This window comes from Malaclemys terrapin, chromosome 8, assembly GCF_027887155.1.
Source record: "Malaclemys terrapin pileata isolate rMalTer1 chromosome 8, rMalTer1.hap1, whole genome shotgun sequence".
In the NCBI taxonomy this organism is placed as follows: Eukaryota; Metazoa; Chordata; order Testudines; family Emydidae; genus Malaclemys; species Malaclemys terrapin.
The window spans coordinates 21645772-21785951 of NC_071512.1; the positions used below are offsets into that span (position 1 = coordinate 21645772).

The 140180-nt window shown below is 51.1% G+C and overlaps 4 protein-coding genes across 6 annotated transcripts; 3 read left to right on the forward strand and 1 right to left on the reverse strand.

Annotated features, from left to right (window-relative positions):
- Positions 1 to 1923: 1923 nt before the first annotated feature.
- On the forward strand, positions 1924 to 57939 carry AFAP1L1 (actin filament associated protein 1 like 1). Of its 2 annotated transcripts, none has more exons than XM_054036385.1 (19): positions 1924 to 2103; positions 35720 to 35848; positions 39182 to 39265; positions 39978 to 40075; positions 40456 to 40567; positions 41811 to 41909; positions 42728 to 42939; positions 43728 to 43907; positions 45395 to 45490; positions 45946 to 46030; positions 46554 to 46706; positions 49757 to 49968; positions 51044 to 51189; positions 52003 to 52081; positions 52320 to 52431; positions 53155 to 53319; positions 54731 to 54909; positions 55967 to 56095; positions 56990 to 57939. In XM_054036385.1, the coding sequence occupies exons 1-19, from the start codon at positions 2088 to 2090 to the stop codon at positions 57011 to 57013; spliced, it is 2310 nt and encodes a 769-aa protein (XP_053892360.1). In that variant the 5' UTR covers positions 1924 to 2087; the 3' UTR covers positions 57014 to 57939. The 2 variants fall into 2 exon arrangements, with proteins under 2 accessions (XP_053892360.1, XP_053892361.1); XM_054036386.1 differs by having other exon boundaries at positions 1925 to 2103; positions 35680 to 35848.
- A 6468-nt stretch (positions 57940 to 64407) lies between these two features.
- On the forward strand, positions 64408 to 89176 carry GRPEL2 (GrpE like 2, mitochondrial). The gene is made up of 4 exons (XM_054037640.1): positions 64408 to 64521; positions 78408 to 78564; positions 82345 to 82426; positions 84156 to 89176. Exons 1-4 carry the CDS (start codon positions 64445 to 64447, stop codon positions 84509 to 84511), a joined length of 672 nt encoding a protein of 223 aa, XP_053893615.1. The 5' UTR covers positions 64408 to 64444; the 3' UTR covers positions 84512 to 89176.
- A 6747-nt stretch (positions 89177 to 95923) lies between these two features.
- Positions 95924 to 106295, forward strand: PCYOX1L (prenylcysteine oxidase 1 like). The gene is made up of 6 exons (XM_054037907.1): positions 95924 to 96247; positions 97639 to 97845; positions 98956 to 99130; positions 99334 to 99545; positions 99773 to 99913; positions 104374 to 106295. Exons 1-6 carry the CDS (start codon positions 96127 to 96129, stop codon positions 105030 to 105032), a joined length of 1515 nt encoding a protein of 504 aa, XP_053893882.1. The 5' UTR covers positions 95924 to 96126; the 3' UTR covers positions 105033 to 106295.
- Positions 106282 to 112941, reverse strand: IL17B (interleukin 17B). Of its 2 annotated transcripts, none has more exons than XM_054037909.1 (3): positions 112723 to 112941; positions 109902 to 110179; positions 106282 to 109412 (listed from the first exon to the last, which is right to left on the reverse strand). In XM_054037909.1, the coding sequence occupies exons 1-3, from the start codon at positions 112819 to 112821 to the stop codon at positions 109151 to 109153; spliced, it is 639 nt and encodes a 212-aa protein (XP_053893884.1). In that variant the 5' UTR covers positions 112822 to 112941; the 3' UTR covers positions 106282 to 109150. The 2 variants fall into 2 exon arrangements, with proteins under 2 accessions (XP_053893884.1, XP_053893883.1); XM_054037908.1 differs by having other exon boundaries at positions 109902 to 110236.
- Between the last annotated feature and the right edge of the window lie 27239 nt (positions 112942 to 140180).

Genomic DNA, 140180 nt, shown 5'->3' on the forward strand with positions numbered 1-140180 from the left:
GCCTTCCACCACTAACCAGAATTTGAATTGGAGGAAAAGATCTATTTGCAGTTTAGCTGCAGCAAACCCAATGTGCTCTGAGAAAATAAAGCAATCTGGGTTCCCAGATGGGGTTAGGGAGGGAGCACAGGGGAGGGAGCGTGTCTGGGAAGGCAGCTGGCTCCTGGGGGCTAGTTGGCTCTTGGGGGTGCTAATGGGCTATAGAGGTATTTGCCTCTGCATCACTCATTCAGCTCTGGTCCTGGAGTAGTAGTGCCTAAAAGTCACAAGGATTTGAAAGGTCCTGTGACATGAGTCTGGGAGTTCTCTGCAAACAAATGTGCACATTATGAAAATGACTGCCAGGAGAAACATTAACTGGCCCCCGTGTTTGCAATCTCAGCAGAGAGGCTGAGGTACCAGCAGACCTGAGAGTCTGAACTTCTCTGGACAGAGCTGGTATTTCCACAATGACTTTGAAACATAGGGAAGGCAGTGTTGGGGGTTCAAGGGGAGTTTCCACTGACACTGTCCATGTTTATCTATTCTGGGTAGACAACACTGCAAATCCATCTTTCCCCGAACACACACCTGGGTGTGGAGGACTCAAAACATGCCAGCCCCTTTGTCTGTGCAGGCAGGAGCCCAGCAGTGTCAGTGTTACTGGCTGGGGGCTGACCTCTACCCCTGGCACCCTTGAACCTCACAAAAGCATTAGGGGAGCACTGCCAGGAGTGTCTGTTCAGTCCCAGTGATTATCAACAACATACCCTACCCTGATCCATCCTGTAAAGCCAGCAGAAGATAAGCAGGTGATGAATTCCAAGCCCAGATCAGGATGAACCCCTTGGGCTTCACTCCCACACAGACTGTGTACTTATGGGAATTCTACTACTCCAGATGGTTACTCCCTGCCATGTGAGATGTCACCTGTCACCCCAGCTGTGATGCAAGATCCCGAGTACAAGGGGAACACCCCGGAACCCTGAAAGGAAAAGCAGCTTGGGAGTTACAGAAGCACAGCAGAGGGGAAGGAGAGTGATTAGGGTTTCACCTGGGAGGAAACTGAAAGCTGGCCTATTTCTCAAGCTAGGAAAGCCTTGCTCCTGTCATTATGGAAATGAGTAAGGGGGTGTATTGGGGGGATTAGTGTAAGGGCAGGGGGAGAACATCCTGATCACCGCCCCTCATTTTAGACTCAGCTTTCCTCCACCCCAGGATCCTCAGGCAGGCCAGGTACAGTAAAAGTGCTGACTCAGGAAACAAGAGAAGAGTTGTTGTTTTTTGTTAAAAGTATCCCCTGTTGCTCAGCTCTGCCTGATTTGCGGTTTGCTTGTGTTCCTCTTGGCTTGCTCAGCGCCCCACCACATTTGAGCTTTGCTGGTGGACAGGTATTGGGGAGGGGGAGAAAAGCTGGTGTGTGTGTGGCAAATAGAGGAGCAGGGTGTGGCAGCACAGTGCTTAGGGATCTCTGGGTGAGAGGCTGAGGGATTGGGGTGGGTGAGGTGCTGCTGGCTCAGAGGCAAGGGGGGAACAGGAGAGCTGGGTGGCTGCGGTGAGGCTCTGGGTGTGAGGGGAGTGTGTGGGTGGAGTGAGGTGCTAGCTGTGGGGGAGCAGGAGAGCTGTGTGGATGTAAGGTGTGGCTGTGGGGTGGACCTTGGGAGGCAGAAGCACGGGAGGGTGTGGGGCTGGCTGGGGGGGGAGAGGTGGTCAGGATGAGGGGTTGGCTGGGGAAATGTGGGGGCAGGAGCAGTGGGGAATGTGGGGTCAGAGAGGTGGCTGGAGTGGGGGCTGGCTGGGGAGAATGTGGGGGGCAGGAGCGAGGGGCGGGGGCTGGCTGGGGGGGGAGAGGGGCAGGAGACGGCAGAGGTGTCCTCCCAGCTGAGCCTAGCGCGGGGCTGTGCCGCTGGTGCGGCGGCGCCTGGGCTAGGCGGGCGCTAAGACCCCGCACCCCGCCGGGGAAGCGCAGGGCGGGCGGGGCAGCTGGTTTAAAGGTTGACGTCTCTGTACCAGGCGAGACAGGCGCATCCTCTGGCCGGACACCGGGCGCTCCAGGCCGGGACCCCGCGCCCCTCGTTGCCGCCTCGCGCCCGTCCACCCCCGGCAGCATGGACAGGCTGAGCGGTAAGCGCGGCTCGTTCGGGGCTGTGCCCGGGCAGCCCTGGCTCTGGGGTCGCGCTTCCCCGCGCGGGCTGGGTGTGTTTGCCCGGGCCGGGGGGCTGCGGGCACGGGCGGGGCGCTGCGGTGGGTTCTCCCGGGGGCAGCGGGGTCAGACCCGGTCCCTAGTGCCCAGCCGCCGGCGGGATCGCAGGCTGGGCGCCGCTGCCTGCTCCTCGCTTTGAGCGCGGCGTGCGCCCGGCACCGCTCCTGCTGTCCAGGGGCTGGAAGGTGCCTGCCCCATCCCGGGCAGCCCCCCGGGATTTAGCGAGGGGGCAGGCCAGGGTATAACTACCCAGAACAGGTCCGATCCTCTCCCATCTCCTGGTCCGAAAGGGCTTTGCCACACCTACCGCTGCTCTCCGCGGGGGGCTGGGGGGCGGGCAGCCCATTGTGTGCGGGAGCCTGGGAAGAGCACCTGGCTTGGGGGGGAACTCGCCAGGGTCTTCTGAGAGGCTGGTCCCGTCCCAGGGGCCCTACTGCGTGTTTGGGGCAGCAGGGGCTGCAGCCAGGGAGCTGTGGGGAGCTGTTACTCCAGGGGGGCTGAGGCGCTTGGCATGGCAGCAGCAGACCCGTTGTCTTTGTCTCTCGTTGCTAAGGCGCTTCCTAGGGCCCCAGGAATGGCTGGGAACCCCTCGCAGTGTCCTTGCGGCCAGGTGGCGCTGCCTGGCACCTGTGCACTGAATGGCCTTCGCTAACCCAGCGGCGGATCCCTCCGCGTTGCCCTGTTTCGCTAGGGTGACCAGATGTCCCGATTTTATAGGGACAGTCCCGATTTTGGGGTCTTTTCCTTACATAGGCTCCTATTATCCCCTCTCCACTCCCGATTGTCCACATTTGCTGTCTGGTCACCCTATGTTTCGCCAAGTGCTGCCTAGCGGCTGTGGAGTTTGCTGACGGGGGTAGTCGCGCTGGGGTCAATGGGGCTGCTCACGGATCAAGAGCTACATGGCAGTGTTGGAGGACTGGGCCCTACAGTCTCACTGCACAGTGGATTGTAAACCAGCTCCACTTCTGGGCGGGAGAAGGTTACTGAGTTTCGTTTATAGGCTGTTGGGCCCAATGTATCCCCAAATTAACGGGTCCAAATCCTGAAGTTCTTTAAATGGATTTAAATCAGGCGTTACTCAAACAAAACCTTCATTGCAGTCAATAGGCATTTCTTACCTGAGCAGGACTTCAAGATTTGGCCCAGGCTCTGTATGTAATTTTTAACAAAACCTAAGATCAATAGGGATGTTTCCTTGAAATGTTTTGTAAATTACAGAGCCAGCATCTTTAACTAATAACCCCCCCTCCCCCTTGGTGTCTGCGATACAAATATCACAATATTGTTCTAGTGCTGGAGAAGCTGAGAGCAACCTTGACTAGAAACAAAAGTTAGCAACTTTGGGGTCCATGTTTCACTGCCCAAACTGGGAGAAATTCATGACGGAAAGTAGCCTAGTTTAAAAAAAAAATCTGAATGTTTTAACAATTTAAGGGCTGAATAAGGAAAATAATTACATTGTAATCTAGGATTGTGTTCCTGCATTGAGTGAATCAGTCCAGGAGAGAAGTGCCACCCGAGACCATCTGTGGAACGTGCTTCCTAGCCCAGGACAGAGCAGGGGTGCTGGTAGCTCTCAGACAGGAGTGTTATTGCTCCTGTCTGTAAGTGCTATACATACCTCCTCTATGTATACGCATTCCTACATCTGTCTATGGAGCCAATCTCCTTTAGCTACAGGGCTTTGATTTGTAGTTATAAATAATCCTGCTTGACCCAGCAACTTGTAATGAAGATCCCAACTTTCAGATCTGGGAGGAGCATCGCTGGACTGGAAAGGAGAGATGACTCCACTGTAAGCACTGCTAGCATTTGTAGTGCATTGGTACAGGGCCAATGGGATGAAGGAGAGACTAGGAGAATGAGCCACCCAAAGGGGTCACTTCTGCTGTGAAAAGTGGGAATGCTCTGAGCTGGCTTGTCAGCCCTGCATTAGCAGCAGATAAATCTTCTGAGGGTCAAGTGTTTCCCTTCCCTTTATGTAAAAGGATGGGTGGTGTTTCCTCAGTGGAAACTTGTGTGGGGATTTATTATTATTTTTCATTGCAAGGTTGCTCAGTGTTCAGAGCTGGTTGCCTATCCACCATGAAGGATGGGGCTTGAGGAGAAGGCAGACAGCCCTCTCCTTCATTAACTAACACAGGTCACCCTATCTGCCAGCCACATAGCCAGCAAAGGAGCTGGGACTAGTTCTCACAACTGGGGCAGAGGCACTCTCTCACGTGAGGGAGCCTTGCTGGGTGCGTGGTGATCAGGACAGTACTGAGAATGGTGCTCAGGGGTCATTCCTTGGCCACTTGGACCGCAAGTCTGTCTAGGGAGTCAGATAATGGAACTGGGAATCAGTGGCAGAGCTTTCTGTATCCTAACTTCCTCTGGGAATTGGGGGAAGAGTCATGTTGCTTCTTGTGCCTCAGTTTCCCCACCTGTGCAATGGCGCTAATCCTAACCTCACAGGAAAGGAAAGGGTTAAGGTGTATGCAGCTGACGCAGTACTGTGCTTGTAACCTCTTGTATGTGGCCATTTTATTTGGGTGTGTGGAGCCTGTGCTGGGTGTTAATCTGCTTGTCACAGGAGTGCAAATGTTAACGAACTAATGGGCTGAAGGAATTAAAGGGCTGATGCACAAAGCCTCCAGAAGAGGCCACTGATCCTGGGTGTGCAACTTGAGATACCTGAGGCCTGATTTTTTTCAGGCATCTCAGAATGGGCACTTGAAATCAGTGGCCTCTTAAAAATGTGTCTTAAGTCTGAAATGCCAGCATCCCGGGGGCTCCCTAGTAAGATGAGTTTCCAGTGGGGTGCTCTGAGGGTCTGTCTACATTGCAATTAGACACCCATGGCTGGCTGTGCCAGCTGACTCGGACTCATCATGGGGCTTGTGCTAAGGCCTGTTTAACTGAGAGACGTAGCTGTGCCGATGTAACTCTTCAGTGTAGACTAGCTGTGACTATTCAAGTAAGGGCTGATGTTTGCCTGTGCTGAGCTCTGCTTTGCTGCGTCTCTCTCCTAGGTGCCTTCTATGGTAACTTCAGCAGCAATTGCACACTCTCCTTTCATGTTTACAATAAATTGCCATTGGCACCCGGACTGCTCTGTGCTAATCTAAACGTCCTGCTGCCCTTCTGTTTATCATCTGCAGGCTCTGGGAGCCCTCTATGCTTCGTGTGGTTTCTGGAAGGAGCATCAGTGACTGGAGAGAAACTTCAGATGTGTCCTGGGGCTCCCCTTTCCTAACTGCAGGGCTGGGTCCTTCATACTGGATAGAAAAGTCCATGTCCCCCCGCATTGCCTATATTCTGCCCTCTAGCCACATCCAGTGCTACTTCCACACCATGCATGCTCTGCCCCTTATCTCTGCTTAGTGCTTCTCTGGCCCTTAGCCCTACTGCATTTCATTCTCCAGGTGAGCCGAATGCTTTGCAGGTGAGGTTGTGCAGAAAACTCTTGTCCCCAGGGAAGGGTCCAGCTTTCCTGCTCCCTCCTGTAAGCTCCTGAGCAGTGGAACTTGAAAACTCTTGTGATTTGTGTAATAATGCTCTGAGTGTGCGCGCTTGTGTCTGCACTGATCTCCCTTATTGACAAGTTCTGATTTTTGAACCTTTAGCAACAAGCCATGAGTGGTGTGGGAAGGGGGCCGTTTAATTTAACAAGAGACAGGCCAGCTCAAGCAACTAATCTGAGCATTGTGTTAGATAGCTATGGATACAGCCCTCATGGACCCACTGCTTCTTGCCTTTACTTGCTCTTTCCTGACTCTTTGGCGTCTCTAAAATTCCAGCTCTCGGGCCAAATTCCTCCTGGTGTAAATCCACTGATGCCAATGGAGATGCACCAGGGCTAAAGTTGACTTCATCTCACCACAGGAACAAGGAAGCGCTGGGCTTTGTGGGAGGGATCCTGGATCATACTTGATCTGCTGCCTAAAATTCTGCTGCCGGAATCCCAGCCTCTACTAAAATGCAGCCCAGCAGCCGGGTGTGTGGAGAGGGTGAGGGGGTGAGAAATATCGTATCAGCCCAGCTGTTGGTTTCTGAGGCAAGTGGAGAGCTCTCCCCCCACATTGCAGCCATTCCTTCCTCTGGAAACTAAGCTGCTGCAATTCTAACCGGACTAAAAGGCAGCAGCTTTTTATAGCTCAGTGCAAACCAGAGAAGAGCCCTTCCTTTTGGGTGGGTTTCCATTGCTGCATATGCTCCTTTCCCCCACCACTCTACCCGTAGAACATCAGCCTGGAGTGCAGCAATTCCAGGGGAAGATAAAGGTAATAGGGCAGGCACTGTGAAGGGAACTGCAGGCAACAAGGAGCCCCCAGTCACCCAGACATCAGGAGCTCCAATAACTTCAGCAGCTCATTCTGGAAACAAGAATTCCTGCCAGGCCTGGCTTTAGGGGAAATGGCGCCCTGGGCGAGCTTGTGTTTTGGTGATGTCTTTACAATATCATGCTACTGTTACTTCTGTGCTGCTGCTGGTGGCGGCACTGCCTTCAGAGCCAGGTGCCCAGCCACCAGCTGCCGCTCTCCCAACTGCCCTCCTATGATAGCCTTGTGACCCCCTTTTGGGTTGGGACCCCCAGTTTGAGAAACACTGCTCTTGACAATGGTGCCCCTGGCCACAGTGCTCTGAGCTGTTGCCTGCGTTGCCCACCCATGAAGCTGGCCCTGCTAGCCTTGCACTTCCATGGAGGGACTCCATCTTCCAGTGCCTCACCAGGTTTACTCACACTCCTGAATCCTTGATCAAACCACCCCAGCAGTGGCCAACAGCAACCAGCCACTCAGCTTGTGCTGAGTTCAAGCTCCTCTGGCTCCAGATCCCTGAGCCATAATCTGCTTCTTACTTTGCATCTGCTGGATCAGAGGAGGTTGTAACTAGAGATGTGACGGAGCCCCAAGTATGGAGGTGTTTAGATCTGGGGTTCTGGTTCAGGCTTCTCTAGTTAGGACAAAGTTTTCTGACATGAGTGGGGTGCCTTTTGCTAGAGCACTACGTCCAAATAAGCTTCAGAAAGGACCATCCTGGGAAAAGAGGAACAGCTGTGACTCCAGTGGCTGGGTTCCTCCCCAGCACCTCAGCCTGGATAGCTGGAGTGATACCATCCCGCACACTGCCAGCCCCCTCACGTCAATAGAGGGTGACTACTTGGGATGGGGAAAAGCCACAAGCAGACCTGTGCACTTTACTAGTCCACTGGCAATGGATATCTATTTTGTTCCACGCTCCACAGGCTATTGCAGGGCAGGCAACTTGTCACTCAGAGGGCTGTCCTGCATACAGTGTGGTGTGGAAACCGTGCCCAGTTTCCAGAACTCACTGTAACCTGGAAATGCTACTCTCCAGAGTTCAGAGTAGCAGCCGTGTTGAGCACTCTGTTAGCGTCAAGGCCCTCTGACTCTCTGTTGTTCAGATGCAGTAGATGACGCAAGCCCAGCCGTGCTGGAACACAGCATGAACAAACAGCTCCGTGCACTATCCCCTCAAGCTTGCAAAAAGTGTGGTGAGCAGGGCTCATCCACACCACCTGGGGCTGGTGGATACCCACATGAGGCCAAAGAGACTGCATTGGCTTTCATCCAGGTCTAGTACTAAAATCTTTTTGCCCTTCTGTAGCGCCTTCCAGCCAAGGAGCTCAAAGTGCTTTTCATTTAAACTTGATCCTTCCCTCTAGGCACTAGGAAAGGATTGCCCAGGACTGTGAAAATAAGTGTATTATTTAAGAAGGTTCACCAACCCAACCCTCCCACTCCCCTGTATTTGCAGTTTAGTTCTGAGTCACTGTGGCCCCAACATTTTGCTTTTCATGACATTTGTCTCCCAAAAAAAAAAAAAAAAAAAAAAAAAAAAGGCAGGCTTCTGCTGGAAACAAGTGAGACCATTGATGTTTCATAGTCTGATATGAAAATTAAACTTTCCTGTAATTAATTTTGCAATTAGAAATCTTACAAATGCCATGGTCTTTTTCCTCCAACAGCATTGTTTTCACACACTCGGTCCTGAAAGCAGAATCGCAGTGAACCCAACTGCTGGGTGACACCAAATGTCTTTTGCTAATCAAGCGTCAGTACAGCAGGGAGACATCCTGGTAATTCATTAGAAAGGAAAGTTCAACTGTGTGTGCGGGGGAGGGGTGGTTTCTGGATTTTTTGAACTTTTAAAATCCCGGAACTTTGCAAGTTTTTGGTAAAACTGAATGAAATAAACCAAAATGTGACAACACCTCATTTCAAAGGGCTTGAATTTCATTGCTGGTACTTTGTACAGGCCTAGTATCATTTTACAGATGGGGAAAACTGAGGCACAGCATGGGGTAGAAACCTGCCTAGGACTTGCTGCGGTCAGGAATAGAAGCTACCACACACACACACACACACACACACACACACACACATATATCCCATCAACCCCAATTCCTGTCCCCTGAGCAGCCACTGTGTCCTGAAATTAAATGCAGACTTAGACAACAGATCTGAGAATTTCTACAAACCAGCCTGACATCACTGACAGCCAATCGGAAATCTCCACATGTGTCCAAGGCTGTAAGGTGTCTTGATTTTTTGTTTGGGGTTTTTCCCTGGTTAATGTTCTAGGTTGGCTTGTCCTCTCCAGCACAGGAAGGGTTAAGCTGATAGGAAATCCATGACCTTGATGCTGCACCTGATTCTCCTGATGGCATTCCGCAATGGGCGGAAAGGGAAGGGCTGGTCTCAGCTGAGAAAATACCCTTATCCTGCTCTCAGCTGGGCTGGAAAGAACCTACTGGGAGCACAAATCACAGGCCATGGTATCCCTTCAGTGTGCACAGTCATTCATGGGAGAGTCTCCTTCTACCACACTGCTGTCCCAGGCGCGAAGTTTTGCTTTCTCTGTGGCCCTCTAATACAGGAGTCGGCAACCTTTCAGAAGTGGTGTGCCGAGTCTTCATTTATTCACTCTGATTTAAGGTTTCGCGTGCCAGTAATATATTTAAATGTTTTTAGAAGGTCTCTTTCTAGAAGTCTATAATATATAACTAAACTATTGTTGTATGTAAAGTAAATAAGGTTTTTAAAATGTTTAAGAAGCTTCACTCAAAATTAAATTAAAATGCAGAGCGCGCCGGACTGGTGGCCAGGACCCGGGCAGTGTGAGTGCCACTGAAAATCAGCTCGCGTGCTGCCTTTGGCACGCATGCCATAGAGCAGGGGTAGGCAATCTAATATGTCAACTTTCCCTGTGAAACACCAATGCTGTGCATTGATAGTGGGCAAAGTGCTACCCGCACACATTTCCCCATGGCATCCTGCTCTTCAATAGCTGCTTGGATCAAGGTGCAGGGTTCTGCGGTGGATGTGCTGCAATTAGATCCAGGTTGTGCAAACTAAGAGCAGCCCTTGGGCTCCTGGTCACTTGCTAACATGGTTTAGTTGGGTGCAGTGGTAGTGCATGCCTGCTGCACATGCCAGGCACAGAAAGTAGTGCTTTGGAGAGCTTTTTCATCTTGGCTTTTCTTTTATTTATTTATTTTATTTATTTTAAACTGAGACTCTGTATACCGGGAACTCCTCGCTTCAGGAAAAAATCAGGTTGGCAAAGAATTCGGAAAAGGAGCTCCCACTCTGGGCTATTGAGGGTGATTGAGCCACCCACAGACTCCTGTGGTGCTCAGACAAGTCACACACAGCGTCCTCAGGTTCTAGGTCAAAACTGTCCAGAATGCAGGTTTTTTAAGCTCTCTGTGGGTTTGCTGACCTCATGGGCTGGATCTCACTGTGCTTCATCCTCTGCTTCTCCAGCCACAGCTTCATCTTGTCTGTTCACCCATTCTGGCCACAGCCAGGGAAAGAGCCTTCTGCTCTGCAGCTCATGGAAGTCTGGGCTAGTCTCCCCATGTCCCCTCACTGACTCTACCAAATCTAAACATATTTTTTTCTTTGTGTCTTATTTTTCCCTGTTCCTTGGCTGTTCTCTGCTGAAGCTGAATTATTTACCCCTAAGTATTCTGGGACATTGTGTGACATCTATATGAGCCTAATCCTGCAGAGTTGTGTGAGTGGTTTCAGCTCCCATTGACTTAATAGGAGTGGAGGGTCCCCAGCCCCTTCCAGAGGATACTCAGGCCCTACAGGATCTCTAGAGATCTACTTTATAGAGACCCCCATTTGTGCCTTGCTAACCATCGGGGCTGTACTCTTGTCTCTGCAGCATTCAGCAGTAAGTGATGCCAGGGGGCCAGCTGTAATGCTGGCTGGAGTAACTGAGCCCTGGACTACTGAGTGTGCAGAATTTCCACCGCAGTGAACGCAATTAGCGATGATCTTAGCTGTTCTGGAGCTTGAGGTTGATGTGGGGGAGGGCACGGTGGAGCCAACGGGTTTCTGAGAGAGAGGTGGGTAAGCAAAGACAAACCCAGTATTTTGGATCCTCTCCCAGCATCGTGAGCTAATGGCTCTGGCAGTGGGGAAGCTTCGGCCTGGGAGGATTTCCTGATGTTGCTTCCAGGTTCTTGTAGTGCCTGTAGAGATGGCTTTTCATCTTCCGCACCCAATCTTTTGTATAAGTATCACACACAGCTGTCTGCCTCCGTTTCCCCATCTTCAAAATGGGGCTAAGGATACTGACCCACCTTTCCTGGGCCGGGGGTTGTGACCGCTCACAAGGGAGCTGGTCACTGAGTGCTTTGAAGGTAAAAATAGCTGTTACCCTACCACAGGGCCCTTCCTGTTTGTGTGTTTGTCCTCTGCCTCCCAGAGGAGGCGATGGAAACCTCTGTCCTTGTCTGTTCGGCTGCAGCTTCCCAGAGGCTCTTTGAAGCCTCCTTGTCTGTGGGTTTTATTCATGAGCTATTTGCATCCTTTCATTTCCCAAAATCAATACCAATCCAGGAAAGAAAACCCCAGTGCAGGAAATGCATGTCCCTTGGGGCAGCTTTAATTGGGGTCTTGAAAGGGACTACAAAGGGGGGGCATTTCCCTCCTGACAGGGGGTCTGGCTCTCTGCATTGGCTTGCCCTCCAGAACTGTGCCACTGAGCAGCTCCCCGCTCCAGTCTCTGTGGTCTCCTGGGCCCTTATCTCCTTGTCTCCTATCTAAGGGGAGGGCCATGCACTGAGGCCAGGCAAACGCTGCTTTCTGCACTCCACAAGGTTTGTTTTGAAGAGACCGATGCCAGAACTTGGCTTTAAAAAGAGGGTTTACTCTGGGGTCTGAGTAATCCGAACACTCGCTCCTTTGGTCTTAAGTTTGTTTTTATACATTACTCAGCAGGTCTGCACCCTGGCTGGCTATTCCTTTAAAAGGGCATTTCAGCCCTCTCTTCACTCATTGTTTAAGATATCATGAAGTGCTCTCAAGAGAGTGGTTGTAAATACACCTCTACTCCAAAATAACGGGGTCCTTGGGAGCCAAAAATCCCTACTGTATTATAGGTGAAACCCCGTTATATCGAGGTAGCAGCGGCAGGGCTCCAGTGGTGATTTAAAGAGCCCCGGGCTCCAGCCGCTGCAGGGAGCCCGGGCCCTTTAAAGCGCCGCCCAAGCCCTGCTGCTGGAGCCCTGGGGTTACCGCGCTATATGCAAACCCGTGTTTTATCGGGCCGCGTTATATGGGGGTAGAAGCGTATGCACCCAGATTCTGATCTCTTGCACCAGATTTACACTGGTGTGACTCCATTGACTTCAATGGGGATACTCCAGATTTACACTGTACATGAGTGTGACAAAGTGGGAATGTCCTTAATGTTTTTTTTTTAATACTGTGTGAGTGCCTCAGTTTCCCCTATGCGGTTCTTAAGCATCTAGGTGGTGGAATAAGGGTGTGTGGTTGTTGCAGAGCCCTAGAGGGCCAGTTTGATGCTGTCTGCACAGAGAATGGCTGATGACCTGTCTCCTGGCAACTGATGGCCTGGGCCCCTCCTCTGCAAAGGTGCCAACTGAAGATATTGGAGAACAAAGATTAGGTAACCTCCTGGCCCGGGAAAGAGACAAAGGCAAGAGGAGGGGCTGGAGAGTTTCAGTTTGGAGCTGGCTGGGGAAATGGAGGGAGCGACCCAGATCTGGGGGTCTAAGCTCCCTGCCCCCCAAGACGGACCTCACTGAAGGGGTCCTGTTGTCTGTACCTACAAGCTCTGTTTTGGACTGTGTTCCGGTCGTCTAATAAACCTTCTGTTTTACTGGCTGGCTAAGAGTCATGGTAAATCACAGAAAGTGGGGGGTGCAGAGCCCTAACTCTCCCACACTCCGTGATAATGAGATTATAATTTGGTCTCTAATCAAGTGACCCAAACCTGTAATCCTTCCCTATAAAGCTATGGGCCATGGTTACAATCCAGCCTTCACCACAGATTGGAACCATGTTTGTAACCAGGTTGGGAAACTGTGTGTGTGGCAGATGAGGTAAGGGGGGCAAAGGCTGATATAGGAACTGATCAAAGTTGGGCAGTTCAACACTGATGGAGCCACTTGCCACACTATAGCTTTGAGCTGCAGGGATCTCCCACCGCAGGCGAGCAGACCTGTTCTGCGTTGCACAGGGGACACTCAGGCATGGCATCAGGGCCGGCTTTAGGCCAATTCCCCCGAATCGGGCCCCGCGCCTAAGAGGGCCCCGCACCCAGTGGCAGGGCCGCCGGGATGGGGGCAAGTGGCCGAGAATCCCTTCCCTGGCTAGAGGCTCCTTTTTAATTTTTACTCACCCGGCAGCGCTCCGGGTCTTTGGCGGCACTTCAGCGACGGGTCCTTCACTCGCTCTGGGTCTTTGGCAGCACTTCGGCGGCAGGTCCTTCAGTGCCACCGAAGACCCGGAGTGAGTGAAGGACCCACCGCCGAAGACTAGGAGTGCCGCCTGGTGAGTACAAGCCCCACGTGTTTTTTACATTTTTTTTTTTTTTTTTTTTCCCAGTCATCCCTGCCGGGGCCCCGTCAAAACTGTTCGAATCGGGCCCCGCACTTCCTAAAGCCGGCCCTGCATGCCATTGCTGTTCGTGAATATACGCAGTAGTCATGGTGCCTTTATTTTCTTTGTTTTGTTTTACTAAGCCAAAGAAAATCCCAAGCAATAGCCCCCTTCTGACCAGAGGACCGACAGCTGCAACTTGTCCATTTCAGGAGAGTTCAGTTTGCTTTTTCTCCTGGTTTTAACTGTAACAAACCACACAAACCTTTCAGAGTGTCTGCTAATATTCTCCTTTCTCTGGCACCTCCCCATCCTCAGACTTCAAGGTCTATAATACAAAGTATAGCACTAAAGCAACCATCAAACCCTTGTGTATCTAGCTGTGTATATTTAATTTATTTTTTATATCCAATTCAATTACTGGGGTTGTTTTGTGTGAGTTTCAATGATCTGTTAATAATTATCTGGATAGCTCATGTTTTGGATTTGTGCAGCTATTCTCTAGTACACATTGGAGAATATACCGATGAGAACAATCCTCCAATGGCAGGGGATGGATTAGGTAACCTAATGGGGCTTTTCCACTTCTATGAATCAATGTGACGGCAGCTGTATTCTTGTATTTCTGTTAGAGAGACAAGGTGGGTGAGGCTTTGTCTACACTAGCATTTTTGTCAGTATAATTTGTGTGTGGAAAAACACCCCTCTGAACAACATAAGTTACACCAACAAAAGTGCAGGTGTAGACAGCGCTGTGTCAATGGGAGATGCTTTCCCGCTCACATAGCTACTGCTGCTCATTGGGGGTGGTTTAATTATGTCAACAGGCGAGCTCTCTCCCACTGGCATAGAGTGGCTACACAGGAGATCTTACACCGGTGCAGCTACATCAGTACAGCAGTGCCACTGTAAGGTCCATAGTGTAGACCAATACAGGGTGGACTAAATACAGGGTGGAAAAGAGTTTAGCCTGAGTAGTTAACATCTATTTCAAGGGATGGTGTTTAACAGGCTACTTCAGCCCTTCAATCTGGAGAAAACCAGACAATCACTGGACCAGGCGTAGGCAACCTATGGCACGTGTGCCAAAGGCGGCACGCGAGCTGATTTTCAGTGGCACTCACACCCAGGTCCTGGTCACCGGTCCGGGGGGCTCAGCATTTTAATTTAATTTTAAATGAAGCTTCTTAATTTTAAAAACCCTTATTAACTAAACTATTGTATGTAAAGTAATATATTATAGACTTCTAGAAAGAGACCTTCTAAAAACATTAAAATGGATTACTGGCACGCGAAACCTTAAATCCGAGTGAATAAATGAAGACTTGGCACACCACTTCTGAAAGGTTGCTGACCCCTGCACTAGACTATTGAATGAGCTCACCCAGGAAAATGATAAAAGAGAAAAACACCCTGTCACCTGTAGGTGAAAACTTTTTCACAAAGCGATCACTTTCTGTCTCGCCTCCTCCTCAAAAGAAACTTCAACAGATGAGTTTGGGAGCTTGAATTCATAATTTAGCTAGACACTAAAAATCAGGGACTGAATAGAGACATTGGGTTTATGGCTTGTTACAACAATCGGTAACCCACTAACAATGACCCCCAGCTGCATCCTCCTTCTTCTTCCCCTCCTCCCCCCATGACTGGAGGGGTGTCAATGGGCCACTTCACCTTAAATGGTCCCTTGACCTGTGTTAACTACTTATGCTAAGCAATCTGTTCCACCTTGTATTTAGCTGCGACACTCGAGTACCTTTCCCAGACCTGAAGAAGAACGAGCTCTGTATAAACTGGAAAGCTAGTCTCTCTCACCAACAGAAGTTGGTCCAGTAAAAGATATGACCTCACCCACCTTGTCCCTTTAATATCCTGGGACCAACATGACTACACCACCCACCACTGCATACATTTTTATTCACTATTCTTGTTAACATCCATTAAAACTTACTTTAAAGAAAGTGTGTGTGTGTGTCCACACATCCCTACTGTCCACGTGTGTGATGCTCATGCCAGTGAAAACAACCTAATTTGAGAACCTAGAAAATATGTAATTAGCCCTTCTCCTGGATCTTTCATCTACACACCTCCTAAGCATTTTAAGAGTATTAAGCTTCACAACATCCTTGTGAGACATGAAGTATTACCCTTTTTTTTTTTTTTAGCAATGGGGAAACTGAGGCACGGAGCTGGGGGCAGGGGGTGACTTACCCGAGATCTCTCACTGAGCCAATGGCAGAAGTCAGTGTAGAATCTAGCAATTTTGATTCCCAGACCTGTTCTCTAATTGCTAGTCTGGAGTTTCATTTGTTGAAAAATGACTCGAGTCACTAAAATGTCTTAAATTTAGTCTTGCTTCAAATTCACTTCTAAATATGATAGCAACTGACTCCACAACCAAACTGCAATCAAGGTCTGCAAGAGCAGACCCTTGTTTATGCAGTTAGTCTCTAGGCATGTGATCTGTTCCATTGACTTCAGTGTGGCTACTCGCATGAGGAAAGGTATGTTGCCCATCCAAATAAGATGCTGGAGCCTTCAGTCTGGCTTTTCTAGGGCGGAAGCTTAGTGTGGGTAAAAGCTACAAGTGCTTTTTGGACTAGGTTGGGGTGTCCTACTCCTGGCCACTCCCATCTGTGTATTTATCCAGCCTCCTTGGCAGATTCTGATTCTGCAAAATGTTAGCTTTCCTTTTTTTTAAAAATGTAGGCCTTGTGCTTGTGAAGAAGCTTCCCAGTGTGAGTCCCTGGGGTTTCTTAGCTCAGAACATCTGTCTGGAGCAGCACAAAGTGTCCCGTTTACCTTGATAGAATGTTAATTCTGAACCCTATAGGTGATAGTAAGTACCAGCTCTTTGCATTTCTTTAAGCCACGTAATTCATGCCCAACTGTGCACCTCCACAGATAGAATGTGGAACTGCAAACTAGCTGCATGTACAAACTGTATACTGAACAAATACAGGTCAGCCGTGACCATAACCCATCCCCTCACTCCCATTTCTATTGACTCTATAAGAAGCAGACAACCACAAGAACGTGACCTAGTAGAAGACGTCCCTCTTCCAGCAAGTTCAGAGAGAGGCACTAGAAATGCCAGGGTATAGTTCTGAATCTCTTGGGTTTGAGCCATTGTTTGGTTATGCTGTTGTGAAGAGCAGCACTTTTCTCCCTCCAGATGCTCTAGGCCTGGAGTTTCATTTGTCTAAAAATGATCCTAGTGGCTGGAATATTGAAAGCCAGTCAACACGCCACTCCTTCAGCCAAGTGCATCCCTGGCATGACTCCAGACTTAATTGGCGCTACCATGCCACAAATGAGAGATCAGTCTGACTACTGAACTGAAGGGGCTCGTGTGTGGGGCAAGGGATGGTAAACGGAAACTCTGCCATAGAGCTGAAGATTTACCTCTGGAGGTGCAAAGAGTTGACAGAATTCAGTCTGGGGGAGAACTTGCTGGCCCTCATCCAACCCTGGTCTAAGTGAGTATAGAGTTACTCTGAAGTCAAATGGAGTTTTTTCCCTACTGTCACTAGATATGGATTTGAGGTCCATGCACAGGCTGCTTCCATCCATTTAATGATGAAGATACATAAGTGATTAGCTAAAGGATAACACAAGCGCCTTTACGCTTCTTGCCATAATCTGCAAATCCTTGCTTTGAGTAGTGCCAAAGTGGGGAGCAGAGGGGTGCAAATGCTTCCAAACTGCCCAGCAGCGGTGTCATGACGCTCCCACATGCTGCAGGGCTTTCCCAATGTCGCTCTCTAACCCATGGGGAACAGAAAAGAAGCATAATGGTGGGTTTTTTGGTTTTTATTCCCTCACTATTTGTGTACACAAACAGTATTTAAATGCCAGGTAGTGAACCCCACTGTGTGTGTGAGCTAAAGAGCCAGCTGGTAAAACCCCTGGTCAGCAGACACCTCTCAGGGCCGGATTGTCCTCTCATGCATGCTGGGATAAGTCAGGAGTGACTCCAGTGGAGCTGCTGCAGTCAGAGATGTGACTGCAGCATATGTAGACATACCTCAGCTAACTCGAACAGCAGTGATGCCGCAGCAACGTGGGTGTCGACTCAGGCTTTCTGTCTGAGTACAAGCCCGCCTGGGACCCTGATTTATGTACTCAAGTAGCTAGCCTGTGCTGCTGTGGTTTTACTGCTATTGTTAGAGGTAGCCAGATGTAAACTAACTCAGGTATGTCTGGTTTCAGAGTAGCAGCCGTGTTAGTCTGTATCCGCAAAAAGAAGAACAGGAGTACTTGTGGCACCTTAGAGACTAACAAATTTATTAGAGCATAAGCTTTCGTGGACTACATTTCGTGGACTTATGCATCCGAAGAAGTGGGCTGTAGTCCACGACAGCTTATGCTCTAATAAATTTGTTAGTCTCTAAGGTGCCACAAGTACTCCTGTTCTTCTTTTTGCAGGTATGTCTATGCATGCTGCAATCACATCTCCCAATTGCTCTGTAGATTTATCCTAAATCCAGTGTGTTCTGGCTCTTGGAGAGTCCAAAAGTGGGAGGGCTTTTTGTGCTAAATCAGTTATGGTTTGTAACTCCAGCTCTCTCCACTTGGGGTCTGTTCTCTAGCTTGGTAGGGGTCAGACCCCATGATCGAGATGTGTATTTTGCTTCCTAAGGGCCAGTTGGCAACCTTAAAAGCAAAATGCCTCAAGCTTGAACAGAGCTGGAATCCCTTACCGTAATGGAGAATTGTGGGTTCCTTCTCCCTCCAGCCCCTTCCTTGTGTCTTGGACCATTGGCACGTGCACTCAGTTTTATGAACTGGAGGTAGCAGGCCCCGTCCTGTTACACTAAGGCCTGCTTTTGCTGCTCTGGCTTCTTAAAGGGGGTAAAGTGAACTCCCTGAGAATACCATTTGTGCTGTGGGCCTCTGGCTAGTGAAGGGGCTGAGCTGATGGAAGGGCTCTACACCAGCGCTGTTCCCTGGTGTAGAAAATGGGGTGGGGGAGGAAGTGTTTAGGCCATGTAGGACACACTGAATGACAGCTACTGGGGGCTTCCCAGGGCCCACCTGCACTTTTGCCTTGCAGTGCCCTGCCCCCCACTCCTTGCTCTTGCTACAAGTTCATAACTGAGAATCAGGGCCAGGGTCTCTGCATCTTCCTGTGTAATTGAGAGGATTGCCACTGATAAGGTGTTAGAGCTCCATAGCAAAAGCCCTATTTATGCCAGGAAAAATGGTCCATTCTAGGCAATCCTTTATCAACAGGGGGACTCCTGGTCCCCTCAACTAGTGCTGAAAACAGCATGGGTGCCTGTGTGGTCAGGAGCCAAACCCTCTTGAACCCAGTGCAGCTAGCAACATTGGCAGCTGTAACACTATTGAAAATGGTCTGGGCCCATCTACACTAGCATTTCAACCTGGCCCAGAGGGGACCCCATTGCTGCCAGCTGCTCTCAGCAGCGGGTCACGGTCCGCGGTGGAGCCAAGGGTGAAGAAGGAGCAGCAGCCTTGCTGGTGTGTGCAGCCTTTTCACTATCTAATCTCTGGCTCTCCTGTGTCTTCTCCCCCTGCACTGGGATAGTTCAAGGGAGTCAGTGGACCTTTTCTGAAACCTGCAGGCTCCTTCATCCTGTATAAAAAGAGAAGCCAGCTAGTAATTGAACTGAGACCGCACCGCCCCCCTTTCCCCTGCCTTTGAGTGCATCTCATGTTAATCCTTCAAGGCTAGTTTGTCTAGGGTTATCCGGTAAGGCTATTAATCAGCACAATGGGACAGGGGGACACTCATCCCTCTTTTGACTCACATGATGTTGGCTTATGGTGGAGATTTTTAACCTGTTCTGAAAGGCAAAGCCAAGTCTATGATCCTAGAGTCCCCCAATGTTGGGGGAGGCTGCAGGGAGGATTGCTGCATGTGTGGGATGGGTAAATTCCCTTCTGGGGCAGTCGGAGGTCAGAAGGCTTGTAACCCACATATGGGTGGGGATGAGGGGAGATGGTCTTTTAGGAGAGCTGAGCATTGGCTCCTGCTCAGCAATTGGGCGCTAGAATGCAACAACTGTGTCTGGGTCGGGGCCACGCAAGGAGCACCTCAGCCTAGCAGAGGCTCTTCCAGGGCAAACTGCCTCTAGTAACCCAGTCCTCAGCGTATTCAGCACTTGAAATAGAAGGGGGGGGCGGTTGGGGTGTTCTCTAGCCAGATAATGTGGGTGAGCCTGAGTATGGGTACTAGGTTTGCATGAAGCCCCCAAGGCCTTCAGTTCTGGAAACCTTCTATAAGACCTAAGTGGGCTTGTTAATGACCAAAGCACTCTAGAGAAGAGTCAATCCAAAGGTGCTTCATCACCTGCATACACACATCACCACTGAAACGCAGCCGTGTCGGGGGGTGGGGGGGCCAACAGCCTGAGCGCTATCTCGTGGGGAGCAGGCACCTCAGGGAGCCCTGCCATTCCACCACACGCTGCAGGGGTAATGGGTGAGGTGGGGGGATTCTGAAAGTCCTTCCTTCTCCCCATTGTGTTTCTCAGCCTCTTTGCTGCCATGTTTCTTGCTGTCCCAGCTGCGTGCACCTAGCCCTCCTAGGACACCCATCCCCACTACAGCATGCGCCAATGGACCTCCCTTGAGGCAGTGGGAGAGGCCTAAGGGGCAGCAAACTTTGCAGGTTTCCCAGCTTCGTAACAATTCTTCTGGAAGTACAAAATACAGCCAATACAAAGGAACAATGGTGGGAGAGCCGAGCTTCCCTACGCCAGGGAACTTCCTCGCCTGTTGGGGCCTGTGCTTTCCACCCACTCCACCTCCTTCCCCACTGAAAAGAAAGCAGCTAGTGAATGGAAGAGGCGTGGGGAACGAGCAGGGGCCCTGACCAAATTGCTCCAGCAACCGCAGCCTTTTACAGTGAATAAACAAGACCTTGAATGCTGGCTTGTGGACAGGTTCGGAAGGAGGGAGGGAGGCAGCAGAACTGGGTAAGTGCCGCTGAGAGCATGTTGCAGGGGCCTGCATGGTCCCAAACATGACTCTTCTCTGGGGAGCTGTCCAGGTGCACACTAAAGTTCTAAAGGCACTTCCCAAACCACTAAGGAAGAACCCTGGTGTCCTGACCTACCTTCCTGGCTGTAGTAAACCAGGCTCCCGGGCCCTATGTGAGCTACAGTTGAAGTGGCCTGCACAGCCGAACCCAGGCACAGTGTGACAGACGGGCTCCTAGGAGTTAGGAGAACCTGCTTCTAGTGTGAGGAATCCCATATGGGCCCTCAGGCTGTCTGTTCAGCACTAGCCGTGGTGCAGAGCCGATGGGATTATTCGTTGTGAATAATTTATCTGATGAAGTTGGGCACATTTCACTGAATAAATGATAAGCAAATAAATCTTGCATTATCAGAGCTGCTCTCTGTGCATTACTCTATCCAGGCAGCTGAGCAATTCCAGCGTGGGTGAGTTTTCACCTTTGTAAAAGTGCAATGTAGCAGGCTAATTCCCTTTCCCCTGGTCTTCCCCAATCTTCACCCCTTCCATGGCTGTCCCTGGGCTCCCTGCCTATTTATGGCTTTCCAAGGGTCAGTAGCACTATAAATGTTTCTGTTTATTGCTGGTTTGTTTGCTCTAAACAGCCCTCCACTGGCAGCTACATTGTCTTGGGGCCCTGCCTACAGTAACAGGAAGTGTGTATTTTATTTTAGCTACAAACAATGGTCATCATTTTCCCCCACTCACTCTCCCCCTCCTGGCCTTCACCTGGGATCGGAAGGAAATGCTTGTAATGTCCAGCCAGAGGAAGGAAGGGACAGGACGTCAGGGCCTCGGCAGCTCGGTGATTCTGGTGCTGCAGGCTTGGGAATGGGGGTCCAAGCGCAGAGAAGATGCAGGGGGTTCCAGAGATGCTTTCTCATCAACTTTCATTTCAGCTCTTCCCTTGCCAATCAGGCTTGGGAGGGGGCACCATGCCCACCTGTCCTACGTGGCAGCAGGTGAAGGCCTCTGTATCCTGCTTGTGACCTTTGGGCAGGATTAGAACCAAGATGAAAGGCCAGTGCATTAACCCACGGAGACTCCTCGCCACCGGCCTGGACCTGTCCTTGTAAGTGGCTGGGCCTTATCACGTAGTCGTTTCACCAGCCCATGAGTATGGATCAATGCTACGAGTCCGGCCACTGTCCTTTCCATGTGAAACAAACCTCCCCAAGGCTCTGCTGGTTGGGAAACTGCTGCAAAAGCTCTGCTGTGCCCTGCTTTTTGCAGGTTGGATGTGAGTTCACTTAGCAGCAACATCTTGCTCCTGTGCCAGCGTGTGGGACAGAGGAGGGCCAGCAGCTGCTAACTGCTACCAAACAATCCCTTTATGGCACGGCAATGTGGGAATCCCCCTGCCCCCCTGAGGAAACAGCAGTGCTCCAAAGATAGAGCTCTCCATACTGAAGAAACAAAGCGGAAGAGGAGGTACACCACAATGGCGGGACTGGTCAAATATCTTCTTTCTGCACAGGAGGATGGAATTCCCCCCCACCCCACCCCGACACACACTCACACTCACACTCACACTGGGTTGGGCTGACTGCACAGCCAGCAGGGGGCCAGCGCATCTGTTTTCTGGTGGGGAATTTTAGCATTCAGGAAAGCGAGGGGCTGATAGCACTGGCAAGAGCCAGGCAGGGTATGGGCAGAGCAGTGCCGTTCCACCTCACTGGCTCTGCCAATGCACTTCAGTCCTGACCTCTGCTACTCCAGGCTTGGGCTTCCCACAACAGCTCAGCTGAGTCACCTCCACTCCCGCACTACTGTAGCAGAGCCAGCACCAAACCAGCTGCTTCCACAAACCCCGATCTCCTGCAAACTAAAAATCCCTCCCTCCCTTTTCCAAACCTCAAAAGCAGTGGCTGGAAACCAGTTCCCCCTTGGGAAAGGCCCAGGGTACCAAGGGAGGGACCAGGCTGTCATTACAGTAGAAAGGCTTCTGTCACTATTCCATCCTACACCCACTGGGCTCCCTCTGAGCCCAGCAGCACTCCAGGTAACTGTCTGGGGTTAAACACAAGCAGTTGCAAGTTAGTGAAGTCCCTGAAGAAACAAACAGGTGAGAGCCATCCCTTAAAGCCAGATAAGGGGGGAAACCCCCTATAGATGCCTCATCAGCTAGGCTACTGCTCTGTGGTGAGGGTGTGGGGTCTCCTGTTGGCTGCATTCACCTGCTCAGACCCTGTGGCCAGCTTTGATGTGGAGTTCAGTTTCTCCTCTGGGGAGCAGGGAGGCCCTTTGATGTCTCAGTTGTTGTTTCTGTTCCAGGGCTCTGTGGTTTCACGGCTGCGGCTGATTGAGCCCCCAAGGCCAGAATTGTTTGTTGACACAAATGCTTTCAAGGGAGAGCACGAGACACCCAGCCACTCGGAACATCAAACCCCCAAAACACCAGGTCCTTTGGAAAGCCCTGCACAGCCCATTCCTCTGAGCTCTGGTTCCCAGGCGGCCTCTGGCCTGAGTCTTCAATTTCTTGGGCAAAGAGAAATCTCAAAGGTGGATTTGCTTATGTCTCGTCTTTAATCTCCACGAGGGAGTGCAGTCAGGACTGGGGCACCAACCTCCGGGGGCACTGAACTGCTTGCCACTTGGTGCTTTTTTTCTCTCTGCTCTTTCTTTGGATTGCTCTGCTGTTTGGGGAGGGAAGGGGTGAAAATGTTTTCTGCCCTGCTGGCAAAACAGCTCAGACCACTTCTGACCGTGATCTACTGATCAGAAAGATTCCTGGATTCCCTTTCCTAGTCTCACTGGTCCGCTGTGCAATCGTGAGCAACTCATGTGATTGTTCTATGCCTCGGTTGCCCCATCTACAAAATGGGTATTAAAAATATTTGCCTACTTTGACAGGGTTGTAGAAGGATTAATTAATGTCTGTACAGAGCTTCGGCTCCTATGATGGATGGTGCTAGAGAAGGGCAAACTATTACAATCTGTTTTACAAAAGTAGATCTCTGCTAACTGGTGGTATTTGTCTAGAAGCTGTTTCCATCCTGCCATTGAGTAATTTGCCTCCGGGTGACCATCTAGTCACTTGGACGTCAGTGCTGGGAGGTGAGACTCAGAACTATGCTAATGCAAAGTCCATTTCTGCTAACCTGGCATCCTTTCTTCTTCTCTCTACTCCCTCCAGTGCTCCTAGTCTTACCGGCTGGAGAGGACTTGTCCATGGCTGAACAGAGCACTTGTACAGTGCTGAGTGGTGCACAGCAATATTGTGGGGGCCTGCCTAGGATTTATACTATAAGAGCAGAAGGGAACCCTTTAAAGGGAACAGGGTTTGCAGGTGTGTAGGGTGAAGCGAATGGCAGCCCTGGGTTTCCTTAGCATTAATAGAGCTGTATGGATCAGTGCTGGTGCTTTCCAGAAACAGGGGAGGGAAAGGGTTTTAGTGCTGGGGCCTGGCCAGGGGACTTGGTAGAAGGCTAAGAGATGAGGCATTTTAGACTGGAGAACACAGTGCAGGGAGCAATTCTGCATTGCTGGGAGGGGAGATGCAAGACACCCCTAATGTCTCAGATTTTCCTGCCTTAACTGGGACTTTCCTTGATGCGTCTCTCCTTTAGCAGCGTGCCATATCCTATCCTGTTCCCCCCCTCCCCCCCCCCGTGGCGTGGCTGTACCCTCTGGAGGAGTAGGAAGGTCCTGGCGAAAGGCGTTGCCTCGGCATTTCCCTGCTACCATGCACCACCCCACTGTAAATGGGAAGGTGGGGGCGACCATGGGACTCCCCACTATCAGTGGAGGTTGGTTACCTGCCTAGCACCCCAAACTCTAGCAAAAGCTGCTGGCACAATGGAGGGGTGGGGGGTGGGAAGCCTCTTGAGAGTCAAGCCGCAGACAATCTCCTCTCTCATTTCCTGCAGCCACCATACATTAACCTTATCTGGGCTGGGAGCCTAACGAGGTCGGAAATTAATTCCTTCCCCTCCTCCGCTCCCCCGGGGCAGACTTGGCTCAGCGACTCACATGCCCCCAGCTGGGATCACAGGCGTCTTTGATTGGCTTTTTTCTCCCTTCAATTTGTATTTCGGTGTGCGTTTAACAAGGGAGACAGGAGGGGACAGCTCAGCGGAGGGGAAAACAAAGGAGCCCTCAGTGCCAGTCTGGATCCTAGCTTCATGCCCCCCAACTCCAGGGCCATCCATCAAGGCGGCACTGGATGAGCTCACCAGCTTGCAATGCTGCGTTACAGGCCTCGCTTATCAGGGCTCTTGCCTCTTCTGCAGATGCTGCTTGTAGTTTGTGTAAGCGCCGGGGTCTCCTGACCCTTCCCCGTCACCCCCGTTTACCACATCACGCCTGCTTTGTGACTATTAATAGACCAGCCACTTGGACTGACTGAGGGCAAGGGGTGAGACCCTCAGGCAGGAACTGGTGGCTGTGACTCAGGCTGGCAAGAGGACAGGGCCTGGCCTGCACCACAGACTGAGGTCTAGCATCTGCTATGGGTGGCTAGTCTGGGCATGCAAAGGTTCAGGACAACTTATTAGAGTGGCCTGTTTGCATAGGAGGAGGGCGTTTCTTAGTGCCCTCGGGCATTGCTTTTTTTTCTTCACCACCAAGGTCAGCTTTAGAAGTATGGCTATGGGGGACATACAGGTCGTTCTGCAGTAGGGGAACCCAGAGGAGTTGATGCTTCTGGGCTGCATTGTTCCCCTTCCCTAAGCCTGATTTTACCCCAGCCGGTGGTGGGATGTGGGGGTGATGTGGGCTCGTTCAGGCGAACAGTGAATTTCATGTGTCTGGGTGATGTTAACTTAGCGCGTCAATGTCACATTAGCTGAGTGAACTGCTAATAACTAAAGGTGGCAGAGGGCAGAGGTATGGGGCAGCTGTGAGTGTCCTTTTTTTCAGAAATGCTGTTAACCCACAGAGCGAGTGACAGGATCAGTGACTGGGAGGAGGAATTGGGAAGGCTAGAAGTGGAAGGGAAGAGGACTATAGCTGGGGATGCCAGGTAGATGGGCTCTTGACAGGAAACTTTGTGTGTGTGTGGATGACACTCCCTACACCGGCTGGACTGAATTTCCCTGGCTGCCACCAGAGCCGAAGTGCCAAAAGACAAGTGGGCACAATGGACAGGGGATCCCAGAGACTTCATTCAACCCTTGTGCCCCACCAGCTTGTCACCTCTCCTGAGCTATGGAGGAATGGCACCCCCCTCCCCCAAGGGGTGATTCGCTTTCTTGGCCCATGGAACATCCTTGTATTTCTGGATGGTGGTGTTTGGTTTTGCTGCAGTTTGTTGGTTCAGTGCCCTGATGGGATATTCCAGTGTAGACCTCAAGGGATTGTGAAGAGAGACTGTCCCATTGGGAGGCACCCCTTCCCCCGCATCATCCTCAGGTTCCTGGAGAATGAGGACAATGAAAGGTTGATTAGGTGGCAGCTGAGCACTGTCCCAGCCCGTTATACTGTCTGACCTCATTCACCCTTACCCCAAGTTCTGTGCTTGAAGAAATCCATTTATTTTGTTGGTGATGTTTGGAGCCCGAGTTGCCAACCCTCCAGGATTAAAGATTAATCTTTAATGAAAGGTTGTCCTATGATGAAACCTCCAGGAATACGTCCAACCAAAATTGGCAACCCAAACTAGGCCTTGTGGCTCTGGAGCTGTTAGCAGGGGAGGGGGTTTCCTGCAGTAGCTTGACACTAAGCAGGCTGGTCCCATGTCTCTGTTCTTTTCTGCTCAGGAGCTCAGCTGTGTTACAGTGCACAGGAGCCCTGGTCTCTCAGCCAAGGGTCACACACCTCCTTCTCCCATCACAGACCAGCTGGGTGGGGCCTGCTCCCAAGCCTTGCTGAAGCTTTCCGGAGAGGGGTGGAGGTCTGATTCCCAGCCCCTCATGGTCTGGAGCCCAGCAATAGAGCAGGGTGTCTGCAAACCCCCTGCACGTAGACTGGTGGGGAGAGGCGCTGACCAATCCATCTCCGCCAAGGTGCTAAGGGGTTAATGTCTAGCTTGGCTCTGGTGAGGGAGAAGGAAACAGAAGGTTTGTGGAGATAGAAGTGCATCAGCTGAGGAGGCAGGAAGAGGCTTGTGAGGGCTGTATCCTGCCTGCATCCTGGACAGGCAGTGACCTGGGCTAGAAACCTGCCCCCAGAAACCAGAGTTGTCGGGGCTTCAGGTCCAGCCAGAGAAGAGGTGGGGAGAGAGTAGGGGGAACCTGGGTGTGTCTGGGCCCATCTCTACCAGATTCAGAGTCCACATCAGCTCTAGGCCTGCAGACTCGCCACCCCCAAGTGAACAAAACTCCAGTCAGGCCCCCCAAAAACCAACTTTGAAAATGTTGGGTTCTTGTCTTTGGTTCGTAGCCTCTCGAGCTCACATTTTTCCAGCTGTTCTCTGCAATCCTGAGGCCTAGACATGGGCTCACTTTAAAAAGAAAGCTGGATTCTCACCTAGTCCTCTGGCACCAAGAGCTGGGGCTCTGAGAACCCCCCAAACATCGAGAGACAATCGTAAGAGTTGGCAATGCTGGATCTCTGCTGTATTCCCTCCAGCTTGGCCAGGGCTTCCGGCTTAGCGTTGCTGCTTCCTACAGCCATGGGCTGACCCCGGGGGGCTGCTTCATGAGATGACATGCTCCCACTTCTGCAGAGGCCACAAGCATGACCATGGAACTAGAGGGCTTCTGCCTGTCAGTCCATTTATCAAAGCAGCCGTGTTTCAAGGCTGGTGAACCCATCAGTCACAGACAGACTCTATCTGAGACCAGAGCATCTTTGGAAATAAATCTGGAAGAAGCCAGTGTCTCTCTCGCCATGTCTGGGAGTAGCAGCTGGACGGGCTTCTCTCAAGGGTCCTTCCCCCTTGAGCTGGGCCAGCACTGCCCCCTGCTTAGTGCTCAGTTCTCCATCCTTCCTCAGGAGCAGAGCCTCGCCCAGAGAGAGACCTAACCTGCCGGAACGTGAGCTGCAGACACCTTCACCCAGCAGCTGAACAACGACGAACTCTCAAGGCCCCATCTACATCTCCTGGGGCATAAAGGGGTTGGAATGGCCCCTGGGGGAATTTCCTCCCCTCCCATGCAGAGCTGCTCTACCTGATCCTGCGCCATCTCCCTCCAGTTCTGGCAGTGGCAGAGGGTTGTGCTGGGGGCAGGCGTGCAAGTGGCCAGAGCACCTAGAGTCCGCTGCGTAAGGCTGCTGTAAGTGAGAGCAGCTCTGGAGGCCGTGCTGTGGCCCCCAGTTCAGCCTGCAGCCTGAGCTGCTCAGGGTGGCTTAAAGCCATCTTTGCCTTACCTCGCCTAGGCTGAACTCCTGAGAAGCCAGCCTAGACTCCGTCCGCAAGCGCTTATACACCAGCATCCCTTCGAGCTCTGTTGAAATGCAGCTGCCTCTGGGATGGAAGGTGGCAGGTGCCATCAGCCATAAAGCAACACCACACCAAGCGAAGGAGACTCTTGTCTTGAATCTGCAGCAAAGCCGTTTTCCATGGAAGCTGCAGGGGGAATTTAGACAGCTGTCTGAATTGGCATTTGGACAGGATGTGGGCTTTGCCCCCAACTATTGCAAGACACCCACAGGTCTTTAATGAACACTAGCAATCAGGACCCTTCTTTTCCAATGCCTCCTGCAGCACAGCACCCCCTCGCACCATGCGGGAGCATTGCCTTGATACTCACCCCGTAGGAGGCGGAGCGTCCCCCACTGAGCTCAAAAGGAGCGAGCCGCTCCAAGCAAGCACCTCCTTAACGCAGATGGCACGGTGTTGTAGCAGGTCACGCTGCCAGTCCTGTTTTAAAAACAACACCAAATCCCCACCCCCAGGCCATGTGGCTCACCAGGCTTCCATTACGAATGGCAATGAGGCCTGTGTGGTTTGGGGGTTGCTGTGCGGGCATCCCAATCTAGGGGGTGGCACCCTCCCCTCAAGTGCCGGATCGCTCACCTCCCACGCGCCATAGAACTGAAGCTTTGTTCTGGTGGGGCTGGTGCATGCCCATGCTGTAGATCTCGACCCTCCACCCCGCTCCACTCGTCAGCACATTCGAATCCCCCTGTGGTCAGCCCCAGGAACTCGCCTCCCACCACTCTGGCTGCAGAGACCTGGAGCCCGCTGTGAATCGTGCCTACTCGGATTTTGCTGACTCACAGTACGTGCACTTCTCAGAACAGGGTCTGGCTGATGTTTGTACTGATGCACGATCACTTTAGCAACCCCTGCAGCAATGGGGTTCACTGGGCATTCTCCTGGCCCCCTGAACAGGAATTCACAAATCTCTGCCTTCCTTCAGAGCCTCACCCTAGATTGGCACCCACCACTGATGCACTCAATACACTCTTGTCTCGCAAGGTGACCAGCTGGCAGGGATTGTTATTGGGTCCCCAGGACCTGTGATGAAATCAAAGGAGAACTTGGGTTTGGGTATAGTTTGTTCTTGTCCTATTCCCACTCCCGACCTCCCACAGGCAAGACAAGAACTGGGTGTGTCAGGGAGGGTAACAGCAGCTGAGAAACTCATCCCACCAGTGGCAGATTAGTTCAGGGGTATCTTGTTGCTGTGCTGATGACGCACTGGTTCCCTGGAGGAAGCGCGGGAAGGGCTGGGCTGAAGGTAGTTTGGAGAGAGAGAGAAGGTTCCCACAGCGGGACAGGGTCCCAGGTGGGGGGCTTGCTGAGCTGTATGAAATCAGCAGGGAGCACTTGTTGACTTGGGAATGCTGCTCTCTACCTCCGAGCAAGCTGCAGTGACTGGGGAGTGCAAGTCTTTTCTCCCCTCCTCCTCCTCAGTGCTTTCCCCTGGGGATCTCGGCTAATGCTGAGCCTGTTTGTTTGTTTGTTTTTTCTTTTCACTGCCTGTTCTTTACCATCGGGTAACTGGTGCAAGGGGTCCTACGACTTACACTAATGTCTACACAGAGAATAAGTGGCTGGCTCAACTGCAATTCTCCCACTGGGTCCTCCGCCTTTCCCTCCCTAGCCCACACTTTCCTGTCCTCCCAGATTTGCTGGCAACAGGTGATTGCTCAGACATGCCTAAGGAAAGACTCTATCTCTGGCTTCTGATGTTTCTTCCCTTTGCTGTTCTCTAACGGCAGGTTTTTCCTGTCCCTGGTGTTTTCTGCATCTGACTTGCCTCTGCTCTCAAAGACCTGCCTTTTCTTGAAAGCGTCAAAGCCTCTGCTGTGCCATAATTAGCATTGGGCAAACCTTAAACTGTTCGTTTAGATCTAAGCTAGCCCCCAGAAGTTCAGGTGCATTTCCAGACCTCCTCCGAATCCCCTGAGTCTGCAAAATTGGGCTGGAGATCTTGTGTGAGGCTTGCACGTGAGATTTCCATTGAGATGGGGGGGAGGGATAGCTCAGTAGTTTGAGCATTGGCCTGCTAAACCCAGGGTTGTGAGTTCAATCCTTGAGGGGGGCCACTTAGGGATCTGGGGTAAAATCAGTACTTGGTCCTGCTAGTGAAGGCAGGGGGCTGGACTTGATGACCTTTCAAGGTCCCTTCCAGTTCTAGGCGATAGAATATCTCCATTAATTTCTGGTTAAAAGACAGGGAACAAAGGGTAGGAATTAATGGTAAATTTTCAGAATGGAGAGGGGTAACTAGTGGTGTTCCCCAAGGGTCAGTCCTCAGACCAATCTTATTCATAAATGATCTGGAGAAAGGGGTAAACAGTGAGGTGGCAAAGTTTGCAGATGATACTAAACTGCTAAAGATAGTTAAGTCCAAAGCAGACTGTGAAGAACTTCAAAAAGATCTCACAAAACTAAATGATTGGGCAACAAAATGGCAAATGAAATTTCATGTGGCTAAATGTAAAGTAATGCACATTGGAAAAAATAACCCCAACTATACATACAATATGATGGGGGCTAATTTAGCTACAACAAGTCAGGAAAGATCTTGGAGTCATCGTGGATAGTTCTCTGAAAATGTCCACGCAGTGTGCAGAGGCGGTCAAAAAAGCAAACCGAATGTTAGGAATCATTAAAAAGGGGATAGAGAGTAAGATTGAGAATATATTATTGCCCTTATATAAATCGATGGTACGCCCTCATCTCGAATACTGTGTACAGATGTGGTCTCCTCATCTCAAAAAATATATACTGGCACTAGAAAAAGTTCAGTAAAGAGCAACTAAAATGATTAAGGTTTGGAACGGGTCCCATATGAGGAGATTAAAGAGGCTAGGACTCTTCAGCTTGGAAAAGAGGAGACTAAGGGGGGATTTGATAGAGGTATATAAAATCGAGTGATGTGGAGAAAGTGGATAAGGAAAAGTTATTTACTTATTCCCATAATACAAGAACTAGGGGTCATCAAATGAAATTAATAGGCAGCAGGTTTAAAACAAATAAAAGGAAGTTCTTCTTCATACAGCGCACAGTCCACTTGTGGAACTCCTTACCTGAGGAGGTAGTGAAGGCTAGGACTATAACAGAGTTTAAAAGAGAACTGGATAAATTCATGGTGGTGAAGTCCATTAATGGCTATTAGCCAGGACAGGTAAGGAATGGTGTCCCTAGCCTCTGTCTGTCAGAGAGTGGAGATGGATGGCAGGAGAGAGATCACTTGATCATTGCCTGTTGGGTTCACTCCCTCTGGGGCACCTGGCATTGGCCGCTGTCGGTAGACAGGATACTGGGCTAGATGGACCTTTGGTCTGACCCGGTATGGCCTTTCTTATGTTCTGTTCTTATGAGATGTTGCTTCCATTTGGGCCAGAAGTACAGCAAGGCTGACCCAGTCACGCAGCACTTCTGCACTTGGTCCCACTAGGACCTGGGACAGCATGAAAATGAAAAATAATGGAACAAAGTAGTGGGGCAAACTTTAACTCTCAGCAGCTCGGTTCAGGCTGTGTGTGATATTTGCAACCTGTCTGGATCTTATCCACCCCAGCTCTCATGTCCCTAATCTGACAAGCCTAAACCTGCACCTCCTATGCAGGCTAAAACCATGGATGGTAGCTCTGTGCTGGGGAGGGAGAAGCTAGTCTGATCAGCGTCCGGGATACTCGGAGAGTGTGTAGTGCAGCCCAGCATAGCAGGAGGAGAAGAGCTATGAAAGCTGCAGGGTGCGTTTTCTAGTATATGCTGTAGTATATATGGCTGGTATGGGTAACGTCTGCCTTGAGGTGCACGGAGATGGGAACTTGAGTGAGGAATTGGGTTAACGGCTATGTGATGTACACCTGCTTATTGGAATGTTGCTTGCTATCTAGATTCTTGTATCCCCTTTCCCCACCTTCACCCCCACATAACTCAGCACGTTATCTGAGCAGGTCCAAAGTCCCTCAAAGCAGAAATAACAATGATGTCTTTCTTCCCAGACTGTAGGGGGGAGGGAGGGGGAGAGAGAGAGAGAGAAGGAAAGCTAAGTTGAAGAAATGAGTCTTGCATTCAGTTGTGGAAGTGGTTAGTTCTGTGGTCATTCTTGTACTTTGTGGCCAGGAGTTCCATAGTCCAAATCCAGCTGTGCCTCCTGGACTAATCTGAGGGTCAACAGATTCATTGTTCCAGTGGAACATTACTGCCATTGGCGGCTAAGGTCATGGGCAGAGAGGCAATCTCTCGGTAGTTGGGCCAATTCCATGGAGAGCTTTGGATAAGAGACCAGAGACCTGGAACTGGGCTCTGTGCTCCATGGGGAGCCAGTGCCAGGAGCATGTTCATGCCAATCTGTATCGCTAAACGGACAGGCTGCCATGTTTTGTTCCACTTGGAATCCCTTTTGGGATCTAGTGCTTTGTTCCACTTAATTATTGAAACGCATGGCTAGGAAGTCATGACTGCATAGATCAAGGTAGTCAGGCCTGTGTCTTGTAGGAGGGGTTGCAATCCTCTCATCAGGTGCAAACAGAAGTGTGCCCGTTTCACCACATGGTTATTTGGGTATCCAGTAGCACTGAGCAGTGTAATGACTTACCAGTCTGAGGGCAGAGGCCCTCAAAAGAGGGAGATGTTCTAGGCTTGCTAGGCCTAAGATTTAAAGGTACAGTGTTAGCTGGCACTCTTTCACACATTTCATAGATTCTAGGACTGGAAGGGACCTCGAGAGGTCATCGAGTCCAGTCCCCTGCCCACATGGCAGGACCAAATACTGTCTAGACCATCCCTGATAGACATTTATCTAACCTACTCTTAAATATCTCCAAAGATGGAGATTCCACAACCCCCCTAGGCAATTTATTCCAGTGTTTAACCACCCTGACAGTTAGGAACTTTTTCCTAATGTCCAACCTAGGATGGGTATGTCTACACCACCAGTGAAGGTGTGATTATAGCACAGGTAGGCATTGACACCAGCGTGGGCATCTAGCTAGTACAACCAACAGGAGTAGTATAGATGTGGTGGCACAGGCTTCAGCGTGGACTCACAACCTGAGTATTTACCTCAGGTCCCCAGCGAGCTTGTACTTGCTATCCTGTGCTGAAGTCCGTGCTGCCGCATCTTCCCTGCTATTGCTATCGGTGCTAGCTAGGTTGAAGGGTATACCTGTCCGTGCTAGTCGCGCCTTCATGTGCTGTGCAGACATACCGAAACGTGTGATGGAAACAGGGCAGTGTGGACTTCTAACATGTTGCCTGTCTCCACTAGACCATGTTACTAACACCTAACAGCGTCGCCTTTAAATCCTAGCCAAGTCAAACCTAGAGGGGAGGCAAGTTCTGTGGAGCAGTTTCGGTTTGTTTTGATCTAGCTAGTATTCCCCCACCACCCCACCCAATGTTGCCTAGGATCCACTTCAGCCAGCTGTTCTTCACGCAGCTGCTGACTTTGGCCAGGCATGGAGAAAACTAGGTGCTGGTGCAATTCCCATTTGAGACACAGACTATAGAGCTGAGTGTCTTCTGTGTGCTGCTGGCACTTGAGTCTATGCTGCGTTGTCAGCTCTCCTGGAGGCCTCCTGTAGGTATTCAATAATACTGTGAGCCCTTTGGGGCAGGGGTTGTCTGCCTGTACAGTAGGTGACACAATGGGCCCCCACTCTGGCTGGGACCATTAGGCTCTATGGTCATAGGGGTGATAGAAGTTGAGGAATGCCCTGCTGAGCTATTTGAATAGTGATAAACAAAAGTGCTCAAGATAGTTAAGACCAAAGTAGACTGTGAAGAACTTCAGAAAGATCTCACAAAACTAAGTGATTGGGCAACAAAATGGCAAATGAAGTTTCATGTGGGTAAATGTAAAGTAATGCACATTGGAAGAAATAACCCCAACTATACATACAATATGATGGGGGCTAATTTAGCTACAATGAATCAGGAAAAAGATCTTGGCTTCATCGTGGATAGTTCTCTGAAGACGTCCACGCAGCGTGCAGCGGTGGTTAAAAAAGCAAACAGGATGTTAGGAATCATTAAAAATGGATAGAAAATAAGACTGAGAGTATCTTATTGCCCTTCTATAAATCCATGGTACGCCCACATCTTGAATACTGTGTACAGATGTGGTCTCATCTCAAAGATATACTGGCATTAGAAAAGGTTCAGATAAGGGCAACTAAAATGATTAGGGTTTTGGAACGAGTCCCATATGAGGAGAGATTAAAGAGGCTAGGGCTTTTCAGCTTGGAAAAGAGGAGACTAAGAGGGGATATGATAGAGGTATATAAAATCATGAGTGATGTAGAGAAAGTAAATAAGTTACTTACTTGTTCCCATAATACAAGAACTAGGGGTCACCAAATGAAATTAATGGGCAGCAGGTTTAAAACAAATAAAAGGAAGTTCTTCTTCACACAGCACACAGTCAACTTGTGGAACTCCTTGCCGGAGGAGGTTGTGAAGGCTAGGACTATTACAGTGTTTAAAAGAGAACTGGATAAATTCATGGAGGTTAAGTCTGTTAATGGATATTAGCCAGGATGGGTATGGAAGGGTGTCCCGAGCCTCTGTTTGTCAGAGGGTGGAGATGGATGGCAGGAGAGAGATCGCTTGATCATTGCCTGTTGGGTTCACTCCCTCTGGGGCACCTGGCATTGGCCGCTGTTGGTAGACGGGATACTGGGCTAGATGGACCTTTGGTCTGACCCAGTATGGCCATTCTTATGATCTGATAGGCCAGTGTTCCCCAGTGAGCTCAGCAGGTGGCCGGCTGTCTCCTGCCTGTGACACAAGGTCAGAAGAGTCTGTATGTGTGTGTTTGCATAGTGAACACTGTCCAAGAGGTGTCTGGACAGGAGAGCAGCCACTCTCCGGATGACAAAGGGTGCTCTGCACAATGTCAACCTCGCCCTTCAGCCCCTCTTATCTCTCCCTCTCCCTCCCTGCTCTGTAGCAGCAGCTTGATTTTTAGCACCTCTGAAGATACCAACTGGCCTTTGCTGCATTCCACGCAGGGGTGTGAAAAGCTGCAGGAGCCCAGAGGCGGCTTGAGGGGGTCTCTGGCCAGCCAGCCTTGTTGAAGCAGGAGACACAAAGCAAAAGGGGTTTAAAACAACACCGATCATGTGGAACTCTTTGAAGCAGCCCCTCTCTGCACCAAAGTGGGGAGGTGCAGAATGCTAGGCCTGCAAAGTCCTCGGGAAGCTCTGTTTTCCTTCCAAAACATATGTTCTCCTGCTTTTCCTCTGAAAATGGCTGCCAGCACCCAAGAGCTACCCTACAATAACAGTGCTGTGTCCGTGTCTGACAGAGCAGAGAAAAAAATATAAGGAACGTAATTCCCAACCTTGCAAGGAGAGGGGTTCTTTTAAAAAAACATGATAGGAATTGAGGATCGGGTCAAGGAATAGGGGGAAATAGTGTCAAGGACATTATCTTTATTGGCAGCCGGGTGTCAGGTTAAGACCTGCTCAGTCTCAAGGCTTGGGCTGTGTCTACACTGCCACTTTCAGCGCTAAACTTTTAGTCGTTCAGGGGTGTGGAAAAAACAATCCCCTGAGCGACAAAAGTTTTAGCGCTGAAAAGCGCCAGTATAAATAACACCTTATTGCTGGGAGCTGCACTGCTGGCAATAAAGCTACCCTCGCTCATTCGGGGTGGTTATTTTATTGCTGGGAGAGCTCTCCCCTGGCGATAAAGCGTGACTGTGCTGCCCACGTCACAATGTTGCCGTGGCCACGCTGTGACATGGGCAGTGTAGACGTACTCTTAGAGTCTCTGCTTGCCCATCTTCCCCTTCGCTTTTTGCCTGCAGTTGCCTCTGCTTGTAAATTCACAATGTGTTTTAGTTCTGGGTTGAGTGCGTTTAATTTATCTGAGACTATTTTATCTGATGTCCCCTTTGATCCCAAACCTCGGGGGGAGGGGTCTGAAAAATGGACGCTGGCTCCAAACCAGTATGTGACTGATCCCCATGAGAGGGGTTTTTATAGAGGGTATCCAAAAGCAGTGAGCAGGGTCCCCTGCCTGCAGGTGATGATCAGGTGACCTGACAGAGTGGGTGCCCTCCTGCAGGATCAGCTGGAAATTGAGTTATTGTTTCTCCAGCTCCCTCGTAGGCTCTGCTGTATCTCTGTCCAAACACTCAGTAGGTGGTGGTGTGTGTTTATTATTTGTATTGCCGGAGCACCTAGGAGCCCCAATCCTGGACCAGGGCCCCATGGTGCTAGGCACTGTACAAACTCGGAACACAAACAGTCCCTGCCCCCAGGCTGCTTTTTCCTAGTTCCCCTCCAACCTTTGTAGAAGCCCAAACCCCTCAGCCTGGATCATTTTGTTCTCTCCTCCCCCAGCTGGCTCCCTGACTCCTGTTCTCTCTGCTGCTTTCCCCAGTGCTGGACCAGCTCCTCCCGGAGCTCAGTGTGCTGCTCAAGTTGCTGGATCATGAGTACCTGAGCACTACCACCATGGAGAAGAAACTGGCCGTCTCCACTATCCTGCAAAAGCTGCAGCCCCCTGCAGGTCAGTAAGCTCTCCTGGCCCCTACTGTACACCGCCTCGCTCCGCTTCTTCTCTCCAGGACTGCCCTGAGGTTTAACTGGTTTTGCAAAGGAGGCTCTGCCCCCACCTAGGCGCAGGGGGCAGCGTCATGCCTCCAGTCTGCACAGCCCCAGCACAGATCTGGTCTGTGCAGCACGCTTGCTTTTACAGCATTAAGTTTGGGAGGATGCCCTGGGTGGAGAAGCCTGGTTCTAAATTAGATTGGATGTCAGAACCCCTCTTGGTGCTCTGGGGTACAGCCTTCCCCTAGGCTGCAGGAGTGAGGGCCTGGGAGCGGTCTGTCTCCTGGGGGATTCGCAGATCTGTCCAAGGAGCTGGGGAGGAGAAGAGCTTGTCTCAGCCAAGGACTCTCCGTGGCAAACAGACAGTGAGATCTCCTGGCTGTGGGCAGAGGGAGATTGTAGTTCAGGCGTCAGGACTGGACTCTTCTGCAGCAGCCAGGGAATTTGGAGTAACCGTCATGGGCAGCCGTAGAAACTGCCTTTTCCTTCATCCAGTGCAGTGAATATAAAATGGGGATACAGAAAACTGAGGTGAGGCATGAATGAACTAGCACTGGCTCTCCTCTAGCTCATGAGGCCGACATTCAGCCAGGAAGGTGAAGCACCCAGCCCTTGGATCTCTCTCTAGAGTCATTTATTGCTTGGCTGCATATCCGACCCCTTTATTGATGAGATGCATGACTCCCTCTGGTGGTTTTTTCGTGCAAAGAAAGTCCTCCAGTTGACCTTGAGTAGCAGAGATACCTGCATTAAACAATAGCTGGCTAGATCCCACTGCTCTACCCTTTTGATTTATTCAAGCCTTCTGGATACTGACGAATTCTCTGTATTTATTACTGTTTCACCTGCCGTGCAATGGGAGCTGCAGGCGCTCTGGGATGGCAAGTTCTCTGGTTTCAGTGCGATGTGTCTCCGTATCCTCCGCTGAAGCGCTTGCTCGTATCGTCCTTTGGCACTGCTCCTTGGCAAACCCTGGCAGATCCCTGCTGCAGCAGGACCCCCATGAGACCTCTTTTCCCCTTTCTCCAGCTGCCGGACGTCAGAGTTACACAGCATGTGTACATCAGGCCGACTGGCGCACTCCTGCGCACTGACACCGGCAGCTCCTGTGCAAACAGGCCCAGCCCAGGGAATGGAATTGTTGTGATTTGGGCTGGAATTGCTCTGCATTTCCTGTGGAAACACTCATTCCCACTGGCCTTCCTGCTGGCCGTTTCTGCTGAGCGGGGATAGGCTTCACACCTGGAGGGCCGCCTCCTCCCCATGGCACCCTGCAGAGTGAAAATATCCCCGGGGGACCCTCTGAAATGACCCTCCGGGGGATGGAGAGTTGTAGATTTTCCATCCCCTCTGCTTCCTTATCCTTGCTCTGTGTCGTTCTGTGCACTCCAACTTCTTCGCCAGCCACCTCCCTGCTGCTCTCCCTCCCTCCCCTTGGGCTGCTGCCCTTGGGAACCAGGTGCCCTTGTGAGGGGTGCTGCAGATACGCATGCGTGGTCTGATTAGCTGGGCTGGCTGCCCCCTGGCTGCAGTGGTCTCTTGGGTTACTACTCCTGGGGAGCTGGGGGTGTGCCCATTTGAGTGGGGTCCGACAGAGTTGTGTATCTTGACTTTAGCAAAGCTTTTGATACGGTATCCCACAGTATTCCTGACAGCAAGTTAAAATATGGATTGGATGAATGGACTATAAAGTGGATAGAAAGCTGGCTAGATTGTCAGGCTCAACGGGTAGTGATCAACGGCTCAATGTCTAGTTGGCAGCCGGTATCAAGCGGAGTGCCCCAGGGGTCGGTCCTGGGGCCGGTTTTGTTCAACATCTTTATTGATGATGGGATGGATTGCACCCTCAGCAAGTTTGCTGCAAGAAACTGGGGGGAGAGGTAGATATGCTGGAGGGTAGGGATAGGGTCCAGAATGACCTAGACAAATTGGAGGATTGGGCCAAAAGAAATCTGAGGTTCAACAAGGACAAGTGCAGAGTCCTGCACTTAGGATGGAAGAATCCCATGCACCGCTACAGGCTGGGGGCAGACTGGCTAAGCAGCAGTTCTGCAAAAAAGGATCTGGGGATTACAGTGGATGAGAAGCTGGATATGAGTCAGCAGTGTAGCCTTCTTGGCAAGAAGGCTAACGGCATATTGGGAGCATTGCCAGCAGATTGAGGGAAGTGATTATTTCCCTCTATTCGGCACTGGTGAGGCCACATCTGGAGTATTGTGTCCAGTTTTGGGCCCCCCACTACAGAAAGGATGTGGACAAATTAAAGAGAGTCCAGCGGAGGGCAACAAAAATCATCAGGGGGCTGGGACACATGACTTGGGAGGAGAGGCTGAGGGAACTGGGCTTATTTTGTCTGCAGAAGAGAAGATTGGGGGGGATTTGATAGCAGCCTTCAGCTACCTAATGGGGGGTGAGGGGGAGGGCGTTCCAAAGAGGATGAAGCTCGGCTGTTCTCAGTGGTGGCAGATGACAGAACAAGGATCAATGGTCTTGAATTGTAGTGTGGGAGGTCTAGGTTGGATATTAGGAAACACTTTTTCACTAGGAGGGTGGTAAAGCACTGGAATGGGTTACCTAGGGAGGTGGTGGAATCTCCATCCTTAGAAAGCAACAGAGGGTCCTGTGACACCTTTGAGACTAACAGGAGTATTGGGAGCATAAGCTTTTGTGGGTAAGAACCTCACTTCTTCAGATGCAAGTAATGGAAATCTCCAGAGGCAGGTATAAATCAGTATGGAGATAGAGGTTAGTTCAATCAGGGAGGGTGAGGTGCTCTGCTAGCAGTTGAGGTGTGAACACCAAGGGAGGAGAAACTGCTTCTGTAGTTGGATAGCCATTCACAGTCACCCTCCCTGATTGAACTAACCTCATTATCTCCATACTGATTTATACCTGCCTCTGGAGATTTCCATTACTTTCATCTGAAGAAGTGAGGTTCTTACCCACGAAAGCTTATGCTCCCAATACTTCTGTTAGTCTCAAAGGTGCCACAGGACCCTCTGTTGCTTTTTACAGATTCAGACTAACACGGCTACCCCTCTGATACTTGACTCCATCCTTAGAGGGTTTTTAAGGCCTGGCTTGACAAAGCCCTGGCTGGGATAATTTAGTTGGTGTTGCTCCTGCTTTGAACAGGGGGTTGGACTAGATGACCTCCTGAGGTCTCCTCCAACCCTAATCTTCTATGATTCTAAGAGTTCCCTGGGCTGGCCATGCCATCCTGCCCTGCCCATGCAGTCAGAAGTTGACTTTGCTCCTCCCCAGCAGTGGTAATGTCCTTTCTCCTTCTCAGAGAAGGCTCTGGACTACATGTATGTGAACACCGCAGCCCTGCAGAACAGCACCAGCTTCGTGGAGTCCCTCTTTGAAGAGTTTGGTACGTACAGCTCAACCAGCTCATCACCGGTCTGGAGATCCCGCCACACCTTGCTGGCCATGCAGCTGAACTGCTGTGACTCTCTAGCTATCGCTCCAGCCTACAAGGCTCAGAGCTCAACTCCCGCAACCCCAGGCAGAGGGCCGACTCCCTCAGCACTGGGAGTGAAGCCCCATCCTTTGGATGACCCGTTACTCAAGGGCTCTAGTCCCTCTTCGTTGGCTACCCAGGTGACTGCTCCCAGGGCAGGGATGGAAAGAGCAGGATATAACCTTGGTGTAGTGGGAACATTCACCGCGCCAATAAAACCAGATCCACTTCCCAAAGCGGGGTGTGACCCCATTGACGTCACACTGGTCTATGCAGTTCCTTCACCCCCTCCCCCCAATATCTAGCTCACTTTGGGGCACCCAAATACGAACGTGCCTATAGAAACGCCAAAGCTTGTTCCGCTTGGGAAGATGTGGTGTGAAGCCCACAAAAGCTTATGCCCAAATAAATTTGTTAGTCTCTAAGGTGCCACAAGGACTCCTTGTTGGTTTTGGACTATAAATGACGTTCTTGTGACAACAGGCTAATTCTGGTGTGGGCTGGGGGTGGTCAGTGTGTGTGGCACTGAGAAAGAGAGAGACCTTCCCTGAAGGTCTGTTTGGGGAGCCCTGTCCCCAGCATCATTGCTTGGCTTAGCATCTCTTCTCTAACCCCCCTCCAGACTGTGATCTGCAGGATCTCCAGGATATGCAGGAGGATGATGGGGACACCAGTGAGGGCATTGGCTTGGAGCTCACAAGGAGCCATCCATCTAAAAATGTGAGTCCAGCCACCTCAAAATCTCCATCCCCACAGGTTCTTGGGGCCCTGTCACAGTCACGTGGTAGTGAAAGGACAAGAATTGGAAGCATTTGGGTTGGAACGTGACTATGGCTGGGCTGGGGCTTCTCAAGCCACAGTCCCTGTCTGCTCTGAGGGGGTGGAAGCAGACCGCGAAAGGGGAGGGTCTGGGCTCTGGGTTTGAGAACCTCTTGGATGGGGAGAGGCACACGCAGATCCAGGAGGCTGGGGAGGAGACTTGTTACCCTTCTCTTGCCGTTATAGGAACAGCTCTTGTTGATGGCCCCTTGGACACCCTGTAACTCAGCCCCATCCCGCTCCTTCACTCTAATTCACACTGGTGTCTCTCTCCTTTGTAGGCTCCCAGGGACCCTCCTCCACCACTTCCCACAACCCCCCCACCTGAAGATTACTACGAGGAGGCCCTGCCTCTGGGCCCAGGCAAGGCCCCTGAATACATCACCTCACGCAGTGAGTCTGACCCTAGTAAACTGGAAGCACCTGTGGGGAGGGGACTGGAGAACACCCAGCAGACTGGCCCCGGGCATGTCTAAACAGAGGCTGGCGTGGGAGCTGCGGAGCCAATCAAAACCAGGAGCCCTTGCCAGCATCCCACAGGGGGCTGACCCTCACTGGCTTGTCTTGGGGAAAGCAATGACCTGGGGTGGGAGCAGTGGCACTCCTGTCCCTGCTGCCTTCCCAAAACGCCTCAGTCAGGGCTCAGTGACCAGGAATGTTGAGATCCTGATGCAAGACAATCTCTCCCACAGCTGGCCTAATGGCTTAGGGCAGGGAGAAGTGGGGGCTAAGGGGCAGCAGGTTCACTGGGAGCTGGATTTGATCTGCTTCAAGTCCTGGTCTCTCTGAGGCCTTTGGAATGAACAAAGCCCCAGTCCTGGCTCCTGCTGTGTGCAGAGAGAGTGAATGGGATCTTTCACCCAGTAGCAACACCTGCCAGCCCCTTTGGGAGTGACATTACTGGGCTCCCAAGGAGCTTCTATCCACGGCCTGATGTGGGGCAGCTGCCCTGAGCACGCTTGGGCAGGGGCTCCAAGACCACCACCACCACCACCCCCAAGGGAAGGAAGAGATTTCCCCAAAGTGGGAGGTTTTGCTTTGTGTTTCTCTCAGGTGTAGGATTCAGCCCCTCAAATGCTCCCTCCTCTCCCAGCTGCTGAGCTCAATGCCTGTGTGAAGGGCAGCCTGAGGGGAGGGGTAGGGAGCGCTCCCAGGCCCTGTATGTGAAGGGGGAGTGTGTGCTGAGCCTCTCCGGGAGTGGCTGTGACCTTGGAGTGTCAGGAAAGGAGCAGGGTGCTTTTCCCAAACCGTGTCACTTGGCAGCCGGTCTCCTTCCTCCTGTGGGCGGGGCTGTCCGGTGGCTCCTGGGGAGCTGGCAGAGGAGGGAAGGGAGGTTTTCTGCTGCTGAGGCCTTTTCAGATTAGCCTGTGGACAAAGTCCTTCCCCTTCTCCCACCACTTTGTGCTTCCATCCAGCTGTAACTGCACCCATGTCTAATCGTTACACGTGGCCTTGCTGCTGAGCTGGAGCTGATGTTGGCAGCTGTGAGAGCTCCAAGCTGTGGCATGACTTGCTTCAGCACAGCCTTCTGATGGGCCCTGTCACAGTGTCTGTGCCATGCACGTGCCCTGTTAATATCCCAGTCCCTGTGCAGGGGTCTCCATCACAAATTTCACACCCTTTGCTCTCTCTGCAGATAGCTCCAGTCCCCCCAACTCAATCGAGGATGGCTACTATGAGGATGCAGACAGCAACTACCCTGTTACCAGGATGAATGGGGAGCAGAAAAACTCCTGTAGGTACCAGGGCAAAGGCTCTTCAAGACAAGTGCCTAACCAGGGGGAAGAGCCAAAGGGGATGAGCCATCAGTCTGATGGATGGGGGTTGGGTGGGGAATCCTACACAGAGCCAAAGGGTATCTAGGAGTCTGCATGGACCACAGCCCTGTGGTAACCATCAGTGGTAGTTCTGTGGCCTTCAAGGCAGGAATTGCTTTAGGTGTTGCAGGGAGAGCGAGGAAGAGAGCCAGGGTCTGTCTATTTCTGGCAGTTTATAACCAGATATGAGGCACCCACCTGCTGCTCTGGGAGCCCTTGACTTTAGTTAAAGTAACCGTGCAATGAAAACAAAGACAGCAGCCTGAGAAGCTTCAGCTGCCTGGGCAAAGAGCTGCATCCTGGAGTATCCCTTGGAGGTCAGTAGTCCCTGAGCAATTCAGACATGTACGCTGATCTTACACAGGCTGCTCAGCAAACAGTCAGGCCTCTTGCATGTCCTAGCCAGTGACTTCTCCAAGAGCCTCTCGCCATCTAAAGAGAAGGTTTGTCACACGTAAGCGGTCACTTAGAGCCCTCCATGCTTTGCATATTTCATAAAGGGAAATGCCAATGCAACTTGGAGAAGAGCTGGAGGAAAATGAAAATTGTTAGTGTTGACCTGCTGCTGTTCCAGAGTTTGATTTCCCTGCCCCACACATACAAAGGCTTTCTTTCCCAAGACACTGCTAGGAGAAGGTGATCCTCCAGGCTGAAGTCCCACTCCATGTGCAGGGCATTGGAGCTCCGGTGTCAGTAGCATCCTGAGGTGACTGGGAGGGTCTCTGCTTCCTTCCAGACAATGACTCTGATGCGATGAGCAGCTCCTATGAGTCATATGATGAAGAGGAGGAGGATGGGAAGGGCCAGCGGCTGACACACCAATGGCCGTCAGAGGAAGCGTCTATGAACCTGGTGAAGGACTGCAGGATTTGTGCCTTCCTGTTGCGTAAGAAGCGCTTTGGGCAGTGGGCCAAGCAGCTGACAGTCATCAAGGACAACAAACTCCTGGTGAGACTTTAGCTTCCCGAGTGCTGGGGAGTGCAGGGGGTCCCAGGATACAGGAAATCTTTGTGGAGATCTGGCGTCTGAGAGATCCTAGGCTGGAGAAACGGGGAGCCTCCTGTGTACAGGGTGCAAGTGAGCCAAGTACACCAAAGGACATGCAGCAGCTATGCCAATCCCTGCTTACAAGTGGACTAACCATGCATGTTCAGTGACTTGTTTGAGTAAATGAAAGGCTATGTCTTCCATGGGGGTGTGAGCAGGGCTGAGACTGCCTTTCATGGCAATGTTGCATATCTAATCCATACCTGCTGTGCAGAATAACAGCACCTCAGAAGCACTTATACTGTGAGGCCCACAGTCCAGGTCTCTACCCAGAAGCCATCAGGGTTCATCCTGTATATTTATCACTGGAAAAATTAATGCAAAGTCATCATGCAGGTCAGTTACCTTGGAGACATTGTGGCCCAGAGAGTAGGGTACAGGTTCTGTTCCTGGTTCTGGGAAGAGAGTGTTGTCTAGTGGTGCGAGCAGGGACTCCTGGGTCCTGGCCCCTTCTGTGACTTTGGCTGAGTCACTTCCCTGTAGCTTCCTCCTCTGTAAAATGAGGCTAATGATACTGCGCCACCTCTGTGAATTGCTACGAGGTCACTAGATGAAGCCCCGTGTAAGGGCAGACAGAGCTTCAGCAGGGATCCTCCCCCTTTGAGCTAGCACGCTCATTCTCTGCAGCCTGGCAGGAGATGCAGGCAGGCCTCGACTCTGTGGGAAACGGTTGTCTCTACTTCTTTTAGTGCTATAAAAGCTCCAAGGACCGGCAGCCACACCTGGAGGTGCCCCTGAGCGCCTGCAGCGTCAACTATGTGCCCAAGGACGGGCGCCGCAAGAAGCATGAGCTGCGCTTCTCTCTGCCAGGGGCCGAGGCTCTGGTGCTGGCAGTGCAGAGCAAAGAGCAGGCTGAGGAGTGGCTGAAGGTACCTCTTACTGCAGCTTATGCCTTTCTCCCTAGCCCACGCCACTGGCCACACAGGCTTCCTTTCCCTGTGTGACCAGCCTTTGTCCTTCTGGTGGAACCTCCTCCTTGTTCTGGTGCCGTCTCAGTACATGGCCCAGCTCCTGTGATCCCTGTCTGACGTAATGGCTAGGCAGGTTAGCTGCCTTCATGGGAAAGGTCTAGCGTCCCGTGCTGCCTTATCTCTGAAGGGAAGGAGATTTTCCACCCATCTTTTATCATTCCTGCCAGACTGGGACACCAGCTGTGGGGCGAGCTACCAGGCCCAGGGAGCCCTGGCCCGTTTCCGCTCCCTGTGTGATAGGCTGGAGTCCCATAGGCAAAGGGAGAGGGGAGCTGTTTGTTTACCCTCCCCCTCCTTTTTCCTGCCTTTGTCTGCCAGTGGGAGGCTGTGTAGCTTGGAAGCTGTTTGTGAAGTCACCAGGTCTGCGTCTGAGCTGGCAGCATGTAAAGGCCTGAAACAGGAGCGCATTTAAATAGTACCACCTCGCCCCTGGGGAGCATGAGCCCCTGCCCACCTCAAATCTGCTGATGTGGGGCATTTCACTGCTGAAAGATTGGAACACCAACGCTGCCCCATTACACTGCACTCCAGGGCTCCTGGTGCTGTCAGATTCTCCCTACCCAGCCTGGCTACTGCATATGCCTTGGTCAAGGGCCATGTGGGGGAGGAGGAGGGATGGGAGAAGTTCTCCCGGGCTGAACCTGTGTGGAGATTAGCAAGAAGTTCTGGTCACCCACATTATGATTGTAGCAGGTTTTCGACACCCCTCTCCTTTTGCTGGCTGGGAGGGGTGGGATGCAGGAAGGCTGAAGTAGTGCAGGGTGGGTTGTCCTCATGCCGTGTCCATCCTGACAGGCTTCTCCCCAGAGAGCCTAGGCTCACCACAACCTCACAGGAAGGATGGTCAAAGCCCTAGTCTGGGACTCAGGAGACGCAGGCTCAATTCCCTGCTCTGCTACAGCCTTCCTGGGGGGTCAGTACATAAAAGATTGTGGTGCTCAGATGCTATCTATGGTGATGGGTTTGTATAGGTATCTTGGGCAGAACCCCTGTAGGAGATTGACAAAGCTTCCCAGATCAGCTAGCTGGAATCTAAGGGGCCTTTGTGACTGTAGTCTGAGTCCTCGTTAAATGTCCCTAAACCTTTTTAACGACCAAACTATTTATTATTTCAAACAGGACTTTGTGGAGGGAGTTTTAAGAGCTCCCTGCTCCAAAGGGAGCTTTTCAGGGTGCAACATGCTGCTTTGTCCCCTCTGGAAGGCAGCAGGGAATTGGATCATTCCAGGAAGGGATAGTTCATAAATAGCTACGGCAAAATGCTGTTTGCTGTGGTTAGGTCAAGCAGTGTGGTCGGAGCTCCTCTGTTACTGGGGTAACGACTGGGGGCTCAGTCGCTCCCAATGGGTCGTGAGAGGCCGGTGCTGAGTGGTCTGTCTCCACAGGTGATAAAGGAAGGGAGCAGTGCCAGTGGAGGAGGAACAGGTGGGACTGAAGCCCCTACATCCCCCGTGCTGCATTGCAAGATGGACCTTGACAAGGTGTCTCTCCCCTGCCAGTGTGGGTGGCTGGGGGTTAGTGATACACAGCAGAAGGGAACCGTGACTAAACTCTCCAGAATCAGGCAGCTGAAGGCTGGGTTCTACAAGATCAGCCTTGCTCTCAATGTTTGCATGGCCCATCTGTGGCACCCCTTACTATAGCAGAAGGGGACCCCCTCCAATGGGCAACAAAGAGCCAAGACCATCTCCCCAGCCAGCCCTGGAATGAAGATGGGGGTTCCTCTAGGGGGGTGGGGCATATGCCCTTTCCTGTCCCCCTGCCTAGGGTGGGGCTATCAGGAGCTAGGCTGGACACTGAGCTTTGCCAGACTCGCAGAACTCCGGTCAGGGATGGTCACTCAGTGCGGCATTGACATGGTTAAAAGCCATGGGGGGGGAGGAAGGGATGGAGGGAGGGACTGCACTGAAATGGATGCCTGCCCTCCTCCCCGCAGAGGTTATCGCAAGACAAACAGACGTCTGACTCGGACAGCATGGCAGCAGGGGAGAACTGCACCCCCATGAGCCGAAGGGAGCGCGGTGAGAGCCCCAGCCCCACTCTGATCATTGTGGGCCCATGGGCTGGCATTGCTGTGGGGAGGGGTGGGGGGAGGGTCCACCCCACTGCAGAAAGCATCCTCATCACCTCTCTGCAGCTGTCTCAATAAGCCGCCTGCTGCCGGGAGGTGGGAAGGGGTCACCCATGCCTGCTGGCACAACTTCCCCTCACTGCCGTGCGGCCCTGCTGCATGTGCTGGAGTTGCTGAGGCCCCTGCCACAGAGGAATATTTGCAGCCTCTGCCTGAATCTGCCCCTGGCTCCATGCACCAGTTCTCTGAAGTGCAACAGTTGCTGGGGGTGGGGATGTCCTGCTCTTGCCCCGTCGGTGTATCTCTACCCCCTCTGCCCTCCTCTCCCTGCCACTGTCTGACACCCGAAACCCCTTCCTGCTCTCATTGCAAATCCCAGCCTGAGAGATGGCACCATAGTGACCTCTCCGCTTTGGCCAGCCTTTGGGGGGTTGCCATTTACTCCTGAGCTGAGCTCTCCTCCCTGTTCCCAGGGAAAGGCAAGAAAAGCGGCTTGGCTGAACTGAAGGGCTCGGTGAGCCGGGCAGCTGGGAGGAAAATCACCAGGATCATCAGCTTCTCCAAAAAGAAGCCATCCCCTGAGGACACCCAGACGTCCTCCACCGAGGAGGACATCCCCTGCTGTGGTTCGTACCTAGGGCTCTGGGGAGATGGGAGCAAGAAGGGGGTTTTCTGGATCTAGGTGGACGTTGTTTCTAGGGGACTTGGTGCCAGGTGTAAGTTGTGCCACAATGCCTTTCTCTTGCCCATCGGACGGACCACCCAGAAGGGGAATGGGGACACAAGACACAGGGAATTTCAGTGTTTCCTCTGAATTCCACCCATTGCTCACTAGCCCCACAACAGCATCAGGGACTCTGCCATGACATGGAAAGGGATTTCCGGCTACAGGCATGTAGCCTGGGATTGACTCTCTCTCTCTCTCTCCTAGCTCAGTGTCCCCAGACCGTGATTGTAGGACCAGACTATTTCACCCAGGGCAGAGCACTCTGGGTACACATCTGGGGAGGTGCTGGGGACCACACAGCTGTCAGGTGCTCTGTGTTAAGTGCCATGTGAACAGGGTGATTTGGTTTTCTCTCTTCTAAGCTAGAGCGGTACAGCTAAAGACTGCAAGTTACATAAACAATTAGAACAAGTTATTAAACAATCCATTTGTAAACACCTGGAGGCGAGTTCTAAGGAACAGCCAGCATGGATTTGTCAGGGTACATCTACACTACAGGGGGGAGTCGATTTAAGATACGCAAATTCAGCTACGTGAATAGCGTAGCTGAATTCGACGTATCGCAGCCGACTTACCCCGCTGTGAGGACGGCGGCAAAATCGACTTCTGCGGCTTTCTGTCGGCGGCGCTTACTCCCACCTCCGCTGATGGAGTAAGAGCGCCGATTCGGGGATCGATTGTCGCGTCCCCATGGGACGCGATAAATCGATCCCCGAGAGGTCAATTTCTACCCGCCGATTCAGGCGGGTAGTGTAGACCTAGCCTCAACAAATCATGCCAAACCAACTTAACTTCCTCCTTTGACAGGGTTACTGGCTTAGTGTATGGGGAGAAGCAGTAGATGTGATATGTCTTGATTGAATTAGGCTTTTGACACAGTCCACGTGACATTCTAATAAGCAAACTAGGGAAATGTGATCTAACTGAAATTTCTATAAGGTGGGAGCACAATTGGTTGAAAGACAATAGTCACTTAGAGTAGTTCTCCATGGCCTGCTGTCAAATTTGGGAGGGTGTATCTAGTGGGGTTCCATGGGGCTCAGTCCTGGGTTTAGTACTAGTCAATGTTTTCACTAATGACATGGATAATGGAGTGGGGAGTATGCTTATAAAATGTGTAGATAATATCAAGCTGGGTGGGGTTGCAAGCACTTTGGAGGCCAGGATTAGAATTCAAAAGAATCTTGACAAATTGAAGAATTGGTCTGAAATCAACAAGATGAAATTTGAATAAAGGCAAGTGCAATGCACCACTACAAAAGGGGAAATAACTGGCTAGATGGTAGTACTGCAGATCTGAAGGTTGTTGTGGACACAAATTAAATGAGTCAACAATGTAATGCAATTGCAAAAAAGGCTATAATTATTCTGGGGTTTATTAACAGTGGAGAAAGTCCAGAGGAGAATAACAAAAATGATAAAAGATTTAGAAAACCTGATCTATGAGGAAAGACTAAAAATACTAGCATGTTTAGTCCTGAGAAAAGAGGAATAAGGAGGGACCTAATAAGTCTCCAAATATGTTAACAGCTGTTATAAACAGGGTGATGATCAGTTGCTCCTCATATCCACTGAAGGTAAGACAAGAAGTAATTGCCTTCTCTGCAGCAAGGGTTATTTAGGTTACATATTAGGAAAAACTTTCTAATTATAAAGGTAGCTAAGCTCTGGAATAGACTTCCAGGGGAGGTTGTGGAATCCCTGTCATTGGAGGCTTTCAAGAACAGATGGGCCACACCCACACACCTGTCAGGGATGATCAAGGTTTAGGTGGTCATGCCTCTGTGCAGGGGACTGGATGTCATGACTTTCCAAGGTCCCTTCCAGCCCTATGACTCTGAGTTTGTAAGTTGCTCAAAATGCCCTCTAAGATAAGATGCTGCTAAAGAAAATCAATGAAGCCCCATATGTCTGTCTGAGAGACTCATACTGGCCCCCATTCCCATAACACCCGAGTGCATCACAATCTTGGATGTAGCTATCCTTGCTACACACCTGGGAGATAGGGAAGTGCTCTTATCCCATGGAGAACTGAGGCACAGAGACCAAGTGATCAGTCACACAGGTGGTCTGTGGTGGAGCTGGAAACGGACTCCAGGTCTCTTTAGTCCCAGACTAGTGCCCTAACCACCGGACCATTTACCTCATGAATCCTGCCCCCAAAACAGAGGGGATGAGCATAAGGCTTCTGCATCTACAGTTTCTGTGGACAAATCCTAATGTCCTTACTTGGACAAATGTCCCGTTGACTTCAGCAGAGATTTTGCAGAGTATGAACTTACTAAAGACCAAGCTGCACTTGGGCCTTTGATTTTGAGTTCTGCAGTTCTAAGGGGCAGATCTGCTGGTCTCCAGAGAGAGGGTCCTGCCCCTGTGCAGTGCTTTGTGGGGTGCTTCCACTGCCAGAACAATGTGGGGGAACAAGGCCTACCCAGAGGTAGGGAGATCGGCAGTGATTCCCTGACAGGCCTGGACATATCTTGGTAGGATACCGCAGAGCAGCATTTCAGACTCTGGGTATATCTACACTGCAGTTAGACACCCGCGGCTGGCCTGTGCCAGCTGACTCGGGCTCATGGGCCTTGGGTTGCAGGGCTGTTTAACTGGTCTACATGTCCAGGCTTGGGCTGGAGCCCCAGCTCTAGGACCCTGTGAGGTGAGAGGGTCCCAGCTGCAGCCTGAGGCCGAATGTCTACACTGCAATTAAACTGCCCCTTAGCCCTAACCCTACGAATCTGAGTCAGTTGGCACAGGCCAGCCGTGGGTGTCTAGTATAGACAGACCCACTGACTGAAGTAGAGCGAGACAAGACAACCTTTTGGAGCCTCCTCCCAGCCCCCATTGGCTCTCGCTTTCCACCTTTCCTCTAGCATCATGCTTGTTTGTGCATATCAGCTGAACCTAATGAACCGAGACTCTCTTCCCTTTGGGAACCGGCTCTCCCTGCAGGTTATCTGAATGTCCTGGTTAACCAGTGCTGGAAGGAGCGTTGGTGTTGCTTGAAAGGCAACACGCTCTATTTCCACAAGGACCGCTCCGACTTGCGGACACACATGAATGCCATCGTCCTGCGTGGCTGTGAGGTGGTGCCAGGCCTGGGCCCTAAACACCCGCTTGCTTTCCGCATCCTTCGCAGTGGGCAGGAGGTCTCTGCCTTGGAGGTGAGTGTTTCATTCTCAGCGGCTCTGAGTGACGCATGTGGGCTGTAGAAGCTTTTCCTGCCTCACTCTGGAAGATGTGGATGGGCAGTTTGGGTCCAAATCCTGGTCTGTTTCCTTAAGGGTTTAACCAAACCCAGAACTGAACAGAGAGACAGAATAGATTCTAAATGGAAACCTTCAGGGACAGTTTAACTTACCCCTTCCCCAGCTGTGCTTTGAGACCCCAAATGCAGCCAGGTGGGCTGGTACATGGCCCAGGCAAGTGAAATTGTCTAGAACCAAAACGCAAAGTCCTGTTTTGCTGCCGAGCCCAGCCAAATGCAGGCGATCACATAAACCATGCTGAGCAGCCTCTGAAATTTTCATTAATAATCTGTGGTGCACCTCGTTACACAGACAAGGGATTTGGGGTTTTTTAAATCTAATCTTTATCTTGGCAGGATCCCTTAGGCTATGTGAAGTTTTTATTCCATGAGTGATTAAAGCAGGCATGCGTGGAGCACCCTGTTAAGGTGCTTCAGACAAGTGAATGAAATATACGAAGTAATTTCACTTGGGTCTGAATGACTGTATAGCAGCAGCCCAGATACTGATCGTATCAGCACAGAGAAGCTGCTGGATTCGTTGAACCAGGCAAATCACGGCAGGTGAATGAACTCATTTGACTCTTAGCGTCAACCCAACGGCTCACCTGCACAGGAGCAGAGCTTGGCAGGTGCTTGGGCTGATGGAATCCAGCTCAGTGCCATGTTGCAAGAGCAAGCTCATTCTCTAGGAAGGGTAACTTCTTCCCAGTTCCCCTAGGAAGCCCATCCCTACCCAACCCCACGCAGAGTTGAAGACGTTCTGCATGTGTTGCATATGAGCAGACGCCTGTGCTTTCTTGTGTGGCATGGGTGGGTTGGGCTGGTGTGGGGAGACCCAAAGCAAGGTGGCTTTGGGGGGCCAGGGGAAATATTGGCGTAACTCCCTGCCCATGCTCTGCAGGATATGGGTCATCTACCTGGAGAGATGTGAAGGGGAGATGCATATCCAGGGGCCAGGTGCTCATGATGATGGCTTTCTCACCCCCTAGGCAAACTGCTCTGAAGATCTGGGCCGCTGGCTCGGCCTCCTGCTGGTTGAGACTGGCTCTCAGAAAACCCCGGAGACCTTGCACTATGACTACGTGGATGTAGAGACAATAGCCAACATAGTCACCGCTGTGAGACACTCCTATCTGTAAGGGGCTCTCCTCCCATCGTTCCAAAGCTTTCGTTAAGTGTGTGTGTGTGTGTGTGTGTGTGTGTTTGTTCGTTCGCTCTAGCTCCGGCATGAGGCTCACCTGGTGCCCCCGGCTGAGCCTGGGAGAGCAAAACTCCCTGTGAGGCCATCCCAGCCAGCAGCACTTCCACCATGGATGCATCTTGTGTCTCCAAACCCAGGTGGCAACACGGCGCCAAGTCATTGCATGTGGCCTCAGAGCCAGAATAAACCACCTGCCCCATGAGTAGTGTTGTGGGGTAGGGACATGTGGTGGGAAAAGCAGAAGGGGGTTATGATTTGTGGGGCCCTGAGCTGTGTGCACCTTCTAAAAGCTGTCTAGGGACTGGAGCTCAGGACTGGGACCTGGTAGCACTGGCTATGCTGAGTGGACTTGGTCAAGTCACTGCATCTCTGTGCCTCGTTTGCTCCTGGAATGGGATAATACCTATTACCACATTTACAAAAGTGTGGGGCACCTGCCTCTGGGAGGAGGCATGGGGGTGTACAAAGGGCAAGCTGGGGGTGGGGAGGTGTGGAACACACAAATTGAAGACTGGGAGGCTTTTATCAGCACATGAGATCTGGTGGCTGGGGGGCAGTGCCCAACTGGCTTCATTTCCCTGAAGCAGGGCTCGGCTCGTAGTGGTTTGGGGACTGCATGGGGGAGGGGAGGCAGGACTAACTCGTGAAAGTTTGCAAAGTGTTTTGAGATCTTTGGGTGGAAGGAGCTAGAGAAGGACGGCGTGTTGCTGCTGTGCGGGAAGGGGCTGACACTCTTTACCTCCCCAGGTGGGCCAGCGCCTCCCACGAGAGCCAGGCTGACTCCTCCCGGGTGGTGTATGATGACGTCCCCTACGAGAAGGTGCAGGTACGAATGTGGCTTGCTTCCTATCACACTCTCCCTAGAGATGCCATGGTCCTTCTCCCACGCAACCTCCAAGTAACTGAATGCTGGGGAGACAGGCGCCCCCTTCCCCTCAGTGGCACTTGGGGCCCACGGTTTCTCAGCAGCCACCTGCCCTGAGTGCAGATTTCTGCTCCTGCCTAGTACTGATGCCACACAGCGTCTCTGCTGGGATCTGTTTTCATTGCGTCCATCCATGCAGGCAGAGGAGCCACTACGGCCGTCGGGGGCCCAGGTGAAGCGGCATGCCTCGTCCTGCAGTGAGTCGTCACGCCGCGTGGACCCGCAAGTCAAAGTCAAAAGACATGCATCAAGTAGGTTCAGATTCGCCCACCAGCAGGTGTGCTATGGGGTCAAACCTCAGCCACATGGGAGGGAACCAGTTGGCTCAGGGATTGGGGCCTCCCATCTCTGGTCACCTCTTCCTATCGAGCCCCAGGTCACTAATGGCAGGAGCCGTTCCCAGCCGCTGGCTGTTCCATGAGAGGAGTTGGTGGGGTCTTAGTCCCGTGTGGGCTAGTGATGGTCGCAGGTGGCAACGTGTCCTTTAGGAACTGGAGTAACTGGCAGGCTGATCTGAGGGACCTGCAGCTTCTCCTTCCCAGCCGGGGCTCTGGTACGTTGGCCTGCTGTGATGAGTGGGAAGCATGAACTGCCCCTGCTAAGGACAGAGTGGGGACTCCACTGTTCCTCTGGCACCTTTCACCTGCCCTGAATTCACTAACGAAAAGCGACCCCTCCGCAGGCAATGGGGAAGGAGGTGCCAGGTTCACCCTGAGCCTGCATGGACTTCAGTGCGTCTTCCTGGGGAGACTGGTGTGATGCCGCTGTTCCCACAGGCAGCTCCTTCTCCCCGCCACAGCCTAGTCCAGCCTTGGGAGCTGACCTGGCTCATCTGTGACACTCCCATCATGGAAACAGACATCAAGCTGCGAGTCCTGAACTCGTCTCGCTGAGCCTGCATTTTGCTCTCCTCTATAGAGGCAGGGGCTAGTGTGCCAACTCCCTGCCTGACCAGCTGTTCCCTTGTTCTGTAGATGCCACCCAGTACAAGTATGGGAAGAACCGGGCCGAGGAGGACGCCCGGATGTTCCTGACGGAAAAAGAGAAGCTGGAGAAGGAGAGAGCTTCTATCCGGAATGAGTTGGTGACCCTGCGGAAGGAAAAGAGGGAGCTCCGGGAGGCCATGAAAAGTAGCACAGGTATGGAGCCTGCTGCAGCCCAGGCAGGAGAGGAAATACCCCCCTGACTGTTCTGACCCCAGCCCCCCAATATGGGATCATGGCAACAGTCACCAGACCAGCGGACATCTCAGCAATGAGGCTGGCGGATTTTTAATGCCCAGCAAAGCAGGGATGAGCCAGGGTGAATAAAACCCAGCAAAACGGTGCAAGTTTCCTCCATCCAGCTCTGCCAATGCCCTGTAGCCTGACCTGCTGCTGCTGACCCGTTCTGGTCCCAGTTCTGGCCATGCACTGGTAAGGCTCCCTGCTGGTCCAGTTCTCCAGATTTCTCATGAGCATGACAGTCCTGCCATCTCCTTGGCCACACCCTGAACCCGAGAAAGCCCCTTCTCTCCCCCGACTGTGCAGACAGGCCCACCTCCCGCCTTTGCTAGCCAGGAGTGTAGGCGTCCACTATTATTCAGCAGCAAACTCCTACTCCCACCCTCCCCTGCTCCCCCATGGGGTTTACACATGACTGTACCATCTTCTCTCCCAGCTGACTCCCTGCTGGCCCAGCCCCAGCATGGACGCAGTGGAATGCCCTCTGCTGGAGCTGCTGTGCTCCTTTGTTCTTTGTATTCCTTGTTCCTGGCACCCCCTCTCAGGGCCAGGGCCGTGCTTTCCACTCTGCTGGGCAGAACATTGGGTCCCGGGTGTAGTGCTGAGTCAGCGGGGATCTGGTGCACCTGCTGCTGCGGCCACCTCAAACTGTGCACAACAGCATCACCTAGTGGCCAAATACGTGTGTGTCCCTCCAGTAAAAAAGGCAGGTCCTTGTTTTGTTTCCTTTTCAGCTTCTAAGGTTGAAAAGCCAGAGCAGAGAACGTACTAGTACTACACAGGAGCACCTCCGTTACGAACACCTCGGGAATGGAGGTTGCTCGTAATTCTGAAATGTTTGTCACTCTGAACAAAATGTTGGGGTTCTTTCAAAAGTTTACAACTGAACATTGACTTAATACAGCTTTGAAATTTCACTATGCAGAAGAAAAATGTAAACTACTAAAAAAAAATAAAGGGAAAGCAGCATTTAACACTGTACTGTACTTGGGGGTTTTGTCTCTGCTGCTGCCTGATTGTGTGATTGACGGATCAGTTTGTAACTCTGGTGTTCGTAGCTCTGAGGTTCTACTGTACTAATAAATCCTAGCAAAGGAGAGAGGCTGCAGCAGGGCGTGGTTCATGGATATCAGACACTAGAAACAGGCTGATCTGAGATCTCCTAGGTGCTGGCACTTCACTGCTGCCCCCTACAAACCACACTCACTGGAGGGGGTGGTAAACTTGGGCTTGGGAGCCTCCTTCATTCTACAAACCCCATCTCTCCATGGCTCTGTGCTGAGTTGACAGGACCTGATTGGTCTTGTTCCTTGTCTCATGCAATCAGGGAGGAAGCTGAAGGAGCTAGAGGAGCAGGTGGTGGCCCTGGAGGAGCAGTGCAAAGGGAAGGAGGAGCAGCGCGTAGACCTAGAGCTCAAGCTGACGGAGGTGAAGGACCGGCTGAAACAGTCGCTAGCAGGAGGGCCGGCTCTGGGGCTCACCGTGACCAGTAAAGCTGAAAATGGGGTACGGAGTCACCACCTTCCTTTCCACGGCCCCGGTCTTCCTTCGGGTTCCTGTTCCCCTGCAGAATCATAGAAGATTAGGGTTGGAAGCGACCTCAGGAGGTCATCTAGTCCAACCCCCTGCTCAAAGCAAGAGCAACCCCAACTAAATCATCCCAGTCAGGGCTTTGTCAAGCCGGGCCTTAGAGGTTTTTAAGGATGGAGATTCCACCACCTCCCTAAGTAACCCATTCCAGTGCTTCACCACCCTCCTAGTGAAATAGTTTTTCCCAATATCCAACCTAGACCTCCACCCACTGCAACTTGAGACCATTGCTCCTTGTTCTGTCATCTGCCACTACTGAGAACAGCCAAGCTCCATCCTCTTTGGAACCCCCCTTCAGGTAGTTGAAGGCTGCTATCAAATCCCCCCTCACTCTTCTCTCTGCAGACTAAGTTCCCTCAGCCTCTCCTCATAAGTCATGTGCCCCAGCCCCCTAATCATTTTTGTTGTCCTCCGCTGGGCTCTCTGAATTGTCCACATCCTTTCTGTAGTGCAGAGCCTAAAACTGGATGCAGTACTCCAGATATTGCCTCACCAGTGCCAAATAGAGGGGAATAATCACTTCCCTCAATCTGCTGGCAATGCTCCTACTAATTCAGAGGGGTGGGACTCTGTTTTTTCTGTTGGCTTGTGCCTGCTTCAGGTGGGAGACGTAGGAATACAAGTGGAGGGCCAATGCACCTCAGCCTTGAGACCCGCAGCCTCCCCTCTGCTAGGCTCACCGCAGCCCTGCCCTGCAGCCCTCAGCTGTCTTGCTATTTGGCCATTCTAGTCCTAGGATTTTCCCCAGCTGTGCAGTGATCCCTCTGCTATTCCAGTCCTGGGCTCCCACCAGCTCTGCCAGTGCCCCTCAGTGTTCAGCTGGTCCCAGCAGTCCATTAGTGGACGGTAAATGCTTCTTGCCACATTTGGAAGCTGTGGAGTGTGCTTTAATCTGGGTTCTCTGGCTGTCTGCCTGTCTCCTGCTGTCACTGCTTTCTGGGTCTCTAAAGAATTATTCTTCCCCCACCCCCAGGAGACTGGAAATAAGCCAAATGGGAACCCCACGGAGCACTTGGTCCCGGTGAACTGTGCAGCGGAAATGAGGAAGAGGAGCCCCTCCATCCTCCCTGCCAACAAGGGAAAAGTGCTACAGAAGGCCAAGGTACAGCTCTGACTGCCCAGCCTGGCAGCATCTTCCTTAGCCTTGCCAGCAGGTGTTTGGACACTGCACCATCCCTAGACCCTGAGGCTGGGGAATCAGCTGGTCACCCCTCCCCCTTCCATTCCTGCCTGCCCCCAACACCACTCTAATGCATCAGCAGCTCTGCTAGGTTCTGCAGAGCCCCCTGCCAGTGACTGCCCTCTGGCTGCTGAGGGGGTGGGAAGCCTTGGGACTTAGGAGTCATCAGGTTGGCTGGGGGAGATCATGGAAGTGGCAACTCATGACCTGACTTCCAGGGCACTGGTGGTGGCTCAGTCACTGAAGACTGTGGAATCTAGAGTGACCAAAGCCCTGTAGCAGGCAGTAACGTAGGGAGTTGGCCTGGCTTGGTCCCTGAATGGCAGAGCTAGATCAGGCCTCATCAGGCTTTCCCCATCTCTAATTTCCACACAGTATTGCACAAGCTATAGAAGCTACTCAGAGCTAAACCTTGGCCCACCAGAGTACATCTGTGCTGCAATTGAATGCCTGTGGCTGGCCCGTGTCTGCTGAATTGGGCTCAGGCTGCAGGGCTGTAAAACTGCCACGTAGATATCTGGGCTCGGGCTGGAGCCTGGGCTCTGGGACCTTTCTCCCCTCACGGGGTCCCAGAGCCCAGGCTCCAGCCGGAGTCTGAACATGTACACAGCCCTGTACAGCCCCAATCCCGCGAGCCTGAGACAGCTGCTGTGGGCTGGCTGCAGGCGTTCAACTGCAGGGTAGACGTACCCCTGCTGGCTCCTGAGGGTCTACAGCATGGGGCTCAGTAGCTGCACCTGTTGGGCCTGATTCTTTCTTCATGCCAACAGGCCCTGAAACTTTTTTTCTTTTCCCCCTCTTTGTCTTGCATTGCAGGAGTGGGAGATGAAGCAAACCTAACTGGGGCAGCCAGGCCTCACCTGCAGCGAACAGACTTGGGCCCTGGGACACACTGAAGAGCCGCAAGCCCCTTTTCCCCAGGGAGAGTGGAAGAGGATTCTGGCAAGCGTGGATCTCCAGCAGGGGGATGGGGGCATGGGGAAAGCACCCACCTTCTAATGGTGGGGACGTTTGGCAAGCAGACAAGATTGGGTGTTGGGGAGAGGGGAGGGATATTTGGGAATGGGGGGGGAAATCTTTCAAGAGTAAGGCTCCCATGCAGCTGGAATGCCCAGCTCTGGGGAGGGGCACCCCACTAGGACTGGGACGTTAGCCATCCCCATTGATGTATTTTGCTCTTGGTAACTAACGGAACCAGGGGGAGCGTGAGCTAGGGGACAGTTCAGGTAACTCCGAGTCAGAGCACCTGGCTTCTATTCTTGATTGCACCACAGGTGGTCTGTGACTAGATTGTGCTTTACCTCCTGCTGCTCAGTTTCCTCCCTCTGTCAAATGTCGGTTGGTATGATCTAGCCTCCACCGAGGGGTGGGGTCAGCTTTCATTAGAGGCATTACATGGAAGTAATGCTATTGACATGCGATTTTACTGGATCAGGCCATTGGTGTAGTTAGTCCACTATCCCCAACCAGAGCAGAGATTGTGTGGAGCTAGCCTAGTCTCCTCCCTCTGCAGCGGCCAAGCCCACAGGCCCTAGAAGGAGACCTTGTCGCCATGGTGCTTTCTTGTGCATTGTTTGGTAGATCTGACCCTTAGAGCTTCTGACTTAGTGGGTGTGCTCTGCCCTGTTGCCGTCTCTTCTGTCACATTGCAGTTGTCCTTTTTGTATTTTTTTTTTTTTTATACATCAGGTAAATTCAGCACAACGGGGGAAGAGGAAGGCTGGGAAGCTATACTTTAAAGTGGCCACTGATTTTGGATGTTTCAGTTTGGGGGTTCATGAGCCACCCTGGCTGCTGCTCCACCCTAATGTCTCCTGACTGCTCAGCACCTCTGAGTGGTGGGGGGCCAGGTTGTCTCAAGTTTGTTGCCTCTGGCTCAACTGTTTTATCTAATTCTAGTCTCCTTCCTGCGGGAAACAGCTCTGCTGCAGGGCAACGCTGCCCAGTGCAGGGCAAGGGCTGAGTGCCTTTGGAGAATGAACGCTGGGGAAGCTCTGCTGCCAACATTTGAAAGCACCCTCATTGGGCCTTGCTCAGCATCTTGGGGGGGCGGAGGGGTGGTATATGGAGCCGCTGCCTCAAAGCACTGTTGGATGGTAAGCTGTGTGGAGAAGGGGCTGGGGGGGAGAGGAGATGAGGGTATTGCCTGAACTAATGGCACATCCTCAACACTGCATGCAGGGCAGGACACCTCCAGTTCAGCAACAGCCTCTGGAAGATAAGGACCAGAGAAGGGGGCAAGAACAGAGGAAACAATTTCAGCCAATGTAGTATGGAGAAGAGTATGCAGAGCCAGGAAGCCTGGGGGATAGAGGGAAAGCACAAGGCATTACCCTTTGGTGCAGTCCAGGAACAAAGAGGAATGTGCCAGTAAGCTTTCAGTACAACAGAACCTGTGGAACTCACTGCCTCAGGGTATTTGTATGATAACTAGCTAAGCAACCTTTAATAAAAATAGCAACTGCAGGTAAATGAGCTGGGCTCAAAACCATCTGTGTGTTCCTCCCTGCAGCTGCAGGCCGTGAGCTGTTCAGTAGTTGTAAATCCCCCACCCCCAGCTAGTGTCCACACTAAAGAAATACATGGGGGTGGGGAAGCAGTATCACTTGCTCTTCATCCAATTTGAATGCACCCTACATCCACAAGAGCTCAAGCTGGTTTACAGTCAGGCTAAGTACAGTTCAGCATAGATTATGCTGCAGCAGTGTTAATATTGATTCAATCTCCCTCTTGCTAGCCTGGGTTGTCTTAGTGTCAAAACAGAGTATTGCAGCGGTAGGTGCCTGAGTGGGATTTTTTTCACTGCCTCGGCGGCAGTCCGCATCAGTGAACGGAAGAGAAGGATGCACTTGGATAATCCTGTGCTCCTTCATAAAAGTCTAGTTTTGCAGAGACTCCCCATCCCCTGCCCCCAACAGTAACCTTGACCTGGGCCCTAGCTCGTCTCCAAGCCAAGGTGGGACGCCGTGGCTGCTAAGGAACATTTCTGATCTCGTGGCCCTGGCCCTGGCCATGCCCAAGCCTATGCTGTGATTGGTGCTAGCTGATTGTTGCCTCTCCACAGTTTGGTTGAAGGCTGGGCCTTGTCTCCAAAGATGTAGGAAGAAGGGGAACTGGATGCTTCTGTTCCTTGAAACACTGTCACCTTCCCAGCACCCACAGCTGTTCCTGCCATATGCTAGTGCATCTCTCAGCATGTCCCTGCCACTGCAGACTGCTCCCTCTGTCTCCTTCAGTTCTGTGTGGTCTTCCTGGCTCAAGGCAGGTGTCACTTCACGATATGCAGCCATCCTCATCTTCCCCCCAGCGCTCTAGTGCTCTCCACTAAGACAACAAGGCATGAACTGTCGGCACGGAATTGAAGCAGGGCTCCAAGTTGGTTTTAGGGGATAGATGCCCACCAGCGTGCTGCAAGTTATCTTTGGGTAGCCCACAGTCAAACACCTTGGGCCAAAGGCATCCCTGCTGTAATTGTATGCTTTGCACTCAAGCTGCACTAGGGTCATTCTAGCGCACTCCTAGGTAGAACAATTCCTTCTCCAGCCCTAGCTCAAGAGGAGGGTTTCTCAGACCACTTAGCTGGGACGGGCTGCAGCCTCAGCCCCATAGGTTCCTCCAGGTTTCTAGTCTCTAATTTTTGAACAGGGGCTAGAACTGCGTGAAAGTCGAACCTGTCAAAATCCTGCTGCTTTCTCCTCATAACCCTCTTCCCCTCATACTGGCAGGACTGGGGCCAGCGATTTGTGTATCTGTGCTAATCTTCTGCTCGTGTGCCTGTAATGGCTTCATAATCCCAGGGGTAGATGTGTCATGCCAAAGGCTCTGTAGTGTACAGAGAGCAAACCATCTGCTGGTGACAAGCCTGAAGAACAAAACCAAACATCCCTTCTGTATTGCAGTAGGGTTTTTCTCCTATAACTCAGCCCAGCAGGGACACAGGTGTGCTCCCTCACTAATGAGCCAAGACATATGCTGCTACTTCCCATAAAGAAACTAAGGCTTTCACGGTACAGTGCCTGCCCAGTGCCCTATGCTTACAGGATGGGGGCTCGGTCTCTGTGTCTCTCCGCCCTGCTGCCTCAACCGAAGCTGGGAGGGGTAGGGAAACCAGCAGGAACGGGGAGACAGAAGCTTGGGCATGGTCATGCCTGGTAGGCATCCCTGCTGCCTGGGCAGCACAGTGCCACTTGTGCCACCTGCTTTTGGAGGTGGGGGATGGAAGGCGCCTGGCTCAGCATGTTGTGCCCCATGCTTCCTCTGTAAGAACCATCTGCATTTTATGGAGCTGTGTCCTTTCCCCTAATAAAGAGACTGCTGTACAGAACCCAGGCTGTGCACATTTACTGAGCTCAGCAAGGGGTGTGCCTGGGCTGGATTTAGGTACGGGGAGGGTTAGCTGCCCCCTCCCATTGGGGGCCTGGTGCCACAATCCAAAAGTAGCCTGACATCGTGATGCTGCACAGGCTGGGCTTGCTGCTCCTGCCCTAGGGTCACCAGAGCAGAGCTGGCGGTGTGCACACTGGGACCTTGGTATGGGCAGGCCCCACAGCCTGATCCCTGGCTGGGCAGATGTAACATTACAAACTGCTGGCCATCAGAATTTGTGGCTTTGCTGATACACAGCATGCTGATATGAAGTGGGGCTGCTCAGTAACATCTCCTGAAGCCACTGTCATCACAAGGGAGGGCAATCTGCTCAATAGGATAAAGGGGGGCAAATTGGAGGGGAAGGATGGGCTGAGTTGGCGGGGAGGAGGGACTGAATGCACAGGAAGGTCAAACAGCTGGAGGCAGGGGAAAGAGAGGTGGAGGGGAAAAATCAGGGACAGAAGATAGGAGCTGGGGTTAAGAACTAGCTTGAGATGCTACTAGACAGTGGCAGAGGGGACGAAAGTTACCCCAGATGGAATAAGCCATCTGTAGTGGTTGCAAAAATAGGGTGTTTGGGGAGGGGGGCAGAGGATGGTACAGCTCAGCACCCGCTTCCCAGGGCTGTGTTCTTAAAAGCACCATGCATCCCAATGCCTAGACAAGGCAGCTCTTCTCTGTCAGAAATAATGTATCGAGCTGCTGAAGGAGCCTTGAGTCAGTGAAATATTTTACATACATCCCCTTCCAATAATGGTAATTGTCAGACAGGTTTTTAGTGTTTAAGATAATCCAACTCAGTCTCTATGTCTGTATAAAGCCTCATAGCAGTTCACAAATTTGTCTTTTCTGCTTGTGGCACCTTAGAGACTAACAAATTTATTTGAGCATAGTCTCTAAGGTGCCACAAGTACTCCTGTTCTTTTTGCGGATACAGACTAACACGGGTGCTACTCTGAAACCTCTTTTCTGCTGTTCGCTTTGCCTGAATTGGACTGCTTTTTTCTTGTACTCAATTTAAAGGAGTGACACACCATTTACAATGATTTCCTTTTTAAAATGCTATTTTAATTACTCCTAGCACTTCATCATTTACCTTCGTTAACATTGTGCAGATGGATGTCATTGTGCTAGTTAAGTGATATTTTAATAGCAAATAATCATTGAAAATAGTAAGAGTTACTAGTAGCTTCAGCAATGCCATCTCACACCGTTTCTAGTAGAGCACTTCCGGTTGGTATGGCAACATTTTTATTTCTAAATTTTTGTTCTTTTTTCATTTTTTTATGCACAAGTTTATTCTTTGGGATCATATGACATCAAGGCTGACTGATTTCCCTTTTTCAGATGCCTTTGAGCCGCCAATGGGGATTGCCTTTGCCAACAGTTATTTTGCATCTTTATCCAGCACCCTAGTGCTTTTTCATATCACCACTTGTGTGTGGAACTTGGTTCCCAAATATTCACCACAGGCCAGATTTTTAAAGGGTGAAAGCGCCTAGATACTTTTGAAAATCCTACTAGTTGTCTAAATACCTTTAAAAATCCAGCCCTAAGGGCATTATACTATCTTGTATGTAATCCTTTTCAAAGGCAAACTTCTACTGTGATGTTTAGTAAATATAGATTTACAACCCTGAGAGAGACTGACAACCATAAGTATTTAAAAATCATGTTGTACACCAAAAAGTCAATACATTAAAATAAATAAATACATTTGGAGTCCTCTTAATTTGCCTTTTTGTTTCTGAGCCTTTAGGGCACATAAGCTTCATACTTTGCGGTTACTTTTCCCAAATAATCCATATACCTAAAATGGTTGTACATTTGAATAACATTCAATACCATTTTGGATTTCCAGTAATATGTGATTTCTCCCCTCCCTTTGTATTGGCTGCCTTTTGGAGACACCAAAGTGCCTTGTCTCCACTATGTTTTTACATAATGCATAAGTTACCCCATGGAAAAAACCACACATTTTTTAACACTGAGAACAGAGACTATAATGCTGACTCACATGTTCAATTATTATTCAGAGCCTGACAAATCTCATATGGATTGTGGCTAACACTGCTCCTTCGCCACCAGAGGTGTTTGTGTCTGCAGCCTGCCATCGTGTGGATGTCATGGAAAACCAATTAAAGCATTTTAAACTAAAGGAATTAACCGAGGCATTTCCCCCCTCAATTTCCCTTATCCCCTTCCCTTATAAGGGCCTGCAGATGGTGTGACACAGCTGTAGAGTTGATGCACATAAATTACAGTGCCTTAAACTCCTATGTGATCACGTTCGTTCAGAAGTAAAGTGGTCTTCGTTTTGAGACTAGCAGTCAGGGTAAGCACAGATTGCAGGAGTATGGGCAGGCTTCCCCACAGCTATTAATCATCAGACCTTTGACCCCTCTTGAACATTTTTAAAATGTGGTACGGTCGAGGTGATTTTTTTGACTCCAAAGAGGAGTGACGTAATGGAGCACTCTAAATATCAGAAGTATAGGACTGGAAGGGACCTCAATAGGTCATCTAGTTCAGTGTGATGGGTACATGCCACCCATAGGGTTGCCAGGTATCCAGTTTTCGACCCTAGCAGCTCTGGTGGCTCTGGCCAGCACTGCCGCCCGGGCCATTAAAACTCTGGTCAACGGCGCTGCAGGGCTAAGGCAGGCTAGTCCCTACCTGTCCTGGCACCGTGCTGCACCCCGGAAGCAGCGAGCAGGTCCGGCTCCTATGTGGTGAGGCCACAGGCTCAGCGCGCTGTCCCCGCCCCGAGCACCAGCTCGACATTCCCACTACTGGGAACCATGGCCAATGGGAGCTGGGGGGTAGTGCCTGAGGGTGAGAGCAGCATGTGCGGAGCCTCCTGGCCCTCCTGCGTGGGAGCTGGACCTGCTGCTGGCTGCTTCTGGGGCGCAGCGCGAAGCCAGGACAGGCAGGGAGCCTGCCTTTGTCCCACTGCGCTGCTGACTGGGACCTGACCGAGGTAAGCTTGCACCCCAATCTCCTCCCCCAGCCCAGAGCCCCCTCCTGCACCCCAAATCCCTCATCCCTGGCCTCACCCCAGAGCCTGCACCCCCAGCCAGAGCCCTCACCCACCCTGAACCCCAACCCCTTGCCCCAGCCCAGAGCGCCCTCCCACACCCTTAACCCCTCATTTCTGATCCCACCCTGGAGCCTGCACCCCCAGTTAGAGCCCTCACCCCCTCCTGCACCCCAACCCCCTGCTCCAGACCCCTGACAGTGAGTGAGGGTGTGGGAGAGTGAGCCACCAAGGGAGGGGGAACATAGTGAGTGGGGATGGGGCCTGGGGCAGGGCTAGGGTGTTTGGTTTTTGTGCACTTCGAAAGTTGGCAACCCTACCCACCACCAGAGGATGGGGGAGGGCAGAGCCAGCAGACTATGCCAGGCTGGCTACCGCTATGTCACAAAGGCTGCAGATTGGGACAGGCTACCTCTGACGCCCTGCAGCAGAGCCGGGGCTGGGCAGCCCAAGGGACCAGAGTTTAGACGCCAGGGACCGCTACCGGCGGCAGAGTGTAACATTGCAGCAGGTGGGGGCACTAGGACCCGGAGGTGGGAGCAGGGACGATCCTCCTGCCAGCGCCACGCTCCAGCGAGAGGCGCCCAGCCACTGGCTGAAAGGGCAGCCCCGCGCGGTGCCTGCCGGGACTGGGAGCACCGCCGCGTGTGCAGTGGCTAATGGGAGTTGTAGTCCCCACCGCCGTGCGCTGCCCGCAGAGTGTAACACAGTCCCGTGCCCGATGACGCGGGGGCTGATGGGAGTTGCAGTCCATCACGCCACGGCGCGGTGGCCGATGGGACCTGTAGTTCTGCCGGGGGCGGGCGCAGTTCCCGGCGGGCGGCGCTCAGTCACACGCCAGCGGACTGAGGGAGGGAGGCAGGAGCATGGCTGGCAGGTCCCTGCGGGCGGCCCGGCATCACCTTAGCCCGCTGCTCTCGTTGGGCGCTCAGCGGCCCAGCAGGTAAGGCGGGGGGAGCTGGCCACCCATCCCCATCACCCAGGGGCCCCGATCGCTCCCCTGCCCTCTCTGTGCCCCTCACCGTGGTGCCCGGGCTGTCCGCGCTGTGCAGCGAGGTGGGCATGGGGGGCTTTGGCTAGCAAAGGAGCCCGAGCGGCTGCACTCTCGGGTGAGCTGTGTGCCACCTGCTAAGTACTGCCCGGCTGCTGCTCCGGTGCCCTGCCCAGGCAGACAAGGCTGTTGGGGTGTGGGGGGGCCGGCCCGGCCCGGGTCTGGTACCCTGCCCAGGCAGACAGGGCTGCTGGGGGGCGGCCCGGCCCGGCCCGGTCCGGTTCTGGTACCCTGCCCAGGCAGACAGGGCTGCTGGGGGGCGGCCCGGCCCGGCCCGGGTCTGGTACCCTGCCCAGGCAGACAGGGCTGCTGGGGGGCGGCCCGGCCCGGTCCGGTTCTGGTACCCTGCCCAGGCAGACAGGGCGGGCCGCCCCAGACGGCGGGGCGGGGGTCTGTCCGTTGCAAGCTGCGCTACTGGGGGGGAGGTGTCGAGAGCGCAGCCAGCCTAAAATCTTAAAAGGCGGCCCCTGGTCCGAGCTCCTCCGTGTTGGGCGGCCACCTGGAGGGGCCTTGGGCCTGGTTTTCAGACCCGGCCGCTCCCGTGGCTCACCTGGGGCTGTGTGCCTCGGACCCGCGGGGGAGCAGGGCGAGCAGCCCTCCAGCCGCTCCCCAAGCCAGGGCGGCTGTTGAGTGCTGGCCTGGCCCGCAAAGGGGCCCTCCCAGCAAGGAGCCCACCATCCCTGGCTTGACTTTCACTTGTGTTTTCAGCTTGGTCTTCCTGTTCCTAAATCAGATGTAAATGGACTTTATTTCATGTAATCTCTAGCCCTAAAAGGAAGAACAATTGCTGTGTGCTCATACTGAGAGTAAGGAGAAACAGGTGTTAATCACTTCTGGGGAGCAAGGGCTAGTAATTCAGTCTGTGTATTTCAGGAAAGGTCCAACCCTAGAAATTGTTTGAGGCGTGTTCACTGCAGTCATTTTTAAGGCTTTCAATGAGAATGTGGGTGGCCCCTGTTTCTTTTTGAGGCCAGAAATAAGTGTAACTGCAGCTGGTCCATGATTGGGTCACATAGAGACTGCAATAACACAAATAAATAATAATATTGGGGCATAGGAGTGCGGAAGTTGATATATGCTAATAAAGCTCTAGGTATGGAATTGTTGCAGTGTGTATATAGAAAGCAAATCATTGTCTGGAATCAAAAAAACACAGTCTTGGCTACACTAGGATAATGGCACACAAGTTCCTATTGGTTCCGCTGCACTGATGGGGGGCCTAGTGTGGACAGGCTCCCTGTGGCTGAACCTGTTGTAAAAACTCTTCCAAGTATATGAGCTTACAGAAAGTTTAACTAAAATGGTTTTAAAAGTGGGTCTTGGCCACAGAAACTTGCTTATGCAGAGGATCCCACTGGTGCAATGAACCTTTGGAAAATGTTGGTGAAACATCCCGGGTATAGACATAGCTATCTTAATGGAATCTGAATGTCTATTAAATGGATTTTCAAGTGACTAATCAGAAATGAGAGACAAAGTGGAGAGGTAATATCTTTTATTGGGCCAACTTCTGCTGGTGAAAGAGGAAGCTTTCAAGCTTACACAGAGCTCTTCTTCAGGCAGGTGCCTAGTGCTTCTCCTCTTTCTCTTTCACCGAAAGAAGCTGGTCCAATAAAAGATATGTTACTTTACCCACCTTGTCTCTCTAATATCCTGGCATCAGCTTCGCTACAGTAACACTACAAACAATAATCAGAAATAACTCAGTGCAGAAAGTGGAAGCAAGATGTATTTTGAAAAGCAGGTTCTTTCTGAGAACAGTTGAGCTTGCCTCTAAAAGGAAGTGGTTGTACGGTAAATGCAATGGGCCAAGTTCTGCCTTCGCCTCCCACTGACTTTATGTGCAATATCTCAGTGTTAGAAAAGCGGACAAGTGGGGTTATGAATACAGTTCTGTGCCTCTCTAAAAACCTTGTAAAAGGCTTTTAAATTTGTTAATTAGTGTAGTGTTGCTGTTTTGCCAATTACATACATAACCTAATATTTGATATTCTTGAAGTGTTTCTTGGGCTTAGTTTCTAGCAAGATTTGAATACAGTTGTACTGTGTATCTGATTGGGGCAATTGACTCATGTTTTGGGTGGTCACGGAAGAAGGAGGCTTAACCTGGAGTGTCCATTCTTTGAGTCCCACTTCAGACCTTGTGTTAAAAGACAACTGATGTCTACTAGTTGGTTCCTTGGTTGAAATGCAGACAGCAGAGAAGGGGAAAGACAAAGGACTCACAGGTTTATTCTCGATTTATCACTCTAAAGGGAAATTCAAAAAGAATTTAAGCACAATAAAATGATGGGTTCCCATATGTGCTTTGGGAACTGCTGGGTTTGGGCCTTGTAGTAAAAGCATGTTATGTCCAGAAATCCTCCCCTTCATGCACTCTTTTGTGTACTGGGTAATTATCCTTGTAAATATGCTGTCAGCTTGAAATAGGTGTGGCCTCTGATCTATAGATGGTATCATTGGGATAGTTCATGACAGACAGTCAAGCATCATCAGTAGTTTGAAACCAGTCCATAGATGCATAATGTTAAATGTATCCTCCAATTGCACATGTGTCATGCTAATAAAGTGACCGTTAGGTGGATGATCGCATTGCAGAAAGGGACATTCAAATTGGATGGTCTGTCCTGGGTCTTTGAGATGTGAGCCTGTGGTGTGTAACTGATTATCATTAGAGAAGCAGGCTTCCTCACGTCCAAAAAGGGGACATGGAGAGAAGCTTGAATTGGGAGAAGAGATAATGAGACAGGTTGGATGTTCAGAAAGTGAATCAGGGAACTTCAGACTGTTGTATAACATCCTGTATGGTGGAAGGAGAGATGGTGCTATGTATCTTATCACACACCAACCCTTCTCATAATTTAAAGTCTGAGGTTTAAGGATAACTGGCTTAAACTATATGGATAGATTTGGGTGTTGTCCCCTAAATCCTTTTCTACCCCCATTGATCTGCCCGTCTCTGGCACTGGTTTCAGAGTCTTTCACATCCAGTTCAATAATCTGCTCGCTCCTTCAGGGATTTCCCCAGTGCTGTCACTGTCATGTCAGACTTTACTAACTTCCTGGCGTGTAATTACTATCTATTCATAGTTGTTTGCAGTGTTGATGTGGCTATGTTGATATTGGATCAACTTCTGTTGGTGAAAGAGACAAGCTTTTGAGCTAGACAGAGCTTATCTTCAAAGAAGTTGGTTCAATAAAAGATATTACCACACCCACCTTGTCTCTCTATTCCTAGGAAATCTGGGGTTAACACTGTATCTGGAAGGTGGGACTGTATTACACTAGCTGCAGATAATAGTATGCACCTCCTATCTCTTAAGAAGAAGCAAACTATGCAGCTTGTTCTTGTGTTCCATTCCATATGGCAGTTCTGAGCAAATGGCAGTTCTGAGCAGACCCCTTTTAAACATCGCTCTGAGAGAGCTCTTGTTCCTCGTCTGCCGCATGAGGCAGGCTAATCCAAACAGCATGTGGGAGTTGGGACTTTATTTAGCATGAGGGTGTGTTTTGGGACTTGGATTTGGTTTCACTAGCTGGGAAAGGGAGTCCATGCAGGCAGCTCTCTGCTTCACGTAGGCAGGTTTCTCTGGCTGAAGCACTAGCTCATTTATTCCTCTCTCACTCTTGCGTGTGTACACACCCACACCCACTATGAGTCACATGTAAACAGCTCACTAAACTTCCGTTCCTGGGAAGTGAATGAGCAGCAACACCTGGAAATATCCATTTAGGGTTTTAAAGCAAAATTTGTCTTGAACTGTGGATTATAAAACTAGGTGATTGGGCTGCCAGTTGCATTTCAAGGCTGTTTTGCCTGAATGGTTCCTCTGCTGCGTGTTTGTTAACTTCAGTGACTGAAGTTATTGTACGGTAAATTAAGTGTGAAAAGTTCATGGGTCAAAAGTCATAATTACAATTCATACACTCAACCCACACACATTTTTTTCTCTTTTATAAAACTTAAAATTTTCCAAACTTGCACTGATCTGTTTAGAAATCTAAGCTAATTTTTCCCTCCCCACAGTTCACATCTCTTTTTAATTTTGGGAAATAGTGACCTGTTAATATTGTTATCTTCTTTTAAAAGAGCAACTTTTAATTAACTGCTTGCTGTTTGCAGCTTTTAATTCTAAAATAACACACCCTAGTTATTTCTAAGTCTCCGCCTCTCTCTGTCTTGTGATAGTAAACTGCATTTTTGTGGCATGACTGGCTAGACAGTTGCATCCTATCTTTTTATCTCTCTCTTAGTGGGATAGTCTCCACTGAGACACAGAATCTCATTCACAGATTCCAAGGCCAGAAGGGACTGTTGTGATCTAGTCCAGTGGTTTTCAAACTTTTTTTTCTGGCGACCCAGTTGAAAAAAATTGTTGATGCCCACAAACCAACGGAGCTGGGGATGAGGGGTTCGGGGTATGGTAGTGGTTCAGGGCTGGGGCAGAGGGTTGGGGGTCGAGGGTGAGAGCTACGGGGTGGAGCTGGGAATGAGGAGTTCAGGGTGTGGGAGGGGGCTCTGGGCTGGGACAGTGTGGGGGTGTGGGATGGGGTCAGGGCTCTGGGCTGGGGGTGCAGGCTCTGGGGTGGGGTCAGGGATGAGGGGTTTGGGGTGCAGGAAGGTGCTCTGGGTTTGGGGGGGCTCATGGCTGGGGTTGGGGTGTGGGCTTACCTCAGGCAGCTCCCAGTCAGTGGCGCAGCAGGGGTGCTAAGGCAGACTTCCTGCCTGTCCTGGCACCATGGACCGCATTGTGCCCCGGAAGTGGCCAGCAGCAGGTCCAGCTCCTAGGTGCGCAAGCAACTCCACGAGGCTCTGGCCCGTGGGCACCCTCTTCCCCTCCCCCGCCTCCCCCCACCGCTCTCGGCCAATGGGAGTGCGAAGCTGGTGCTCAGGGTGGGGGCAGTGTGCGAAGCCCCCCACTGCCTAGGAGCCAGGCCTGCTGCTGGCCACTTCCAGGGCGCAGCGCGGTTCAGACCAGGTAGGGACTAGCCTGCCTTAGCCGGGCAGCACTGCCGACGGGACTTTTAACGGCCCGGTCGGCAGTGCTGACCAGAGCTGCCGCAACCCAGTGCCTTACATTCCACGACCCACTACTGGGTTGCGACCAGAAGTTTGAAAACCACTGATCTAGTCTGACCTCCTGTATGACACAGACCATAGAACTTCCCCCAAAGTAATTCCTAGAACATATCTTTGAGGGAAAAAAAATCCCATCTTGTTTTAAAAATTGCTAGTGATGGAGAATCCATCAACACCTGTGGTAAATTTTCCAGTGGTTAATTACCACCTGAACTGTTAAAATTGATGCTTTATTTCCAGTCTGAATTTGTTTTGTTTCAACTTCCAGACACTGAATCATGTTTTACTTTTCTCTGCTACACTGAAGAGCCCGTTATCAAATATTTGTTCCCCATGTAGGTACTTATAGACAGTAATCACATCACTGCTTCACTTTCCCTTTGTTCAACAAAATAGATAGATTCAAGGAGCTCAATTACAATATGGCATGTTTTCTAACCCTTTAATCATTCTTGTAGTTCTTCTCTAAACCCTTTCCAATTTATCAACATCCTTCTTGAATTGTGGGCACCAGAACTGGACAAGTATTCCAGCAGTGGTTGTATCACTGCCAAATACAGCAATAAAACAACCTCTCTGCCCCTACTCGAGGTTCCTCTCCTCCAGTCTCCCTCTGTCTTTACAGTTCAGGTTACTGAAGTTGCAGTTTAGGATGCTTGCATGAGAAAACCATCTGACTGACTGAGTTGTACTTTCTGATTCCAGTAATCTGTATTGAAACCACCCTGTCCAGGACCCCAGGAGATCTGGATTAAAATACACCCTGCAGCTGAATTCACCAGTTAAACCAGGCGTTCTCAAACTTGGAGTTGGGACCCCTCAGGGTCACAAGGTTACACATGGAGGGTCGCGAGCTGTCAGCCTCCACTCCAAACCGCGCTTTGCCTCTAGCATTTATAATGGTGTTAAATTAAAAACACTTTTTAATATATTTATTGGGGGGGGGGTCGCACTCAGAGGCTTACTATGTGAAAAGGGTCACCAGTACAAAAGTTTGAGAACCACTGAGTTAAACCAACTTTATGTATCTAAACAATAGGGCTGGCTCCAGGCACCAGCGCACCAAGCATCTGCTTGGGGCGGCGCCTGGAGCGGGGCGGCCCGGCGGGGCACTCCGGCCCGAGAGCGGGGTCGTGACTGGGCTTGCCGCCCTCCCCGCAGCGTTCCCGCTGCCAGGGAGAGCGGAGCCGCAGCGGGCTTGCCGCCCTCCCCCCGCGCTCCGGCCGGTCAGGGAGAGCGGGGCCCCAGCCGGGCTTGCCGCCCTCCCCCCAGCGCTCTGGCTGCCAGGGGCTCTCCGCCCTCCCCCTGGCACTCTGGCCGCCGGGGAGAGCCCCGGCCGGGCTCGCCGCCCTCCCCCCAACGCTCTGGCTGCCGGGGGCTCTCCGCCCTCCCCCAGCACTCTGGCCGCCGGGGAGAGCGGAGAGCCCCGGCCGGGCTCGCCGCCCTGCTCCCGGTGCTGTGGCCACCGGGGGCTCTCCGCCCTGCTCCCAGCGCTCTGGCTGCCGGGGAGAGCAGTGGCCATGGCGGGCTTGCCGCCCTCCCCCGGGTGCTCCGGCCGGTCGGGGATTGCGGGCCCGCGGCTGGGCTCGGCGCCCTCCCCTGCCGTGCTGGGGGGGTGTGTGGCTTTTTTGCCTAGGGCGGCAAAAAAGCCAGAGCCAGCCCTGCTAAACAATAGTAATGAGAGAGAGACGCACACATTCATTCATTCATTTAGCTAGAGTAAATTTGAAAGAAATAGGAATTGTTTGTCAAGAGTTGTTTCTGGATTTACATAAGGAATGCAAGCTATGCTTGTTCTCAGCTTTTGGTTCAGTTTTAAACCACCGTTGATACTCTGTTCAATAGTGGTTAAATTTAATAAAGCAAGTAAGATACCAATCCTCAATCTATCTCTTTAATGTTGCATCATGAAGAGTATTCTATAGTGCAAAAGCTTGCTCAGTCTTCAGTCATTATAATAGATTTGTGGGGAGAGGGATAGCTCAGTGGTTTCATTGACCTGCTAAACCCAGTGTTGTGAGTTCAATCCTTGAGGGGGCCATTTAGGGATCTCAGGGACGGTACTTGGTTCTGCTGCGAAGGCAGGGAACTGGACTTAACTCAATGACCTTTCAAGGTCCCTTCCAGTTCTATGAGTAAGTATATCTCCATATAATAATAATAATTAATAATAGATTTGAGGGGGAAACCGTCACCAACATAGATTTGGCTGGCACTTAGATACCATCGCTATAGGCGCCTTAAAAGTGCTCCAGATCACATCCCTCTGTTCAGAACAGGTCTCCATGTTGTTTGTGGTGGTTAAAATGCTAGCAGCCATCAGCTCCTTGTCTGTGCTGGTACTCCCACAGATAGAACTGCAATAATGGGTGATTTTTTTTTGGAAAACAGCTTAGTGTAGACAGGCCTTAGATAATTCTTGGGTTATTATGTAAGGATCACCTAGTGCAAGGAAAGCCATGTCTCGGTAGCAGGATTCACTGTGCAAGTTAGTGTGCTGTAGATTCATACACTGGCTTGCCGTGCACTAAAAGGGGCAGTTTGCCATGCAGATGGTGCACTAAGCACCTAATTAGCAGATATTTATATGCAGATGTAGTTTGGAAGGGTAAGGAAGTTTCTGGATATCTGTTGTTGGTCTTGTGGGGACATCGGACAACCTCCTTTCAAAGACAAAAGAGAGGAGGAGGTGGCCTGCTGGGTGGGGAATTGTAACACTATTAGCTGTTAACTAATAGTTAGGCTTGATGGTCATAGGTTAGTGTAAAGCTTTTGGTTACCATGTCAACAAGCCTTTTTTTAAAGGAGATATTGAAAATCTTGGTTTGGGGGAGAGCTCAACAGGCACTCCCAAGAATTTAGAAACTCTTTTGTTCAGCAGATGCCAATATGCTTTCTGAATGGAGCCTTCTTGGAGGAACACTTCCCCAAACTATGAGTGTAATCCTAATCTGGTGTGAAGTTTGAGAGAATGATAGGCAGGGTTGGGGTGAGCACAGGACTTGGAGCCAGCGAATTCCTGAGTGTCAGTCCTGGTTCTGCAAAAAGAAGAACAGGAGTACTTGTGGCACCTTAGAGACTAACAAATTTATTAGAGCATAAGCTTTCGTGGACTACAGCCCACTTCTTCGGATGCATATAGAATGGGCAAAGTTTGTCTTGTAAATGGCTTGTCTAGTTTTTGTAAAGTCTATCCATGATGAAGTTTGTGTGGAAGGTTGGTTTCTTATGAGAGTATCCAGTTCTGAGAGCTCATTCTTAATCTTTCCCTGTTTGCTGTATAGGATGCTGATCAGGTGGTTTCGCAGTTTCTTTGAGAGTGTGTGACACAGTCTCTCAGCATAGTCTGTGTGATATGTAGATTGTAAAGGATTTTTTACCTTTAGTCCTTTTGGTATGATGTCCATCTGCTTGCATTTGGAAAGGAAGATGATGTCTGTCTGTCTGTATCTGTACGAGTTTTTTCATGAGGTTGATGGATTTCCATTCCATACGGCAAAATGCAGTGCCTTGCATAATGACAGGTTTCAGAGTAGCAGCCGTGTTAGTCTGTATCCGCAAAAAGAAGAACAGGAGTACTTGTGGCACCTTAGAGACTAACAAATGTATTAGAGCATAAGCTTTCGTGGACTACTAGAATTCTATATGCATCCGAAGAAGTGGGCTGTAGTCCACGAAAGCTTATGCTCTAATACATTTGTTAGTCTCTAAGATGCCACAAGTACTCCTGTTCTTCTTTTTGCGGATACAGACTAACACGGCTGCTACTATGAAACCAGTCCTGGTTCTGACGCAAACTCTTTCTGTGACCTTCCGAAAGATATTGCTTCTCTGCCTCAGTGTCCCATCTGTAGACTAGGAATGTTAAATAGTGACTCATCTCTCAGGGTGGCATTGTGGTTAGTTTTCAGAGTAGCAGCTATGTTTGTCTGTATCCGCAAAAAGAACAGGAGTACTTGTGGCACCTTAGAGACTAACAAATTTGTTAGTCTCAGAGGGTACCTCTATACTTACCTCCGGGTTCAGCGGTAAGCAATCTTGTCTAGACGCAATAAATCGATCCCGGATCGATCCTGGAAGTGCTCGCCGTCGACACCGGTACTCCTGCTCCGCGAGAGGAGTACGCGGAGTCGACGGGGGAGCCTGCCTGCCGCATGTGGACCTTTGGTAAGTACCTTTAAGTTTGAACTAAGGTACTTTGACTTCAGCTACGTTATTCACGTAGCTGAAGTTGCGTATCTTAGTTCGAACTGGGGCGTTAGTGTGGACCAGCCCTAAGGTGCCACAAGTACTCCTGTTCTTATTATGGTTAGTGTTAGCCAAAGGCTTTGAAGTTCTATGTAAGTACTAATGTTTTAATTATTTTGCAGGCTGTGCAACCTGCTGCCTGTTTTTCAAGTATTGACGGAAACATCTCACATCCTGATTGATTTTTTTTTTCTATTTGCTTAACTAGTTTTTGAGAGAGTCACCAAGTTGTGTTGGGACAGATTCCTATGAACCTGGGTAGTACTTAGTGTTTATACAGCTTCGTCCAGTTCCCTGACTCTGGTGGTTGTGTAATTTCAGCTGCCAATGTAGGAGCCAGCTTGTTCTAGAATCTCTCTCTCGGGTGAGTTACCTGACCGTTGCAGCATGAACCACAGTAGCTTAGTCTCCAGGCTTTTTAGGCGCACACACTTTTCAGCAGGGGAAGCAACCTGGAAGCAAGTGCTCTAAGCTCTGCTCTTGCTTTGTATTTGCCCTCAGGATTCCTGCTTTTGCCACTGTGGCTAAAACCAGCTTGGACAGTGACTAAAGGGGCAGCTTTCTGCAGAGACAAGTTTCAGCTCCTTCTCTCTCCACTAATAGAGCTGTTAACTGTGGGCTGTGAGGGTCCTTGCAGAAGATGCCGAAGCTATGTTAATATGCAGGATGCACACACAGCATGTTCACTGGAACCATCTACCATTTATTGCTATGGTACAACAAGCTTCTAGTAAAAAGAGTCAGGTTCATTGAGAAGTAAAGTGGGCCAACTGGCTAAGTGGAGGACTGGCCAGGCCCCAGAAAGTGCTGATAGGTCTGAAGGAGAAGATAGCTAATAGTAGGGTTACCATTCGTCCGGATTTACCCGGACATGTCCTCCTTTTTGTGCTAAAAATAGCGTCCGGGGGGAATTTGTAAATCACTCAAAATGTCCGGGATTTCCCCCCTCCCCCGGCAGAACAGAACGAGCGGCTGGGAGGGCTGCAGGAAAGTCACGGGCTGGACTCCGGAGCAGCTGTAGAGGAGCTCCGCCCTGCAGTCTGAGCCGGCAGCTCTCCCCTGCAGCCCGGCTCCAGCAGCACTGTGCCGGGCCAGGGACCGGGTTTTGTTGTGCTGGGGAGCGCAGCCACGTGTCCGGCTCGCACAGAGCCCGACACCCTGTTCTGAGCAGCAGGGTAAGGGGGCCAGGGGGCAGGAGAAGGGGCAAGGAGGTTCTGGAGGGGGCAGTCAAGAAACGGGGGGGGTCGGGAGTTCAGGGGGGGGCTTTTTGGGGGGAGTGGAGAAAGTTTTGGGAAGTCAGGGTACAGGTAGGGGGTAGGGTCCTGGGGGGCAGTTGGGGGGGGGTCTTAGGAGGGGGCAGTTAGGGGACAAGGAACAGGGAGGCTTAGGAAGGGGGTGGGGTTCTGGAGGGCAGTTAGGAGCAGGGGTCCCAAGAGGGGGCAGTCAGGGGACAAGGAGCGGGGGGGTGGGGGGCTGGGAGTTCTGGGGGGGAGCTGTCAGGGGGCAGGAGTGGGGAGAGGGATCGGAGCAGTCAGGGGACAGGGAGCAGAGGGGTTTAGATGGGTTGGGAGTTCTGGGGGGGGCTGTCAGGGGGTGGGGAGTGGTTAGATGGGGCGTGGGAGTCCCAGGGGTCTGTCTGGGGGTGGGGGTGTGGATAAGGGTTGGGGCAATCAGGGGACAAGAGGCAGGGAGGCTTAGATAGGGAGTGGAGTCCTGGGGGGCAGTTAGGGGCAGGGGTCCCAAGAGGGGGCAGTCAGGGGACAAGGAACGGGGGGAGGGTTGGAGGTTCTGGGGGGGTGGGAAGTGGGAGGGGCTAGGGCGGGGCTCCTCCCGTCCTCTTTTTTGCTTGCTGAAATATGGTAACCCTAGCTAATAGGCCAGTAAGAAGAGAGCAGGCCAGTGGCTTCTGTCAGAGGGAGCAGAGCTGTTTTGGGACTTGGCATGATGTGTATGCACTTTCTCCCTGGTTTGCTGAATCTGCTAGCTGAAGTCCATATCTGGAGGGGATCAGCTGGCCTGGGTCGGTTCTGGTGTGTAGTCAATGGTTGGCAGACACAAATCCCTATGATGTTAGGCCTTGCAGTGCTTGGGAATCTCTGAAGCTGCTGTAGGTTTGCAGATGTAATGTGTGGACTCAGTTCAGAAATGTTAGCTCTCTGAAGCTGCTGTCGAAAGAGCCTTGTAAAGAAGGCAGGTAATAGATCTACCTTGCAAAACTGCATTTAGAATTTATCATCCCAGGGCACAAACTCAGCTCACCCACTGGTACCAGGAGGCTAACAGAGATCCACCAATGGTTACTTGCGTGTCAAAAAATCTGACTCTTCCCCCAAGCAAGTGAATTCAGCATGGCTCTGAAATGGGATGCAAAACTCAGTGATATGTGATCTGCTGTTAAATCCCTAAGAGAGCTGGGGTTTTTCAAAGAAGCTCTGTTCTGCAGAACATCTTGACATGCCTGTGTAAAGGTTTCACAGATCAGATCTGAACTGCCTGTGTAGAGGTTTCACAAGCTGGGGAATTTCTGTGCCTACGAACAAGATCCCCACACTTCGTGTATGATCTTTTCAGCAGGAATGTGCGTGTTGGTTCTCCCACCCCTTGTTTAGATTCATTAAGGCGGGGGGGGGGGGGGTCACCTTCCTCTTAAACATTTGTTACAGAGGGAAAAGATTTTGAACTAGATACTAACATGCCAAGTTGTATGGTTATAAGGTTTATTGTCCACCAGCTCTCTGCATTTGAACTCTGTTTACATATTCCAAGTAACTTAGGCCTTGTCTATACTGCAAAGGTTATGCTGCTTAAATTAAAGCGTTTTAATTAAAACTAGGGCTGTCACACGATTAAAAAAAAATGGTGGCCAAAGCATGAAGGGACATACGAATGTTTAGCATATCTGGCATGTAAATACCTTGCAATTCCACCTACAAAAGTCCCATGCAAACGCCTGTTCTCACTTTATTGTGACATTGTAAATAAGAAGTGGGCAACATTATCTCCCGTAAATGTAAACAAATTTGTTTGTCTTAGCTATTGGCTGAACAAGAAGTAGGACTGAGTGGACTTATAGGCACTAAGGTTTTACAATGTTTTGTTTTTGAGTACACTTATGTAACAGAAAAAAAATCTATATTTGTAAGTGGCGCTTTCACGATAAAGAGAGTGCAATACAGCAGGGGTTTTCAACCTTTTTCTTTCTGAGTGTCCCCCCCCCACCCCACACATGCTATAAAAAACTACATGGCCCACCTGTGCCACAATAACTGGTTTTCAGCATATAAAAGCCAGGACTGGTGTCAAGAGAGGTAGCAAGCACGGCAGTTGCCTGGGGCCCCATGCCACACGGTCCCCCTCAAAGCTACATTGCTCAGGCTTCGGCTTCAGACCTGGGTAGCGGGACTCAGGAGACCTGGGCTTCAGCCCCATGCAGTGGGGCTTCAACTTTCTACTCTGGGCCCTAGTGAGTCTAATGCTGGCCCTGCTTGGCGGGCCCCCTGAAACAGACCCATGATTGAGAACCACTGCAATACAGTATTTGTATGAGGTGAATTGAAAAATACTATTTCTTTTGTTTCTCATTTTTACAGTGCAAATATTTGTAATAAAAAATACTATAAAGTGAGCACTGTACACTTTGTGTTCTGTGTTGTAATTGAAATCAATATATTTGAAAATGTAGACGAACATCCAAAAATATTTAATAAATGTCAATTGGTATTCTATTGTTTAATAGTGCGATTAATCATAATTAAATGTTTTTAATTGCAATTAATTTTTGAGTGAATCGTGTGAGTTAACTGCAATTAATCAACAGCCCTAATTAAAACCGCTGTTGCATGTCCACAGTAGCTCCGTTTGTCGGCAGAGTGCATCCACACGAACATATCTCGCATCGACACAGAGAGCAGTGCAACGTTGTGGTAGCTATCCCACTATGCAACTGGCTGCATGGTGCTTTGGGAAGGATTTGCAATGCCTCATGAGGGGGCAGATATAGCATCCCATGATGCAGGTTTCTCAATCCCATTCTTCCAGGGGCTTCCAGTTCCTAGTACATTGTCAGCTGCTTTTCAACTGAAGTGTGTGGGGGGAGGGAGAGGAGAGTGGTGTATCTGGGGCGGGGGAGACTTAACTTTGCCGCAAAAAGCTTTATGCCTGTCGTTGAGGTGGTTTTATTTTGTTGGCAGAAACAGCAGAGGTTTGCTGCCAAAAGTAGCTTTGTAGTGTGGACACCTCCCCTATTTTGTCATGTAGACATGTCTGGGTGGCATCAGCCACTGTATTATCTAAGCACCAAAGTGTAGTATCTGCCTTTCATATCTGCTTATTTTACATGAGTTAAGATCCTACCTAGGTGTCTCCAAAGAGAATGTGCTTTTAACACTGGTGATGGGCACAAAGCAACATCGTGTTTCTCTTTCTTCTTTGCCCTTGGCTTGTATTTTAGAGATTGCCTGTGTGTCTTCAGCACTGCGGCTCAGCAGAGGAGTACGGGAGATGAGTGTGGACCAGAGGATCCCCGCGATGAGCCGAGACATCCCCTTTCTGAGCGAACTATAGAGCTCAAAGCCAGCAAACTGGAAGAACAAGTCTGTGATTTAACTGTGAGTCTACCACTAGCAGCATCTTAGCCAAGGTATCCCCACGTCCTCAGGGTTCGGTCCCTTCAAAATGGGAGGGCTCATTCATTTCACTGTTAAGCCACCTGCCTGAATACATTATAGATGACATCTTTTATCCCAAAGCTTTTCACCAACTTCACCACGGAAAGGCAGCCATCTCTGGGCTACAGGGTGGCAACCAGCTACCCTTGCATAACATGAGGAGGCAATGCCCAGTTAGCAAAGTGCTTTATGTCCTCCTCCAAAACATCAGCTGTTGATTACAGCTGGAAGTAGGAGACCAGACTGGATGAACCGAGTAGTCTGATCCTGGCTAGCAAATACTGTGTTTATTAGAGATTCCCTGTTCAAATCTTTGAGTGTTGCCTGTTAAGACACAGGCAAAATTACTGCAGGTCTAGTGAGAATTCAAATGATGATCCTGATTAGCCTGGCCTTATGGCATTCAAGGATCACCAGGTCTTAGGAGGGTTTATACAACTAAGATAAATGTGCAAAATGATCCGGCTGAGGCAGGCCTGATGTGTAGAATGTATTTAGCTGCTTTTCTTAATTGAGGAGATGGTTTTCTATGCATTTGGAAATCGGCATCTGTTCTGAAATCCTGCTCTCTAAACTCTAGGTACAAGGTGTTGTGGCCAAGTTACTCTTGCTTTAGGTAGCAAAGCAGTGTTCCATTCCCTCTATCATAGGCGCCGACTCAGTGGATGCTCCAGGTCTGGAGTACTCACAGGGAAAAAATAGTACGTGCTCAGTAGCCCCACGGATCAGCCCTCCCCACCCCACCTACCCCCAGTGCCTCCCGCCCGGCAGTCACGATCAGCTGTTCAGCATCTTGCAGGAGGCAGTAGGGGGGAAGGAGCGAGGGGCAGGAAGAGGCGGGGGAGGGGAGAGGTTTGGGAGAAGGGGCGGAGTGGGGGTCCTGCACCCCTGGGGAAATCCCAAAGTCGATGCCTCTACCCTCGCCTTTATCCCTTTCAGTTCCTTCATCTTACCAGCTAATCACGCTCATCATTTTTAGAACAGAATCACTCATGGAATGGAATCACTCATCCCATCTCTGTGAACTTGTAATCACCTCCTAGCTCACCCACTCCTTCTGCATTTCTAGACTTGGTCTCCTCCCTGTCCTCTCCCTCGGACTCTCCACAGTTGAAAGAGATGGCTGTTTCATTTGTGCTGCATCATCTTAACTGGAACGCTCTCATACTTCCACCTCAAAGCAATGAGTTACTTCCGTTCTGTAACCCTGCCCCCATTGTACTAATTTCAAGGGAATTAATGGGGTCAGAGATGTTAATGTGACCCTGTCGTAATCCAACGTTAAACAGATCTCAGCCTGCTTCGTTTTATGGCAAACACATGATGAAATTTTTTTTTCTTTTGTTAAAGATACAGAAAAGAAAGGAAAACAGGTATAGTATTATATAAGGCTTTCATTGTAACAACTTGTCTTGTTCCCTTTCCCTTTTGCCATAGAGTCTTTAGTGGGGAAAATTCCCTGTCTGACAGTCTCTTAGATGGTATTAAAGATCCTAATAACTGTCCTTTTTTAGGGAAAAGAGAGAAAGTTAATTTGAAATGGGCTGGAGCTGCTGCTGTTATTGTTAAAGTCCAGTCCCATTTTCAAGAAGACAAAATAAGATACACACAAAAGAGAACAACAAAGATAGACAATGCAACTTCCATCTCTGGTATTGACTTTCACTTGCAACCTCGCTATTGGAGAAACCAGAGGCATTGTACACTGTCTTATTAGCCGCTCAGAGATCTGGCAAACTTGTACCAGCATCGGGCTGTTTAGGGCATTGCTTTTATCTGCCTCTCTGGTTTACAGTGGTGTTGCAAAATACACAGTCTTGGCCAGCTAAGCCAGACTCTTATTAGAAGGAGAGTGGTAGGAAAGAGAAGAAATAAAGTGGGGAATGAAAAGGACACATGGGGTGGGTCTGGAGGTATGTAACAGTGTCACATCCCAGATGATGGTTGGGATTTAGGCAGAGCAGGTGGAGGTGGTGATGTCATCTGGGTCCATCTCTCTGGCCCAGTCTGGTCGGGGCATCTCTCAGGATCAGGATGGCCCAGTGATGTTACAGTAGATCGTGGGATCCCAGGAGACCATGATGGTAAAGCTCGCTTCAGCAGTTGCTGGCAAACAGCTGCTTCTTCTTGATATTGTTTTCCTCCAAAAATCTTTTCTTTTAAGGATCTCAAAAGGGAGTGATGGGCAAAATAGCCCAACCCCTTATGTTCGCCAAGTAGGCTTAACCAAAATCCAGGTGCTGAAAATTAATTGATTTCCAGTTCAGAACTTCTCTTGTTTATCAGGCCTGATTGTAACCCAGTCCTTGAGTTACATCAGTAGGTCTTTTTGTTTGGATTAATTCAGCCTTTGTCTCCCTTTTGCATCTTTTCCCATCAACTTATATTATTATAGATTGTGCTATTTTATGAGCTTTCACTCATTCCTTACAGTTGATCTCACAATTAAGGTAAATTCATAGCCCCCATTACTGGCTGATGCTCTGAACCCCGTTTATGATTTTTGTATTGTTTACATTTATAAAATGGGTTTATCCATCAAGCTATAAGTTCCCGAGCAAATAGTAAATTAGCACACCACTAATGTATTAACTATATGAACTTCCTCCCCAAGAAGGCTCCATGCTCCCTCATGGATATGCTGTCCCTGAAGGGCAACAGACTCTGGTCTGACAGACTAACAGGGCAGGCAAACAGCAGAGTTGAGAGCCCTCTCTTGAGATCAGCCTGCGCATCATCACTTTATGAAGGGTGCTACAAACAAATGCATTTTATTGGACTTCTCTATTGTCTCTACAATAGGGTGGCAAATGTACTAATATGGCAAGTGAAAATAGAACTTGAAATATTGCAAAAGACTCTACTCTTGCTGACACACTTTCTGAGAAATGTTACTCCTCACCCAAACACCCAGAGGGGTGTGGGTGTGTGTGGGGGTGTGAAAGAGAGGTGGGTCACCAGTTCTATGTTATCATTGGGAAGAGCATCTGTTAGCCTTCTACGGCTGTCTACACTAGAGAATTTGTACACACATGCCACCCTGGCTAACACTGGTTCAGCTCCTGTGGTGTGAGCAATGTTGGCAGCCCTCTGTTGGGGAGCCACCAGCCTCACAACTATTTTGAGCACTGTGATTAGACTTGTTCCAAGCAGGGTTAATTCACATGGTACTAAAAAGAGCTAATCTTCCCTAGTGCTACCTCTGCTAACACTGGTTCAGCTGCACTGGTGAGATTTTTTTTTTGTAGCTACTCCCTTGAGTTGAAAAGGCTAAAGAAGAGGGAAAGAGGCAGGGCCTTTCTAGAAATTATCACCCTGACAGCAGCTATCTTCTGCACTAGCAAAGCATCAGCTGATTGCAAATTCAGTACCCAGTCAGCTGCTAAGGGAAAGAATCCATCAAAAGCTGCACCTTGAATGGTCCAAAAACAGCAGACTGATCTGATAGCGCAGAGTGGTCTGCTCAGCTGGGCCCAAAACCCTCCTGACCAGTGACTTGGGTACGGTTAATCTGCTCCTAGTTTTGCTGCCTCAAGCAATGGGAGAGGCCTTTGGGCACGTGTGTTCTTCCTAACTGGGGTGGCGGGGCCAGCATGAGCCGGTAACTTGCAGGGGGAGTATTGTCTATGTAGGGGGATGCAAGGTTCTACAGCAATCGATGTGGCCCTGTGATGGGTCACTCCCCTTGTCTAATGCCTGTGCCTGTTGCTGTGTGTGCAGGAGCGATACCGGAAAGCCTTGGCGGATTCGGAAAATGTCCGGAGGAGAACACAGAAGTTTGTAGAAGATGCCAAGCTGTTTGGTAAGTGAAGTGCTGCTGGCACTGTCCAGGGGCTGTTTGCTGCACGTGACTTGCTTGGCTCAGCACAGTTGGGAAACAGAGCAGAAAGTACAGATAAGCTGCTTCCCCTCCCCGTCCTTCTGCCCTTGTTCTTTTTAAAGCCTGTTGTGGGGTTTGGCCTGAAGTGACTGGTGGCTGGACTTGCTAGCTGTTGTGTCTGCATGGTCAGCCAAATCCTGTGGGCTTATTTTGGAGATAGCCCTATGGCTTGTTTCTTTTTTCCAAGGTTGGTTTTGTAACAATGATCTATACTAATAAATCATACCACCCTGTGGATTTTGGGAATGTACTTGTAAAACGCTTACATTCAGCTGCTGAGCTGGTGTAAATCAGCATAGCTTCCTTGACTTCGTTGAAGATGATTTACACCAGCTGAGAATTGGCACGCTGAGTTTATTCCATGGTCTATGCAGTGTCATCAAGCTGCGATCTCCTTTCTAGTACTGAGATCCCGTTCTTCCCTTCACCTCCATTATGAAATTAATGGATGTAGAGCATGCGGGGATAGAGGCCATCACTTTCTCAATTAATGTATTCTTCTTAAAATATATGTAGTCAACTTAGTGTTGGTGAAATGGGCTAGATTGATAGCCCTGGAGACTGATATCCTTGATTATCACAGAGCAGGTGCAACATGAGAAACGGCAGAGCAAGCATTCCACACTCTGTCCTGTCAATGTACTTTAATCCTTCTGTGAAGGGACCACCTCCAGGGGTGAGAGGATAGTTCAGTCTCCATGGAGAGTCCAGTCCTGGGCACCTCTGCTTAGACTGTCATCATCAGAAATGCTAGTTGTGGTTTTATGTGATGTGGGCACCTGTCAGGTTGGAACTGGGCTGAGTCCACCATCTCATATCACTTAGGCTGCCAAGCAATCATCAGATGGTAGCACTCTAGGATCCTACTGGTATGACTTTGATTCAAACCTGAAACCGAAGGGTAGAAAGCTCTGTAGCCCATATCAGTCCTAGGAGTTTTCTTTTTTCTCATTAGTTAACGCTTATCTGAATGCTGCTGGAGCTTATCCTGGGTTAGAGTGCCTATATTTCCTTTGCTTTGTGCCTGCCTGGTCTGCTCAGAAAAAGCTATTACATTCAGGGTCCATCTACATTGTTGGAATTGGAATAGGCCCAGATGCAAGACTACATAGACCAATATTTGATCTGCTATGGATGCTTCTTTGTAACTCTCTTCTTTCTCCTCCTCCTACTTATTGGTTCTCTACATAGCTCTCAAACCTATATATGAAGGAGTATGCAGCATTTCATTGTTGCTTAGGTCTTCCCCTTTCCTCTCCCATCTATCTCAGATCCCTTTTTGTTATGTTACTCAGTGAACATGTCCCTACCACCTGAGAGGGGGAAGGTTTCTGTCAATCTTCATATCAGATTCTCTGCAGCCAGAAATAGACAGCTGCCCAAAATTTATACAAACTGAGCCAGGTTTCCTAAATGGCAACAAGCTTTGGATTCTATACCATGCCTAAGTACAATACTGAGGTCCCAGTCTCAGGAGATGCCGAATGCCCTCAGTTACCATTGAAGTGGGAGCTGAAGGCAGTCATCTCTTAGGATCAGTCCCTTCCAGTGTGGCATGGCAACATGCCCAGGGCTGATGCTGTAGCCTTGCACTATCTACCACTGAACTGACATTGCTTAACATCCTGCCTATTTGTGTGTGTGGCTGCAGGGATCCAGAGTTTCTGCAAGGACCTGGTGGAGGTAGCTGATATCTTGGAGAAGACTACGGAGAGCGCTGCAAGAGAAGCAGAGCCTAGTGACCCAAAACCAACCCTCAAGAAGATCTATGAAGGCCTCTCCCTCATAGAGGCCAAGTTGCAAAGTGTATTTGCCAAGCATGGCCTTCAGAAGATGAACCCCGTCGGTGGCAAATATGATCCATACGACCATGAAATAGTCTGCCATGTGCCAGCAGAGGGAATGCAGCCGGGCACAGTGGCACTAGTGACTCAGGATGGCTATAAACTCCACGGCCGCACTATCAGACACGCACATGTTGGTGTGGCAGTAGAGTCGCAGGAGTGATGTGGTGGGTGCACCCATTGGGATCTGGGACCTTAATGAGCTGAGGACTCGGTCACACAGTGGCGATAGCAGCTGCATGTCTTTTCTTTATTTATTAAGCTAGGTTTGTATTGTACATTGGCTTCTTCACAACATGTGCAGTAATCTTGGCTTTAATTCCAAGAGGCTCAATTATTTAATGTTACTTTTCTGAGTGTGTAATACTGGGAACCCTGCTATTTAAGCATGTGGCACTGCTACCCCCTTCTCTGTTGGATTCAGGTCTCTATTAAAACTTGCACTGGGGGAAGAGGGAGTTGGGGAGAGAGACTCTGAGAGCCAGGAATTTTCTGCCTTTTGATCCCAGCTCTGACATACTCTTTCTGTGGCTTTCGGCAAGTCACTTAGCCACTCTGCCTCAGTTTCCCTATATGTAAAATAGGGATATAATAATACTTACTAACCACCTCACCAGGGTGTTGTGAGGTTTAAATAATATTTGAGATGCACCTTAGAGATGAAGAGCTCTAGCTAAGTGCAAAGTATTATTATGAGACTCTTGTGTGGTCTTTTTTTTTTTTTCCTGTTTTCCTTAGGCAGAAGGAGCTGTGAAAGCATCTGCCATTTTCAGCCAGACTCTTCTGGTCTCTCTTCAGAAAGCAATTCTGAATTAACAAAGCCTTAATTATCTGTGATTTGAGTATGGATGAGGTTTAAAAAAAAAAAATAATAATAATCAGCTGAAACGTGATCAGATTAAAGTTTGCTCTCCAGCTAAGACTTCAGACCTGCAGAGCCGTCCTTAGGGGACAGCGAACCAGGGCAACCACTACCGGCCCTGCACTTTGGGGGACCATGTGGGCTGGCGTGATTGGGCGGCGGGTGAACCACTGGCTGGGGGAGGGAGAGCCCTCCACCCAAGGGAGAGCCACACTTGGCTGTTTGGGGAGGCACAGCCTCCCCTACCCGCTCCCAGCGTGGTTGGTCCCGGAAGTGATGTCACTTCTGCCCCAGTCCCCGCACCTCCCTAGGGACGGCCCTGCAGACCTATCCGCTTCTCACTAAAGTTAAACAGTGGGAGTGACATGAGGCGCAGGGGAAGCAGGAGCTATTCTCAAGTCTCAGCCACCGAGCAAAGATCTAGGCCTGTTCTCCAAACAAGAAGTATTTTTAAGAGAAGGAAAATCTATCTCTAGATCATTTGTGCCGCAGCTTTCAAGCATCAGAAACGGTTTACTCTTTACTAGCCCCGAAAAGGGAATTATGATCTCTTATTTTGTCAAGCCACCAGCTAACTGATACACAATTAACACCGATGACTTTCCCAACCCTAATTCAGAGCCTATTTCTGCCTGGCTGTGGATAGACATCAAATTTAGGCTTTATTTCATTTTTTAGATGGAAGGAGAGAAGTCTTAGCAAAAGCTCCAAGTGTCCTTGAATCAGCTGCAGCAGCAATTATGAGCAAGTGAAGAGAAGCAAGGATCCAAATGCCCGTCGAGATTGGGAGCTGGCCTGAAGGGTTCTAGCTCAAGGCAGTCTGGCTGGTGCAGCCTGGCGAAAGATCATAGGGCATGTGTATCTCTGTTGCTGAACATGTGTGATGCCTTCAGCTAAACGGAAAGGGTGGGTAGACTCCTCATCCCCAGCGTTACTGACTTACTAGAAGCTAATGTCTATCTCTGAGCTAAATGGGAATCCAACCCTCATTTAATGAACAGCAGGAGAAATAATGGAAGAGAAGGCCCCAAGCTATCGGCTGCATTATAAAAGGCAAGGAGGGTGAACAGTTGTACTTTCAGGCGGTTCTTTCAGGAGTTCTTGCCTTCTCACTTGCTATCAAACCTATGGTCCTGCAGGTGGTTGGGCTCTGCTTCCAAAGACTTTTGTCTAGTGGGGGTGCCAGTTCTGTCTCAGAGGAGGTATTCCTTTTCATTCCTTTGCAGACGTGAGATGCTGAAAAAGTCAGGAGAGGTACCCATAGTCTTATTGTGATGGACCTCAAAATTACAACCTCCCTCAATTAGCAGCTACAAATTAAGCCTTTCTTGGAAGATTCCATAAACGTAGAACATTCATCTGAGTGAGTTTCATTCGAAGACAGACATGTCTCTTCTCATATGATTAGTGCAAAACTGCCTCTTAATGACAACGGTACCCATAGTTCCCTTGGGGGTGATTCAGCATTCCCATTCTTCATTACAAAACATTTCTTAGCATGTGTATATGCCTCTGACCATTTTGGATGTTGAGGTGGGTGTTGAGGCAGGTACTTGAGATCTCAGCCCTGGAAATCAGAACTTCATGGCAATATTGGATCAGTTCTAGCAAACATCCACTTAAGTTTCTTTATCTGTGTAACTTCTACAATACTGGCGTACCTTGCAGGGCTGTTGTGAGGATTAATTTAAGGTGTACAAAGTGCTCTGAGTTCCTTTGACTAAAGGTGCTAGAAAGAGGCATGGTATTACTATTATTCTTCCTAGGTTTCTGCTTCACTTAGGCTAACTTTGGTCCTGTTGTGTATCTGTCTGTCTGTGTGTGTCTGTCTGTCTGTCTCTCTCTCTCTCTCTCTCATATGTGGCCGAGGTTGTTTATGGTTAGGTTGAATTTCTTCTGTGGAGATTCCAGTCCCCTTACTGTCTTCCATGGTTTGCATAAAGCTTGCACGCTAAACACGGGGCCAGATTTCTCTTTGGTGTAACTCTTTTGCACTTCAGGGAGTTACATCATGGAGGAATTGGGTCCTTTGGCTTTTTCTTCCCAGTCATTGTATGATGGCCTGAACTGAACACAGAAGTGTATTAGAAGGGAAGGTTTGGCGGAGGAGGGAAAATGTCACAAAAACACTAATCATTTCCACTTTAATACACCCAGGAACCTTGGAACTTGAGCACTTAATGTAGATGACTGGATAACAAATATGTGTTCAGCTGGAGTCATGGGATAAGATAGGATGCAAAGGGTAGAAATAAACGGTCAGTTTTCACAGTCGAGAGAGGTAAATAATGGGGTCCCCCAAGGATCTGTACTGGGAGTAGTGCTGTACAACATAATCATAAATGATCTGGAAAAAGGTAAACAGTGCGGTGGCAGAGTTTGTAAACAACACAACACAAAATTACTCAAGATAGTTAAGTCCAAAGCTGACTATGAAGAGTTACAAAGAGATCTCACAAAACTGGGTGACTGGGCAACAAAATGGCAGATGAAATTCAATGATAAATGCAAAGTAATGCACATTGGAAAACGTAATCCCAACTATACATACAAAATTAGCTATTACCACTCTAGAAAGAGATCATGGACTCATCATGAATAGCTCTCTGAAAACATCTGCTCAATATGCAGCAGCAGTCAAAAGCTAACAATGTTAGGAACCATTAGAAAAGGGATAGGTAATAAGAAAATATCCTAATGCCTCACTATCATCCATGGTAAACCCACACCTTGTATACTGTGTGCAGTTGTGGTAGCCCCATTTCAAAAAAGGTATATTAGAATTGGGAAAAGCACAGAGAAGGCAACAGTGATTTAGGGGCATGGAACAGCTTCTATAAGAGGAGAGATTAAAAAACTGGGACTGTTCAGCTTGGGAAAGAGACTAAGGGGTGATATGATAGAGGTTTGTGAAATCATGAATGGTGTGGAGAAAGTGAACAGGAGAGTATTATTTTCCCCTTCACATAACACACGAACCAGGGGTCACGCAATGAAATTGATAGGCAGCAGGTTTAAAACACATAAGGAAGTACATCACACATTGTACAGTCAACCTGTGGAACTCATTGCCAGGGGATGTTGTGATGACCAAAATAAGTTCCTGGAGGATAGGTCCATCAATGGCCATTAGCCAAGATGGTCAGGGAGGCAACCTGATACTCTGGATGTCCCTAAACCTCTGACTGCCCTAAGCTGGAACAGGACGACAGAGGATGGATCACTCGAAAAATTGCCCTGTTCTGTTCACTGCCTCTGAAGCATCTGCCATTGGCCACTGTCAGAGCACAGGATACTGGGCTAGGTAGACCACTGGTCTGACCCCGTATGGCCGTTATGTGGTGTTGGTCAGTAGAAATGGCTCTCTGCTCTTGGACTCTGACAACCCTCCTTTGTTAGTATTCACCTTACTTCATGACCTTAGTAGATCTTATCAGTGGGGCACATTTGGGTTGAATTCTTCCACGAGGCTCCCGGTGGCACAATCATCCAAGTTTGGCAGCCTGTCTGTATGCAGTGCAAAATGTGAATGTTGCTATGTAGACCTCAAATTCTCAATGCTTCATTAACAGATTCTGTTGAAACAGCTGTGATAAATCAATTGCTATTAGCACTCTGATTTTAAAAAATATTTAAGTTTTTATATTTTAGTATTTTTTTTATTTTAAAGCACAACGTATTTTGGTATCACTTTTGCTGAGTCAAATGAACAAAGAATTGCTGATCTCCAAAAAGTTACATCCTTGTAGTTGGTAGGAAACCTTCTGTATGTTTTTTTTTTTTTTTCATATGTTTCTATGCTTTTATTTACCCAAAGGTTCTAGTGTATGAAAGGGAAATTCATATGGAAGTGTGGGGAATGGTGCTGATGATTGATGACAGAGATTTGAGTTAATGTTGGAATTTGCTGATTTCTTCTAGATGTCTGGATACTGTGTGCATTAATAAAAACGGTTTTTTTCAGGATTTTTTGACTGTTGAAATGTATTGCCCATTGCAAGTGCTGTTGAAATGGGAGCAGTACTGTAGGGTTAAAGATTTGTAGCTATTCTAGTTCTTGCTGTATAGAATCAGCAGCATTCATCAGGGCTTTTTAGCGATCCTTCATCTGGACTCCCGGAAATATTGTGCATGTCTCTGACAGGCTCTGTCACACTCTCACAGGTATGCTGTCAAGGATCTCTGTATTGGACTAAACCATCTGGTGATGTGATGGCATCATCGCTATCTTATGCTTCCTGGACTGTTTGCCATTTCCATAAATACAGCCCCCCAATCTAAGCCCGTTTGCATGGAGAAATGCCAAGCAGTAGCATCAGTTCATTTTGCAGTATCTCCCAATACTTCACCTTGCAGATCACTGCCCTTATGTGACACATGGTCTGTTGCATTTTGCCCTTTTGGATGCAATATACTCGAGCAAGTTTACTCCTTATTGACGACTCATTTCAAATAGCTTTATTGTACAGCGTAACCCTCTTTAACGAACTCATGGTCATCCCAAAGTAGGTTATGGTCTCTGGGATTTACTGAGGAGGACAGGCTTCCTGCCCCCCTTAGACTAAATGCCTGCTTATTATTGCCTTGTCCTGTCCCCGCCCCAGACCTTCATACAGTACAAGGTCTGCCCTCCCTTCTGGTTTTGGCTGAATGTAGGGAACTTACACCCTTTTTGGTGGGTCCCACTCTCCTAATTTTGCCGGCAGCTTTGATTCTCCATATACAACACCTATGTACTTCTTACCTGAGGGGGCCTCTGCCATTTATTTCCAAGTGACCAATATGGGGTGAATTCCCAGTTCTTATGTGAAAGGCAGCTGCTGCTCAAAGGGGCCTAGCTACCAAACAGTGGTGGTAAAACCTGTCCCACCTGTTTGCAGAGGCCACTTCCTTGTGGGTGTCACAGCAGGAAATTCTATGTTGTCCCATACCGGGGGACTAGGAGTGGCAGCTTAGGTCTTGAGTGGTCCAGCGCAAGAACAAAACCAGCCCAGCAAGTGCTGTATGATGTCCTGTAATGCATGCTAATGGCTCTTCTAGTGTTCGGTCAAATAGCGAGAAGCAAGAACTCATAAATGAGAATCACCCCACCTATATCTGTGTAGCCAGGTCAGAGATCTTGTACATATGAGGAAACATAGGTACACTAATCCTACCCAGGTGTAGAATGTACAGACAAGGCTGGGGCAGTCTTTACAGGCATAGGTGAAGGAAGGTAAGCGTATGCTGTTTCTCCAAATCAAACACCTACCAGCCTTATCTTTAGCACAACTATTTATTAATGCTGCCTCCCTGTCACTCGGACGTACAGCCCGGGTGAAAGTGAGGCAGTTAAACAGTGGTTCTCAACCAGGTGTATGCAGAGGTCTTTGAGGGGGTACATCAACTCATCTAGATATTTGCCTAGTTTTACAACAGGCTACATAAAAAGTATTAGCTAAGTCAGTACAAACTAAAATTCCAGGGGCCTGTACTAGGACCAGTCCTAGTCAACATGTTCATAAATGGGAAAGGAGTAAACAGTGAGGTGGCAAAATTTGCAGATGATACACAACTACTCAAGATAGTTAAGTCCCAGGCAGCCTGCGAAGAGCTACAAAAGGAACTCACAAAACTGGGTGACTGGGCAACAAAATGGCAGATGAAATTCAGTGTTGATAAATGCAAAGTAATACACATTGGAAAACATAATCCCAACTACACATATAAAATGATGGGGTCTAAATTACCTGTTACAACTCAAGAAAGAGATCTCGGAGTCACTGTGGATAGTTCTCTGAAAACATCCACTCAATGTGGAATGGCAGGTCAAAAAGCGAACAGAATATTAGGCATCATTAAGAAAGGGACAGACAATAAGACAGAAAATATGATATTGCCTCTCTATAAGTCCATGGCACGCCCACATCTTGAATACTGTGTGCAGATGTGGTTGCCCCATCTCAAAAAAAGATGTATTGGAATTGGAAAAGGTTCAGAAAAGGGCAACAAAAATGATTCGGGGCATGGAACAGCTTACATATGAGGCGAGGGACTTTTCAGCTTGGAAAAGAAATGACTAAGGGGGGATATGATAGAAGTCTATAACATGACTGGTGTGGAGAAAGTAAATAAGGAAGTGTTATTTACTCCTTCTTATAAAACAAGAACTAGAGGTCACCAAATGAAATTAATAGGTAAAACAAACAAAAGGAAGTATTTTTTCACACAACGCACAGTCAACCTATGGAATTCCTTGCCAGAGGATGTTGTGAAGATCAAGATCATAACAGGGTTCAAAAAATAACTAGATAAATTCACGGAGGATAGGTCCATCAATGGCTATTAGCCAGGATGGGCAGGAATGGTGTCCGTAGCCTCTGTTTGCTAGAAGCTGGGAATGGGCAACAGGGGATAGATCACTTGATAATTACCTGTTCTGTTCATTCGCTCTGGGGCACATGGAATTGGTCATTGTCAGAAGACAGGATACTGGGCTAGATGGACCTTTGGTCTGACCCAGTATGACTGTTCTTATGTTCATACAGACAATGACATATATAATGTAAGTACAATATTTATATTCCAATTGATTTATTTTATTATATTGTAAAAATGAGACTAATTTTTTCAGTAATAGTGTGCTATGGCACTTTTGTATTTTTGTCTGATTTTGTAAGCAAGTAGTTTTTAAATGAGGTGAAACAAGACAAATCAGACTCCTGAAAGGGGGACAGTAGTCTGGAAGGTTTGAGATCCACTGGTTGAGAGAACTCTGAAGCAGACTTCAGAAGTGTCTGTTCTTTAGGTAATGGTGCGTCTCTATTTTGCTTTGCACTAAGTGGTTCTTAGGAGAGCAGTTCTGACTTGATACGTTTGCCTTTCTGGTGTTGGATATGGCTGAGCAGAGGTAATTCTCAGGCCTGTTTCCTCCAACCAAAACCTTTTGCTTGTAGCTGTTTTCCTTCCAGAAACCAACCATCTCACTATAGAGCAACACCCAGACTATAGATGGTGTGGCTGTGAGTGGAGCTTGAGACTCCCGCCTCTCAGTGCAAAGTGCTATCCCTCGGTGGCCATGCCATGCGTCCAGTGTGGTGTACTGCTCTGTCTAGGCACTGTAATGATGATATAAACATGGTGCTGCAGGGTCCTGATTGGTTGTTGCACTGATTCCTATCCAGTGGCTCCAGTTTAGAAATTCCAACTCCTAGTGCCGACCCCACCCCCACCCTTGAGCTATCTATGGGATAGAAACTGGATCATTGACTTGCCTAGGGTGGAGTGTACAATTGAAACTTAGTCAGCAATGCCACTGTTGCATGAGTCACTCTAGAATCCAGCTTGCACTCTATCTCACAGGGCTTTGGGATCTGCAGGGTTAATGGGCATGCAAACAGGCCTTCACTATTAGTGTTGTGGTAGCAGCCAAAGGCCTTATTGGGAGCAGGGTCCCACTATGGCAGACACTGTACAGACCCACAGTCCCTACCCCAGTGAGCTTGTAGTCTAATTAAAAATAACGCTAGGGAATGCATCGAACCGTAGAGAAGTGGGGAGGGAGGACATGAATGAGAATACAGTCGGGAGTTACAGAGTTGTTGATAGCTGCATTGCCTGTCTGACTTCTTAGAAGCATAGCAGTAGAAGTGGATTTTAAAGGGGGAGAGGGTAGCAGCCATAATGAAGACCATTCCATGTGTAAGGGCCATGCCGATGAAGGCATAGAGATGTTTCTGTGACATAGAGGCGTTCAAGGGGGGTGCACTCACTTTCAATCACTAGTTCAAAGTCAGGATGGCTGCCAGGCCCAGCCCACCAAGTTGTTCCCATCTGATGGCTGATTGATGGCCTGTGTAATAGGAGTTTGGGGTGATGTCTGAGTGATGCAGGGGAGTCTGTCTAGTAGCTAGTGGACATGGGTCCAGTTCACACACCGCAATGTGCACTGATTGATATTCTTGTTGGCAGTCTCAGCAAAGAAGCCAAAGGTCAATGGGCCATGGAGACAGGACTCCCCTTTCTCTGCCCAGCTGGAGTTGATTCCTATGCTGGGAAGGAGGCAGGAGACAGTGTGATGGAAGCTGCCCCTCTTCAAGTTAAACTTGTTCTGTCTCCAGGGCTGTCAATCTGGCATCTTCACACCATGTCTTTCTGAAGATAAAAAGTATTGTACAGCCCCTAGGAGACTGGGAAAACAATACCCAGGGCCCCACCACATGAACCACCTCAATTTTCCTCAACCAGATTTCAGTAGCAAGAGGGTGGGAAAGGAAGGTTTGGGATAGTGCTTTCTGTACTACAGGTAACTTTCTTTTCCCACCCTCTCAACATTTCAAGTCTCCCTATAAACATCAGTGACTCTCCTCCACCAGCCACACCCCAGAGCCGCATACCTGACCGAGAAGGAAGGACATGGAAATCTAACATTCTTCAATCTTCATTTCCTTTGTGTGGTTTTGGGTTAAGTTCCTTCTGGCCCTAGCAGTGGGCCTCATGAATGGGAGAGATGGGTAAGGTGACTGGAGGGTGTGGAGTTGCATGGCCTGTTGCTAGGGGTATGTCTCTCTTCCCCTATCTGGCTTTACAAGTATAGCAGGTGGAAGCTGGAGCTCTCCACCCACGGTTCTTTTGTGTGGCAACTTGGAAAGAACATTAAAGATTGATGTCCAAGTTTGTCAACCACTACTCTGACTTCTGATGACATGGAGTGAATCAAGGCTGTCCTTCCAGAGAAGGGTTATAGAGGGCAGCAGAGCACTAGATGCTCTGTGCTTTGGAAGGAGTATTATGATAGCAGATAGAAAGATGAATGTTCTAACCTAGCTGCTGCTCTGACAGCAAGTCCCAGCTGCCATTGCTGGTCAGATACATGCTAATTGTTCTGGGCAGAGCTTTGAGAACAGACATCTCTCCTTCATGGAGGCTTGTAAGTAAGCTGGAGTCTTTCAGTCAGCCGTAAGTAAAGGGTGGGGTTTGCTGCAGAGACATTCTCCCTGCTCCCAGAGACAAAGGGATCTGAACTGGTCTGTTGTAGCACACCTTCAATGTATTACCTCGATGCTATAGAGACTGGAGCCTCTAAATACCTTAGAGAGAGGGAGGAATAATTCCCTCTTGCCATACTTCCTCTCGCCCTGTCACTATCATTCTGAATCTCATTGGGGCAGAGATTGATAATCAGGCTAAAATGACCCAATTGTGTGTGGAGGCAGGGGATAAAATGTCCACTAACCCTGCCCAGTTCATCTCACTGCTGGCCTAGACGCTGCTCTCCAAAGACAAAAGTTGGGGGGTAGCCTACTGCATTGCCTATCAGTCCAGAATTGCAGCAGCAGAGCACAGGCTGTATAGGGCACCTGCCCCATAGGGATGCATGTTGCTCTCAACTCCCCTGCCTGAGTGCCTGACTGGTGCTAGGGGGCTGCTGTTGCACACACTGAATTCCTGACTGCCTGTCCCTAGTGTCCCTGCGGAAAGGTGGATGCTGGCTCTACCTTCTGACTTGCCAGGACCATCACCTGAAGCTGCAGAGAGAGGGGACGTTTGCCACAGCGTGAATGGAAGTGTAGGCAGCTGGGAGTGCATGTGGAATCATGAGCTGGTCGCAGAGGAGGGTGTGGGGTGGCTCCCAGCCGCTACTTCCCAGAGTGCCCCACAACGCCTCGGGCGTTCTTAACACGTCATTTTCTTTGCATCGTTTTTACTTTAAAGAGACAGGTCTAAGTATGTTCAGACTGTACAGACCCCAACCCAAGCCATTCCGTACACTGCCGTTTCTCCGTATGTGCTCGGGGGCATCCCAAACTGTTGGGTAACCACGCAGTCAGATACATGGAAGGGCTATTAACTAACAGAGGGCTACATGGGGGACGCACTGTGGATTGGGATAACTAGAATTTGGGGATCAAGGGAATTCGGATAATTGGACGTTGCTGTATTTCCTTTTTTCTTAATTCTGATGGAAACTTTGCATTTATTTATTTATTTATTTTAATTTTATTGATTTATTTTGCAGGTTCCCCTGTCATGTTTGCAAACCAAGAGGTGCAACTGGTGAAACTGACTATGCACATAAGGGAAAGGGGATGTCACTGTAGAACAGAAGGCCCTGATCTTTCAACTGGATGTGGGTGGGTAGAGCCCTGTGCTAGCTGCAGCATAGCGTGCCAATGATTTCTCTGGGGCTCTGCATGTAGGGTGACCAGATAGCAAGTATGAAAAATCACGACAGAGTGTGGAGGGTAATAGGCACCTCTATAAGAAAAATCCCCAAATATGGGGACTGTCCCTATAAAATCAGGACAGCTGGTCCCCCGATCTACAGGACTCAGGGGTCCACCCACGGGGATCTAGCTGCAGGATCTGGCTTGGGGGGGGGGGGGGGAAGAAAGCCCTCACTCATAGGCTCCTATCTGCCACTGAGCTCCACTGCAATGGCCCCGTGTCCACAGGTAGCTCAGTGCAGGATCAGGGCCCCAGGTGCATTTCTCTAGCTAGCAGCCGGCTCCATCCCCGTTGAATTCTACGGGGCTCGCAGAGAGCTGGAGAGGGACACAAGGGACCCAAGCGCCTCGGTGGGGCTGGCAGCTGACCTGCAGCGGGACCGAGCCCGGGCGCTCTCCTAAGGCAGGCACGGCAATGCGTTTGCTCTCGGTGCGCGGTCCCTTTAAGAAGGCCCCTCCGCAGGCTCCGGGGCTAGTGCACCCTGGGATCAGCCGCGCGGAGCGCTGGGCTGCCTTTCCCGCACCTGGAGCCGCGCAGCCTCTGGCAGGAGCAGCGAGACGTACCGAAGGCCCCGTGCTCAGCCCGCTGGGGTGTGGCTGCTCCCCCTTGGGCCGGGAGCAGCGTGGCTGGCGATGATCTGATTGCACGCGCTGTATTTTTGCATTCTCTTCCTCTTGCTAGGTGCAGCCTCCTGCTCCCCCCCGGCATCCATGATGGCTGAGCCGCAGCCGCTGTTCTGTGCAATGTGGCTCCTTTCAGCTATCGCTATGGGGGTGCTGCTGGCAGGTCCCTCCTCAGCTGCAGCAGGGGATGCCCCGCCTGGCAAAATAGGTAGGCGCTGCTCCTTCTCCCTGGAGAATGGAGGAGAGTCACTGAGATCACGACAGTAGAAAAGATGAATGGGGTGGGGAGGCCGGCCAGCCAGCCACTGATCAGAAGAGACTAAGGAGTGGCAGGGCTCATGAATCTGCAGGTCGGGGAGGGGGGCTAAGAGGCATTGGCAATGCTGGGGGCGGGGGGGCAGAACCCAGCCTTGGAAGAGCAGCGGGTGCTGAGGTCCAGGATTCAGGGGCAACAAGGGCTGCTGAGATCAGGGTGGTGAAGCATTGCAGAGCTGTGGCCTTCAGTGCTGGACTGTCCGGCGAGGGTGTGCAGCCATTGGTTTAGTTTGACTTCTATATGGAGGGGGCCGCTCCAGCCAGGCCAATGGGGCCCTGTGTGAGTGTGGGGAGGAGGAGGGGGGGATTCTGCACCTGCCTGAGGCTTGCAATTTGGATGGGGGAGGGGCAAAGCTCTCCATGCCCCACCCAAACTACATCCATGGATGCAGCTGGTCAGGACTGAGGTGCGTGGGTGAAGCCTGCCCAGCTCTCGCCTGTGCTATGCTTGGTTCCAGGCAGCGGGTCTCTCCCTTATCCTGAATCCACTCCTTTCACCTGGGGGGTAAAAGAAGAAATAACTCAGAGCATTCCAGTTCTCAGGGGGCTAGGGTGCCACGGTCCTGGCGAGCCGGGTTGGCTTAGTGCCCTTCACAAGGGTTGTGCTTGTGGCAAAACTAGCCCTCGAGCTGTACAGGAGATTGGGATTGATCTGCTGAGTGTGCCCCAGGCAGATGACCTATGACATATGCCCACCTGGTGGCAGTTTACTCCTGTGTATGTCTGTCCCCATCCCGTGTTTCCCCCCTCCCTCCCCCCCCCCCCCCCCCGGTCAGGGCTGGTTTGTAGCATGTGTCCAGGCAGTTTTTAGCTGAATTAGTCTCTAGATGGGAAAGGCCCTCGGGCTGTTGATGGCTTGTGCTGATGCTGCTCTGTCGCACTTGAGTGTGTCTGGCATTTGGTAATGGACCCCTCTGACCCTGGCTGTCCCCTCACATGGAGTTTCCCTCCTCTATCCCCATCACTCAGGTTCCTCGGCCCTTCCCAGGTCTGGGACCAGTTTTATTTTGATCCCAGCCTTCTTGCCGGCTCACTAGGAGCTGAGTACCTTAGAGTTGCTGGCTGGGGAGTCCTAGCCACTGCTCAAGCCCGTCCCAAGGTCTCACGTTACAGAGGCTGCGCTTTCTTGATCTGGTGCGGTGTGTGGGGATAGCCCACGCTGCGTCTCTCTGCGAAAGCAGCCTCCTGCAGATGTGCTGCTCCGCTTTGTTGTGACCGTGGAGAAAGTTGCGGGTATGTTCATCGTGTCTAACAGGCCTATTTCCCTTGCCTCCCCCCTGGCAGCCGTGGTGGGCGCCGGGATAGGTGGCTCGGCGGTGGCCTACTTCCTGCAGCAGCACTTTGGACCACAGGTGCAGCTGGACGTATACGAGAAGGGCAGTGAGGGGGGCCGACTGGCCACCATCATCGTCAACAAGCAGCAGTACGAGTGTGGTGGCGCCTCTATCCACTCGCTCAGCCTGCACATGCAGGACTTCGTCAAGCTCCTGGGTGAGTGCTGCCCCTCCCCTCTGGTGCACACAGGGAATGGGCGGGAACCCCTCTGTCCTTGCCCCTTCCCTGGAGCTTGGGAAGAGAAGATGCTTGGTGCTGACCCTGCTCCTCAGGAGAAACCTTCTGCTCCAGCCTGCAGGGCTGGGGTGTTTGCAGCACAAATTCCCCTCCCCTCCAAACAGCTAGGCCTCCACCTAGCTTAGCTCCCAGTCATGAGTGCGGTGAGGATGGGGGGCTCAGCGTTGCCAAACCCGCCAGGCCGATGTGACATCCCAACGTGATGATCTGAATCCCCTTCAGAAAGGGCTGGTGTCGTCGGCACTCCTGCTCCCTGATCGCTCGACCCAAAGCAGAGCGTAGATAGACCCTGGCGTGAGCTGTGTCCCTCATTCTGAGCTAGAGGGCCAGGGAGTTGCAGGGCCGGAGAGTGGCCAACAGCCTGCCCTCTGTGTTTGTTACACTCGAGCCCTATCGCTCCCTCGTCCTGAGGGACATCACAGGGCTCAGGACTGGGATAGCAGAGGGGCACTACAGGGGCCCTGTGGGACTTGGGCTTGGAGGAACAGGGGCTGTGGGCAGGATCAAGGAGCATTGCAGTGGACCTGATAGAAGCCAGTCTCTGGGTGCGGCATCAGTGGGAGCAATGCTTGAGGACTGAGGAACAGGAGTTTCTGTCACTGTGGCTAAGAGTCATGATCTGTTCTGTTCAGCCAACCCAGAAGCAGTGTGTGCCTCTAATTCGTGGCAGGTCATGTCTGTCCAGGGAGCCTGGATTCTAAAAGAGCCCATGGAATTTCACACTGTGCATGTAGTTAGGGTTGGGCCCACCCTGATTTCTAGTTCTCTGAGTTTGGGGCTGTTAGGACCTAGGGTTTGGTTCAGCTCATGATAGAGAGAAGAGCCAGTGACAAAATCCAGATCTGGATCTACATCCTGACACTTCACCCCATCCCCGCCCCCCCCACAGGGTTGTTTTGCTGTGGGCTTGCCAGCACTTGGGCCCATCAGCAGTATCAGTGCATACAGCAAAGGCTTGTCGTCACGTGCCCCCCTGCCCCCCATGCTCTGGATGGCTGACTTAGCTTCTCTCTCTGTCGCCCTCTGCAGGCCTGAAGCACCGACGAGAGGTGGCAGGGAAGAGCGCCATCTTCAGTGGGGAGCAGTTTGTCCTGGAGGAGACGGACTGGTACCTGCTGAACCTCTTCCGGCTCTGGTGGCACTATGGAATCAGCTTTCTGCGCCTGCAGATGTGGGTGGAGGAGGTGATGGAGAAGTTCATGAGGTATGGGACAGCTCGGCAGCGTCACTGCTTCGGGGAGGGGAGGGAGAGGGTGTGGCCTTCCCCCTCTCGGCCCCAGGCTGGATGCTATGCCCGATCCCCCAAGGGACTCGGTCACCAGGTGGCCAAGATGAGAGAGGCTCGGTACAGGGGCCAGGATGGGTGTGTGCGCTGCTCCTGACTCCCTTTCTACTCACTTCCTGCAGGATCTACAAGTACCAGGCACATGGCTATGCCTTCTCCAACCTGGAGGAGCTCCTGCGCTCACTGGGTGGCGAAACCTTCATCAACATGACGCAGCGCTCTGTGGCCGAGTCCCTGCTGGAGGTGGGCGTCACGCAGCGCTTCATTGACGACGTCATCTCAGCCGTCCTGCGCTCCAGCTACGGCCAGTCAGTGCTTGTGCCCGCCTTTGCAGGTGAGGCCCGGTTGGTCATGCCAGTGCCGCCTTCATTCTCTGCCCTGCAAGGGCCCCAGGAGCCTCCTTGGAGCCAGCAGCTGGTGCTGCTCAGTGGACTCGGGGACGCTCTGCCATTGGGACATCTGAAGCCAAAGACAAGCATGCATCTCCCCCGGGAGCAGGCGTCCTGGGGAAATGCGTCCCTTCCGCAAATGGAGTCTAATCCCCACTGTTCCTTTTCCCAGGGGCCATGTCGCTGGCAGGGGCTCAGGGCAATACGTGGGCTGTGGAAGGCGGCAACAAGCTGGTATGTTCGGGTTTGCTGAAGCTAACTAAAGCCAACGTGATCCAGGCCAGGGTGACAGGTGTCTCTCTGCACAGCTCAGGTGAGCCAGCTGGGCCTTCTGGCTCCTACCTGCTTGGGGTGTGGGGAGGGGAAGTGAACACTGGGGATTGTATATCTGCCAGTGGGGGGCTGAGTCTGTAGGGCTAGGGGCCTCAGTGGGGTAGGGATATCTCTAGGACTAGTGTATTCCCCTCTTGCCTCTGGATTGAGGGGCATGAGCAGAGCAATGCGGGAAAGCAGAGAGCAGAAAATAGCAGATCTGATGGCAGGATGAGGCAGGCCGAGAGGCCTCAGATTCCCTTCTCTGCCATCCCCCAGCCCTCTGCCTTTGCTATTTCCCCCTGCTCTGCCCATTTGCGTCTGTTAGGTTTGGGTGGATGCCTTCTCCCTGTGCTGTCATGGTATCGTAAAGCATCAATGTGAGGGTGCCTGGGATGGGTCATGCTGAGAATGCCACACACAGGGCAGACACTCCCCAAAACTGGTGGTTTATTCTAGGGCTGTCAAGCGATTAAAAAAATTAATCGCAATTAATCACTCAATTTAAAAAAAATAATTGCACTGTTAAACAATAATAGAATACCATTTATTTAAGTATTTTTGGATATTTTTCTACATTTTCAAATATATTGATTTCAATTACAACACAGAATAGAAAGTGTACAGTGCTCACTTTATATTTCTTTTTTATTACAAATATTTGCATGGTAAAAAAACAAAAGAAATAGTATATTTCAATTCACTCACTACACTAATACAAATATTGTAGTGCAATCTCTTTATAATGAAAGTTGAACTTACAAATGTAGAATTATGTACAAAAAATAACTGCATTCAAAAATAAAACAATGTAAAACTTTAGAACCTACAAATCCACTCAGTCCTACTTCAGCCAATTGCTCAGACAAACAAGTTTGGTTACAGTTTGCAGGAGATAATGCTGCCCACATCTTGTTTACAATGTCACCTGAAAGTGAGAACAGGTGTTCGCATGGTACTGTTGTAGCCGGCATCGCAAGATATTTATGTGCCAAATGCGCTAAAGATTCATGTGTCCCTTCATGCTTCAACCACCATTCCAGAAGACGTGTCCATGTTGATGACGGGTTCTGCTCGATAACGATCCAAAGCAGAGCAGACGGACGCATTCTCATTTTCATCAGCTGAGTCATGTGCCACCAGCAGAAGGTTGATTTTCTTTTTTGGTGGTTCGAGTTCTGTAGGTTCTGCATCAGAGTGTTGCTCTTTTAAGACCTCTGAAAGTATGCTCCACACCTCATCCCTCTCAGATTTGGGAAGGCACTTCAGATTCCTAAACCCTGGGTCGAGTGCTGTATCTATCCTTAGAAATCTCACAACCTTCTTTGCGTTTTGTCAAATCTGCTGTGAAAGTGTTCTTAAAACGAACTTGTGCTGGGTCCAGGGGCGGCTCTAGCTTTTTTGCTGCCCCAAGCATGGAAGGCAGGCAGCCTTCGGCGGCTTGCCTGCGGGAGGTCCACCAGTCCCGCGGCTTTGGCGTACCCGCCACCGAATTGCCGCCGAATCCACGGGACCAGCGGACCTCCCGCAGGCATGCCACCAAAGACTGCCTGACTGCCGCCCTCGCAGGGACCGGCAGAGTGCCCCCCGTGGCTTGCCGCCCCAGGCACGTGCTTGGAGTGCTGGTGCCTGGAGCCACCGCTGGCTGGGTCATCATCCAAGATTGCTATAACATGAAATATATGGCAGAATGTGGGTAAAACAGAACAGGAGACATTCAATTCTCCCCCAAGGAGTTCAGTCACAAATTTAATTAACACATTATTTTTTTAATGAGCATCATCAACATGGAAGCATGTCCTCTGGAATGGTGGCCAAAGTATGACGGGGCATATTAATGTTTAGCACATCTGGCGTGTAAATACCTTGCAATGCTGGCTACAAAGGTGCCATGCGAACACCTGTTCTCACTTTCTTATTTACAATGTCACCTGAAACAGGCAGCAGAATCTCTTGTAAATGTAAACAAACTTGTTTCTCTTAGCAATTGGCTGAACAAGAAGTAGGACTGAGTAGACTTGTAGGCTCTAAAGTTTTACATTGTTTTGTTTTTGAGTGCAGTTATGTAACAAAAAAAAATCTACATTTGTAAGTTACACTTTCATGATAACAAGATTGCCCTACAATACTTGTACGAGGTGAATGGAAAAATTCTATTTCTTTTATCATTTTTACAGTGCAAATATTTGTAATAAAAATACTATAAAGTGAGCACTGTACACTTTGTGTTCTGTGTTGTAATAGAAATCAATATATTTGAAAATGTAGAAAAACATCCAAAAATATGTAATACGTTTCAATTGGTATTCTATTGTTTAACAATGTGATTAATTTTTTTATCGCAGTTTTTTTTTTTTTTTTAGTTAACTGCGATTAATCGACAGCCCTAGTTTATTCTATAATTAGATTCACCAAGCCAGTAACAAGAACTTCTGTAGCACCGCACTGGTTAACCAGAAGCCAAACAGTCCCCCTTGGCTCCCTGCCAGACAACCAACTTGAATATAGTGAGGGGTTACTGAAAACCCATTTCACCATATGTGAGGTTCTACCAATCCCAAAGGATCAGACACTTATCCTCCGATCAAAATATAATTGAGATCTTACCCAAATATCACGCTGTCAGCCAATCCTTAGTAAACTAACAAAAGATTTATTAAGAAAAGAAGAGAGTTATTGAATGGTTAAGGAATCGTCTACATACAAGTGATTTTCAGTGTTCCTACATCAGAATCATAGCAGTGATGTGTTGTCTGCTGGCTTGTAAAAGTCTCTCTGGAATCATCCCAAAAGGTTAGAATTCAAATGCAGCTTAGATGTGAAGTCTGATAGTCTTTCCAGGCATTTTCCAGGGTTTTCCAAATAGTGATTTGGAAGATCTAAGTCCCATGACTTAAACTTTCCCTGTTCAAAGTTCAGCAGACTAGAGATGAAAGGATCAGCCAGAGATTTCTCTTTTTAGCTCTCTAGCAAGCCGAGAAGCCTCCCCGCAGAAATTGTCACAGCAGGGCTTTCCCCCGACGAAGAATAGGCAATGCAGGTATTTTGTGAACCACTGCTTTGAAGTTAATTTTCTCTTTCCTATACATACACAGGTAATCTAGTTACACTATAAGACAACAGCCGATCATTCGTTATAACAGAGACAGATAAGCTGAAGACAACATAAGTAATATTATTAGTTCCCTGCAGTGTCTCACATCTTTGAACTTAAGATTAACTGAACACGGCCGAGTACATAATATAAGGCAATTACAACATGAAAGGGAATTAGCATCTACAAACTAATTTGGTTACATTGTTAAACTTCTAACAGGGCACAGGTACTCAAACACATTTAGCGTCTGCCCTGGATTTCTATTACTACAAATGAATGAGTTGGTGATTGCTGGTCTAGTACATCTCTTTGGGCTGGTCTACACTGGGGCGGGGGGGGAATCGATCTAAGATACGCAACTTCAGCTATGCGAATAGCGTAGCTGAAGTTGAAGTATCTACGATCAAATTACGTGGAGGTCCACACGGCGTGGGATCGACGGCCGCGGCGCTACCGTTGCTCGCTCCGGTGGAGTTCAGGAGTCGACGAGGAGCGCATTTGGGGATTGATTACTACCCGCTGATCCGTCGGGTAGTGAAGATGTACCCTTTGTAATTCACATATAAGTGAATTGTCCTGATACAATTGTAATGCCTCTAGTTCAGTTGTTATGGGTCATACACAGGTGAGCTGCTCTGCCAGTGTGACAATCAGCCTGGCCTGTTGGGTGAGACTCTGCTCTGACTCCCACCTGGTTTTTGGCACCGCCTACTACTTCACTGGTGCCCTTCTTTTGGCTGTGGCTGTCTGTTGAACCAGACCGAGCTGGGTGTGGCTGGACAGGTGTATGGCAAGGGAGAGATGTGAAATGGGAGACTGCAGTTCAGACCTCTCACACCAGAGGGTGCAGTGAGGTTAGCGTGTGGATCCAAAGCTCTGCGCTGAAATACTGGAGAGCTCTGGCATCTCTGTGGCAGCCAGCGTTTCTCCAGTCTGTGCTGGGGAGGGAGACTGTTGCCCCATCCCCATCTGCTGCCATGGGAAAGGGAATGTTTATTGATCAGCCGCAGTTTGTCTCCTTTACTCAGTGACCCTGTGTTGCCCGACAGCTCTGCCATCTGCCAGGTGACTCCCCAGGACTGAAATGGGGACATGGGGGGGAGGGGGGGAGATGTTGCAGTTTAATAGTGAGATACAGTGGGAGTCCGGGGGGCTGGACTGGAATAGCCGGGAGCTGCAGGGCAGAGCTGAGGTGGGCTGCAGGGCAGGATGGAGAGGGGGTACGTGCCTAATGCTTTGCCTGGCTATGGCTTGTGCTCTCGGTGCCCCCACCTTCCTGAGTGGTGAATCCAATGCTGTTGGCAAACAATGCTCTGGGCCTTGGGCTGGTGGCTGTACTGAGTCTCTGTGCTGTCCCTTTGCAGATGGGAAAGCCCTGTACCAGGTGCGCTACGAGGATGACGAAGGCCAAGGCTCGGCCTTTTATGACATGGTGGTTATTGCCACGCCGCTGCATTCCGGCAGGAGCAACATCACCTTTGAGAACTTTGACCCCCCCATCACTGATTTCCCAGGCTCCTTCCATCCCACCATCACCTCCGTCGTCCACGGCTACCTCAACTCCTCCTACTTCGGCTTCCCTGACCCCAAGCTTTTCCCCTTCGCTAGCGTCCTCACCACTGACTCCCCCGACCTTTTCTTCAACGCCATGGACAACATCTGCCCCGTCAACATCTCAGGCGCCTTCCGGCGCAAGCAGCCCCAGGAGGCTGCCATCTGGCGGGTCCTCTCCCAGCAGCCCCTGGACAAGCAACAGCTGAAGACCCTCTTCCGCTCCTACTATTCAGTCCAGGTGACGGAATGGCAGGCTTACCCCCACTATGACTCCACCAAGAGTATCCCGCCCATCATCCTCCACGACAACCTCTTCTACCTCAACAGTGTGGAGTGGGTGGCCAGCTCCATGGAAATGGCTTCCGTGGCAGCTAAGAACGTGGCGCTCCTGGCGTACAACCGGTGGTACCAGGACCTGGAGAAGATTGACCAGAAGGACTTGATGCACAAGGTGAAGACTGAACTGTGACATGACGGGGGCTGCTGGGGAGCTGGCCAGGAGCCTCTTCATTTACTAGCCTGCTGAGGGTTTATCGCTGGGGGAGAGACCACTAGATTTCTGGCCAAGAGGAGGGGAGGGTCTGGCCAATGAGTTCCTTGTATGTTGTTGCCTTCAGTAACGCCGTCCCTGCACCACCCTGTGGCGCTAATGCCAGGTGCCTGCTACAGGCATCAATGCTCAGGCTTCCTCCCTACCCAGCCAGCGCCGGGGTGGGGGTGGGGGGGATGAGGAGGGAGCCTAAGCTCGTTGCCAGGGAACTGCCAGCCAGGACCCATTTCAGATCCTAAGTTGGGCTGGGGCTGTGCATCCTTAACAATGGCCAGTGCTGAGGATGGGGTGGAGGTGGGATGTGCAAATCCATTCTCTGGTCACTTACCTGCTAGGACTCGAGCGTGGGATCCCATGAGACTTTCAAGGGGTAAGACCTGATGATGGCAAGAGCAGATATGGGGCCTAAAATACGTGGCCACGTGCCTTGGGCCCTGACCCATATGGGGCCATGTACCATGGGCACAGATCCAGATGTGGATATGGACCTTCTAGTATGACCCAGCTATCCTATAGAGCAGTGCTGAGTCTAGACAACTGCCTGGCCCTAGCATTTCCTGTGCAGGACTCCCCTGGCTGGCAGTGCAGTCGGACTCCTGGCTCTAGCTGCTGGGGTTGTCCTCAGTCCTTGCAAGGCCAGTGCTGGACCCAACACTCAGGTCTTGGCAGGTATGTGGTTCTTCAGCTGCGACCATGTCTGTGCTGTGAGTCCGTATGACTAGTGGGTCCCTCTCAGCTTCTCACCCAGAGCTGCTCTTGCTTTGTTAACCAAGCCCATCAGCTCCCCTCTAAACGCAGGCAGGGCAGGGACTGGGGGGAGCTGCCAGCTAGAGGGGCCGACGCTGCAGCAGTCACAAGGCCTGCTCACCTCCTTCTCTATACAAGCATGACGTCCAAACCCCTTTCCCAGCGCTAACCCTGACCCCTTTGGGCCTTGCTAGCCTCTCTAAGCCCATGCGTTGGGCACAGATTGAACGCACACTCAGGAAGCGCTGTAGCGGCTGGCGGTCCTTGGCAGGTTCCCTGGGGCAGAGGGATTGATGCTAGGTTTAAGACGGGTTTTCAACCTTTCTTGAATCATGTCCCCTGAACCTTAAAAAAACCCAACAGAGTAATCTAGAGGGAACTGGGGCCATTAATACATTGATTCCAATAAAGGGGATTCTACTTGAAGTAAATCAATCCTTTGATCTGCTGTCCAACTGTGCAAAGGCTAGAAAACCTTTTCAAAGCATGTCCCTTAATATCCACCCAGTGTTCAGGGCAGTATTTCTCAGTTTCAGCATTGAAGACCCCGTATGCCCCATCACAACACGCAGTGAAATTGGGCCTGGATGCCGCTCTGTCAGACAGGGACGGCTGGGCCAGACTTCAGTGTGTGGCATTGTGACCCCATGAGTGAAGGGAAAGACTGTTGGTGCTGCCTAGAAATTTGATGTGCGGCGCCCCTTGGCTGAGAGCTGCTTGTGAGCTGAGTGAAAGCTCTCCTTGCCCAGAGCCATGTGGCCTCCCTAGTCTTAACCACCAGCCCATGGTGGCCCTGTGGCCCCGATGAGTTGAGACTGCTCTGCTGGCTGGCTGGATAGGCCCTGTGGTAACAGAGATGGAAACTGGCCAGCAGCATCCCCAATGGAGGGGGGCTGAGGAATAGTTGGGGGGGGGGGGGAGGTGATGAGTTCAGTTTTTTGGGACTAGAAGAAAAGCAGTAGCACCCCCTTCTGGCTCCTTGAGGAATTGCCAGCCCCACTGTGGGAGGGTGGCCCCTGCGCTGGGGCTGGTGCGCTGGGAAGTAAATGCCAAGGAGCCAGGTTGGTTTGGCTGAGGAGCGGTGACCAGCAGATTGTGGTGAGGGATGTGCTCTATTGTCAGCCTCCAGTGCTGTCTATGAACTACAGAGCAGGTAACCCACCAACCACAGCTCCAGCAGGGCCAAGGCACGAGGGGCCCTGCCTCCCTTCTGACCTTCCCTGTTAAAGCTCCCAAGCTGTTGAGGTTGGCGGCTTACTTGCTGTATCTACAGGAGCTGGGCTGGTTCTGGGGGGACAGTGTCTGAGGTGGGGATAGGGTGGTGACTATCACCCCTTCCTTGGGGGAGAAATACTTTCCTCAGTAGAAACAGAGGGAGCTAGTGCTCTGTACCAGGACTGCCTGGCCCGGGGCACTGGCCAAGCCTTGCCACCTCTTTGCCTCAGTTTCCCCGTGTGTACAATGGGTACCGCAATACCGGTTGTGAGGCTGAGTTGGTCAGTGTGTGTGAAGGGCTGTGGTGCTGCTGAAGGTTAGCCCAGCTCAGGCTCATCCTGCAGACACTGCCACTTGAACCAGGCCCAGCCAGATTTCGTCTGTTTTTCAGTATCCTCTCCATGAGCAGCAGGGGTAGCTGCAGGAGACCCTCTGCTCTGTGAGGGGGCAGTAGCAGGGTCAATGCCATGGTTCTGTTGATGGATGCAGCAGAGGGCGTTAGAGAGGCTGGCAAAGGGGAGATGGGCTCTGATCAGCCAGGGGAGGAGGGATTGACACTCCCACGGTGCCGAGGGGCAGTCCTGGTGTAGTGCCCAAAGACCAGCCAGGAACCAGCCCCTTCCCTGTGCTACCTGGCTCCATACCTGAACCAGGCTTGCCTGGGGTGAGAGACCAACGCTGTGCCCCACCCTTCCACTCCCAGCTGTCTTCTGACCCCACCCTCGCCTGCCCTGCTCCTGGGGGGCTACTATGCTCCATGCATAGCTGGACATGACAGCCTTCTCCAGGGGGTGCTGCCCCTCCCCAAGGGGTGATTTCTATGGTGGGCTTCCCACTCGTTAGCACGCGCTGCCCTTGGAAGGCATCAGAAGCCCTTAGGCCCTTGGCACCCAGCCAGGCTTCCTGCTCCAACCCGGACGCTGCTATTGGGTGTTCTAGTGGGGCCAGGCCCCGTCCCGGTGGCACTGAGATAAGGCACATTCCTCAGCTGGGTGCAGCCCAATGGGTGGCAGGGGCCAGGGAGTCTGGAATTTCACAGGCAGCATCTGCTGCTGGGGGCTTAGGTTCAGCAGATGTGCCCCCTCCCCAATGATCAGCTGCTGGCAGTGGCCCACAGCAGCCCTGGCTTGTGCTTTCACCAATACCTGACAGGTCAGAGAGTCGTGGAATCAGCTGCAGGGAGCTGGGGTCAGGGCGCATGGTACTCCCCATCAACTACCACCCTCCCTGCAGACCTGGGGTGGGTGCAGGGCTAGCCTGGCCACAGAGTGGCTCTCCTGTGCTGGCACTGCTGGGAGCTATAGGGGGAAATCGGGCCCGGAGTGGCTTCCTTTCCCGGCCTCTGCCTGAGGTGCCCATGAGGTGTTGCCTCCCTTCTGGTCATGCTGCCTGGCTGTGAGAAGGGGCGGCCCCTTGGACTCGGTGGGACAATTAGCCCGAATGGCTGTGCAGCAGTGCAAGTGTGCGGCCGCGAGCCCAGAACCGAGCGGCTGCTGAGCAAGGGGAGCAGGTGACAGGCGGCAGCCAATGGGGCTGAAGTGCTGTCTTGAGGGGCATGGGGAGTGGGAGTGGCAGTTGCCATTCACAGCTCCCAAGCCTTGCAGAAGTGGAGCCCTGCATGGCAGACATCTCCATCTTCTCTCCCCCCCTTTCCCTCCTTCTTCTGCTTGAGGAGCTAGCTTGGGGCTAGGGGAGTGCAGAATGGCTTTCCTTCCAGGGCCCTGCTGCAAGCTGCAGAGCTGGCACGGCAGACGGGGCACCCCAAAGAGCAGGGCCTTGCAGCAGTTGCTCATGCTGGAGCCAGATAGGGATATGTGGGTGCAAAGGGGAAAACCATCTCTAGTCTAAGCAGCTGCCTCCTTGCTTCAGATTCACCACCACCACCACCACCACACACACACTGCTTGTGCCTTGACCACCCCTCCTTGTGGGAGAGGCTTGGTGGGCACTGGCTGGGGCCCTTGCCAAATGGATCCAGCAAGAGAAGGAGGCTGGTTAGACGGGAGTGTCCATAAACAGAGGCCGGGGGTTTGGTGCTGCCAGCATGGAGTGAGGGTGAGAGGACCCTCTTGTCCTCAGAAGATGCAGGTGCAGCCCACGGCAATGGTCTCCATGACCATCTTGTATTCCTTGTGGCACCTCTTCTTCTTCCTGCGGGTCTTGGCTCCCGAGCCCTCAGAGGGGTGGCACAGGAGCCGGCGGACGGGCAGCTTGCTGTAGATAGGGATGCTGACAATGGTGCGATCCTCCTGCATGGTGAAGGGGTTGATGCAGCCAGTGCAGAGGCACTGTGCCTCTGGGATGTCTGCTGGGATCCGCGTTGCATCGTGGTTTATACTAGAGAAGAGGGAGAGCGTGAGGCTGACAGAGCCTGTAGGGGGAGCGGGGACACGGGCCGGAGTACAGGTCACTTCCGCTCGGAGGCGCCTTGGACGAGTGTGTGTTTGTGAGGGAGCAGTGCCAGCACACAGGGAAGGGGGAATACATGCTGCAATAATGCACACGTGGAGAAATGAGCCTGCACCGGGCTCTGCCTGTGCATGGGGGGGATGCCCATGCATGAATCAGTGGGCACCCATGTTGCAATGCCCACACATGGGGGAATAGGGTCATATAGGGCAATGGACACATGGATGCTCAGGGATGCAGATCACTCACCCAGTGCAATCACTGCCCAATGGAACAGCATCCATAAGCGTTCCCCACTTGGTTAGTGCCCATTAGGTTCCCTTCACAGCAGAGCCCTGCCCTATTCCTTTGTGGTGCTGGTGAGAGCCCTACCCTGGGAGTGCCAGTCCCCAGGGGTGCTTTGCCCTGCAGTCTCACCTGTAGGCCCATGGAGACAGACTCCTCTTATTGGACCTCCAGAGCCTCAGGTTGACCTGACACTTGCTGTCGGCAGGCTCTGAGCTGTTCCGCAGCTGGCTCACCATCTCCTGGATGCTCTGTTCGTAATCCTCCAGCAGGGTGTAGGGGCTGTCCGCCGCTGAGGCCATGGAGTTCCTCTTCAGCATGGGGTCGGGGCTGGGTGCCTGGGCCTCCGGCAGCTGGACCTTGTCCCTAGCCGGTCCTTTCCTCTTTCCTTTCGCTCCCTTGCTTTGGTCCTTGGGTTCGGTGGTAGCAGCCCACGTGAAGGAGACAGAGAGAGCGCAGAAAAGAAGCTGAGAAGGAAACCAAGACAGGGCGTGACGCCAGCACTGGGAATGCTTCCTACCACCCCATACTGGGCTGGGGCCAGGGCCCAGGGAAGTTGTGTTCAAAGGGAGCAATATTCTATCGTAGGAATCGCCAACCCTACCAGGGCTGGAACGTCCCAGAGGGGCATCAGTGCAGGGAGGCAGTATGGCGTCTAGTGGTAAAAACAGGCTAGGGCAGCAGGACTCCTGTGTTCCATTCCTGAGTGCCACGGCCTTGTTGGGTGACCCTGGGTGAGACCTCAACCTTTCTGTGCTTCAGTAAAGTGGAGCAAATGAGACAGGTTCTCCTTTGTAACAGCTCGCAGGTGGGGATTCCAGCAATGATCACGTCTGTGGGGAGATTGCCCTGTGAAATCTAAGCTCCGGGGGATGGCGTTTCCTGTAAGCACATCCTGTAAGGTGGCAACCTCAGGTGCCTGCCCCCTATGCTGGCTGGGTACATGGGGCAGCTGACTGGCTCAGCCTTGCTCCTAATTGCCAGCAGCTGGCAGCGTTTCCAGCGTGCTAGTGGGGAGAGCACCATGATGGCAGTTCCAAAGCAAGGCTGGCTGAATAGCTGTTTGTTGCAAGTGCCTTGAGTGTTGAAATGATGGAGGGGGGAGGCTGTTTGCAGAAAGTCAGGACAAACTTTCTAGTGAGCTGGACAGGCTGGGGGGAGGGGACTAGCCCCCATGTCGGGTCAGTTTATTAATGGGGTGTAAAGGTTTCTCTCTGTTTTTCCCCTGAGACTAATGCAAACAGAGCTTTGGTCTGTTTGTTTCCTTAGCCACCGTTTGCAGGGCTGGCATGGCAGAGACCTGGAGGAGGAAATGATTATGGAGGGACAGCGGCCAGTCTAGCTTCACTGGTGAAATGCAAAAGGGTAAACCCCCCACGGCAAGTCAGTGGTGAATGCCCTGCCGTGCCAAAGGCTGGTAGTGACACAGGGATGTGTGGTGCACATCTGCAATTCCCACCCTGATGCCATCTCTAGCGGGCCGCTTGTCGTCATGAATAGTGGGGAGGGGGATTCTGGGTGTTGTACCTGCCAGGGCTACAGCAGAACATTACATCAACTCAGCTCGATGACTCAAGAGTGTGAAGGATCCACACCCCGAGCGACGTAGTTAAACCAACCTAAGTCCCGGTGTAGCCAGCGCTAGATTGATGGATGAGTCTTCTGTTGACCTAGCTACCCCCTGGGCGGGAGGTGGATTTGCTCCGGGAGAACCCCTCCCATTGCTGCAGTATGTGTCTAAGCTGAAGCACTGTGCCACTGCGGTATTCTGAGTGGAGGCTTAGCCTGGGATACTCCAACCTTCTGGAGCCACTAGTGCAAACCCTGATAGGGACAGTGCCCGCACCCCCAGGGGAGGCTGACCGAGCCCTCATCTCTCGAAGGTGTGCAGCTTCCTGTGTCTTCAGTGCTAGCCCCCCAGCCCCTGTTTGTTGTGTATGGGTGTTATAGCCATGCTAGGAGAAGGTATTTCCATTCCCCCCACCCCTTGACTAAAATGTTCTCCTCCTCCCCAGCTTACTGCTGTGCTTTGTTGGGTGGACTATTTGTCTGCCCCCCACCCCAGAGGTGGCTGCATTGCTGTAGGGAACTTGCATGTGTGTAGGGGCTTGCAGACCATTTGGACTGAAAGGTGCGTTAGAGCAGAAATACTGAATAATGTAATCATTAGCCAAACCCTCCTGGATTTCCTCCCACCATGACCCCTTGTCTCCCCAGCACTCCGTTCCGTGGTTGTTCCCTGTGGTGTCAGGGGGCTGCCAGAGTACCTGAGCCCCCAGGAACTGGGCTACTGAGGTACCTGCCCTGTAAAGATGCCATTCTCCTGGCACAGTACATGACCTGAGTTGTCTCTCCTCTGCCTGTTGTGAGCCAGTGCTTTGCCTTTTGGCCATTCACCTCTGCTCCCTCCCTTCCTGTCTCTAGCCCAGTCATAGGGCAGGGCTCTCTGGCAATGTCTCTCACACTTCTCCCTGCAGGAGCCTGCTCCATTCTCAAAGAGTAGGGCAAGCTTCCCAACAGCAAACAAAGCCACCATTTCTACATATAGTCCCCAGTTGTAACTGGACACAGGAATCTTCTTCACTCCCTGTCCTAAACTCATGGGGTGTGCCCAGATAAACAGCTGCCATGCCCACCCCAGAGGTAGCTGCATTTCATTGCTGGGTGCCATGATTCCTACATGTGCAGAGTGCTTGGGATCCTTGGGGCTGAAAGGAGCTCTCTAAATGCAAGTCGTTCTCCAGGCAGAAGCTATCACGCTGGTCCCTTTGCACTGAAATCTCTGCAGCCCACAGGCTCTGTGGCTGTTTTGTCCCAGCTATGCCAGGCGTGGGGAGCAATAACTCATCCAGGCAGAGCGCCTGTTTCCAAAGCAAACAAACCCACCCAGCCCTTAATAAACCGAGCGTAAATAAAAAGCACCAAGTTTAGTGAAAGCAGCCCAGGCACCTACCAGGGATGGAGCCCAGTCCATGGCAGAGGGCGACTCACAGACTCCTCGCCGCAGTGTGACGGGAACAGGATGAGCCAGGCGATTTAAAAAGGAAAGCATCAGCCCCTAATCTCTGCAGTGCCTGGGGGTGGGTCTGGCAGCACAATGAGCTTCCCCCAGGTGCCAGCACGGGTGTTGACAGAGGGACAATGGCTGGTGTTGTCTGGTGCTGCAGGTGAACGTGGGCTCCCCATGGCCCACGTGCACCTTGCTGACAGCATGAGCTTACGGGCTGTGTTTGCTTAAATACCTGCAGCCCCAGCACCGGGGCAGGCTGAAGGCAAAGTCCCCTGGGAGTGCTTTGGAAAGGGTAGATGTGCCATGCAGAGAGGCTGTGGTGTGCTTTGTGCAGGCTGGGTAGGGCAGTGGCAGGAACACAGGGTAGGGAGCAGGTGCCCTGAGTTCTAGTCTTGGCTTTGGACACTGCAGTCATGGCCCCCCTTCCCGGGATGTGGAGGTTCCTCTCTAGGCCGAGGGTTTGGATTCAGCTGATGAGTAGCTAGTGGAAGGTCTCATCTGGAAGCTGTTTGGTGGCCTGTGTGAGATATTGGGGGGGTCACAGCTCAGTCCCAGCTGCCCTAAAAGGACAGGCCTGGAGAGATGGCTCCTGGTGCATGACACAGCTCGAGAGCTTGGCCGGCCAGCTGCTTTCCTCCTCTGATGAGCAGAGGTCCCAGAGCAGCGCCAGTGTTCCTGCCTAGAGGTACGGTGCCCCCGGGCTGACTGATGAGAGGGGCAGAGAGCTGGCTCCAGGCCTTCCAGCCTTTCCAGCTCAGGTCAGTTGAGGCAGAGAAGTGGCTAGGTGACATTATTGTTCATTTCCACCACACATATCAGTGGCTTCTCTGAAAACCTCCCCGCCCTTCCCTCCCCCCAGGGCTTTGCAGACAATGGAGTGGATCCGTCCGAGGAAATGCAGGTGTTTGTAGGGCACAGCAGAAGCCTGCCTGTGCACCCAGCAGCAGGGCAGAGGGGCTGGGCTGGCTTTGGAGCTGCCGGTAAGCAGCACCCGTGCGGTGTTCTGGGCCGTCGTGGCTGTAGCAGCACACAAACACACACGCTCATGGTGCATAAGGGCTGGAGCCCTCCAGAGTCATGCCAGTCTGTTTGCAGGAGAACAAGCAAGGCAGAAGTGGGGTCCCCAGGGGCCTCAGGACAGAGAGTAAGGAAAGCTGCCCTGTATCTTCCTCAGTGAGTTTAATGCTGGATGATGATAGATAAATGTCTAATGCCAACCACAGGGAGTGGGAGCACCCCCTTGGCTGTGTGAGCCAGTGAGAAGTCTTCACAGCCCTTTTCAGGAGGAACTGGCTTGGTTGGTTGTGTGTTCATGACAATTGTATCAGTCTCTGCACTGTGCTCTGCCGTGCGGTGCAGCATGGCCAGGAGTCCCTTCCACCACGGCTCCCGCCAGGCCAGGAATTAGGGTCTGAATTTGTACCCTGGGGTGGGGCAGGTTCTCTTTCCCTCTACAAGCCTGGGTCTGGTTTCCAGCAGTGCTACAGCTGTGCACAGTTGTCATGTCTGGGTTTTGCCACGAGATGGTGTTGTCCTAAAGCCAAATGGTTTGACACCCGCTGGCGATCATCCCCAGCCCTCTCCCTCAGCCTAGTGTGGATGCTGGAGAGCAGAGGTGGGGTTCTTTTATGTTCCTTGGGGTTTCCCTTCTCCCTCCTTCCCTGCTCACCCACACCCCTAATGATAAGCAAGAGCTGATGTGCCTCAAGCACCTTTCACCCCAGCACTTTCCCAGCTCCAAGTGGACCTGGACAGAACTGAGCCCCCTGTCACTTTGCTGCAGACCAGAACTGCTTCAAACTTTGTACCAACTGCAGGGCTGGAACCCAGATAGCCTGCTCCCAAAACACAGGCTGCGGCCTTTGGGCTATGAGGGACTCTCCTAGCATGACCAGCCCTAAGCATTCTAGGAGTCAGGAGATTTTATCAAAGCAACACGTTGTTCTTTTTCTTTGCCTTCCAGTTCCTGAGCTGCACTCAGGTCACGTGTTCAAGCTTTTCTCCGGACCCATGAGGGCTAGAGCCAGCCAGGGCACTGCTGCGTGGTCCTCTCTTATTGCAAGGTGCACAAGAGCAGAGGGGACTGTTAATACAGAACTGGGTCCCATATCAAATGCCCCCAAACGCTAGAGTCTGAACTCAAATCAGAGCCAGACGTTGTAACGGGCCCCTCTGCCTCTAATGGGCTGAGACAGATGCCTGAACCCAAACACCCCTCAATCTGGAGCGCTGCAAAATCTGGGGCTCAAACCCTTATCTAGCTCAAAGGCTGGCAGCTGTTCCCGGTCATCAGCTGGTGACATGTCAACCAGATGTTAGCACTAGATATCTACCAATAGGGGATGCTGCAGGAAGGTCACCGAGGAAACGGTCCCCGGGGCTGTAGCACACTCAGGGATATGGCTACAAGTGCATCCTGTCTCTTAACACCCGGGTGCTTGTGGGACTAGCCCCTAGAGAGGCTCCAGCATATGATCCCAGACCCCCGGCCACCATCCCTGTCCCAGACTGCTGGAGGAGGAGGTGTTTGAATAGGCCCCACCAGGAGGACCCACCGCTGGCACCTTGGGATCACATCGGGGCACAGCCTCCTCACCCCATTGCCCAGGGCAAGTTCCTACAGCAGTCCCAGAGCCTGCAGCCATTCTGCGGTCATCTGCGCCTTGGGAATACTTGGGATGCTTTTGCAGCGGCAGCAGTCTGGATTGTATCAACACTTGGAAATGCTGTTTACACATGAGAGAGGCTCAGAGGCATCTGCACTGGGAGCCAATTACCCGGTTTTGATCTTTTTTGGTGAAAAGGAAATGAGGGCTTTTCAGACATGGCCAAATTTGATAAGCTGGGCTGGTGGTTTCTCCCACTCTCCTTAAAGAAGAAAAGGAGCCATTTCGCCTGGCCGCGGCCAAAGCCTAGCTCTGCGGGAGGGACCGTTCTCCAGTCAGGGCTTCGGCTTTGGCACTGCTGGGCTGGGCGGGGCTGGCTGCTGCTCTCTGCACCCGAGCGAGAGCAGCAGTGTAGAGGAATGGGCCAAGTGTATGCCTGCTGTAAGCAGGTGAAACTCAGGTAGAGTCATCACTGCTTATCCCAGGACCAAATTTGGCCCAGAGTCTGCAGGGAAAAGTGGTGGAAACCCCGGGGTGATGTTTAAAAGGCATGGGTGAGGGGGCAGCGGGGCTGAGCCCAGCCCCAGCAAGGAGATGGGCTGGATGGACTCACAGGGCTGCTCCACCACTGCGTTCTAGGAGGGAACCCACTTCTGCAGTGCGGCGCCACTGCCCCACAGCCCTACAACCAGAGCAAAGAGGCCACGGACCGGGAGAATTCAGCTTTGCAAAGTTCTGCTGAGACCTGCCGGTGCCTGTTGCCCACTCAGCGTTCTGGAGGTGCCACCAGACTCCTGGCAGTTACTCTCCCAGGCCGTGCTTAGCCGCCCTTGTCCTGCCGCACACTCCATCGCTCTCAGGAACTGCCAGACTGGGTCAGACCTGAGGTCCATCTAGCCCAGTATCCTGTCTCCAAGAGCAGCCAGCACCAGGTCCTTCAGATAAACAAACCTAGAGAGGGCGATTATGGGGTAATATACCCCCCTGGAAAGTTTCCTTCTACCCAATAGTTAGAGATCAGTGTGTGCCCCAAAGCTGGGGCGTAAGATCCCAGTCAAAGCTCTTGTTTGTTTTAATTTGTTTACATAAACTTGTCCCCATCATCACCCACTACTGTGGTTCCCTAGTTTCCACCCATTCCTATTGACTTTCCATTTGCCTCCCCCTCCCCCCAGCCTGTGGAAAAGCTGATGCTGCCTTTGAGGTTCCCTTAGAAATCAAATAAACTAGGTGTCCCCACGGAAATCAGCTAAAATGACCCTTCTGAAAACAAAGAACCAACCTCGAGAATTTTAATGAAGAAAGAGGAGAGGTGAAGAAAGAAAGTCAAGTGTGCGTCTCCCATCCTGTAACCCAATTTGCATATTGCCTGTGCTATTTGTCGCTTAATTTAATGACAGTCCAGGGTGAGCTCCACATCTGGGTTCTAGTTCTGTAGAAAGGTTTGTTTCAGGTCTGTGATTAACAAACTAATAATTTCACACACACATTGTGCTTTTTCTCCTGGAGGATCCCAAAGCACTTTACAAGTGGTGTCTACAGGAATCACTTGCCCCCCACTACCATGCAGCCGTCCCTAGGGTAGGATGCAGCAGCCATTTTCCACCAGTAATGGCCATTTTGAGGAGGGGAAGTGAGGAATAACTTGAAACTGCAGGTGAGGATTTTAGGAAGGTGGGATGTAAATGTGGTCTTTGCCCAGGGCACTAGGGTTTCCACTCCATCTCATACACAAAACACCCTGGCCTTTTCCCCTGCCCCTTGCTTAGCTAGTGAGTTCTGAGGACAGCCTAACCTGAGAGGATATGTGACAATGGAAAGGTAAAAGTCACCATCCCTCAAGGCTAGGGAGGGGCCCAAATTAGGCCCCCAGGTCTGAACATCCCATAACTCTGGGGACATGCAGATCCAAATCTCCTCTCAGGCCTGTCCCCTGAGCTGGGCCCAGCCTCCTCTGCTCAGCCTAGGGTGACCAGACAGCAAATGTGAAAAATCGGGGTGGGGGGTAATAGGAGCCTATATAAGAAAAAGAACCCAAAATTGGGACTGTCCCTATAAAATCGGGACATCTGGTCACCCTAGCTCAACCTCACAGGGTAGCAGAAGCCTTGATCCCCCTAGGAAAGGGAAACTCTGCCTCTGATGACTCCACCAATAGTGGGCGTTATAGTGGCTTTGGCCTTTGGGGACTCTCTGTTCTAGCTGGGGGTTCACCCAAAGGAGAAAGTGCTGACACCTCTGCAGACCAGAGGTACCTTTATGGGGCCATAGCCGGTGCAGTGGGGGTGAAGGCGTAGAGGCATGGCCAACCCAGGAGGAGGGAGATGGCGTTAGTGAGACTGGCCAGTGCCCACCAGGCAGCAGGATGATTAGTATTAGTGAGGAAGGCCCAGATTTTCAGAACTGCATGGGCAAAAATACTTGGGTGTAATTTGCATGTGCAGTTATGTGCACAGTGTCTGTGGTACACATGCACCAACTGAGAATCCATGGGCAGTTAATGCAGCTCTGCATGCAGAGACCATAGTTCCACATGCCGTTCTAAGACTCCAACATTAAATCTCAGTCAATGGGAGTAGGAAGCATAGGTGCTGGACGTACGGGTGCTGGGGGTGCTACTGCACCCCCGGGCTTGAAGTGGTTTTCATCATATACAGGGTTTACAGTTTGGTTCAATGGTTCCCAGCACCCCCACTATACAAATTGTTCCAGCACCCCTGGTAGGAAGGCAAAGTACCATTGTGATGGCTGATCGGGAAGGAACTGGCCAGGGTATTCCTGAGAAAAGCGTATAAGCTGTAGGTGTGGAGTCTCAGGAGACCTAGAATTCAGAGAGCAGCTGGACATAGATTGGGTGGAGAGACTTGTGGGGTGGTTATTGGGCAGGGGGCTGTGGGAGAGAGAGCATCTGAACCCAGCCGCCTCCCAATCTGAATGGGCCATTCACGCCAAAGGAGCCCAAAGTGCTATGCACCCAGTGCGCAGAAACACATATGGTGTCCCTAGCCTCTGTTTTCCAGAAGCTGGGAATGGGCGACAGGGGATGGATCACTTGATGACTACCTCTTCTGTGCATTCCCTCTGGGGCACCTGGCACTGGCCACTGTCGGAAGACAGGTACTGGGCTAGATGGACCTTTGGTTTGACCCAGTATGGCCATTCTTATGTTCTTACTCATGCTTTGGGGATGAGGGGATCAGCCAGTGTACCAGCTTTATCCAGGCAATCAGGGCACACCCTCCCTCCACACCCTTGGGAGACATGTGCTGGGATCGTTTGTGCCCACAGCAAGGGCCAGGACCTTGTGTTTTTTGAGACCCTCTGACAGTAAATTGCAATTGTCTCCTCTGTTTTGGCAAACTGAAGGCTCAGTCAGTCCCCTCTGGGCTTTGAACTTGTAATTGCAGGTTAAAGGACTAAACTGGGGGAAGGAGCAAACCTCCAGTGCACAAGAAAAGAAATGAGAGAGGGCTAACAGACAAGGTGCCTAGCCCTGCTCTCACCTATACCAGTGCAGGAGCTGAGAGGCCCCCGCATCTGGGCCATGAATAACATTTTCCATCCATCAGACCCCCACATATGTTTCATCTAACAGCAGCATCCACCGGAGCGAATCCCACTCCATGAAAGGAGCAGCCGGCTGGGTGGGGAGGAGGAAGACCTGGGGCATTGCAGAGACTTTTCAGCTGTCCCAGTCATTGCCTGACCATCCTCCCCCAGCAGGTACTAGCTGGCCTAGCCCGCGTAGCCTTGGGGCTCTTTGCTCAAGTCCATATTTGCACAAACTGCTGCTTGACGTGCTAGCACTCGCGAGAAGCCCTGGCCAAAAGAGCTTATTTTAAACTTGTTGGACAAGAACATTGTTTGGTGGGAATTAAACTCCCTGTTCTCAAAAAAGGGAAAAAGGCAAAGTGCTTAATTCTGCCGACTCCTTGAGTTACATAAACACAGAGACATGTCCCGTCTGGCGGGGGAGCCAGGAATTTGTTACTGGCACTTGGTCGAGGTCAGTGCCCTCTCTGTGCCCTCCCCATGGCATTCGTCAGTGCAATGGGGTAGGGGTTCAAGTCCCGTTGCCTACAGCAGCATTCCCCAGTGCTTCCCACCCACAACAGGAAGGCTTTTCCCATGCGATTTCCATTGGATTTTAGTATCACTTTATCTTTGGCCTTAATGTTGTTGCTGTTTAGTTAATGCACAAACTTTGAGTAGCAGAGCTTTAAACATACTGTAGTCGTTGAGTGTGTGATGCCCTTTTAAGGAGATAGCGTGCCTAGCAACTAGCACAGGGGGCTTGGGTTCCAGGACTCCTGGGTTCCCGTTCTGGCTCTGCCACTAACTTGCTGTATGATCTTGGCCTAATTACTAAACCTCCCTGTGGTCTAATTTGCTTCTGTGCAATTGGGATGTTACTGCTTCAGCCTATCTGGAACTTTGGCTTATTTCACAGGAGAGATGTGAGGTTTGATCTCATGCTTATGAATGTTTGTAAATTGCTTTGAGATCCTTGGACAAAAGACATTAGATATCAGCCAAGTTGAGAGCCATCCTATGGGGTGAGTCGAAATGCACCATCTCTGTTCTGCTTCAAGCTTCCTCCAACCCCCTCAGATCTCAGCCCTGACCCATTCCAGCGCACGCCCGGCCATGCAATCACACAGGCCCAGGGGAGGAGGCTTTCAGAACCTAAGGAAGAAAAACGATCTCCGTTGTCAATAAACAGCATGTCAGCAGAGCAGGGCCAATGGCGCCAGGGCTTCCAGCACATCCTGCCGCCACTGCTCCAGTGCATTTATCACCAGGGCAGAGTTTACAGCACGTCGCCTGTTACGAGTTCCAGATGCGCAGGTTTCCCACTGCACTCTCTTTGTTTCCTCCTCTTGGTGCGTTTTGATACCGAGCACCTGGTGGAAAAAACCTGCTTGGACTCCTGTTCCTAGATCACCCTAGCAGCTTCCTTCCTCCTTCCCACAGCCCGCCCTCCCCCCGGCTGTGAGCAGCTGCCAAAGAAAGACTGTCCACCTGGGCTTAGGATCATGGGTTTCATACCCTTCCCATTGCTAGGGTTGGGTGCCTGCAATTGGGGCGACCCACATGTCACCTGTAGGGATCCCTCGCTGACCGATGTGTCCTTTGCCTCGGCACCTGGGCATCGTCAGACTAATACACCCACGGATGGGCCCTACTGGCCCAAGACCAGTCTGTAGTTCATGTGGCTAGGGGCGAAGCCTGGAGAGCTCATTGGAAGGACAGTCCTAGAGAGCCCTCAAGCTCAAAGCCAACGTGGAGGTGGCCAAGATGGCTACAGAAGAGAAGCCTAGCCCCCAGGCCACATGGTCTATGTCTACATTGCAGCTTGGAGCAAACATCCAAGCCCATGTAGACTGACTTGCACTAGCAGGGCTCGAGCTAGCGGGCTAAAAATAGCAGTGTGGATGTGACTGAGGCTCTGACTAGCCACTCGAGCTGGGGACCAGGGATCGGGTGGGTTTGAGTTCAGGTGGCTAGCTCAAGCCTCCATCACTGCACTGACGTCTACACTGCTATTTTTGGCACGGTAACTGGAGTCTCGCAGGTGCAAGTCTGTCTTCCCCAGGCCGGGCGGCTCGCTCCCAGCCGCAGCGTTGATAGACCCACAGAGAAAGGCGCAGCTGGGATTGCTGCTGCTGCTCCTGGAGCTACAAGAGCTTCCCACAAGGGGGCCATGACAGCTGGATGTTTGCTAACTGGAGGAGGAAGAAAGGGCCTGAGGAAATGACCTCCTGAACCCAGCAAAGACAGACCTTGGGCCCAGAGAGAGAGGGCCTCTGACCTGAGCCCATCTGAGAACCAGCCTCCCCGAGGGAGCCATGATCAGGGCAAGTGATTCTGGGTGCTTTAAGGGTGATCCCTGGCCTGGCAGCCCTTCCGGCTCAGGCTGTTTGCGCAGAGAGCACGAATTGAGGAGAGACCCAAAGAGACTATCCAAGCTCTGGCACCATCCGCATAATTTCCCTGAGGAAGTTCCAGCTCCTTCCCAAAGGCCAGCTCCATGGGAACCTGCCCATCTGAGGTGCCTGGAGTTTCTGTTAGACCCCTTTGAATCAGCTTCACCCAGGCTGCTTGGGGCTTTGCGCTTCGATTCCCTGCCGCGCTCTCTCTGGATGGGGGCAGGGAGGGCTGCAGGCCTTTCCACCTCTGTTTTTTGTTTCCTTTCAAAGCCCAAGTTTGATGTTCCAGGAGTAACGGGTTACAGGATTCCCAGCAATAATCAGCTGCAGCTGTGGAAATGCAGGAGGGCAGCAGGGCCCTGAGTGCTCTGCCTTGCTTTTGATCTTCCCGAGAGACCCACGCAGAGGCCCCAGCTACACGGCCACTGCCACCACGTCAGGCCTAGAGCGTGGGGGGCTGAACAAGGTAGGTGCAGTCCAGGGCACAGCCATTTTCCCCTGACAGAAGTGTCCAAAGTCAGAAGGGAAGGAGGCAAAGTGCCTGTCTGTTCTTGGGAAAGAAAGTGAGCGGGGCCAGGCTAATGGCTGAGGTGCAGCCCCTCCCCCTGCTTCACAGAGAGACCGAAGCACAGTCAGCTAAAACAAGCCAAACAGCACAGGGCACATTGGCAGGGTAGCTCTGCAGCCAGGGACTCCTAGCAATACAGCCATGCAGCCATATGCACTGCAGCTTGGCAGCTCTGGCGGTGTGCGGCATGCGTTTGTACTTTACACCTATGCGCTGCGACCACACACACATGCGTGTCTGTAGCAGCCATGCACACACACACACGCATGCCCGTAGCAGCCACACACACACACACACGTGCGTGTCCATAGCAGCCACGCAATGCAGCCACACACACACACACACACACGTGCCCTGTCTGGGAATGCACAGCAGCTAAGCTGGATGATGCTCTGCAGTCTTTGATGTCTCTGGCCAGCGTGTGCACATCAAACCGCCCCATCTCGAGATCACCAGACCAGATGCACCGGCTGATAACGCGTCTCTGTAGCTCCAGAAGAGGCACAGCCTGGACAGCAGGCGTGCAGGTTGCCCACCCTCCTGCTATCGAAAGACTGGCAGCGTGCAGTTCCGTTTCCAGGGCTCATGTGGAATCATGGGTCTTTGCTGAGATTGCCAAACGGAGGCCAGTTAGCACCAGCTCGACAGGGTTATTGGACGTTGGCACCTGTCATCAAGGCAGAAGTGAGGACCCCCCCCCCCCCCAGATCATTATATGGTGGCCACGAACAGCTACCAAATGGTAGTGACTCTTGGTCACTAGCACCCATGGCCCTTCTACCTTTCCCTTCAGTGTCACTCTGCCTTGCTGCTCCCACAACTGGCTGCTGCTCCGGACAGACAGGTACAGGGTGGGCAGATACTGTCACCCGCTTCTCCTTACAGCCCCCTTCTATTGTGCTCCCATCTAGGCCTGGCTGCTGCCCGTGTCTCCACTACCCGCCAGCGGCGCTGTCCATGCAGCCAGCCAGGATGCCATTCTAAATTAAGACTCCAAACCATTCCCTAATTGGTCCTGTGTCTGCCTAGAGGAATGGAGCAGCGCCCTGAGCAACACCAGCCAAGGCTCCAGCTGCTGGAGGGTTTATGGCCTGCAGACATCCTAACATTTACTTCTGAGCCAGTACCTGGCTCTCACTTCAAACCATTAAGTTGTCCCATGGGGATTTTTGAGATGGATTGTTAAACTCTTCTTTAAGCCTTCTCCTGCCAAACAAATCACACAACCCCTTGGCAAGCACTTCACAGCTAATGGCCCTGAGTTAATCTGTGCCCAACCACGTCAAAGCATTAGATGGCACTGTTTCGCAGCTGCCCTCTTAGACCATGCCTGGGCCAGTTTTGATCATGCCTGGTCTTCCGGTGTCCATCCCTGCAGTCTTTGCAGGAGCACACTAGCCACTTCAAGAAGCAGCCATTAGAATTGGCTCAGTTTGATTTTGTGTTGGGGATATTTCCCCCTCACTCCCCTCCAGGCACAGCACGTTCTCTCCTGACTGCCAGCCATGTCCTAAGAGTGCCATATGCGTTCATTTACACACTGCCATTTCAGCACCTGCTGCCAGCTGATCCATACAGCCTGATCTCCCACTTGGTGCAGACAGGGCCAGAAGGAGCTGGAATCTCTTCCAGGCCATCAGTTCCTTCAGAGTTGGTGATAAAAGGCATCATTTTAGGGTTTGAGGGGGTTTCTTGTGGGGATTTTTGCTTGTGGGCAGAAGCCCAAGTAAATCATTTCCTAGGGCAGAAAAGACCAAGGCTACAACTCTGATTGCCCATTTGAGGGGTGTGGGCGGCTAAGCAGTTCCCTACCCCACAAGCGTTTACAACTCTCTTTGGTGGCTAGTTGTCCCCAGGTCAAGCTTCCCTCCATGTAGAGAGCTGTGTGTGAGGCTCACCTGAACAAGCAGCGGGGCAGTGCTTTCCTGTGCAGTAGTAAATGTTTTACCTCCTGACAGGCATGGCAGGGTGAGGGCTGCTGGCCTAAGGGATTGGGAATAGTAAAAAGAAGCTGTCACAGCTAGAGTCACAGGTTCGAAGCTAGTTCAAATGGCGATGCCTCTGTGGAAAGAGATGGGGGGCTCAGTCCTAGTCCTAATGGAGAGGCAGGGCTGGTGCAAGGAAGTTTCGTGCCCTAGGCGAAACTTCTACCTTGCACCCCTCTCCCCCAGCCCTGCACAGCTCCCCACCCCCCTTCCGCCCTGAGGGCCCCCCCCCCACGGCAGCTTCCCCCCCCCCGCCCTGAGGCGCCCCCCCGCAGCAGCTCTCCACTCCCCCCCCGGGGAACCATGCAGCAGCTCCCCACCCCAGCTCACCTCTGCTCTGCCTCCTCCCTGAGCACGCCGTCCCTGCTCTAATTCTCCTCCCCAGACAGCTGATTGGCGCTTCAAGCCTGGGAGGCAGGAGAAGTGGAGCAGCGACCGCGCGCTCAGGGAGGGGGTGTAGGAAAGATGTAAAAAAAAATTGGGGGCCCTGCTTTTTGGTACCCTAGGCAATCTTGGTACCCTAGGCAACCGCCTAGTTTGCCTAAATGGTAGCACCGGCCCTGTGGAGAGGAGGTGACTGCCACAGTTAGCAGCTTTGATATCATTCTCAGCCGAGAGGCCTAGGATGGATGAGGCCATGGAAACTGAAAGCCTCTCTCACCCCAGAGGTTACCTTGTTGGCAACCTGGCAGGTCCCAGCCTTCCACTGAGACAGTAACCCAGGGTTAGGGTGACCAGACAGCAAATGTGAAAAATCAGGACGGGGGTGGAGGGTAATAGGAGCCTATATAAGAAAAAGTCCCAAAAATCGGGACTGTCCCTATAAATTCAGGACATCTGATCACCCTACCAAGGGTGTTAACCGTGGTCTGGGAAATGGCCTGAGACTCTCACACTCCCATAGAGCAGCTATGGAGTAGCCACCTTCCGGTGACAACTTTTGGTCACTTACCAGTCTAGACAGGATTTGAAGAGACCTCAAGGTGAAAGGTCTCCCATCCCACTCCCTATCCCCTGGGCCATGGAGAAACAGGAACATTTATTTGCAAACCCCATGATCAGAGCTGCAGAGAGCAAAGTGGGCTGAAAACCTACCCCAGGCATGTTTTGAGCATGACCCTTCAGAGCAGTGCTGACCCTGGCATGCACATTAATCATTCCAGCCATCACAAGATCATCATCATGTAATCTAGACAGCGCATGCAATTGAGGAACAAGGAAGCCAGGTTCTGCCTTCTGTTGCATTTAATAATATATGGGCTGAGAAACCCCAGGCTATCTCTGAACAGTCCCTGTCTGATGTCATGTCGCAGATTAAAAGGCTGTAAATGCAGTGTGTTTGTACATTAACTTGGAGTTACTGGAGAGGGAGTTTTGTTATCAGTGTCTGTGCTCCTTGTCTGAAGTACAGCAAAGTTCAGAGTACACACGCACCTTGTCCTACGCCTGCTTATCCTCTCCTAGAGGAGCTTGCCTGGGCGCCTTGAACAAAGGCCTTCCATCTGGCTTGTGTCTGCTAACTCACCAGCGTGTGCTGGGAGCAGGGGGCCTTCTCTTTTGTTTTACATTGTTATTGACTGTAGTTCTGGGGCAGGGTGCTGGGCTGACAACACTGGAGACTGGAGTCCTCTGCTGAATCACAGAAGAGGTGCGGCAAGGCCAGCTTTCCCCATCCTTCCTTGGCAACACACCTCTACCAGGAAACACTCACACTCCAGAGGTGAGCACATGGTTTGGCCTTAGTGGCCCATTCAGCCCTTGGCCTTCCTGTTCTGACTGCAGCCAGAATGCTAACTGGGATGGCCGTTTGTGTGAGTTTCCCACTACAGACTGGATCAAGACCCGCCAACCCGTTTCTCATAGGGACACTGGATTGTAAGGACTTCCCATCACTCCCAGGCTGGGAGGGAGATAGGCTGGTGACCTAAAGGTAAAACCCTTCCTAATGCCTGACAAATCCCCTGAGCACTACAGTCCATTCTACTAGATCCCACTTAGCCAGTCAGGGGGATCCCTGTCTGGTAGGTGGACTTGCTGTGCATGTTGGCCCATATGCGTCATTCCCAGTTGCTGGTTCGTGCAGGCAGCCTTCCTACCTGGGATAGTGGGGCTGGGGGTGTAAGCTCCCCTGTAACGCAACCCCATGTGGAAGAGAGTGATGTTTCCACCAGGTAGTTGGGTGCTATTGGATGTAGCATGCTGCTTTGAAGGGAGCCAGGACATATCCCATTTATACAGCAGCATAATGTGCCAAGGGCCAGAGCACAGATGTTGCAAGGCACACTCCTGAGAGCTGGGACATTGTGCTCTCAATTGATGGATGTATAAAATACAGGGGAAATGAGGGATTGTCATGGATCCAGTCCCCAGATAGACCTCCATGGGTATATCTATAATCAGTACGGTTGCCAACTTTGGTTGGATGAATTCCTGGAGGTTTCATCACATGTCATTATCTTTAATTAAAGCTCAGTCTTTAATTCCTGGGGACTCCAGGACAATCCGGGAGGGTTGGCAACTCTAATGATCAGCCATGTCAGCCAGGACCCATTTCCTAGTTCAAATGGCGATGCCTCTGTGGAAAGTGTGTGTGTGTGTGTGGAGGGGGAGGGGGGTTGTCAGTCCTATTCCTAGTGGAGAGGACTCTTTGTCCTGGAGATGAGGGAGGAGGAAATTGTACAAGAATCTACTTTGAATCAGCTCACTGCTGGCCTTGAAGTCCAGAGCCAAATGGGACCACCCAGGCCTTCACGGCCAGCCAGGGGGACAGAGGTTATGGAGTGGAGAATGGGCAGCCAGGGATCATCTTTGTGGAGATACCGAAACTGAACCCTCTGCAAAGAAGGGTCTTTCCACAGCATCTCAGTGAAGCAGTAAAAAAAACAAACCCTCTCCTTGGAAGCGTGCTTTGCCCCAAATGTTTTTCTTACCGAGTTGTAATAAGACAAGAGTTGTAAAGATAGTAACCTCCTAAACATTACCTTATTAAGGCTTCTTAGAAACCACGGGGCATGACCCCTCTGGGTCATGGAACAAGACTGGAGCATCCAGTGAACAAACAGAGGGTAACGTTACATTTTTCACTTCATTTAGGAAACCTGGTTTCTAATTATAGGGTTTGTTTAATGGCAGAGTTTATTTGTGTTTCAGTTGGAGCCAGCCCGTCAGTGAAAGAGATGGCTGGGGGGCTGTGTGTGGGTGGGGGGTGGGTACAGGAGCCAGAGGGGAGGGAGGGGAAGGAGAACTGCCTGCAAGCTGGAGGAGCTTTCTATGTGGTGGATAGACTCAGAAAGCCACGGGCAGAAGGAATGGATCAAAGCAGTTCACCAATAGCCAGGGCTAGGAAAATGGGGGTAGAGAGCATAAAAAATCATAAAGAATTAGTACTAGAGGCATCTATCTATCTATCTATCTATCTATCTCTCTATCGTACTTAAGTGTCTTCGGAAGAGCCCCAAACAGCTTTCAGCCGTGTTACTGACATACTTGGGACCATTTATCTCGGATGATGTTTCCCATCTTTTTCCTTACTGGGATCCTGTCCCATCTAGCCAGAACCTACCCGGTCCCCTGTCATTTAGCAATATGGACAGGAGAGGAACGTTAATGCAACCCCTTGCCACTTGTTCACAACCCCCTTGGAGGTCGCGACCCCAGGCTGAGAATCCAAGCTCTAGAACAACGATGGCTAAAGCAGTGAGCTCACTTGAGGCTGATGGGCAGAGTTGGCTTTACCTGCTGCCAACCTTCTCTGCTTTGAGTCTGATGCAGTATGACTTTGACTGGAAATGGGCTGTCAATGCACTTTAACGTGTCCATCACAGTGCCTGCTGCCTGGCAGTGCAGGCAATGAGCACTTGAGGCAGGGCACGGCCTGTGACCCAGCCCAGCAGAAGCATGGAGGACTGCAAATCCCTTTCCAACCCAATTTCACATGGGCTCAGCTCTGTGTGATGGGAGATGGGGGTTGGGGCAATGGGAACGACAGAGCAAGAGCTGGTAGGAGCTAAGTGCTTCTATGGCAGTGGCAGATCTGATGGCTATCCTGCTGCACAAACTTAGGCCACTCATGGATGGGTAGAGCTGTGGTTCCTCAGTGGCTAACGGGAGGGAGGGGAGCGTCCATTAGCTCTGCTTGTCTGCAGCAGCCTCACTAGATGGGCTTCATATTTCAGGATTCAAATGAAATGCCTCAGTGGGTGGTGGTCTCTCCTTAAAGGCAGAAGGGGGAATGTTCTGTTCTGGTTTGAGGAGCAAGGAGGAATCTAATGGGAGCGACTGCCGATTGCATTGAAACCGTACAGTTTGCGATGCTGTGTATGGATTGAATCACACCCTGTAACCAATGTCAGGACAGGCACCTCATTCCTTGAATGTCCCAGGAGATGGGGTAGCATCAGGATCAATTCCAGGAGTTGGTAATGATTCCAGAGAATGAGGTGGCACATCAGGTTTGGTACCCTGAGATGGAGTTTGAACACTGGTACTCTAGCAGTGGGAAGCTCTGTATTTCACAGTAGGATGGGAGGGAAATCCAGCCTTGTTTCCAGGGTCTGCCTCCTCTCCATCTGCCCCTTGCATTGCACAGGACTCCTGGGTCCTTAGGGAACTGGAGATGGTGCAAACAGTCCCCTTCATTGTTTTCTTTATATGTTCTCCTTCCCCATGCCAGCAGGCATTTGTTTACAGCCTGTTGCCTTGCTTAGAGGAGTGTATTCCATGAAGAAAAAGTCCAAACTGCCAAGGAAAATGCAACACCAGCCAGGACCCTTTCCTAATGCCTCACATTCCCTTACTAGAAATAGCCCTGGAGCAGCAGTTTGTAGTGATAGCAAAGTGGGAGAGGGCAGCAAGGGGGAACAGAGAGGGTCTCCCTAGTTGGACTATAACCCTGGATGGATCCTAGCTGATCAAGACCATTGCACAGTGTGATGGGTTATCTCCTACTGTGTGCAGTGCATAGACGTTCCCAGGCATGTCAGTAGCTTCCTCTGCACCATAGAACATATGCAGCATTTGTAACTCTGCCCACACACTGCTGGTCACTCATGGGCTGACCCTGAGTGGGAGCTGGGGCTGCTCGGAGCCCTGAAGATCAGACCTTTGCTTTTAATAGCTACTGACACCACCTGGAAAAACATGGGGCAGAAGCAGCCGTGTCTGCCATTAGATAACTTCTGGTTCTCAGCTCCCCATTTGTTATTATTGTCTATTGCCAAGAACCTTTACATAAAAGTGAGATCTTTGAACCCTTAGGAAAGGCAGCATGGTCTAGTGGTTAGAGTGGGAGTCAGGCGACTTGGGCTCTGTTCCTGGCTCCAGGCCAAAGCATTTCCACTGCTTGTGTCTCAGTGTCATGTGATGAAATGGGCTAATGAAGCTGGCCTTGCATTGCACGAGCTCTGTGAAAGGCCAGTTTACTATCTGGAGTCTTCCTTCTACTCCAGCTGCTTATTCCTCGTTTGGCCTTATGATCCTCCATCACAGTTAACTGCTGTGGACATGACTGTGATGCTGCAGACAGGATTATAGCTTTGAGGAATTTGGGTTGGGGGGATTCACATTAAAAGTAGATGAACCCCCACCCCCACCCCCCCACACACAAAGGACAAGGACTTTGGATTCCTGCAAATGTTTCTAGCAATAGAGAACCAGAGGGACAGATATGCAGGGACCAGAGAAGTGGGGGTGTCTCTAATCTGAGTGTTTTTCAGGAGTTGCCAAGCAGTTGCTAATTCAATCATTCTCTGGGAATGGTGCATGCCATACATGGGCTTGCATTCCACATTTGGGCATGGTCAGGTTCTGGGGTGCTCTTTGCAAACGTGGCCTGGGGAATTGGGGGCTAGAGTGCTGGCTCCTCAAAGATCCCCTGAAGAAGACACTGTATCTGTGGGGCCAGATACAGATAAGATTGAAGGGAAGGCTACCAAAAGCAAAAGGGAACCCCCTTTCCACCCTGCACCCTCAAGACAGCAGTCCTGTCACCCCCGCTCTGCGGTGTTGGTTACCCTCAAAATAGTTCACCTTGGACATCCAGGATTGTAAGCCCAGAGCCAGGCCTCTTGGGTCTGACCCATAACCTTGGGGCCCTCGTGAGGAACACTTGCCTTAGTGGTTGGTGGTGCAGTCAGCATTGAAACGGCAGAGTGATGTGTCCAACCCATTGCTGCTGGCATTGCATGCAAGGTCCCACACCTCCTTGAGGGGTGACAGGCTGAGGAGGGTCAACAGGGGCCTTGCTGGGCAGAAAGCCACTATTGCTCCAGAGAAGAACAACTCAGCTTCGGTCAGATTGGTAGGGCCCCCCTCAGCACGCACCCAGAACAGGTTGTGCTCTGTCATTCACATGCTCAGATGCTCACATGCCTAAATGCCCTTTTCAAGCTTGACCAGGTGGAGCTTTTCAAAGTAATGGGAATCACAAGACACCCTAAGCCAGGCCAGGGAGAATCTCCATTCCCCTCACTGCCCTGCAATCAGGGCTGCAGCCAGCCATAAGGAATGGGCAGGGGCTGCATTTGAAGTCGAGTTTCTGAGTATTTCCCCTTAGCTCCCCAGTGTGTTCCACTCCCTCCTGGAGCAGCAGGGGGTCCTGTCGCCACTGAGGTAGGAGTTATTCCTTCCGCTCACAGTTCTCAGGGCTCCTCTGCTTTCCCATATGGGGCAGGAGGCCGGAGAGGAAGTCAGTTATTACAAACAACTTTCTCTGAGTGAGTTCACTTATGTTCCCAGGCATGTAGCTGGCAACGGCCACAGGCCTCTCTCCCTCTCCTCCCCCTCTTTCCCCACCTCCCCTCCTTCTCTCGCTCTCTCGCTCTCCCTCTCAGACTTAATGACTTCCACATGGGCCTCTGGCATCCTGAGCCAAGCCTCCCAGCATTGTCTGAAATCTCCAAATTTAGAAGAAATATGAAAATTGTCAAACGCTCCTTCCTTAGGGGGTAAAACCAACACTCCGCTGAACTGTCGCAGGTCAAGGCAGCAGGCCCACGTGATCGGGCCGCAGCCAATGGCTCCCCTCAACGCCCCTGACAGATGTGGCCGTCTGCAGCCTGGCCTCCTTTTTCAGCTCATATAAGGTAAAAGAAAAAGGTTTTCCAGATTCTGAGCAGTGTGGAAGGAGTTTTCGCCGAAGACCCCCATGCCAGCTGCTTAAAAATCCCAGACTGGCAGCACCGGGTCCCAGTAGCACGTTATATTTTGAAGAGTGGAGGTGAGACCCCCCCATTCATCCCCAGCTGGGGCCTAGTGCACAGCAGGTGTGAGTGAGTCCTTCGGATGACCGCGCAACATAGGTACGTACACGCCGAGACCAAGAGAAGCAGGACTGAGTGTGTGTGTGCATGAGATTCATTTTGGCACAGCTGCATTTCTTTGTCATATCTCCGTAGCTCTGGGGAGAGAGAGGGCTAGCGATAGGAAATCCATAGCTGTAATGGTCCCCATGCTCAAATTCTCTGCTAATGGGAATACCAGTCTGTACCAGACACCGGTTTCCCCTTGTAAATGTAGCCAATCACCCGGCTTGGCTACTCTTGCTTTATTCTGTGCTGAAATTTCAGTCTCCGTTTGTGCAACAACTTAGTTTCTCCCAGGTTGGCTAGGAAGGAGAGCGCAAAGCAGATGGACAGGAGGAAGGGGAATGGCAGGGGGGAAAAACAAGAATGGGTCTGCCAGGGTCTCCCTTCTAGCAAATAATGGGGGCTCTGCCCGTGTCTTTTCCCACTCAGATCACACCCGAAGGCTCACGGCATGTGGGCTGGGGGTGGTGGGGATTGCTGTGTAGCGTCCAGCCTTCAGGTGGTGTCTGTTTCAGTGGAACACAGTATTGGGGCTGCCTGCCTGAGTGGGACAGGACAGCCCCTCTCCCCAGTGGATGGAGGTAGGGCTCTGCATCCTGCTCTCCTCTATTCTGCACCAGGGGCCGTAGCTCTGCCGTCAGCAGTGTCCACCCGTGGCTATGCAGAGTGCTGCGAGGAGGTGGGGGTCTGGGATAACAGAGCTCAAGGGGGTGGTGGGGCTGATGATTACAATGGAGAGATTCTGGCGAGTTGGGGAAATTGCTTGAGTTGCATCTCTGAGCATCTGCAGCCCTGGGGCCAGGGGGGAGGGTTTCCAGGCAGCCCCCTGTACTGTTTGACCCTGCAGTGAATGAACCTGCTGCCCTGAGCTGCAGTTCCAAGGCTGAGTGGTCAGCCCAGCGGCTCCCTCTGAGAGTGGGGAGCGGGGTGCTCCTGACCCCCAGGGCTGCTGGCCAATGCCCCGCAGGGCAGCTCTCAGCGGCCGGGGCCGATAGTTTGCCCCAAGGCACAGCGAGTCACACTGGACTGTGTTTTGCTCCACATATATTTCAGGGTGGAAAAATAAAGTGAGTTGAACCCCAGCTGAGGCTGGCTCCCTGCCCTCCCCAAGCGGAAGATGCCAATATAGACCATGTGAGCTGCACTGGGTTACAGCGATGTTGCTGCCATTTTCCCCTGAGACGTGCAGCGGGCAAAGCAAGTGCTCTGGAGGAAGGGGGAGGGGCTGTTCTGAAGATGTTTAGGGGGCCCCGGCACCTCTCCTTGCTCACACTTGCCCAGTGGCTCTTTGCGGATCAGTGACTGACAGGATCCCGGCTCACAGGCTGACGGGACCCCAAAGCCAGCCGGACCCGCTGCTGCTGGCTCGGCTTGCTTTTCCTCCAGCTAGCAGCGCGGGCTTCCTCCCAAGTTCAGGTGTTTCCACAGCTCCCTGCTTGGTGGCCCTGGCAAAAGGTTGCTGCTCTCTCTAGCTGCTGTGCAGCAGGTTAGAGCCAGGACCGTCCAGAGCAGGGGGCAGGTGGGGCAATTTGCCCTAGGCCCCGGGCCCCACAGGGGCCCCCATGAGAGTTTTCATGGGCCCCCACGAGAGTTTTCGGCGGGTCTTCGGCGGCAGGTCCCGGACCCACTGCCGAAGACCCGGAGCTGCTTCTGCTCCGGGTCTTCAGCGGCAATTTGGCGGCGAGGGCTTCTTCCGCTCCGGGTCTTCAGCGGCAATTTGGCGGAGGGTCCTTCACTTGCTCCGGGACCCGCCACCGAAGTACCCCGAAGACCCGGAGCGGAAGAACCCCCGCCGCCGAAGACCCCAGGTCCCCTGAATCCTCTGGGCAGCCCTGGTTAGAGCGTGTGGGAGAAGAGGGGCCCTGTGGCTGGGCCACTTAGCACCCCCTAATTAGGCTGCAGTGAACTCCTAGAGAACGCAATGGGGAGGCAGCTGCCTGAAAGCAAATCACTGTATGGGGCTGTGGGCTAGACAGAAAACTATTAGATCCTTGAGGGATCAGAGTCCAGCCTTCTTAGCCTGCCCCCAGCCGCAGCTGCCCGAGCAGCACAGTTCCTGTGTAAATCCAGAGTAATCCCATTGACTTCAGTGGAGCTGCTGCGTATCGAGACTGGTGTGAGATCTGTGTCTTGCCACCCAGCTTTGTGCCTCTGTGCCTGTCTGTTTGCCTTTAGGAGTTGTTGGGTGAGCTAGGTGATGGGGTCTGAGGGTAACAAGGCAATTTCAGGAGGCTGCTAGGCTGGTGCCATCTCCTGGCACCCAAAATGTCGCTTTGTTCTGATCTAGTCAGAGATCCAGCAGGCACTTCTGCACCGGCTGCTTGCAGAGGCTGCTCCAGAAAGGTCACAGCCTGACTGCAGCAGCAGAGGGTCAGCAGGTTGCTCTGCCAGGGCTGACATTTCCATAAGGTCACGGCTGGCACACCCCTGTTAAATCTCTGCCTTACCATCCACCTGCCTCCCAGCACACAAGGAACAGAGCTTCTCCCAAGCCCAGACCTTCCCCGGGCACTGGAGTAACCCCAGGGCTGCTCAGATCTCTGGTCATAGCAGGATTCTTTGCTAAGAAGGTTGGTTGCATCCAAGGAATTCTTCCCTCCCAGAGATACCCCAGTCACTTTCCCCTGCTGCCAGCTGTGCAACTTAGAGGATAGATTGATGGACAGTTCGGCTCCAGGCCCGTGGGAATGATGAGTAACATGCTCAGGCCGCAGGGGCAGATCAGAGCTGTCCTGCCCCCTGTCTCCCCCTCCCCCCACATCCGTGCACCAAAGTAAAAACACTGGTAGATATCGAGGATTGCAATATCTCAGGCCAAAGGTTTGGCACATGTGATCAAATCAGTAACAGGAGGGAAGGGCCGGCAAGATCCCCCCGCAGTGCTTCCCTCTGCAGCTGTCCGCTCCTTGGGAAATTCCAGCGTTTCGGGGAGGGGGAGGGGAGATTGTTCCGAACTGGAACACAAAGCTGATATTTTGAAACTTCGCAGAAAATAAAAACTCTGCAGAATTTCAATTCGGGACCGTCGAATCGTTTCGCTTCAGTAATGTCAAATTGTTTTGATTCAATGCAATCGTGTCATTTCAGTTAGGGAAAATGCTTCCTTTTGACATCATCATTTCAATTCATTTTATTTCTACTTTTATATTATATGGAACTATAGAGTGTAATAGTATATTCATATGTTGTATTTCAAATAAAAAGCAAAACAAAATAAATTGAAATGATAAAGTCAGAAGGAAATATTTTTACCTTATCAAAATGAAAGGAGAAAGCTGGAATTATTTGTTTAGACTGTTGCCCATGACAAAATTAATCAAAATTGACACATTCCCGTGAACCGTTTCAATTTAGATGAAACTGCTCTTTTTCCTATGGAAAACTATTCTGTCAAAAAAAATTGCAACCACAGCTCTATCTACTTCCCATTAGCTCGTCACACACACACACACACACACATATCCCAGTTTCGTTATCCCCATTATACAGATGGGGAAACTGAGGCACAGAATGTGACCATGATTTGTATAGTATGTTAATGTTGGAGCTGGGCTTGGACTCAGAAGGTCCTAGCTCCCTGTCCTTGGACTGATGGAGGAGGAGATGGGGAAACCATCCGCTTACTCCTTAATCTGACCCCTTCTAGAGGTGGACACTGGGTGCGGGAGGCTGGCAGGAAGGGTCATGCTTGGGGCATGTGGACAGGCTTGACATACAATGGTTTACACTCAGAGAACCCTGTAAAGCAGATTGCCCAATAATGGCTCTTGTGGGGGACCCCGCGTGAACCCCGCCTCTTTTAAAGGACCAATGATCCCTTCTCTGCATGTTGCAGCACAAGCTAGAGTTGCTTGGAAAAGAAAGTAACGTCTTCTGTCTAAAGGGAGGAATTCAATCCCTTTGCTACTCTCCCAGCGGTAACTGGCCAGGTCTCCAGCAGGCATATGACCATGTGTAGTATTACAGGGATTTAGTCCCCCGGGGCTCACACCCTTCCAACTCACCATATTAGTAGCATTCGGGGGCCTGATTCTGCTCTCACCAAAACCAGCTGTAGAGACACAAATGATTTACCCAGTCGTAAGCCCTAGAACTTCCTAGTTAGAGGCTTTAATGCCTTTGTAGTTTTGTGCTGCTAGGCGAGGAGTTCATTTCCAGCACACACTCATGCATGACGCACCTCTGCCAAAGCTTTCCCAAGGAGTTATCAGCAGGCATTTAGGGGAAGGCTGTGTCTAGACAGGCTGCAGCTCTGCGTCGCTCCTGGACAGCGTGGCATTTCCCTCTTTCCTTGTCAGGAGTGTTGTCTGGAGATGATTAAGCTTTGTATTTTTTAACCACAGATTGCAAAATAGGTTCTGGGCTCCAAAGCTGAGAAACTGGGAAGCTTCCCCTCTCCCCACCCTCCCCAGAGAAAAGCTGCCATCTCCGTTTCCCCCTCTTCCTTCTGTCCTGCTCAGCAGGGCCAGATACTACAAGGGTTAAAGGGGTGGGGGTATTGTGTTGTATTGTCTATTGTGTGATTCGTACCAATAACAACAATTAATAGCGATGTGTTTTAGTGTGAGTGATTCAGGGTGAGTGTTGATGTGTGCATTTGTGTTTGATGTGTAAGACTGTGTGTACAAATGTGTTGTTTAAAACATGCATATTTGTTTGTGCTTATGTTAGTGTGGTGTGTAATGTGCCTTACAGAGTGAGTGTGTAGTTGTGTATACGCTAGACTGGGCATGTTTGGGCATGTGTTGGTTAAAATGTGTGTGGAGGTGTGTTACAGGGTGATTGTGTAGCCATGCATGCAGTTGTGTGTGCATTTGAGTGTGTGTGTGTGTGCCGGTAGTAGTGTGCATTATGGCCTGTTAGAGGCACATGCCCTCAGCTAACAGCCCAGGGTTTTAACCTGCATGCGTGAGAGGGAGAAAGCCGCCTTTGCTAGTGATTTGGAGTCAGATAGGAAAGGATGAGGCAAGAGGCTGGAAATCTGAGCTCTGGGGCCATTTCATCATTAGAAACCCTGGCCAAAAACACACACAAAGAGACTGAAAGAACTCTAGATGCGTTGAACAGAGGGCTGCCCCGGCCAATGCAAAGCACAGAGCAACAGCAAAGGGATGGTCTGAAGTTGTTGTTTCAATCATAAGGACCCCAGTGACTTTCCACCCAGCCAGGTCTTTCAGCACCCCACCCACCCCACCAACTCGCTGCCTTGGGACTGATGCAGGGTCTCCTGGGATGCTGCCTGTATAAACCATTGCCCTCTCCCCAGCCAATCAGCACCCAACATTGCTTGACCTTGCCTAGGAATCCTGGGCCAAATCAGAGGGCGATACATGTGCACCTCTCAGGATTTCCCTCTTACCCTGTGTCCCAGGGTGCAGGGATCCTGAATCGCTAGCAAGTGGGTTCCTTTCCCACCTGGTGGAATATGCCATCAGAGCAGAGAGGTGTTATCTAGCTGTCAGTGGGCGTGCCCACTAAAATGGAATGTCTAATCCCAAATGAAACCCCCACCCCCAATGCAGGGGGGAATGCCTTGAGATGGGCCTCCCCTCCACTCCACATGGTAGGAGCTGTGGCCACATGACGGTGAAGGGGAGTTTCTGGCTATAGGTAAATGGAAGGTGAGAGCTGTCTTGTTTCAAGAGGCTGGGTCGGAGCGTGTTACAAAAGCACCGGGCTGGGGCATGGGCTCTCCCAGAATAGCAATGATGGATGCCCTCTCTATAGGACAGAGGGGAGAGCAGAAATGGGGTGACGTGTACTTGGGGTTATGCAGCCAGAAACCATGCGTATGTTTGGATGTGTAGGTGCGCAGGGACACATGTGCTTATGCACATGCTATGCAGGTGAATGCATAGGCATCACCCAACTTCGTATGTATATGCAGGAACAAGTATGCCTGTGATTGTGTGTGCGCGCACGCATGATGCACGCAGATGAGTAGGGTGCATGCAGACATGTAGACATGTATATTTGTGCCTGTGTCTATGTATGGGTGAGTATGTTTGTGTGCATGTTGGTGTATGTATGTCAGCTGGCGTGTGTGTATGTTGGTGTTTGGGTGCACACGCAGTGTGTAGTAATAAACGTTTGTGTGCGAGCAACACAACCTTTCATAAGTTCTGTTCATTTTGAAGATACTGAATGTAACCAAAATTTATTAAATGAAGGATTATATGTTAATACTGCTGACTCTCAGGATCAGGCCAGCACAAAACACACAACCATCAACCCAACCCATAGAATACTTGGAGATCCACAGCAAAGGGTTATGTAGGTGTGTTTGTTTTGTGCATTTGACAGCACTTTGGGAGAGCTAGTATCTCCGTTTCCCCTTTACAGGGGGGCAATCAGTTTCAAATGCTCCGTCAGGAGGGGAACAGGAAAAGCCTTACAGCTTATAAAAGGGATTTTATTAAAACAGGTCAGCTCGTGTGTTTTGAAGCAACTGGACATTTTAAAAACGTAGTCAGCTTCAGAAAATGCAAATGCCCAGTGTCCCCTTTACAGAAGAGTTATTCGGGCTCTTTACACTTTCTGCTATTACTGCTCCAGAGTCAGTCTTAGCGGGAAATGTGCATCTGAAGTTTAGGCCCCAACCCTGCCCACACACATGTGCCTCACTGGTGTTCAGTGGCACCACTCACACAAGTAAAGTTAAGCAGGCCCATAAGGGGATTTGCAGGCTCAGGGTCAAGGATGTTTATTGCAGCTAGAACATGTGCTTAAAGCTATGAGTGAGCGTATTCTCGGCTGGCTAGGCTAGCTACTAAGGGTATGTCTACACTTCAAGCTGCGGGTGTGATTTCCAGCGCAAGCAGACATACCTGAGGCAGTTCTGATTGAGCTTTGCGCTAAAAACAGAAGTGTAGCCGCAGTAGCATGAGTAGCCTTGGCTACCCTTCTATTTTTAGTGTGCTAGTTTGAGTAGACCTAGCACAGGTATGTCTCCTCGCGCTGGAAATCATGCCACCACTTGGAAGTGTAGACACACTGTAAATCTCAGCTCAAGCCACAATCTGGCCTGGTGTTCAGGTACTGAAGTGAGCAGTTCCCCTTTATATGTGGTCATTGGAACTGGCAGGAACCAATGGACACAATCAGCTGCCCAAGTTATCCTATGAAGGTGCAGTGATGTCTTTCTGTCTAATCGAGGGGTAATCCTACCTCTCACTAACGTATTGAGTTCCCAGTTCTCAGCTTTTGTGACACAGATTCCATGAGGAGTTTTCCTTGTTCCAGCCTGAACCTTTTCACTGTGCATTTTCCTGTGTAGCTACATGCTACCTTGTTAGTCTGGCTGCAGCTCTTTGCTTCTCCTCATACCCTCACTCATGAATTCAACTTCCCTTCTTTCAGACCCTCATTTCTTTCTGTCACTTAAACCTTTCTGTGCCTCTTTCTCTTTCTTTTCTGAACTCCTCTGAGCCAAGCACAGCTGGCCACCCCTAAGTGTCAGAACACCTTCTCCCATGTGCATGCACACAATACAGACACATCTTGTGTGGGAAGGTTTAACAAACGGCCTAGTGTAGGAGGCATAGTGTGCTCCGTGATCTGCTAAGAACAGGCTCCTTTTACTTCTTACACAGGCTCAAATTAATTCCAGTGAGCACACTTAACTCTTAGGTCACTGGTTTTAGAGAGACACCCCCCCCCCCCATCAATCTGAAAATCCTAACCTGCCTGACAATGCTGCACCCACTAGAGTTACAAGTAGCCCCCAAGTAATTGAAGGAAGTAAGACCCTTTGTCTCTGTTTATAGTATGCATTAATCAGCCCTTTGTCATTGGCACTGTCCGACCCCTGGAGAGCTCGTCAGACCCCAGTCCTTCAAGGAGTGCAGTGCCTGTGCAGATCCCATCTATTGCAACAGGCCCCAGGCAGAGCTCATGGTAGGAGTGGGGACCAGTCAGTTTCTCCCTTGCTGAAAAGATCCTTTTATAGAGATATAGCAATAGCAGAGCAGAACAAAGCCTTCTTGCAAAAAGAATGATTTAAAAAAAAAACAGGCCATGCTCTTTAAAGGAGACGCTGTCAGAAAGAGTCATTTTTAACTATAAGTTTGTTAAAAAGACTTGAATTTGACTGTGTCCCTACACATGCCCTACATTCTGATGTGGTGCCCCCCACCCTACTGAGCAGCTGTGAGGATGAGCTCTGAGGGGAAGCCCTCCCAGATTGGAAGAAGAGTGGTCAACAGCCCAGGCCTTGAAGTTGGAGGAGGGAATAAGGCAGAAGAAAAATCAGGTTGTGGTGATGGGAGGCTCCTTGGGGGTACCTCTCTCGTGGGGGGAATGACATCAATACCTGAGTCTGAGCAGCCATTTCCAAGTGTATTGGATCAAGTGGCTTTTATTAAAGAGCTGCTCCAGCCTCAATAACTCGCTGGCTGCCTGGACAGCAATGCAGAGAGGAGCCGACGCCTGCTCAGACCGAATTCTTCCTAACACATTATCCTGCCAGATAAATTAATGAGTTTCCCTAGGCCCCACGGCACGCTGCTGCAGACTTCCTACACTCAGAGGCTCAGCACAGGGAGATGGGAGAACTGGTGGATACTAGGGTCAAATTTTTATTTGTGAGGGAAGGGAACAGGGGAAAGGCAGGTTATTATTTAGTCTTTGGAAATGGACTTACTCCTCAAGTGTGGACTCACCTTGTGGGGGTTGAAGGTTTGGGGTTCAAATCCAGCGGTTGGCAGGACTCAAACCAGGGACATTCAGGGCCCAAGGGTCTGATAGCTGCGTGTCCCACCCCCGAGGGATGGGATTAGGGCCCTACCCTTCTCTGCTTAGCCGACTCATCAGTGTAGGGAGGCAATGCTGGGAAAGCCACCAAACAGCAAAGCTCTCAGTTGCTCAAGATGCTACCCATTAAAGGAAGTGGTTTGCTAATGGGACCCATACAGTTTCCAGTACATCCTCCCCTTCCCCCCACTAGCTTGGGTATAGGACAATAAAAAGGGAACAGCCACTTAATAAACACTAGCTAGCATGGCAGCTTA

What these genes read in the sequence shown, in the direction of transcription:
- AFAP1L1 (XM_054036385.1), top strand. An exon ending in TCAAGGACAACAAACTCCTG is followed by an intron (nt 42,940 to 43,727) that starts GTGAGACTTTAG and finishes TACTTCTTTTAG; the next exon opens with TGCTATAAAAGCTCCAAGGA. An exon ending in AGGAGGTCTCTGCCTTGGAG is followed by an intron (nt 49,969 to 51,043) that starts GTGAGTGTTTCA and finishes CTCACCCCCTAG; the next exon opens with GCAAACTGCTCTGAAGATCT.
- GRPEL2 (XM_054037640.1), top strand. Translation starts at nt 64,445, where the DNA reads ATGGCTGGCAGGTCCCTGCGGGCGGCCCGGCATCACCTTAGCCCGCTG. An exon ending in AACAAGTCTGTGATTTAACT is followed by an intron (nt 78,565 to 82,344) that starts GTGAGTCTACCA and finishes CTGTGTGTGCAG; the next exon opens with GAGCGATACCGGAAAGCCTT. An exon ending in AGAAGATGCCAAGCTGTTTG is followed by an intron (nt 82,427 to 84,155) that starts GTAAGTGAAGTG and finishes GTGTGGCTGCAG; the next exon opens with GGATCCAGAGTTTCTGCAAG.
- PCYOX1L (XM_054037907.1), top strand. Translation starts at nt 96,127, where the DNA reads ATGATGGCTGAGCCGCAGCCGCTGTTCTGTGCAATGTGGCTCCTTTCA. An exon ending in GGACTTCGTCAAGCTCCTGG is followed by an intron (nt 97,846 to 98,955) that starts GTGAGTGCTGCC and finishes CGCCCTCTGCAG; the next exon opens with GCCTGAAGCACCGACGAGAG. An exon ending in GCTTGTGCCCGCCTTTGCAG is followed by an intron (nt 99,546 to 99,772) that starts GTGAGGCCCGGT and finishes TCCTTTTCCCAG; the next exon opens with GGGCCATGTCGCTGGCAGGG.
- IL17B (XM_054037908.1), bottom strand. Translation starts at nt 112,821, where the DNA reads ATGCTTTCCTTTTTAAATCGCCTGGCTCATCCTGTTCCCGTCACACTG. An exon ending in TGGACTGGGCTCCATCCCTG is followed by an intron (nt 110,237 to 112,722) that starts GTAGGTGCCTGG and finishes TTTCCTTCTCAG; the next exon opens with CTTCTTTTCTGCGCTCTCTC. An exon ending in CTGTCTCCATGGGCCTACAG is followed by an intron (nt 109,413 to 109,901) that starts GTGAGACTGCAG and finishes CCTCTTCTCTAG; the next exon opens with TATAAACCACGATGCAACGC.